Raw genomic sequence first — 126800 nt, 5'->3', positions numbered from 1 at the left:
CCTGGGAATGACTTCATACAAGGAGGAGGTGGAGGAAGGAACTAGGGAGGTTTATTTATCCTGGCACTGGGTAGACTGAGGAACAAGCTCATTTTAAAGGGGAGTTAGTCTTATTTTTTCTTGACTCCAGAGAACAGAAACTGGAACAATCTATCAGGCTCCTGGATCTATCAGGGAAAGAGCCCGAGGAGATAATTTCCAACATTTCTTCCAGCCTATCTCCCCCTTCCCTCCCCCTTCTTCCCACACCTTTACCTTTTGGACCAGTAGGTAGTGAACTCTCTCTTCCTAGGAGCTTTCAAGCAGAGCTTGGAGGGACCGACTTTCTTGCTGGGGATTCATGGGGATTGGGATACAGGAGCTGGTGATATAGGGATGGAGTCAGGAAAACCCAAATTCAAATTCAACCTCAGATACTTAGTAGTGACAAATCCTGTGAATGCTCTCTGACTCAGTTCACACATCTGTAAAAATGGACAGAACAATAATACCTGTCTCCCAGGGCTCTCACCAGGATAAAATGAAGTAATATTTGTCAAGTACTTTATAAATTGTAAAGTACTATATAAATGCTATTCTTGTTTATTACTATTACAAATTGGAATGGCTGGCCCTGCCCAGAAGCACACTTTCTTGCCAACCTACCGAAGATGGCATCTTTCTGGGTCTTCCCTTCTAGATCAAGACCACCCCTTTTTTCATCTCTCCCCTCCCCACCACGTATGTGTGTATACACCCCCGTGCCAGCACCTTGGAGCTAGGAGGGACCTGGGCAAATACTTGCTGAGTTCATGGACTCACGAATTTCTGAGAGATGGGTTAAGAGCTGACCCCTGTGTGCCCCCTCTCCCCCAGCACCTCCCTAGAACCTAGTCTGGTGAAATCCCTGAGCCAAATTTTCTCTCTCAGCTTGAGAAGGATCCTCTGACCCTGGATCTGATTTTGATTTCCATTTATTATAATTCAAAGCCAAAGTTTACAAAGGAAGAAGTTGAGATCCGGGACTTTGAGATCCCCTCCAAGGCCATTGTTCTGAAACTGGTTATTACAGCTTATTACAGCTACATTACAGCTCGCAACCTGCTGGAGTGTTAGCTCTGCCCTAGCCCTGAATGCCCCCCGGGCCTAGCACATGGTGGGTGTTTAATAACTGCTTGTTGAATGATATAGCCATGTGTCATCTCCTTCAGTCAAATGGGAGCCCTCTGAGGGAAGGGACCAGTCTACTTCGCCTCCTCAGCACCCAAAGATTGCCTGGCAGGGGTGATGAAGAAGTGCCTGTTATTGACAGTGTTCAGGTGAAGAAATTAAACCTTCTCTAATCATGAGAAAAAAATTCTCCAAATCCCTCTTGCTTAAAGAAATTAAATTAAAATTAATTAATTTATTATTTAAAATTTTTTATTAAATTAAGGATCATCTCACAGCTAGCAGATCTGCTAATATGATAGGAAAGGAAACGATAGATGTTGGAGAGGATACGGGGAAATCGGGACCCTGGTGCATGGTTGGTGGAGCTATGAACTGACCCAATGATTCAGGAGAACAATTCGGAACTATGCCCAAAGAACATACTCTTCAATCCAGCAACACCATTCCTAGATCTGCATCCCCAAAAAGATCATAAAAAGGAAAAAGAACTACATGGACACAAATGTTTACTGCCGCTCTCTCGGTGGTGACAAAGGACTGGAGATCGAGTGGATGCTCATCAGCTGGGGGCTGCCTGAACAAGTCGTGTGGGAATGTCATGGAATGCTTTTGTCCATTAAGAAATGACGAGCGGGATGAGTTCAGAAAGGCCTGGAGAGTCTGAGTGAAGTGAGCAGGACCAGAGAACATTGTACACAGCAGCAGCCGCAGCAGAACTGGGTTAGGACCAACTGGGATAGACTCGGCTCTTCTCGGCAATGCTGCCACCCAAGACAGTTCCAGGAGACTTGGCGTGGAAAGGCCATCTCTCCCCAGAGAAATAACTGGGGAGTCTGCATTCAAATTTCACTCTTCAGGGTTTTTTAATGGGTTTTCCCTTTTCTTTTGATTCTTCTTTCACAAATGGACCAGTGTGTATATTTGTTTAAGACGATTGCACATGTATAACCACCATATTGTTTGCTCTCTTGTGGGAGGAAAGGGAGGAAGGGAGAAAAATTGGGAATTCAAAATCTTCCGAAGATGAATGTTGGCAATTATCTTTACATGTAATTGGGGGGAAATAAAATATTATTAAATACAAAAATACAGAAAAAAGAAATGTCCATTATTTTAATTATTTGTTTGTTTGTTTTGCTGAGGCAATCGGGCCTCTGATTTTTCTTTCACAACACGACTAACTTGAAAAATATATATATATTTCCCCCCCTGAGGCAATTGGAGTTAAGTGACTTGCCCAGGGTCACACAGCCAGGAAATGTTAAATGTTTGAGGTCACATTTGAACTCAGGACCTCCTGACTTCAGGGCTGGTGCTGTATCCACTGCCCCCCCTAACTGCTCCATGTCCATTATTTATTGAATAAAGCAATGTGCTATATAAATGATGACCATGATTATGATCTATCCTCCTGTCAACAGAATCCCCCAGAACCTTGAAGCATTGCCAGGAGCAAATTGTGTCCAGATGAATGCAAAGAAGGACACATCATTTCCCCAAGCAAATGAGATTCAAGCCTGTCTGAAGGGAAAGCTGGCTCGCTTCCCTCTTCCCCTGGTTTTCATCTTCACCTTCTTTATTACTGGGCAACTTCTTGAACAACCTGAAAGGGGGATTGCGGTAACGCCACAGAACAACAGACTTGAAATCAGGAAGACATCTTCATGAGTTCAAATCCAGCTTCAGCTACTTACTAGCTATGTGACCCCGGCAAGTCATTTTTGCCTTTTTGTCTCAGTTTCCTCATTTGTCAAGTGAGTTGGAGAGGGAAGTGGCAAACCACTGTAGTGTCTGCCAAGGGATCCCCAAGTGGGGTCACAAAATGTCAGACAAGATTGAGATGATTCAACAACATGGGAGAGTCCCCAGAGAATGGCTTCCAATCTTCCCTTATGCCTCTGGGAACAGTGGAGGGTGAGTTCCTTGAGGGCAGCCACCATTTTGATTCTTTGCTTTGGCTCCCTGATGCCTGGGAACTTCATAAAGGCCTGTGGGATGATGGACTGATTGATTCTCACAGATCTATAGCCAGAGATGATGTCGGGGTCATCTGGTCTGACCCCTTTGATTCCCAGAGGAGAAAGTTGAGGCTCTGAGAGGACAATGTTCAGGAGCCCAGGTTGGAGAGGCCAGAGAAGGACTGAAGCAGGATTTGCATCTGTCTTCTGCCTCCTGATCTAGCCCTCCCTTAGCTGCCCTTCTGTAGGAGAGGGGTAGCTGCCCGGGGGGGGGGGGTCCCTCAGCCCCCCCCACATTGGCCTTGGTGCCAGTGGGTGCAGGGGTGGTGCCAGACTGGAGTCTGGGTACGGGCTGAGGAGCTCCAGGGCCCCCTGCCTCCTCTCCCTCCAGCCTCCTGGGGAGGCCGATGCCCACAGCAGGGGATGGCGTGCTAGGGACCAAAAGGCTCCCTCCCTTTAATGCCCCAGCGCCTTTCTGGCGGAAGGAACCGTCCCGCTTTTTCTAGCAACAGGGACTGCCTCTTCCAGGCCTTGGCTGGCCCCCTCTCCGAGGCCTAGGGCCAGACTCCCTGGGCTGGGGAGCTGGTTGTTGATTGGGTGACCCCTGCCCCCAGAACACACTTGTTTTCTTAGGCTTTTTCTGGAGCTTGGGACTGAGAGGAGAGGATTTTTTCAGCCTATTATGGCAGGGGGGGAGGTTCCCAAGGGCAGGCTAGTTTTGGTGTAGATTCCACCCCAGGAAACTGAGGCTACGCAGGAAGCAGAAGAGATGGGATTTGTTACTGGCTAAATTCAGACTAGTGCCTTCCCCTCTAAAATTACCTTAGAGATATCTATATGTATATGTACACACACATACATTATATATACCTATACACACACACACACACACACACCCATAAACTTAGAGGGGCTGATGTCTCCCAGATTGAGGCAGGTTCCTGGGGGCCGCAGTTTCCAGGACTATTTTAGTTTCTCCAGCACCTAGAGCCCAATGGGCACTTCCCAGGGGCCTGGGACTGACTGAGCACGGAAGTGTCTGCAGCCTCCCAGGCTCCCATGTTGTGGATCTCCCCGGGCCTTAGCCCAGTGCCAGGCCCAGGGCTCCACGCCTGTTTGTCATGGATTGACTGATTGATTCCATTATCCACATTCCCTCTAAGGTCTCCTCGGGCCAGAAATCCCCAAACTAACTGAGGAGTCTGGAAGTGGTGGGGGATCGACGCAGATTGTTCCTGCTTGCTGCCAGGGCGGCCACTTGATTTTCCGGTTGTCCCAGGTCCCGCAATCGAGCAAGATTCTCTCTAGGGGCCCCTTGGGCAGCAGTCGGAATCCCTTCTCAGAAGCCTTCTTTGAAATACATAGAATAACTCCATCACATTAGAAAGGAAACCAAAGATTACTTAAAAATCAAGTGGTTTTTTTATTTTTTATCAAGTAGTTTATTTATCAAATAGTTCTTTATTTATTTATCAAGTAGTTCTTTTTTTTTAATCATGTAATTCTTTCTTTTTCTTTTTTATTAAGTAGTTCTTTTATTTTCGCCACTGCAGTTCAAGGAGCCCCTGAATTTGTCCCCGGCGGCAGTTTAAGCCCCGCTCCCAGGATGCATTCAGCCAGCTTGACTGGCTGCTGGCTTCAAAGCAAAGGGTGCCGTTTCCTAACCCTTTCCCTACATAAGGGGGGGCGGGCGAGGGGGGGGTGTTTACTTTCCCCGGATCACAGGATTTGGCTGGCAGAAGGGGCCTGGGGAGGGATCCAAGTCCGGCCGGGTTAAGGGATTTGCCCGAGAGACCCCCGAAAAGGAGCTGAAGCCCCGGGTGGGAGACAGCAGCACCTCTCTGGGGCCTGGGCCGAGGGCCAGACAGACATCCTAGTCCTGAGGCAGCTGGGGAGGGTCCCCCCCCTCCCCTTAAGGGGAGCTGCCTCAGGCTCGGCCTCCCCACCCCCAGAAGGACTTCGGGGACCCAAGAGTGGCTCATCTGCCAGAGCAGAGCCCCCCCCCCCCCCCGGGCAGGCTGGCTCCCCAGCGCTCTCATCTTACAGCTGAGGAAACCGAGCCGGGGGAAGCCCGAGTCCCTGCCCGGGATTTCGGGCTCGAGCCTCCCTGCGCGCTCCTGGGGGGCGGGAGGGAGTTCTGGCTGGGAACCCCGGACCAGGCACGTGCCTCGGTGTCTCCCGGGATTCTCGGGGGGAAGGGGAGAGGATGAATGAGCGCGCTGCCTCTGGGGGGGAAGGGGCCCCCGCACGGCCGCTTCCCCGCCCGCCGGCTCCCTCCCCCGCCCCTCCCGAGCGGGGCCCCGGGAGCGGCCGCAAAGTGGGGTGGCACGTGGGCCCCCGCTCGGGAGGGGCGGGGGCGGGGGCGGGGGCGGGGCGTGTCCCGGGGCGGGCATCCCCGGGCCCGGCCGCGGAGGGGCCGGCGGCGGCGGCCAGAGACGCGGCGCGGGGCGGCGGGCGCGGGCCGGGCGGGCCATGGAGCCGGGGGCGGCGGCGGCGGCCGGGCCCGGGGAGCTGCTGCAGGCCCTGCTGGAGGGCGCGGGGGGCCGCGGCCGGGTGCTGCTGGTGGCCGAGCTCTGGGAGCGGGAGCAGAGCCGCAGCCTCATGAGGGACTTCGCCCGCCACGTCTTCCCGGAGCCGCGGGAGGGAGCGGAGGAGGAGGCGGCGGCGGCGCGGGCCCCCGGCCGCGGGCCTCCGGAGCGAGCCATCTGCTCCCCGCTCGTGTTCGTGCTGTGCCGAGAAGCCTCCCTGCGGGCCCCGGAGCCGCGCCTGCGCCTGCGGGAGATCCTGCGGGACGTGCGCGCCCGGAGGCGGCGGCGGCCCCCGGCCCGGGGGCGCTCGGGGCACTGCGGCGCGGCGCTGGTCGGGGTGCTGGTGCAAGAGCCCGGCGGCGGCCGCGGCGAGACCCGAGGCGCGGGGCGGGCAAGCGGGGCCGAGGCCGCGCACCTGCTGGAGGCGCTGCTGCGCTCCGTGTTCGGCCGGGACGCGGGCGGCCCCGTGCAGGCCGCCTGCTACTGCCCCGCGCGCCCGGGCAGCGCCGCCGACGTGCAGGACGCAGCGTGCCGGGCCCTGCGAGCAGCCGCCGGCCAGCGGCCGCCAGGTCAGCGGGGAGTCCCGGGGCCTCACGGCTGGGGAGACGGCGGCCGGGGCACGCTCTGACCCAGCCCTCTTAGAGTGTGAGGAGGGGTCTTGGCGCTCCCGGACCCCCAGCTCGTTCGACAGAAAGGGAAACCGAGGCCTAGAGAGACTCAAGCCTGGGGAGCTAAAGGGGCTTGTCCCGAGGCTCCAACATTTCCGGGGGGTCTCGGGCCGCTGGGCACTGGACCTTTGGTACCGAGGGGGCGGCGTCGGGCTCCGGACGCCCCCCCCCCGCTCAGGAGCGCCCCCTCCCTGCGGCGCAGTGCGTCCCCCTCCCCCTGGCCCAGGGGCCGTGGCGGTTCTCTCTCCCCCCGCCCCATTCCCCGCGGGAGGCCTGGCAGGCTTTCCGGGGGGCGGATGCTCTTTCCCGGGGTGACTGCGGCTGGGGCTCGCTGGCTGCCTCCCACCCGCGAGACCGGCGGCCAGAACCCTGTGTGTATGGTTGGGGGGAGGCGGGGCAGGGAGTAGGGGGCGGGGGTCAGGGGATGTTAAGGAAGTGGAAAGCTGGGCGTGTGGAGAGAAACCCGCCTTTGCTCGGTCATTTATGGTGTGACCTTGGTCACGTCCTTTCCCAACTCTGGGCCTCAGTTTCCCCCTGTGTAAAATGAGGGGGCGGGTGAATCAGATGCTCTTTGAGATCCGTTCCCATGACCACCTGCCCCAGATTCCGGCCGTGGCTTCCCCGCAGTGTGTCTCAGTGTGTCCCTTTCTCATCAGTGCGGGGGCTGGAGACGTCGGTCTCTATCCAAGGTGCTGCCCGGCTCCCTGATTCCCGGGACGCGGCGGGGCTGGGGCCTGGAGCATGTGGGAGGAGGGGGCCAAAGACCTCGGGCACGTCCCCGGGACCGAGGGCCGCCCTGGTCTGGTGGTTAGCCCTGGGATCCGGGCACTGCAGGCTCTTCTGCCTCGGAAAACCCTGGAAAGCACCGACACTCCCGGCTCCTCAAGGGGTTTGACCCAGTAGAGCAGGGATTCCAAAATGCGGGCGGGACTGCGGGGAATTGAAGGGAGGCTGGGAGGGCTCCGACAGCCTCCAGAGGCCCTGTAGCTACGGATCCCAGGGGGGCCTGATTTCCTGGGAGAAGGAGCTGAAATAAGAGCAACTGAGGAATCATTGGGGGAAATGAATCCCTTTGCGTGATGCAGCAGATGAGTCTCAGTTGACCTGAATTCAAATCCAGCCTTGCCATTTACTGCCTTTGGGACCTAGGACAGAGCCCTTCCCCTTTTCCAGCCTCAGTTTCCTCCCTTGTAAAATGAGAGAATTGAGCTAGATGGAGTCTGATGTCCTTTGCAGGGCTACACCTGTCACCCTAGGGCTTTCCCCTTATTTAACCTTAGTTTGCTTGTCTATAAGAAGGAGGGAGTTGGGCTAGACTGCCTCCGAGATCCTTCCTCGCTCTAACTTTGGGTCTGAGCTCTTACACTTTCCAGAATCAGCCATTTCCTTTGCAAGTTGAAGGGCTGGGGCTGCATGAGGCGAGGGGGAGGTTCCCTCCAGTTCCAATGTTCCGGGACTCAGGGAGCTGGAGAGGGGAGGCGTCCGGAGGCAGGAGGACCAGGGAGGCGCGGAGCCAGCTCGGAGGCTGAAGAAGTGTTGAGGTCTGCCCCCTCCCCCATGCTAAAGTGCCCACGGGGCACGGGTTTCCTACACTGGGATGTGGGAGGTGCCTGGAGGCTGGAGAAGCATCTCAGACTGAAGGAAAGCCAGCTTCACCTCCATGCAATAAGGGATCAGTGGAAGAGGATGGCGACTTTAGCCCCAGAAATAAAAGGGCAAGGCTGGCCTAGATCCCCTGATGCTGGTGGTGAGGGCGCTGGCTCCGCAGCCAGGGAAACCAGAATCCCAGGCCTTCCTCTGATGCTCATGTGGGAGGGACCTTGGACCAACCGCAGGGAGACCAGGGCCCCGAAGGATTAGCTTGCTTACTTTTGGCCTCTTGTCAGAGTGGGGGAAATTGTGGCCTCGGTGTCAAGGAGCTTTTGTGAGCCCACGGGGCCAGGAGCCCACACTGGCCGCTCACCTGCCTGCCTGACTCGTTTGCCCTGTGGGGGACTGAGGAGCCCTGCCCTGGCACAGGCGGGACTAGTGGTGGCTGAGGTCCCTTCCGGCTGGGCCAGGCTGGGATTCTGTGAGACAGAGGGCTGGGACTGAGCAGCAGCAGGGGCGACTTTCTGGGATGGGGAAGAGCCGGTGGTCTCTTTAGCCCACCGGGGGGGGGCGCAATACTCATTCTCTGGGATCCAGCGAAATCATCCTTCAATTAAAAGTTGCTCGTTTCTCTCTGGTTGAAAAATGATGAGAACCAATTAGGGGATTAAACCGTGGGAGGTGAATGGTGGAACCCAAAGAACACCGAGTCAGTAAATGGCAGCTGGGGAAGGGCCCTAGCAACTTGGCCTTGGGCCTGTGAGGTTTTTATGACTCGAATGGAAGCCTAGAGAGCATCCTCACCCCCGGGAAGCGGCTGAGCGGGTAGAACTCTAAGCATGGAAACAGGAACACGGGCTCACTTCTGGCTTCAGACTTGCCCTGGCTCGGTGATCCTAGGCAAGTTCCTTCATCTGTAAAATGGATCATTATAGCACCAGCTCCCGGGGCTACTCTGAGATCAAATAAGATGATAATTGTAGAGGCCTCTGGGAAACTGAAAGTACCAGTAAGCATCTAAGTACAAGTCTAAGAAAGGATATAAATGTTAGCTATTATTATTATAATTGTGGGGAATTGCCTTCTAACAATAGAGAGGAGCCTCGCCTTACTTCCCGACTTAATGTGAATGGAAACCTGAGGGGCGGAATTTCCTTTGTCCACACCTGATTCCAGCCCTTAGTGGGCACCAAATAAACCTTGTTAATTAAATTTAGGAAACTGCCTGGGGTTAGGAGGTGAAAGGGAATGTAGCCGAGGTGTCTGTGGCCCCAGTTCTCCCAACTCCAAACCCTGCTCTCTACCACACTGGCATCTGCCCCTGTTCCCGCTAGGTTGAACCCACTCTAATTCCCTCTTCCCTTTAAAAAAAAAAAGAAAAGAAAGAAAGAAAGAAAGAAAGAAAGAAAGAAAGAAAGGAAGGAAGGAAGGAAGGAAGGAAGGAAGGAAGGAAGGAAGGAAGGAAGGAAGGAAGGAAGGAAGGAAGGAAGGAAGGAAGGAAAGAAAGAAAGAAAGAAAAGAGAGAGAGAGAGAGAGAGAGAGAGAGAGAGAAAAGAGAAGGAAGGAGGAAAGAAAGAAAGAAAAGAGAGAGGGGGAGGAAGGAAAGAAAGAAAGAAAGAAAGAAAGAAAGAAAGAAAGAAAGAAAGAAAGAAAGAAAGAAAGAAAGAAAGAATCCAGGGGCAGCTAGGTGGCGCAGTGGATAGATAATGGAGCCATAGACTGGTGTCTATGTGTCTCAAAAGAACTTGCAGGATTGAATCCATCTCCTTAGCCAAGGGATAAATGTTATTAAACATTTCCTGAAGAAATGAGCAGCAACAGAAGCAAGGAGTCCCATTTATCCAGCTTTCAGTCACTGACCTGCTCATTCTGGGGCCCATGGGTCGGAGGAGGTCTCTGGACTTTGGTTCTTGTCGAGCGGAGTTTCACTGACCAGATAGTCAGTCAGCAATGAGTTCGGTTCCCGTCTCAGTTCTGTGGCTTAGCCTGAGGTCAAGGGCTATCTGACTCAATCAGACAGACTGTTGTCCTTAGATTATGGAGTCTGAGGCAGACTTAGGATTGCTGACTTATTGGCAGAACAGAAGCCCCCCTAAAATCAGGGGGTCACCAAATCATATTCTAGCAGTGTGAAATGGCAGCCTCCACAATTGGGGGTAGCTCCTGAGATTACCTCTAGGACAGCCTCTTACAGGCTCCAGATTTGTATCCTAGCACTCCCTTAACACACTCTACAATTCAAGCAAGTGGGTTTGCTTGCTATCCCCAGTGCACGAGAATGCAGTTCCCACCTCTATCCGTCATCCCCCTTTCCTCTGCCTCCCAGAGTCCATAATAATATCTCTCAAAGCTCAGCTGGAACGCTGCCACCTCCACTAGGTTTTTCTCGATTTCTCCAACTGCCAGTGACTGTTCCCCCAGACACTTATTTTGTACATAATTTAGTAAATATTTAATAGGCATCTGAGTTATAAGCTGCCAGATGGCACAACAGATACGTGTTGGGCCTGGAGTCGGGGAAATCTGAGTTCAAATCTGGCCTTAATAGTATAACTGAGTCACTTCACCTCTGTCTGCCTCAGTTTCCTCACCTGTAAAATGGGAATAATAATAACACCTATCTCCGGGATTGCTGTGAAGATGAAATGAGATATCTTTCAAGTGCTCTATAAATGGGGCCAGTGTTATTTATTCCCAGCTATCATTTTCTTTGATCAACTTAAAGAATCCCTGAGGAAAGGGCTGTTTGATTTTCTATCATGGGTGAGTACCTAGGACAGTGGCATACAGTTGGGGTTTAATAAATGCTGGCCAATTAATTGAGCTGACTTGAGACTAAACATCTGGAGATAAGGCGATAGTCTTGCGTTTTTGTGTCCAGGTTTTATCGTTCTCTCACTTCCTGTAACAACCATCACCTTGACCACTTTTCGTTTGCTGTGAGGTGGGGAATGAAATAACCAACCTTGTAAAAATTACATTTGAATAGAGAGAAAATAAGCTTTAAGCTGTCTATACACTCTTTGACCTGGCAGTCATAATGTCGAGGAAGTACAGAAACAGCATAGACCTGATATAGGCTGAAAGAACTGGGGATGAGGTGGGTGCCCACAGATTGGGTTATGGCTGCAAAGAAATGGCTGTTTTATGTGACCAGTGGGGTAGTATTGTGCAGTAAAGCGTGAAATAGGGAATAGAGGACAGTCTGGAAGACCCAAAGCCTTAGTCTGCGATGTGAATCCTCAGGGTCCCTGAGCACCATGGCTCTTCATCGCCTTCACCTCCCCAGCACCTCCTGCTCATCTGTAGCCCCTCACGCATCCCATGGAGCCAATCTGCTGCCAAATCTTGTTTCGATATTTTGATAACTCACGCATGCTTTTCTCTCCATTCTTGTCACACAAACTTCCTCACCTCCCACCTGGAGGGATGGCAGTCAGCCTCTCTGGGTCGGGTCGTCTCTACTCTCTGTGCACTTCAGTTCATACTCCTGCCCCCTGGCCTATCTTCCTAAAACACAGCTCCAACTATATCCCTCTCTGGCTCAGTAAACACCAGTGGCTCCCTATTACCTCCAGGATCAAACATAAAGGCTTTGGGAAGCTAAAGTTTTTCCTATGTGACCCTTTCCTACCTTCCCAGGCTTTTTATGTTTCACTTCTTATTCAGCTGCTTCTCATCCTCCTCACTCCATCTTCTAAATCTATGTTCCCTGACGTACTGGTTGTCTGTCATAAATACTCCCCCGTCTTCCCTTCTTGTTCCCACTGCCTTCCCTTGGAGGTTACTTCCTATTTATTTTTTCTGAATATTTATTTGTAAATTCCCCCCTTCCTCCCACCACCGACTAGATTGTGAACTCCTTGAGGACTTAGAAAAAGTGACTGGTACATAGTAGGTGCTTAATAAATGCCTCCTGATCCAGTTAGATACAGAATATGAACTAAAGTACATTTGGAGAGGGGGGATTCCTCAAGGTGAATTCAATGGATTCACAGGCCCATTTTTTTAAAAGGAGAAATCTGAAGAATTCAGAGAAATATAAGAAGATAGATATGAACTGATGTTAAGGGAAAAAATAGAATCAAGAAAACAGTTTGCCCAATAATTGCAACAATAGAATGAAAATAATTCTACAGGAAACAAGATTTTGAGTATAGAAAAATCATGGATTTTTCCTCTCCATGGAGAGGAAAAAAGGAAATCTTCTATCCCACCTTTGGCAGAAAGGTCACGGATGACCAGGGCAGAACACCGGGGATATCGGCAAATGCTTCTCTCAGACACATTTTCCTTTGATTCCATCGGCATTGGGGAAAAAATTGAAAATGATAGTGAGATCAATACAGGATACAGAGGCACCAAAAAAATGTATCATAAATATGGTCTAAAATGTTTTTTAAGTGAAAAGACTCCTCCTTCCTAGAGAGGCTGGAAGGAAACACACAGGTAGTGTGGCCTATTAGGGGCTAAGCTCTGTACAGATTGTCTCATCTGGACCCAAGGAGCTTCCCTGAGAAGCCAAGGGCTTGAGCTACGAGGGTTGGGGTTTTGAAGAAGGCTGGTTGGCCTAGTGGGGAGCCTAAAGGGGAGCTTTGGGCACCTCCCTGCTCCTTCACTGCCTCCTGTTGAATTCAACTAACTGGCCCCAGACTTGGAACTCCTGGTCAATTTCTGAATCTGCTGCCTCCTTCAGGCCCTGGACAAATCCTCCCAGTTTCAGTCTAACCATAAAGGCCATTTGTTTATCGGCTCCTTTCTGGACAGACTCCAGATAGTGGAAGTTGTTAGAAAAGAGACCTCACGTCCCTTGGTGTGTTCTGTTTTCCAGCAGAGAGGATGCACGAGAGGCTGGGATTCCAGAGGCTACTAAGATGCCTTCCCTGGTCATCGTGGAGCAGGAGGAAGGGCCGGGCTGACAGCCCCACCAGCAGCCCAGAGGAGGGTAAGTGTGTTCCATCCCGTGATGCATCTGGAGGGAACAATGCCTTCCCTTCTCTGGGGCATTTCCAGAGGGTCCATCCATCTGGCTTCAGGCTCCCTGGACTCTAGGTTCCTGCCTAACTCCTTTCTGTCTCCAGATTGCCTACCTCCTCTCCACAACGGTTTCCATTCTGACCTCTGAGGAGACCTCAGTTTCCTTTTCTGGACATTTCCCTGTCTCTTTTTGAATATAAATGGATGAATGAACAACAACTATTCATTAATTCATCCACTGTGCCAGGTATTGTGCCCAGCCCGGGGGGGGCACAAATATAAAAGCCAGACCCACTCTTCCCTTAAGGAGTATACATTTTAGTAGGGGAAGAGAATGCATACAGAGGAATGGTGGCAATGGGAGTCTGAGGAGTCTGGGGAGTGTTGAATGGAGCCTTAGAAAGGGAAATAAGCATCAATTAAGTGCCTACTGTCTGCTAGGCACCATGCTAAATGCTTGACAAATATTCTCTTATTAAGGCACTTGATTGACGTGCCCTTTCTGGGAATAAGTATGATGTTGCTTTTAATTTAGCCTCAGATTAAGTTCATTTATTCATTCATTCACTCAGTCATTTTTTCAGAACTTTTCTTTTGGCAGTTTTCTATGGAACTCGGTCCCAAGAATATCAGCAGTATAAGTTACAAGCTGGCTCAACACCCCTCACTTTTTTGCTCTGTACCTCTTCTCTCCTCTGTTTCTTGGTATCTCCTTCAAAACTAGTTTTGGAAAGCCAGAATCAAGTGGAAAGTACAAGAATCCAAGGGGCTAAGGTGGGCGTGATGGCAGGAAAATAAGCTTCCTTATAATCAGAGCCATTCAAAAGAGACCCGGCTTTCCTGGTGCTGAGCTCACCGTCAGTCAAAGTCTTCCAGCAGGGACTAAGTGCCAAAGATCGAGGATAGTCTAGAGAGAGCAGGTTCTTATTTATATTAGTTGGACTGGAAGTCCTTTCCTGCTCTTGATCTATCATTCCCTTTCCCTGGACCTCAGTTTCCTCATCTGTAGATGAGAGATTTCCACTAGATGCCTTTGATGTACCTCCTAACTCTGTGCTTGTTTGATCCATTCACTCATGGCTTCTCTTGCTTAATTGTTTATCCATCAGTTCCCACTAGAACTTACTAGGATCAAAGTCTGATGCCAAGTGCTGTGGGGGGTGGGAAACAAAGATGTGGCACAGGAAAGATCATTGGCTTTGGAGTCTGAGAAATGGGCTTGAATTCAGGCTCTGACATTTATTGAATCATCTTGGGCCAATCAGTTTCCCTCCCCTGCTCAGTTTTCCCCTTCTACAAGATGAAACAATTGGACTAGCTGAATTCCTGCTTCTTACAGTGTGAAAAGAGGACTGGACTTGGAGTAGAAGACTTGGATTCAAATCCTGACACTCTCATTTAATATCTGTGTGACTTTGGACAAGTCCTTTCCTTTCCTGGCCTCAGTTTACTCATCTCTCAAATGAGAAGTGGGGTTAGATCCCTTCCAGCTTTGACATTCTGAGATTCTGCGACCTTCCCTTTCTCAAGTTTCTCAAGGTCTTTTAGTAGTTCAGAGCAAAAGAGGCCCAGACCACCCAGACAAGGCAAAGAACGTAGAGAAGGAGAAACTTTTGAGATTTCATCAAGGGACTCCCTTGATCCTGAGCATCACAAGAGAAAGGCTCTCTCCCTACCTCGAGAACACACACATTTCATTTCCTCCCTCCCTTCTTTCTTTCCTTCCCCTTCCTTTTTTCCTTCCTTCCTTCCTCCCTTCCTTCCTTTCTCCCTCTCTTCTTTCCTTTCTTTTTTCCTTCTCCTTCCTTCCTTCCTTCCTTCCTTCCTTCCTTCCTTCCTTCCTTCCTCCCTTCCTCCCTTCCTCCCTTCCTCCCTTTCTTTTTTCCTTCCTTGCTTTCTTTTTTCCTCCCTCCCTCCCTCCCTTCCTTTCTTTTTTCCTTCCTTCTGTTCTTTCTTTTCTTCCATTCTCTCTCTCTCTGTGTATCTCTGCCCCCCCTCTACTTTCTTCTCTTTTTTCTTCCTTCCTAGTTGTCATTGATATAGTTTTAAGATGATGTTTAGAGCTAGCTTCATATCATGCCAGAAGATAATAATGCCTGATACATGTGATGCTTTGGGATAATAATAGGTGATGTTTATATAGCATTATCATATAGATATATTTCAAGAGAGTAATAACTGACGTTTGGATAGAAGACTTTAAGATAATCCTAATAATGCCTGACAATACAGCTGACATACCTGCTGACATAAGGTTTACAAAAGAGCCGCCCCCTTTGAAGACTCTAATATGAAGACTACATTAGTTACCACATTGCCCCCTTCTTGAAGTCTGGGAGTCTGGGCGGGCTTCTTAGTGTCCAGGGGGTGCATTCTAAAGTAGCAAGGAAGTCCCTTCATGCCTTAGCATCTCATCTGATTTTGATGCCATTGCTCACTTTTCTCCTAGGTGCCCAAGGAGGAAGGACAGATGAATCTTGAAGGATTTCTATGTCTGTAAGACCAGAGCTCTTGTGCGAGGGCAAGACACTCAGACCTTGCCAACACTTAGGAATGCCCAATCTATTGAAATACCACTGAAGATTAGACAGAACTTTGATTTTCAGTTCATTAATACCACCCTTCTCCCCTCTCCCCCCAAAATGCCCAAGGTTCAGATACTTCTAGATCCAGATGGTCCATCACATCCTTTCTTACTGGGTCACTTGCCCATTGTTTACTGTTTGATCCTTTTTTCCTTTTCTTCCTCCTGGCCAATCCCCTCCCCTTCTCTCTGCTGTAGATGGTTTCCAGGACCCCTCAGAAGAGTTGGCACTGACAGTTCTATCTCCCAATGGACACTGTGAGGACATCGAGGGAAGGATAGGAGCCTAAATGCCCTAGACCACCGCCCAGATCCTGGATTGACAGGCTGTGAGCACCAATGAGACTTGGGACATGTGGGTTCTGTTCCTTCCCCCTGTCCCATCTTAAAGACTGAAGCTGGGCCCTTCCCTGTTCCATGCTACTTTTGTCCCCATTTCAAGTGGAAGGTGATGCTACCTGTCACCTCTATACCTTCCACTAATGCCCAGCAGACTGGGCTGCTGATCGAAGAGGAAATATGTCTCATTGGCCTGAGCAGCAGATGGTAAAAATGGGCTCTCTGGGACCTGCTCCTAATCCAGAGCTATCTTACTTTGTGATCAAGGCTGTTACTTTATTTCTCTATGCCTCAGTTTACCAGTCTATAAATTGAGAAGACACACTCACCTCATAGTGGTGTCATGTGAAGTCCCTGCCTTGGGAAGGGTAACCTAGGACTTTGTAGATCTACAGTGTTATAGCAATCCTCCATGTTGGTTAATATGCATGATGGGCTTGGTGTGTGTACACAGTCGTACACATTCCTCCTTTCCACTATCATGTAGTGGAAAGAACATTAGCCTAGAATTTAAGGCTCTGATCCTATCTCATTAACTAGAAAACTAGAGGCCTCGGTTGCCTTATCCATAGAATGAAAGGAATGGACCAGATGACCTTAAAAAGTCTTTTCTAACTCTGACATTCCTAGATTACATCCTTGAGGATCAATAAATATACCTTGAGGATAAATAAATACAGCATAAATAAACATACTGTTAAAAAAAATTCTTATAAGCACTGGAAGTTTAAGCCAAGTCTATACATAATTTGCTGTTGTTGTTTTAATGTTTAATTGATGCCCTCTGCTTTTTTACCACAATCATTTTCTTTAGCCTCCTAGCTCACTCTTAACTGAGAAAAAATATTGACATGGAATCGATCAGCACCAGGAGCTGTCCTCATGGCAGAGATCATAGCCCTGAGCCAGTTAATAAGATGTCTTATGCAAATTCTTCTAGTCCTGATGGCCTTTTAGGGTCTACAAGTATTTTCCCTGATTGCAGTCACTGTAATATCATTAATTTTTTTTTTTTTTTTTTTTTTACTGAATAGGCTCCTAAAAGACTATAGCACACGCTTCTAGTGTTCTTTAGAAAAGAGTCCTGGTACGAACCCCATACTGCATAGCTGATTCGAAGCTGTACTTTGCCACAAATATTTGTCATCTCATTTTTCTGAACTTCAGCTTCCTCCTCTCTAAAATGAGGGTTTGGATTTGATCTCTGAGGCTCTATCCGGAGAATCTTTTGTTTTTATGTCTCACCATTTCAGAAGCTAGCCCACCACTCTGTTCCCTACCCAGAAGTTCTCCCCTATGGTGACTTTCTGACTGAATTTCCCAGTCAGGCAGGTGACCTTTCCCCTTCAGAGTTCCAAGGTTCCTGAGAGGTTGAGGTATTTCTTCTCTACCTCTTGGCTTGGGCCCCCACCAGCTATGTTTTTCCCTACTAGTAGGGATCTAGGGCTAATGCCCTACTTCCATTAAACCACTTAAAATCTTTTAGCATTTACAAAGGGGCTTTTTACTTCAAAGATATAGCCAGAACAGAATGTACAAACATTCTCTCAGAGCTCCTGTAGCATCTTCTCCCTTATTAGATCAATTCCTACATAATACTGGTACCATCAAGTTTATATCCAATGACATGATCTCTGCTGAGTGATCCTTGCCTCAGAATCCCAAAGCTATTTCTTTTTTTAAAATAGCTTTTAATTTTCAAAATATATGCAAAGATAGTTTTCAACATTAACCCTTGCAAAACCTTGTGTTCCAAATTTTTCTCCCTTCCTTCCCCCCTCCCCCCTCTCCTAGATGGCAAGTAATCCAATATATGTTAAACGTGCAGTTCTTCTATACATATTTCCACAATTATCACACTGCATGAGAAAAATCAGATCAAAAAGAGGAAAAAATGAGAAAGAAAACAAAAAGCAAACAAACAACAACAAAAAGGTGAAAATGTTATCTTGCGGTCCACACTCAGTCCCCACAGTCCTCTCTCTGGGTGCAGATGGCTCTCTCCATCACATGTCGATTGGAACTCAAAGTCACTTCTAAAAATGACCTTGTTCTTCAATGCTGGCTGAAAAATTGAACTTGGATTCGTGTGACTCAGTTTCCCAATTATCTGAAACTATGGTTGAAGTCTCTGCGGTCTACATCCCAATTTGAAAAGTGCACATGAAAAAGCCAAAGACAGATGTTTGTTTGTTGGGTCACATGGTTTTGGAGGGGTCCCAAGGTCTTTCCCTGTATGGCATGGACTCTGTGAGCAAAGCAGCCTCTGAATAAAGCAAAGAGTGATGAAGAGCAAGTGGCCAACGGCAACAGGTCAAGAACTTCCCTTTCTGCAATCAGTTTGCCCCTGGAACCAATCACAAGATGTCTATACCTGCTCAACCCTCTTCCCAGAGACTTCCCATTCCTATCATTACAATTCTTCAGGAAATAAGTTCCCTAAATACCTTCCATGTGGAGAGGTTATATCAGCCAAAGAAACTGATGGAGTCTGTGTGTCAGACCCCAATGACAACAAAACAGAAAAGAGAAATAAAGCATATTTGTCAAAACCAGCCCATCAATCAAGTCTGATAGTGTATGTGATGTTCTGCCCCCATTGGTCCCCACCTTAAAAAGACAGGAGGGAGGTACATCTTCTCATCTCTTCTCCATGGGAAAGCTTGGTTAATGATTATGACTGTGATGACTTCCTGAAGTAGCTTCTCTACCCAGACTGCTTTGTAGACAAGAGACCGAAGGTAATCTCAGCCCTCCAATTCCCAGATTCTTCTGGAGCAGAATGGAACTCATCTGGGAGCATTCTGGATGTGAGAGTCAAGATGAGGCTGTACTGAGAACTCAGGAAGGCAATGACTCTGCAGCCTTGTGAGGAGGGAGCTTTCCATTCTGTGGCCCGTCATCTGGAAATGGCAGACCCGAGAGTCAAACTCCCCATGGAGCAGATTAAATGAAGAGGAGATAAGTAGTTGGGGATAACTGGAAACAGGAATCGTTCCAGAGCTCAGCTTCCAACGGCTGTTGGAGCTACCACCTGGGGCTGAACAGCCATTGTTCGGAGTGACAGAATCTTCTCCTCGGTGTCCAAGAATCGGAGCCGGCCTTTTGTGAAAAGCCAAGAGAGCCATTTCCCCAGGGAAATGAAGCATTCCTCTCTTCCCTGCCCTCCGGTTTATAAGGAAGAGAAATGGGCTAGAGTCCAAATCCAGCTTTCTGAGGAGACACAGTCTGATGGAAGGATGGGCAGCTTCTGCGAAGACATTTCAATGCTCTGGATTTCCCATTCAGCAAATGAATTGAAGCCAACTTCCATCTCTTAAAACTGTCTCAAGGGAAAGAGCGTGTGCCAGGACTGGCTTGGGGACCAGGTGATGTCTCCATATACAAGAGCGGCTTGAGTGAAACCGAGCTCAGTGTTTTGGTGTGTGTTCAGTTTTTGTGGCTGAGATCTTTTGCTTTTACATTTCCCATGGGAAGCGAGGTAACATAGTAGATTGAGAGCTGGCATTAGAATCAGGGAAACCTAGATTCAAGAACTGCCTTTGACCCACACAGGCTTCGTGCCCCTGGACAAATCACTTCATGAGTCAGGCAACACTTTTTAAGATGAGAGGCAGATTGAGAGCTGACCTACCCACTTACCAAGTTCAGGGTGGACCGTCTCCTTGCCTGGCCATTCCTTATACCAATGAAGTCATATGTAGACCCTATTTCTATTATTTCCCAATATATTCTTCCTCCCTCCTCAAGAGCCATTCCTTATCAGAGGGGGAAAACAAGGCAAAAAATCCAGCAAAAATAATCAAATGTTTGACATTTCACAGGGAATTGCACACTATAGTCTTCTACCTCTACAAAAAATGGAGGGCATCATCCAACTCTTCTTTGGGGCTGAGTTTTCAGGATCTTATTTTTAAATGGGGATGATTGGTGTCTCTGAGATTGCCAAGGAGGTGGTGGTGGGTAGATATTTCTAGGGAGCTCTTTCCGTTCTTTTCTCTTGATCTACATCTTGAGTAGGGGAGACTTGTCTGCTCCAATCTCTCTCTCTCTCTCTTTTTGGTTTAAAATTCTTTTTAAAAATCAATCTTTCTAGATAAGACTTCTCCCATCCTTCCCCAGCGAACCTTCCCTTGTAACAAAGATGTGTATGTGTGTGGAGAGGGGGGAAGTTGAACAAAACTAATTGAGATATTGATCATGGTTGACAATGTCCATAATATTCCATACCCATAGTTCCCCACTTCTCCACTTCCCCAATAATTTCCAGTATTTTCTGTGAAAAGAAGCCATTTTTAATTTACGCCATCAGTGGCTGCTCTTGGGGTGCCTCTTATGGGCAGAAAACTGGGCTGGGAATAAAGATCCAGATCTCCCAGACTCCTGCTGATCTGAGGCTCAGCAATGGGGTCTAGGTTCTGCCCTTTCTGAGCCACAGCTGCTCTTAGAACTTTCTGGAGCTTCTATTCCTCATCTTATTAAAGGGTGAACACTTTCATTAGCACTTACCTTCTGGGGCTAATGGTGAACTTGAGACTTTGGTGACTAATAGTAATTCAGCATCAGTTCACCTCCCTGACTCATGAAAGCCAATGGCCTCCTCCCAACTTTCCTAACCTTGAGTCTTTTCTAAAATAATAAATTCGCCAAGGTTGCTGTGCCCATTTTCCCCTGGAGGAGATGGTTATTACACTCAGAAGGAGCTTCCTTTTTGAGGTTGACCATCTCGGAGATCTTTAAAAATGGGAAGCATTCCTAGAGCATCCCAGTGGTTCTCAGGCTGGGATGGTGAGGGTCTTCTAGGAAGCTCTGGTGCCATTGTTTTCTGGTTTATTTTCTGTTTTTTTTTTTTTTATATCAATGTTTAACTTTTTCCAACATGAAGGAAGAACCTACTTATTTAATAAAAATCAGATAATACCTTATTTTGTCTTGTTAAAATTTATTAATCATTTGTTTGAGCAAGAGTGGCAGTGCAGTTTAGTGGGTGGAGAGCCAATTTCAAAGCCAAGAAGATCCAGGTCCAATAGTGGCTCTTACATGTTTTGCCTCTATACAGCAAGTCTGGAACCACAGGTAACTTAATAAATATTTATTGTTTATATTGATATTTATTTAGTCCCAATTATGTACCAGACACAATGCTAAGTTTTGGGAACAACAACAATACCACACACACACACACACATATACATTCACACTCACACACACACTCACTTACACATATACACTCTCACACATACACTCACACACATTCACACACACACACTCACACTCAGACACACACACTCACACACATATACACTCACACATTCACACTCACACACACACACACACATTCACATACACTCACTCACACTCACACACACTCAGACTCACACAGACACACACATACACACAAACACACACACAGACACACACATACACACTCATATACTCACACACACACACACCCCTCTCCTCACATGCAAACATTGTACAAATAAGCAATAAAGGCAGGCTATACTTTGGGGCTCATGGGCCCAGGGAAATCCCCAGCAGTGAAAGGATTTGGGAAAGGCTTCTTCCAAGAGGTGAGATGGAGGGAAGGGGAGAGGAGAAAGAATTCTGGACCTGGGGCAGAGCCCAGGGACATGCCAGAGTCGAGGGATGGGAAGGGGGAGCCAGAAGTGCCCTCAGATGCCTTCTAGCACACACTCCCCTTTAACAGATGAGGAAAACCCATTCAAGGTTAAATGGCTCCCGCACACCTCCCAGTGACCTTCTAGGCAGCCCTCCAAGGAGATCCGTTGTGGGAGCTGCAGAGCTTCTGTGGGAAGGAGTTTCCTCACTGAGCACTCCCTGGACCAGGCCTTCTTCAGCGTTTTCCACCCATGACCCCTTTTGTGCCTGAGAAGGTTTTACATGAGCTCAGGTCTATAAAACAGGCTGTACAAACCGGGCATTTACTGACAGTGAGTCACGGTTTCATCCCCTGCCATTCAGTTAGGAGACCGTCTATGGGGTGGGAACCCCGTGTGAGACGCTGGGCCCCAGATCTCTGGAATCAGAGCGGAGCAGAAGCGGGGGAGGGGAGGGCTCGGGGATTGTTCTGTCCTGTTGTTGCCCTCAGGTGGGGTGTTTGCCCCTTCTGCAGCCTCTTTAGTTGGCGCAAGCCTGGAACACAGTGTACTGATTGACTCTAGGCCCTTCCTTTCAACAACCCTATTTGAAGCACCTACTATGTGCCCCCTCAGGCACGGGAGCAGGACAACATGAATGAGGTCCCTGCCCTCAAGGGGCTTCCGTCCTCCTCGAGGAGTGACCCGCGTCCAGCTGAATAAGCCCACGTGCAGCGGCCCAAATGTACCCGTCTGCCCCTCTGATCAAATGGGCTCTAAGGGCACCAAAGTGGGCAGAGTCGGCCGGGAGACAGAGCCAGGCGCTCCCAGCCTGAACCACCACTAGAACTGGCTGGCCACGGCCGAGGCCCGACGGAGCGCCCAGGGGTGGCCGCAACACTGCTCCTGGAGGGGAGTGTCCCGCTTTCTGGCAACCAGGGAGAACCGGAGGGGTCGCCGTCCTCCCAGGAGAGAGGTCCCCGGGGAGGCAGGGGTCAGGGCTCCCATCAGATAGCCAGGCTTTTCTTCCTCGGGGCTGCCCCCGGCTCCTTGCATCAAGGCCAACCAGAACCACTGCTGGAGCCATTTACGGGACAGGGCCCGAGGGGGACCTTTCCACCCCGGAGCGCGGTGTGGGAGGAGCCGGCCGGGAGGGAAATATGCCCCGGGCTGCGCTCTGCGTCCTCTGTGGGACGGAGCCTCCGTAGTGGGTACAAAGCCGCGGCTCTGCCAGAGGCGGGGCGGTGAGAGGGACCCAGGAAGACAGGCAGGGAAACTGAGGCAGGAAGGGGCTGGTTGCGGCTTCCCGGCTCTGGACCCTTGCCAGAGAGGGAGTCCGGGCAGACCAGCGCTGCTCTGGCCCCGGGGGGATGCTCTGGCCCCGGGGGGATGCTCTGGCCCTCGGGGGATGCTCCGGCCCTGGGGGGAGGGGATGCTTCGGGCGGGGGGGGGATGCTCCGGGGATGCTCCGGCCCTGGGGGAGGGATGCTCGGGCAGGGGGATGCTCCGGCCCCAGGGTGCTCGGGGATGCTCCGGCCCTGGGGAGGGATGCCTTGGGCGGGGAATGCTCAGGGGATGCTCCGGCCCAGGGGTGGGGAGCTTCAGCCAGGAGAATGCTCCGGGGGGATGCTCCTGGGTGAGGCCCCTCCCGGCTCTCAGCGCCCGGGGGTCCCATGTGGGGGGAAGAAGATGTCCCTGACGGGGCAGGGCCAGCCGTGTCCCTTCGTGTCCAGCTCTGCAGCCCAGGAGTGCCTTCTGAGCCCAGTTTCCTCTTCTGTAACGTGAGGCCTTTTGCAGCCCCAGGTCTAGGATCCCAGTGTGATTCTGGGCCTCAGTTTGCCCTGTGACAGGTGGCGGAGGGAAGAGTTGGGGCCTGAGGTCTCTGGGCTCCTCCCATTCAGTGACTCACGTTGGAGGTGCGGGGAGACCGCCGGGTCTGCAGGGGGCGCCCACCTCGCCCATTCGCCAAGAATCGGGCCATGACAAGGCACCAGCCTGGACCGGCGGGGGTCCTCGCCCTCAGGCTGTCCTGCCTGCCGCCTGACTGTAGGACTCGGGTCGCTTCCGAAAACGAGCCCGAGCTGAGGCGGCGTGGCCGCGCGGAGGGGCCCGCGTCTCTTCTAGGGGGTCGGGCGCGGGCGGCGGGGGCGGGACGGAGTGGGGGCCGTGGAGAGGGGGCGCGAGGCGTCAGGCTTCGTGGTGGCCAGCTCTAAGAGCGTGGGGTCCTCCCTGCCGGTGGCCTCGCTCCGTCAGTCAGGCCGGGGCGGCTGAGGCGGGAGCGGCGGCAGCGACGGCAGCGGCGGCAGCGGCGGCAGCGGCGACCCCGGCGACCCCGAGCCCTCTGATCCCGACGACCCCGACCCCACCCCCCGGCGACGCGCGGCGGACTGAGTAGCGCCGCCGCCATGATCACCTCGGCCGGTGAGTGCGGCCCGGCGCGGGCGCCTATCGCGCTGAGTCAGGCCCGGCCCGTCTCTGCGCTCCCGCCTGCGCGCCTCTGTCCGGCCCGGACCCCCCGCCTTCCCCCCCGGCTCCGTGCGAGGAGCTTCTCCTCTCTGACCCCTCCGGGCCCGCACGAGGCTTCCGCGGACTCGGTTTCTTCCTCTGTCATTGGGGGGCGCTCCCGGGGGCCTCCCATCGGAGGAAACTCCCTCTGCTGAGGCAGGTAGCGCCCCGCGGCCCCACGGGCGGGACCCCGACCCGGGCCTGCCCGACCCGGTGCGGGGCCCTCCTCGCCTTCGCCCCAGCTGTGGCCCCCGCTCGAGGGCAGGGACCCGGCGGAGAAGGACGGACTCGGGGAGGGGAGGGGGCGAGCACTACTAGTGGGGAGGGTCGCAGTGCTGGCTTCACAGAGGGAGAAACTGAGGCTCCTGGCAGGCGGACTCAGAGCAGGACCCGGGGCCTCGGTGCTGCCCGGCCTCATTTCTTGGAAATAAGCGCAAGTCCCCCAGACCGAAGGAGAAAAGACATTGTGGGAAACTGAGGTGCGACCCTGCCTCCGTTTCCACAGGAGCGGAAGGGTCTCCTTCCCGGCAGCTCTGAGGGCAAACCGAGTCCCAGAGTTCCTTGTGCCCATTGCCTTCCCTTTTCCGCGCACTCGGGACACGAGTCACCAGGCCGCGGAAGGTCCCTCTTTGTCCCAAAGCTGGGGGTCCGTTCCCAAGGAGGGAGCTGGATAGCATTGGGGGCGGGGCTCTGAAGGATGCCCCTCCCCCCCCCCCCCCCCCCCCCCCCCCCCCCCCCCCCCCCCTTTCATTTCTGATCTGTTTTACCTTCTTCCCTGGACCTTTTGTGCCCCGGCCTGTTGTTGGGTGGCCGGTCACCTGTCCAGCGGGGATGGCCGGGTGCAGCGGACCAGAGAAAGGACATCAGGAAGCATTTGGTCCCTTGCTTTTTGCTTTTTTCCCAATAAAAGCGTGCGGTGTATTTTAGGAGATACTTTTAAAAAAAGTCCTGTCTGTGTTTCCTTTCCATCATCCTCCGCTGCGCTTGAGGTACCGCTGATGTTCAGGACCCTCTCCTCCCAGTCAAAAGTGGATAGAGAAGTGCAAGCAAGCGAGACACCCTGGCCTGAAAGGGCCGTCTCTGGCCATCCTCCCTCTGGCCCCTCCGGTGGGAGCTGGGCACCGGCCTGCTGCATGCGTCACAGGCCCTGTGACTCGGGGCTCCGGATCACATTGACCGTAATTCCGAAATCTTTCAAAGTTGTTTTTCTTTACAATCTTGTCTTTGGTGTAAATTTTCCTAGTTCTGTTTACTTCATTATGTATCACTTCCTAATACCCAGGATTCTTTGAAGTTGCCTCCTTTTTCATCGCTTACCACTGTTAAATACAAATACTGTGATTTGTTCAGGTCTAGTTGTCTGAGATGATTTAAGGCAATCCTTCCCTCATCAGGTTCCAGTTCTTCACTCTTCTTTTTTTCTTTTCTCTTTTAATTCCTCATTCTGGACTAGGAAATTTGATTTTTCTGTGATTATTCCCTCTTTTACATTCCTTCCTCAATTACATTCCCTTATCCCTATGCCCTAATTTTTAATGTAATTCTATACATATATTTTAAAATTCAATTTTATTTTGTTTTTAGCTTCACATTGTTTTTTCCCATCCATTGAAAAGAAAGCAAAATACAAAACCTATTACAAAGAGGAAATCGCACAAAACACATTTACATTACCTGTGTTCCCCTAATCTCCCCATTCCCCCCAAGAAAAAGAAAGAGGGGGAAGATATGTCCATTTGTGGTCTGAGACCCCCAGCTGTCTCTGGAACGTTTTTCAACATGAGTCCTTCAGAACTGAACATCACTGTTCCTAGAATTACTGCGTTTTTAAAGTTGAGTATCGATACCATATTGCTGTTACTGGTTTTCTGGGTTTGCTCACTTCACCTTGCATCAGTTCCTCGAAGTCTTCTCAGGTTTCTCTGAAGTCATCACTTTGCTCATTCCTTACACAGTAATGTTCATCACCTTCATATACTGTAGCTTGTTTAGCCATTCCCCAGTTGATGAGTGTCCTTTTGTTTTCACATTCTTTGTCATCACTAAAAGAGTTACTATAAATATTTTTGCACATTATAGGGTCTTTTCTTCTTTCTTTGATCTCTTGGGAATATAGATGTAGTTGTAGAATTTCAGGCTTAAGGGATAGGAACAGTTACATCAATAGTCTTTTGGGCATAATTCTCAAATTGGTCTTCAGTATAAATGATCAGCTTATAGTTTCATCAATAATGCATTTACTGTCCCTATTTTCCCACATCCCCTCCAGCATTTATCATTTTCCTTTACTTTCATATTAGCCAATTGGATGGATATCGGGTAATACTTCAGAGATTCTTTAATTTACATTTCTCTATTATTTAGAGCATTTTTTTTTTTTACTGACTACTGATGAGTTTGGTTTTTTTCCCTCTGAAAACTGCCTGTTCATTTCTTTTGACCATTTATCAATTGGGGAAGGACTCTTATTCTTATTCATTTGCTTCCCTTCTTAATATATTTTAGAAATGAGAGCTTTATGACACCCTTCAAAACTTGTTGCAAAGATTTTTCTTTTCTGTTTTCTGCTTTTCTTCTAATTAGCAATTTTGGTTTTGTTTATGCAAAAACTTTTTATGTTATCAAATTATCCATTTTGCATTCAGTGAACCTCTTTGTTTTTTTTGTTTGCCATCTCGACAGATAATTTCTTCCATGCTCCACTAATTTACTTTAATCAGTGTGTGAGTTCTTGCCCCAATAACTGGAATTACTGTGCTCATTTGCTCCTACATATTCCATTCCATTGATTAACCGATATCAAATTAATTTGCTGATGACAGTTTTGTAGGATAGTTTGAGATCTGGTACTGCTAGACCACTTTCCTTCATTTAAAAATTTTTTTTTTGATTCTCTTAATATTCTTGACTTTTTGTTCCTCTGAATTTTTTTATTATTTTTATTATCACAAACCAATTCAGTTGAGAAGGCGATTCAGGTGTTGCCAGACTCCCACCCCCCCCCATCCCCCATCTGCAGGTGCTTTGCCCTAAGAGAAGTAAATTTTGATCCCTGAAACTTTGCAAGATATCTTGGGGTTTATGGGCTAGGATCAGGCTTTAAACCTAAATCACTGACTCTCTCATTGATTGGCCAAAAATAGTTCCCAGGCCAAGTCCTACTCCAATCCTGATTCCTGATTGGCTCAAAGAGACTAGAAATAGCAATTGTTTCTTTTTTGGGGCCAGAAAGGAGGATCTTTCCCTTCCAGGTTTTTTACTGGTACTGCTAAGCCACTTTCCTTCTTTTTTTTTTTTTTTTTTTATATATCCATGTTCATGAATAAAATTAATCTATAATTTTCTTTTTTCTGTTAATATTTTTTCTGGTTTAGTTTTAAGTAACATTGTTTCATAAAAGTAGTTTGGTAGAACTTCTTTGCCTTTTAATTTAATTGCCTTTTAGATAATTTAATATTGGAATTAGTTGATTCTTAAATGTTTGATAACATTCATTTCTACATCTGTCTGATCCTGGTGTTTTTTTTTTTCTTAGAAAACTCATTTATAGTATATTAAATTTGTTTTTCTATTTCTACTTTTGCTAATCTGGGTGGGCAGTGTATACTTTTATAAATATTCCATTTCAGTTGTTAAATTTATCATCATTTATCTCCAGTGATCTTGTGTGAAGAGAACCATCTACATCCAGAGAGAGGACTATAGGAACTGAATGTGGATCACAACATAACATTCTCACTCTTTTTGTTGTTGTTCACTTGCCTTTTTTTTTTCTTACTCATTTCCTTTTTTTTTTATCTGATTTTTCTTGTGCAGCAAGAGAATTGTATAAATGTTTATATATACTGGATTTAACATATTTTAACATGTTTAACATATATTCGATTGCTTGCCATCTAGCGGATGGGGGGTGGAGAGAAGGAGAAAATCTGAAATACAAGGTTGTGCAAGGGTTAGTGTTGTCAAATTATTTGTGCATATGTTTTGAAAATAAAAAATTATTGACATTTAACTGGGCAAAATAACTTTACAATTGCTATGATTTCATCTTTATTTACCCTTTTTCATTTTTGATACTAGTAATTTAATTTTCTTGCCTTTCAAAAAATCATATTAACCAACGGTTTATTTTATCGCCTTTTTTTCATAATACCAATTCCTAATTTTATTTATTAATTCAATGGTTTTCTTATTCTCCATTTTATTGATTTCATTTTTACTTTTAGGAATACTATTTTAGTGTTTAATTGGGGATTTTTAATTTGTGCTTTTTCTGTTTTTAAATTTCTTACCAAATTCATTGGTCTGTTCTTTCTCTTTTTTATTAATATAAGCACTTACAGGTATAAATTTTCCTTTAATTACTGCTTTTGCTATAGCCTGTAAGGTTTGATATGTTCTTTTGTTAATTGTAATTCTCTTTAATGAAATTTTAATGAAATTTCTGTTATTTGTTCTTTAACCCATACATTCTTTAAGATTAGGTTGTTTAGTCTGCAATTACTTTTATTTTATGTTTCCATGATCCTTTTTAAAATATTATTTTTATTGCATTCTGATATGTAAAGAAAGCATTTAATATTTCTGCTTTTAGCTTTAAAAATTTTTGTGCTATATATATGGTCAGTGGTCAGTCTTTGTAAAGATACCATGTACTGCCAAGAAAAAGTGTATTTCTTTCTATTTCCATTCAATTCTTTCGAGATATTTGTTGTTTTTATCTTGTACAAAATTTTATTCACGTCCTTAATTACTTTTTTCTTTATTTTTTGGTTAGATTTATCTAATTCTAAGAGGGGAAGATTAAAGTCCTACTATGTATTACTACTATTTCCACTTATAATTCATTTAACTTAAAAATTTTTTTTAGATTTAGATGCTAAATTTAGATAGTAGATGGTATTTGCCACATATCTTTTAATATTTTTAGAATTCTTGTTGGACAGGTAACCAATCTGACTTTTTTTTTTTTTTTTTGAGATTTTGCTTATAGATGTTTTCAAGTGACAATTGAAAACTTCTGTATTTGTATCTTGAGTTTCCTTGCCATCATAGTAACTCTTTATGATCAGGTTCTTTTTTTTTGTTTGCTCATTTTTTTCAGCCTTTGTCTTGATTTTGGACATTAGTGTCAGGATGTATTCAATTTTTAAAAATTTCTTATTTATTTTAGTGGACGGAGATATCTAGCCTGAGCATATGTCCTTTGATTTCCTTCTGCTATTTTAATAACAATTGGGTTGGAGGCGGGGACTTCAGGCTTTCATAGTACCATGATTGGGAAGAGGTCTGTTCAGTGCAATACCTGCACTGCCAATTTCTGACCCAGATTTGGGCCTGTTGGCTTGTGTTGAATTTCAGTAGACTCCTGATAAGGCTCTATCGGGAGATTCTGTCAGTTCAGAGAGACTAAACTGCTGGCTCCCCTGTGGTCTAAGAGTCTTGCCTTGTTTATTTACTGTTGGCTGATGGTCTGGGCTGAAAGTTAGGCCTGAGTATCATTCTACTTTTAGATTCAGGGCTTCAGCTTTGTTTCTTTCTCTGCCCTGGCACTGGGTACTTGGTGACATTGCCAGATGGCACCTATTGCCACTCCCCCAGGATCTCTGTCCTCCTTGACATTCAGTTTCCCTACTATTCCTGGGTGTTAGAATATTGCTGCTGTGCCACAGTACTGGCCAGCCTCTGTCCCAGTGTCCACTTTCCAAGCTTCCCTGAGCTGAGAAAAAATCACTTCCCTGTGACTTTTTCTTGGCTTTCTAATTTAGAAATCAGTCTGACATTCTTACTGTGGAGGAGATAATGGAAAAATGCTACCTCTTACCCTGGCTCTTGAGTGTGTGAAATAGTTCTGTATTAAAAGAGTGTGTGTGTGTGTGTGTGTGTGTGTGTATGTGTGTGTGTGTGTGTGTGTGTGAGAGAGAGAGAGAGAGACAGAGAGAGAGAGAGTTGGAGTTTTCAGAGTTCTCCTGCTGGCTATTCTCCTCTTCCATGTTTGTGTACTCTTATCATATACCATTTTGCAAGTTCTGCCCCTTTTATCCCTGTTCTACACTAGAGAATTTTGACTCAGCTTCCCTTTTCTTTCAGATCATGAGAAGGGAACCAGCCTCTCTCCCATTCTTCTCCCCCCAAAATTTGTCTTAGATAATCCTTTCTGTACCCTTTGAAAGTCTTATGAATCTGGAGGGACCTATTTGAATATTAGCACTACATCATCAGACAACTTCCTAGGTTTCTCTGGAGTGCTGTATTTCAGAATGCCTGTTTTTTTCTATTGGAGATGCTGCAAAGAATTTTAATTTGCTTATATAGAATTATATTCTATGCAGAGTGTAAGTGATTGCTGGTTTTAAGCCTGTCTCATTTGCATTCTGTCATTTACAGTGAAGCTGCCAGGTGTTCTCTGATCCTAACTACACAGCATGTCCCTTTATACTTGAACTTCTTTCTGGATCCTTGCCGCATTTTTCTTTGGCAGTGGAGCAAGGAATTTTGTCTATGACTTTTTGGGAATTTTTCCTTTGGGGATTTCTTTCAGGTGATAATTGGTGGTTATTTCTACCTTTACTTCGCCCTCTGGTTCTGGTAGATGTAGGAATTCTCGTTTATGAGTTCTTTAATGTAGTGCCCAGTCTTTTACAAAAATTATAGTTTTCAGGGAGTCCAATCCCTGAATTCTCTGTCCTTGAGCTGATTTCCAGATCTGTTGTTTTTAAGATCTGGCATGTTCTTTCCCCCCCAACCTTTTAATTTAGTTTTAACATTTTTTACTTAAATGAAATCATTAATTTCTCTTTGGTCCATTCACATTTTCAGAATTCATTGCTTGAATAAATTTTAGCACTTTTTGTTCTAAGCCAGTTAATCTATTTCTAGGCCTATCTCTTGCTTCATTTCATCTAGATTTTCATGTGTCAGTAGGCACTAAACATTTGTTAAGTGTTTACTGTGTGCCATAGTCTTTGTGGAACATCCATTTTATCTTTTTTGTCTTCATTTATCTCTTTGGTTTAGTTCTCCTTTGGGGCTCTGTGCCAGAACATGGCTCTACCCCTTTAATGAACTTTTAGAGGAGGATGCGAGAACCTGCTTCCTGTCCCACTCCATCTCTTTGGGATAAACTCCCCCCAGACTTAGGTCCTGTTATTTCTTTAAGATCCTAAGCATTTTGGCATCTCAGGAGAGTCTCCAGACTCTGGCTCTTGTCCCCGGGCAGCTGCCTATGTCCTCTGATTGTACACCGGGGTCGGTCGCTTGTTGGGCTTCTGGCTGACTTCTCATGTTGCTCTGTGATGGGTAAAATCTCTAGTGTTTCTCATTGGATTCTCATTCATTGTCTTGTCTGGAATAGGTCTGTGGGAACTGGTCCCTCTGCCGCCTGAGCAGTAGCCTTCTTGGCTGTAAGTCTGTGTGAACTCTTCTGACCCCTCAGCTGATCTCGGTGTTCTGGTCCTTGAGCCTAAGCAGACCCTCATTTCTTCTTCTAGTCATGTCTGTCTGACAGGACAAGGGGCTGATTGTGCCCGGCAAGAAGTTTTGGATATTCTCATTGGGCTTCCCTTAGTTCCTCTTGCCTGGTCTTTGGGGGGGAGTGTGTTGTTTCTGATGCTGCTGGGAGGAGAGTCCTGGAGCACTAACCCCTGTGGTCAGCTCCACTCAAGTCCAACCCCAGAGCTTCTGGAACCAGGGCCAGGCTTTGTTCTCCTCCTATTGTCTGGCAATAGTTTTTCCTGGTGGGGACGATCTCTTAGACAGGATCCCGTCAGGGCTCTTTTTTAGACAAACATTGTCTTTTAAACCTTCGACATGAGGCTCTGGCCACCAGAGGAGACCTAGCCTGTCCCTGAATTCTGAGCAGAGCCTGAGCTGAGCAAATTATTGGGAGCAACTCCAATTTCTGCTTTATTGAGTTGACTCTGCTGGAAAAAAAGTAGATCTAAGCTGTTGGTAAGTAGCAAGAATCATATTCATGTTAATTGATTCCAAGTGAACAAACAATTCTCTTTACAAAAAAAAACCCACAACAAAATTGTAGCCTGTAGCGAGCATTTATTCATGATGTGCCGGGTGCTAAGTGCTGAGGAAACAGAGTAGCATGGAGCCGTCCTTTCCCTCCAGGAGCTCCTTTCAGACAGAAAGCAGTGTCCACAGTAGATAGCCATTTAGTTTAGAGGGATGGGGAAGGGACTGTTTCTGTCTGGAGCGTGATGTGAAGCACATGGGGAAGGGCTGGAAAAGCCAAACAGAGCAGAGTGGAATTGGAGTTGGGTGAAGAGGGCTGGCGCTGGAGCCGGAGGAGCTGCCTGCAACTCTACTACTGACATGGCTCACCTGTGGGACTTTGGGCAAAGCCACCGAGTTATTGGGGCCTTGGCTATTTCGTGTGTAAATTGGGGCCTCCCAGCTCTGCTGCTGGGAGCCAGGCAGGATCAAGTTCATGAACATAGACCCTTCTTGGTTCTGGTTTTTCTTTTTGGCCTTCCAGGATAACTTAAAGTTCCATCACTGTTCACTAATATTTTTCCCTTCTCTTTTAAAAACATCATTGTAATTGGAGCTCAGAGAGTTCAGGTTCTGCTGATTTTGTTTTGAAATCCCTTTTAGAGGTCTTTATGTATTTCTTATGCTTCATTTATGTCATTAAAAAATGATACTGTGATATGCAAGCATCAATTTAGAGGCGGGAAATGTTTTGTGAGCTGTCTAGGCCAACCTTTCTCATCTCACAAATCAGGAAACTGAGGCTCAGGGTCCTTAAGTGACATGTCCAAGATCATCAAACCCAGGACCTGTGATTTAGCATTGGGCTAAATCTAATACAGTGAAATCAATGAGGGACAAATGTGAAATCTTATTCTTGGATACAAACAACTAACACGGAAAGTGTAAGATGGAGAAGGCAAGGTTAGATAGCAAAGATCTGGGGGGTTCGGTGGCCTCCAAGTCCAGTAAGGCGAACCATTGAAGTCTGGGGGCAGAGCTGCACAGAGGTAGGCATCTGCTGCACTGCTTGGACCCCACCTGAGTGTTCGGTTCTGACCTCTCTGGAGGGCAGGGGGAGGCCGGAGAGTATCTAGGAACAGGCATCCAAGATGGCCAAGGGCCTGGAGGCTGTGCTCTGGGAGAGAGGCCACCTTTGCTCCACTGCCTGGGAGTCCCGGGCCTCATATTTCTGGTCAAGCATTCTTCCTGTTTTAATGAACTTCAGGCTCATAACCACAACAATCTTCTGTTTTGCAGCTGGAATTATTTCTCTTCTGGATGAAGATGAACCACAGCTTAAGGTAGGTCAGTTCTTGTTCTTTCTTGAGCTCAGTAATGAAGAGGGGAGCTTCGAGTTGAAAGTCCAGGTCCAAGTCCAGCTGCAGCCTTCTCTCATTGCAGCTTCTCCCACTGTCCATTGACCTTAGAGGAAAGGAAACATCTCCTCTGGAGTCATTCAAAGCCAAGGAAAAAGCAAACTTCAGATAGTGCTTGGAGAGAAGCCAGTTTCTTTAGGAGCATTAAGGGAAAAAAAATTATTTATTGGTTAAACATCATGTTCAGACATACTTCATTTGCGTGCAGGTCTCCCAGTTGCACCCCCCTTGCCACTAGATTTTAAACTCCTCTTTAATCTTTGTAGCCCCAGGACCTGGTGAGCCAGGATTTTATACTAAGCTGCTTCCTAAATGGTCCTTGAATTGAATTTGATGAAAATTTGGCAATTGTTAAAACTGGCCTTTGTGCAATTAGAGCACACTCAGCTAAGGGCTCTTAATGCCACTTGCCCAGTTTCTGGCCATGCAAATCCCAATTCCCTTTAGGAAGAAGCAGCATTGAGCAGTCCTGCTGGCCAGATTTCCCCCAAGGGGACCCTTTCTAGCTGTAGAGAATCAAAAAGGGGAAAGAAATGGGGAGATTTGAGAGAAGACAACCAGGGGCTTGTAGTTGTCCAGCCTGTTCTGGCTTATGGAATATTTAGACCCAGCACTATTGGGTGGCATTTCTTAAACCAAAACAAAAGGGCGATGACTGTGTCCGGAATTGAACATCGGTCTAATTTTCTTCTCCAGGAGTTCGCGCTACAGAAACTGAATGCAGTGGTCAATGACTTCTGGGCAGAAATTTCGGAGTCTGTGGACAAGATGTAAGCTGTCCCCTCGTTTCTGGTGGAGGGTACCTTGGGCCGGTGGTGGGCGTGCGGCACTGTCTCTTGTGCTTTCTAACGTGGCCTCCCTGCTTTTGCGTTTCTTTCAGAGAAGTCTTGTATGAAGATGAAGGTTTTCGGAGCCGGCACTTTGCTGCCCTTGTGGCATCCAAAGTGTTCTATCACCTAGGCGCTTTCGAGGAGTCTCTGAACTACGCCCTGGGAGCAGGCGATCTCTTCAATGTCAATGACAATTCCGAATACGTGGAGACCATTATAGGTGACCGACCTGTTCTCTGATGTTGATACTCTCCTCTACTTTGTTATCTTGAGAATGTTCCATTATTGAGTACAGGGAGTTGGAGTAAACACAGCACCCATCTTTTCTGAGGGAGGGAGAGGTGTTCTTTCCTGAGGGAAGTGTGGAAATTCAAATACTTTCTATATTTCATTTGCATCAGTCAGAGTTTCAGAGCTTCCCTCCAATACCTTGTTTTACTATTTCGGTTCTTTAATCATAAGCAGCATCACCATCAATATAAGGATAAATCTGGGAATACACATCAGAACACTTTTGCTTCAAATTGTACTAGGATAGAGCCATAGAAACAAACCAGAAAATCGTGGAAAATAGAATTTTCTCTTTTGAAATTGTGTTCAGAGTCCATTCATTTGAGTATCTAAATGATGGTAGGATTTTACCACCAAAGGATGATTTAATTTTCTGAAATGGATAAAAGTCCTTTGTAGTTTGGTCTGTTGGATAACATAACAGGTAATCAAACAGGATAATCCCACAAATTTATTGTTAAAAAGAAAGTTTATTTATTATCCACCTTTGCCAGTCTGGGGTAAGTCTCAGGGGGAGAGAAACACATCCGTCTCTGTAGCACCCCAGAAGGTAACTCGAGTGGCCTTTGCTTGGGATGGGGCAGACCATTCATCCCAATTTAGTATAACTCTCATTAGTAGGAAGTTTTTTCTATTATTAACTTAAAAGTACTTCCTTATATAGCTTCCACCCATCCTGTCATTTACACCTTCTGCCTCGGGCCAAACAGAACAAGTCTTATGTTGTATTTTGTTAAAATTGCTATATGATTGAAGTAGCGAGACTAATTTCCACACGTAACTTAGTTTATATGAATTCTCCAATGTTCTCTAGACACTGGCAACATCACCTACACTCCCTGCTTTGATTTTTTTTCCCCTCCCAGTTTCTTTACAGCCCTTGGAATCTGGCTTCTAGCCCGGGCCCTCCACTAAAATGTTTCTTCCCATGTTGCTAAGACTCCAGAGAGTCTTAGTTGCTGAGTCAGACAGCCTTTCCCAGACTTCTGGTTCTTTGATTTCATTGCAAAGAGACATGGCCCTGGCTTCTCCCACCTTGTTGTAGACAGCCCGGCCTCCCACAGGTCCCTCCACCACTCCCAGTACTCTTGTCTGTCTAGCCACTTTTCCATCTCCTTTGCTGGGTCATCATCTCCCTCCTCTCCAAGGTAGACTGGACCCCAGTACCTGGTCTAGGACTTTTTTTCCTCTTGCTTCTCTCTCGGTGCTTTCATTGTGATTTCTGTGCAAATGACTTGTGCATTTGCACATGCAGGCCTTTTCTCTCTCTCAAACTCCAGGTGTTTTCTGTTGGACTTTTTTTTTTTTTAATTAAAAATTGTTTTCAATTAAGGTGCCTTTTTTTTCTACCTCCTTTCCCTCAAAAAAAAAAGGGGGGGAAAGAAAAAAAAGGATAAACAAAACCTTGGCAATACCTCTTTATAATCAGGGAGAACAAAAGCCTGTGTTGGGCATGTGCCAACACGTAAAGCCTTTAGTGGGTCATGACAGGGCTAGGTCATAGGTTCTTTCTCATTGGGCATTGTCTTCTGAGTACTGAGTACTGCTCACCTACTCTGCATCAGTTCACAAACATTTTCCCAGTTTCTCTGAAACCGTCTCATCATTTCTTATGGGACAATGATATTCTGTCACATTTTTCAGTCATTCTCTAACTTATGGGCACTCCCTTAGTTTCCTGGTCTCCGCAGTAAGAAAGAGAGCTGCCATGAATATGGTTCTGCACATGGGTCCTTTTTGCTCAAAGGGCAGCCCCGGTTTTGTAGCTTTGGGGCCTTGTTCTGTTCTGTTTCCCAGAGGGCTGCACCAGCTCGCAGCTCTATACTGTCTAAAGCGGGAGCTCGTGATAACTTCACCTTGGCCCTAGGCCCTGGTTGTTGGCAGCCCTGCTACTCTGGTAGTTCAGCAGTCTCGGGCATCCTTTCTCTCTCCTCCCTGCACACAGGAGCCTTTGTCAAGTCTTGGGACTTCTTCTGGGGTCTTCACCCTCATTCTGCATCTTCCATCACCCAGACCATGGCAGGAGCCTCTGAATTGGCCTCCTTGCTCCCGGCTGCCAGAGTCACTTCTTTACTCCAGAGCTGTTGGGGCCTGTCTCACAGAAGCCATGGCCACTCCTCGGCCTGATCTTGCAGGTGCCCTGGGGAAGTCTTCACCCTCTCCCAGTCTCAGTCCTGGCCGGACAGGATGGAGCTGTAATCTGCAGGGCAGCTCCCTCTGGCTCCTGACCTCTGCTCCTCCTGCTTCTCCCGGGCCCATGTGGGATGGCTCTGCTTAGTGCCCCCAGGGTGGGGTCCGGAGGAGGCCGATGGCCAGTGGTGGAGGCTTGCCCACAGGAGCCCCCTCCAGTCCAGGTGCTTTAGAGGCAGCGCTGGCACTTGGTCACATGGTTCTCTTCCTCCCCAGCCAAGTGCATCGACCATTACACCAAGCAGTGTGTGGAGAATGCCGAGCTGCCCGAGGGGGAGAGGAAGCCTGTGGACCAGAGGCTGGAGGGGATCGTCAACAAGATGTTCCAGAGGTGTTTGGATGACCACAAGTACAAGCAGGCCGTCGGCATCGCCCTGGAGACCCGCCGGCTGGACGTCTTCGAGCAGACCATCCTGCAGTCGGTAGGGCCCCGTCCTCAGTGGGGGACAAGGGGGCTGGGCTAGGGGAAGAGCTGCTTATTCTCAGCCCCTCTGAGGCTTGCGCTGACCTGCGCCTGGTTGGGCTGTCCTAGAACGGCCCCACAAGCTTGGGGACGGGGCATTTGGGGGGTCCACTTTGCACAGTAGGTCTGGGCTAAAGAGCCAGTTTTGGTTTGCGTGGTGGGTCCGTCAGCTCGTAATTGGCCAGACAGCTTAGCCTGGATTGGTGACGGCGCTGATCCCCAGCACCAAGTTCAGTTGACATTTCTCTCAATGAAGGTTTCGTTACATTTTGGGGGACTTGGTGGGAAACCCTGGCTGAGCCAAGGCTTCATCCAGAGCCCAATGGCAGAGGGTGGGAAGGTCCCCAGCTTCTAGGTGGTCCTGCAGAGCCCTGGCCCTGGATAAATGTGGAATTGAACAAGTTCTTTGGGATGTATTTGAGAAAGAATGGCAAATCCCTAAGGATGCTGGGTTTTACTACCAGAGGATTTGTATTTTTGGAAGCATTTGCCGTTTGTGGCCTTAGACTGACAGCACACAGGTCAGCACCCTGGCCGTGGCCTCTGACCTGGTCCTAGGCCTTAAGCCTCTGTCCCTCAGGGATTGTCCTCTGGCCAGGGTCTCCCTGAGAAGAAGCCAGCTCCACAGTTGGCGCAGTGTCTCATCATTTGTGCACTTGATCTTCGACCACATTGGCCTGGTGGCTGACGCTTCCCTGCTCTGTGTGCCTTCCGGGCTCCTCTCTGAGCTTTTTGGCCTGGCCTTCCTAGCCAGACGCCATTCCCACTGTGTTTACCTCTGCAGGGCTGGGCAGTCTTTCCCCTGTGAAATTATTAACAGGGCTTTGTGGTCCCATCCCTGGGCCCTAGAATTCAGTCATTCTTTTGGACCCTGTGTAGTGTAACCTGGACCCCGCCGGCACCCCTCCTAGCGCCAGGGTCTGCTGTGTTGGGGGGGAGGCCAGGGTCCTGTACCTCCATTGGGAGAAGAGGCCTGAGACTGAAGGGAATCAGGAGTGACCCGAGGTCCTGTAGCCGAGTGCAAGGACCAGCATGGGAAGCCTGAGCTTAGAGGATCCCAGGCACCAAGGGGACAGGTCACTGGTGAGTTAAGGGGGAGACGGGCACCACATGAGAGAGGGGGCCTCGCCTTTCTGACCGGGGCAGACCCAGAAAGGAGACCTAGGGGCCTCTCCATCAGGCTCTCGAGACTTCTCTGGTCAGAACCCCAGGGATACAGGCTTTTTGCTTTGGGAGTCTAGCTGTCCTATCTCGCTTCAGCTGCAGCTGCAGGGACCACTCCCTGGCTTGGCCCAGTCCAGGCAGCACAGGAGGCTTAGTTACCACCTCTGACCAGCTCAGCCTCCCCAAGGGCTGGGGATCCAGGCGTGCCCCTCCCCCTTGGCATCACTAAAACAATGAAGAAATGCATGTTTTCTTTTAAATGTTATTCATGTACCAGTATTACATCTGTCGCGTACATTATAAAACAAGTTTTAAAAGGCTGAAGTAAAGCTGATTTGGTTATTGAAAATATTTTAATTACAAGTGATACAGTTCCTCTTTTGCTCCCTATTATTACTCTAACAAACATTAATAATGATATTGGTGATGAGACCTGTCAGACTGAAGTACTTCCATTCTTTTTGAAGATTTTGTTTTCGAGGATCCCAAGGCCTGGTTCTCATTTTATTTTAGTTCCGTGCCTGATCTTAATGATTGTAGCAGTTAAATGTTATGCCTCATAAAATTAACCTGGCTCCAAGTGGAGCCAGCACATCATTGATGGGGCCTCCTAAACTGCTCTTTTTGTAATCCCCTCCACTAATCATGCAAAAGGCCTTTGTCCAACTTCATCAAGTAGAGTTCCATCTTTCTTGATGTCAGTTATTCTCAACTTTTCAACAAATATGTTCAGAACTCTGTGAAGTTCTTCATATGGACAGTTTTTAAGTGATTAGAAAAATGTCCAAGTTTTCAATGTATACAGATAAAAGATTTTTTTAAAATAAATTTTCTTTGATATGTTTTGTTTCTACATCACCTTTGCCTCCCCCCGTATTCCTTCTTTCCCCTCCTCCCAGAGGAGACAGCCGTTCCTGTCTCGTTAGCATCCCAGAGGTGGCGAGGAGGGATGGCCCCATGCAGGGTCCTCAGCTTAGAGAGGCCAGGAAGACTGGTGCCTGAGCAATGGCCACCTGAGCCAGCAGCTAAAGACACCATTGGTCACTCGGGAGAAGGGAGTCAAAGAGGAGGACCTGGGAGACTGGGATCCCTTCTGCAGAAAGAAACAGCAACAAAAGCAAGAGGGATGGGTTTGGATGCGTTTGCTCTGCTTCCTTTGTATATGGCAGAAGAATTCCTAATGAGAAGTTCGCTTAGTTCATCCTGCTGCCTCAGCAGCCCCCAGATGACCCGGGAGAAACTTTGTCTGAGTAAATGTCCTCCTTAAACATCTTCTGGTCCACAAGTGAGCGCAGTCCACCTCCACATGAGGTATGACATAGGGAGAGCAGTGAGACTCTCAGCTCCATATTCTGGAAGCTGCCTTGTAGGCCCACAAGGCAGGATCAGGCTGCTGCAGCTCACTGTGGGCTCATGGAGCTTGCAAATCACCAAAAGGCCCAGACTTTAGCTGTCTTGCCCCATAGGGGCAAGAAAGGAGCTCAGCAAAATGAAAGGAAAAGCCCAAAGCTTCCCATCTTCCACCCCTGTGAGTAGCAGCATTGTTGGATGTCACCACCATTTAGTCAATGGGCTGCATAAAGGAATCGCTGGACCACAAAGAAAAGTGTATTCATGGCACCAGAAGTGGTAGAATTGATGAGGGAAGATTTTCATTTATAATGATTACATGAAACTTTCAGTGTTTAAAATGGTATAAACCCTTGGTGTCTGTAAGAGTAAACGAGAAAACTTCTCTGCTTTGCATTACCGCCATTTTAATATATCTAGGATTTGAATGAACTCATATGTGATTGTATGAGCTAGCTCCAAGTAAACTATATTCACTGGTAGCCCCATAAAGATGCAGTGTTTTGATGGTGTCTTTCAGAATGATGTCCCCGGGATGCTGGCTTACAGTCTCAAGCTTTGTATGTCTCTGATGCAGAATAAGCAGTTCCGTAATAGAGTCCTAAGAGTTCTGGTTAAAATTTATATGAATTTGGAGAAGCCGGACTTCATCAATGTTTGCCAGGTGAGAGATCGTTTTTACCTCTGTTCTCTGCTGTTTTGAAAACTGACATGCCCTTTGGCCTGTAGTGGATTGGAAGATCTCCCAGTGTCCATGATTGGGCATTGCTAATTCTCTAATGATTGTTATTGTATTGCACATCAGAAACTGAAACATCCTAATCTTGTCTGCTTTCTTTAAAGTTAAAAGTTATTGACTTTTTTCTTGATCTTGAGAACCACAGGCACATTTGGTTGTGTTGCCATTGTAGCTCACTGCATATGATCACAGAAAAAGCAATTGGTCCCTGTTGTCTCCATATCCAACGTGAAGGAAGTGATTTTTGCTTTTTTGGTAATAGCAGTCTCTTCTGCTAGTACAGACAGGAGGTGCTCATGTGCTTTAATCTGGGAATTTAAAGCCCCATTGGCCCATGTTTTTGTATGAAAAAAATAAATCTAAGTTAGTGGGAAGCAGGGTCGAGACATGGAGTAATAGTGGGGCTACCACAGAAAATCTCATTTAAGCAAAATGGTGAGTAATCTCTTTAGGTATCTTGGTGCCAGAGTGGGTGGTGAGAGAGAACCACAGACAAGCAGCTGCCCCCGTAGGTGGCGTCTAATTTTATTCCTGGAAAATAAGCTTTTTTGGAGGCTTCCTTTTAATGGGTTCTTAAAGGCACCTTTTTCAAGGGCCCTTTGATATTGTCAACTCTTAGGTTGCTTCATTAGATATTAAGGCAGAAAAGGCCAATAGGACTTGGACCTGGGAACTGGTGTAGACTGGGCCAGGTAGCTCTAAGCCAGGGCAGGCAGGTTGAATGCTCCTTCTCTTCAGCCCTTTTGTCATTGAGAGGTTGAATGACTTTCTTTGGAACCCTAAGCCAGCTCTTTAGCCGTTTCAGAATGCCCACACTGTTAAGATATACAAAGGATTTATATTCTTCAGAGTCTGCCTTCTCCCCAGCTTTGGGGCTTTAGGGTAGAACAAGGGGAAAGCTTCCCAGAAGGATCAGGTTTGGGTATGGCTCCTGTTGATTCATGGCTCAAGTTTGCTTTTATCATCTTAAGTTTCTCGTTTCTTTTCTTTCTGCCATTTTAGTGCTTGATTTTCTTAGATGATCCTCAGGCTGTGAGTGATATCTTGGAGAAACTGGTCAAAGAGGACAACCTCCTCATGGCATATCAGATCTGCTTTGACCTCTATGAGAGCGCCAGCCAGCAGTTCCTGTCCTCCGTCATCCAGAACCTCCGTACTGTCGGCACCCCCATCGCTTCAGTGCCGGGCTCAACCAATACAGGGACTGTGCCCGGGGCTGATAAAGACAGGTAGGAATGTGTAGAGGGCCACAGGCAGTGGGGGAACTCTGAGTGAGGTGTAAGACCCTTCACCCAGAGGGAACCTGCTGACAGTGTCTGGTTCAGCTCCCCATCTCCTCTAAGGGCCCTCGGCCTTCCTGAGAAGTCAGGGGGCGATGACAACCTGTGTTGTGATTGAAGCAGAGTGAACCCAGGTGGCAAAGAGTCATCTACATACAATAGCAAGTTGTTTATGTGGTCCTCTACACAGTATATACTTAGCCCATGCCCAGTATTGTTGGTTACATAAGGGTATGATGAGGGTATAAAAGGGAGAAAGAACTTGGAATAAATTTTTCCACCATCCTCAGGAGTCCCACCTCATCATTTTTTATTAGGACAGTATATTTTAATGACCCTGGCGTGGGGGCTCTAGAAAGCATGGTAAGTTTTATCCCCCCAACTTGGGAGCTCTGGAAAGCAGGACACAACAGGAATGGGCCCTGATGCTTGCTCTGTCTGATTAGGGGGTGCTAAAAAGGTACAGGAGGTCATTCACCACATACTGCTCGGACTTATTGATATATCCAGGGTGTAGTTCAGCCTTCTTTAGAATGTAAAGGAGAAGGCAGTGTGGATGGAACTGGGGCAATAGGGGGCACATTTATTTACTTGCCTTTCTACTAATTGATTAATAATTAATTTATCTATTTATGTTCCTTTTATTTTTTTCCCCTTTCTTTTTTTCTGATTTTACATTTACATTAATTTTTAAAATACACATTTCTTTGTGAATCATTTTGGGAGAGAAAAATCAGAGCAAAAGGAAAATAAAAAGGAAAAAGTTGAAAGACAAAGAAAAAAATGAACATAGCATGTTATTAATTTACATTCAGTCTTAATAGTTCTCTCTCTGGATGCAGATGCATTTTCTATTTAAATTTTATTAGAATTGCCTGGGATCACTAAACCATTGAAAAGAACTTAGTCTTTCATAGTTTATCACACAATCTTGCTGTTACTGTGTACAATATATTCCTGGTTCTGTTTGTTTTGCTCAGCATCAGTTCACCTAAATCTTTCCAGGACTTTCTATAATCAGCTTGTTCATCATTTTTGTAGAACAATAATATTCCATTACTTTCATATACCACAACTTATTCAGCCGTTCTCCAATTGATAGGCATCTATTTATTTTCCAATTCTTGGCCACTACAAAAAGAGCTATTTAGAGCTGTTTTCCCAAGCCTGGTTCTGTGAGGCAGAAGGGAACTCTGAGCCTGCTGAGTTGACAGATGAATTTCTTGCAAATTGGAGAGGGAGAGGGACTAAACCTCCCAGGATCATCCAGTCAGAAGCAAAACTACTTTGTCCTAGGACTGCCTTTCCCAAAGTGGGAAGATAGAGAGTGGAAGGTGGTCTTCGTGGAGATCAGCCATGACCTCCGTAAATGTAGTCATAAGAGAAGAGCCCATTTGGAAAACAGTTATTTTGACCACGTATTAAATTTCCCCATTCTAACTCTATGCATTCCTTTTATTAAGTTGCTATTATCAATTCCTTTTTTCCTTTCTGTCATTGTTTAAATAGGTGAGGGTTGTTTATAGTTATTTGCTACAAAGGCTTGATTTCTACTCTTGCCATTGTCATTTATTGGACTTGTGACTCTGGCTCAGCAAGCCAGCCTCTCTGTTAGTCTACTTATCTGGAAAATGATTTAATAATAAGTTTTCTGCCTTGTAGGATGAGTGGGAGTGAAGTGTCTTATAGAAAGTGAAGCTGATGAGTGTAGTGAACAGGACCAGGAAAACACTGTATACAGCAACAGCAAGATTGTGTGATGATCAATTAAGACAGACTTAGCTCTTCTCAGCCATTCAGTGATCCAAGGCAATTCTAATAGACTTAGGTGGAAACGACATCTGTGTCCAGGGAGAAAACACAGAGACTGAGTGAGGATTGAAGCATACTGTTTTTACCTTTTTTTTCCTTCTCTCTCTTTCTTTCTTGTGGTTTTTTCCTTTTTGTTCCAGTTTTTCTCTCCCAACATGACTCATATGAAAATCTGTAAAAATAAAGAAAGATAGAATGTCATGTATAACTTGAAAAAACAAAATTTAAAATTAATAAAAATGTGAAGCCAGTTAATTATAATTATAAGCTCTCTTCTCTCTCCCCTGCAGCCTTCAAACTTATTTCAGAACTGACCACAATCTCATTATATAGACTCCTGGAGCTCTCGCGTCTACTCTGTCCTAATGGAACAGTCTTGCTTCCTATCTTCCCCAGTGATTCGGGCAGTAGAGTCTTGTTTTTTTAGACACATCAGATGTGTCTTGTACACTTGGCAGTATGATTTACGGGAGTGTTCCTTTTCTTTTTGTCCCTTTCCTCTTTGCTTATCAGATTTTAGGATGAGTGACTTGTTACTCTATCCTTTCTTTCAGTGAGAGTATGGAAACAGATGAAAAACCAAGCCACACATTTGCTGGGAAGTCCCCGGAAGTGGTGAGTATTTTTTTCTGAGACATTAGATTGGATGGAAAGAGCATTATTTATGAAATTGTCTCCCATGCTCTGTGCCTTCAGTAGATCTCTTAAATGCTAGATAATTTGTGTGGAGAAAGGTTATGTTTTTACAAGTAGACATATAGTATGATCCTGGACCCACCAGAAGATTGGGGTCTATTTCTTTGCAGAGAAGAGATTTATACATAATCCACAGGTTACCTGAAAAATGACAACTCTCTGGGAGATGACAAAACACTAAAATATGGCTGTTGGTTTGGGGGCCTGAGTGGGAGGGGGATAATGTTTTGGTGCAGATGCCATTCAGGGAACATCCTCTAGACTGAGGTAAACCTTGGAAGCCAATGGAAGTGTTCCACTTAACCTTCATTCTCAGAGAGAACCAAAATGACATCACCATGATAGAGCCAAGGTACAATGTGTCCAATTGTGCCCAGTCAGACCAAAATGAGCACAGATAGTCCCTGTGAACATTTGGGTGGAGACGTCCCCAAATTTGCACATCTCATGTTTCTTTTGAGCTATTTAATAACTTTTAGGGGAAGTGGAGATGGACAGAAAACCAAAGGTGGCTGCAGATACATGATGCAGATTCTGTGAATATTCTGTAGTGTTTGGATAAGTCAGTAGAGCAGTAATGAACTTAGTTATTAGGGATGGCTAAGCACAGCTCTGCCAGAATATGTCTGAGAATCTTCAGGAAAAGAGCAATAAGCTGTTAAGGTAGCCAAAGAAGGAGCCACAAGTATTAGACTTTCCACATCGACCAGTCTTCAGAGGTGTTCAGGAGCCACCTTGTCCAAAGGTGCCAGGAAGCTCCCAAGTGAATGTTCTAATAAACTTTTCTATTCTAACTAGACAGTTTGAATAGCCAGGGTTGTTTCAGCTTGGAGGCAAATAGTGTACAAATGGGATTCCCAGAAGTGGGCCTCTTGCACTGTCTATAATTTCACCTTTTGTAGTTGGTTTACCTGGATCTCCTTAGATAGGGATGGATTTTTGGAAATATCTGAATATCAATACATGAAGAATAGCAATAGGATGAAAATGCAGAGATTGTTTTGTTTAAGATGGAATATCTGAGAATATCTTAGATAAAAGACAAAGTATGAATATAGCAATGCCATAGATACTGGTTAATGAAAAGAGATTAGGGGGAAAAATTAACAGTTGAGCTTTGTCGTTGTCAGCTGATAGGAAAGCCCTAATAATGAAGGGATTTTGAGACTTTAAAACTGCATAAGGTAACCTGCCACAAATATTAATAATGTGCTGATTGTGTCCATGATAGGGATGTGAGAGTACCCAAAGAATATGGAATGGAAAAAAGGGGTGACTTGGGTCTGGGAGATGAGTTAGAGAGGGGTTATCACAGCACAGACGGCATTCCCATTTGAGTCCTCCCTCATATATAATAAATTCAGTAAAACAAAGTCATCTCCTTGCTGTATCTGAAAATATGCTTCCTTCCATTCCTAGCCCTGAAAGTGTCTGCATAGTAGTGGGTGGTGGGTCTCATCTTTGGTCTTCTGGACCATTCTCATAGTCCTTTAGTCACTTCTGGTTTGGGTCACTTCAGTCTGTACCAGGTCCTGCACGTTTCTCCCAGGTTTTTCAGAATTCTTCCCTTTGATCATTTCTTTTAATGTCCTAACTCCCTCTCTTGGCTCTTCTAATTCTCCTCTGGTCCATACCATCCAGAATTGTTTAAGATGATCTCTTCTACCATTTCTCACAGCACACTACTGTTCTGTCTCATTCATATGCCACTGTCAGCCATCCCCCAGCTAAGGTCATCTTCTTAGATTTTAGTTCTCGATGTCTTTTTGCCCTTTCTTTATAATCAGGGAATTTGTTTTGCCTGTGACCATTCCCTCACATTTAATGTCCCTCTCTTCTGATCCCTGTTTATTCCCTGTTGAGTTTGGTGTATTTCTATACAGAACTGTGGTTGCATGTGTTTGTATGTTCAGGGTGCCCAGAGTGCCCAGCCTGAGTCACCAAGGATCCTCTCCAAGTTCAAATCCAGCCTCAGACACTTCTCAGCTGTGTGACTCTGGGCAAGTCACTTAGACTATTTGCCTTAGTTTCCTCATCTGTCAAATGAGCTGGAGAAAGAAATACCAAAGCATCCCAACATCTGCCAAGAAAGCCCCAAGTGGAGTCACAGAGAGTCAGACCTGACTGAAATGACCCAAGAACAGGGTGTTCAACCTCCTTTATTTCATATAATGAGGTCCATCTGATTCCCAGCAGCTCTTCCACTCCTTCCTCTTTGTATGCTCTTCTCACACTCTCCCAATTTTAAGAAATGGCAGAATTCCCCACCACTTCCTTTTTTCTACAGTGGACTTGTTGACTTTTTACCCTCCCTTCTTTCTTTCCTCTTCAGGCCCTCAGAACAGAACTAGCCCATCTCTCCCTCCTCCCCTTGCCCCCAATACTGGGACCTCTGTTCTTAAAAAAAATTCACTCAGTAGGTAGATTTTTGAAGAGATTGGTTGTGAAAGGAGACATGAATCATCTTCCCCTATTAGAGTGTTAGTGCTGTATCATCAGATAGCTCCTTCTAATTGCTCAGTTTCAAAGTTTTTCTGAATTCTTGTTTGTATTTAAAAATTCCTGCTCAGCTCTGGTCTTTTCATCAGAAGTGCTCACAAGACTTTTAGTTCATTGGCGATTTATTCCATTTCCAGCCTCACCCCTGATAAGATTGTATTTAGCTTTTCTGGTTTAGTTGCTCTTAGTTGTAAAACTGTCTCCTATCTTGGAATATTGTGTTTCAGATTCTCATCTTTTTTAGAATGGAAGCTGCCTGGGCTCATGGGACCTTGACTGTTGCTCCTTTTTATTTTGACTCCTTTTTGCACACTTGCAATATTTTGTCTTTGATAGGGTAGATCTTCGTTTTGGCTTTTACAATTCCTGGGGTTTTTCTTTTTGGGTTTCTTTCATGAGGGGATTGTTGGAGTCTTTCTAAATCTACTTGGCCTGGTAGGGTGGAACCAAAAATAGTGAATTATATTAATGGTCACAACTCTGCTGAATTCTCTCTGTACAACTTTAAAATAAGACCTCAGATCAAATTTTGCAGTGGCAGAGCCAACAAATAGATTGAGACATTTTTTCTGACCTAAGGAAAAATTAAGATCAGCGGGAGAGGTCACTGCTACCGGGTTGGAGGTCTGAATGTACCATTTGGTGGTAGCAATTGCAACAGCAATTTTGGGTGCTCTCAGCCCAGAGACAGAAAGGGGACCAGATAGAGATCACAGGGGATCCTTTGTTGGCACTGGGTGCAGCTAGTACTGATTGGCAGTCTTATCGCCCATACCCAATTCTGGGTTGCAGTTCCAGGGAGAGAAGTGTGTTTGTGATGGATCACCGAGGTCTCCCATACCCAGTTCTGGGTTGTAGTTCCAGGGGAGAGGTGTGTTTATGATGGATCACAGGGAAGCAGAGGCCCTAGTTGTAGTTCTGAGGCAGAGGAGTGTTAGTGTTTGCGGCTGCAAGAGGGCTGGTCGCACTTCCAGGTCCAGAAGGAGGACTTTCTGGAGTAAATCCCAGACCTCAGACCAGCAAAGTAGTGACCACATCCCTCCCAAGCTTGCACTGTCTTAGGAGCACCTCTAGAATTAGTTCTGAAAATAGCATCACCAGAAAAACTGAAGCTTGGGACAGTGCCTCCCCACCTCCAGGTGAGCAGCCCAATTTTAAAGTTCAAAATCAGGAAATGGGCTAGAAAATATGAGCAAAAGGCAAAAAAAGGATCTGGACCTATTGGGGGGGAAGGGAGACCAGGTGACAAAAATTGGAAAACAACAATGTGACTAGCTACAGCCAAAGCCTCAAAGAACTTGAATTCCTGGAAGAATTAATGGTGAGAGTAGTAGAAGAAAAATTCGAAAAAGAAATGAGAATAATGCAAGAAAATTATGGAAAGAGAAAGAACAGTTTGATAAAAGAGGCAGGAAAACTCAGAGAAGAAAAGAACACCGCAAAGTAAGAAGCAGAATAGAATAAGTCAATAGAAAAAGAAATACAGAAGCCCACTGAAGAAATAATTCTTTAAACATTAGAATTGGGCATTTGGACGCTAAAGACTCCATGTGATGTCAAGAAGCAATCAAAGACAAAAAGAATGGGGGAAAATAAGATGCAAATGTGAACTATATCATTGGAAAAACAACCGATCTGGAAAACAGATCAAGAGAGATAATTTTAAAATTATTGGACTCCCAGAAAAACGTGATCAATAAAAGGGTCCATGCTTAGGTCCAGAGGGCAGAATTGCTTTGGTGGGTAGTTGGTATTATTCATTCTCAGAGGAGCAAAATGGCATTACTGTATTGTAGGTTCAGTGCTCTGGACCTTTAGAGTCCCCTTTTGCATCTCAGAACCCCAGTGTCCTGATCTGCTTGGTGAGGTACCACTCTGAGGCTTCCAAAGGTGGCCTTTTCTGACCACCCTGAGCCTTTCTTAGAGAGGAGGGGAAGGGTGTTTCTGGTCATGCTGGGCGTTTGACAGCAGCCCCCTTTCCTCTTGCCTGGGATTGATTCTTTGTGTATTTCTGGGAATGGAAGGAGTTGCTTAGCAGTTTCTCATTGAATATCCTAATCACTATTGATTGTGGTATGAATTTCAAGTTTTTGCTGGAGCTAGGGGTGCAGGGGCTGGACATCTGCTGGGAACATTTCTGTTCTTACAGCTCTCTCCCCTCTGTCTTTGGCCACTTTGGGATATATGCCTTGTGAGGTAGAGACGGGCCATTTTGCTGGAGGTGCAGGGTGAGTCATCGTCCTCTGAGGTGGGGAGAGTCTGTAGGAATTCCTAGGTGGGCTGGTGGTACTTCCTGTGGTCATTGTATTGGAGGCTCAGGGATAGAGGAAGGTGCGGCCTCGATCACCCATTTCCTTTCTTTCTACAGAATCCAGAACCCAAGGACCAGATATCAAAAATGATTAAAATTTTAAGTGGTGAAATGGCGATTGAGTTACATCTTCAGTTTTTAATACGGAATAATAACACAGACCTCATGATTCTAAAAAACACTAAGGTAAGGAAACCTTACCCCTTGGAACCATATGTTCTTTTAGATTCCTTTCTGTGTTAAATGTCGTATATCACTCCTGAGCCTCAAGACGAGTATGTTTCATAAGAGTGAAGATTAGGCTGTTGGACAAGTTGCTGTCTAGTCACCTTGCTCCTTTAAAATCATTTTCTTTTTTTCTTTTTTCTTTTTTTTGTTATGAGTTTAGTGGTCTGCAGTGACATAAAAATACAAATGATCCATATGCACAGAATGATGTGAACATATGACGTTCTGTTATAATTAGTAATTTTTTCAAAAGTACTTTGCTTTTTTATCATCACCTTAATAATGAATGTAGTAAAACTTCATTAATTTGAAAAAATTACAGTGGGAGAACAGCCTAAATTCATGAAAATGTAAAGAAAAAGATTCTTTTATTAAATGTCAGACTCGTAGTGTTCTTCATGTTGAATGTTGTTTAGTGTGGTTGTTCTTGAAAAGTTAAGTGTGTAAGTATGATGTTGTTTTCCTATTTTGCTTCCAATTTTAGAGACTTTTTTTTTTTTTTGTCTCTGCTTACCCTTTGGCATTGTTTCTTATGTTAGCTTTCATTTTTACTGTCTATGCTCTTTCACAGTGATCACATAAATAATCAACAGGAGAGGCCACTGTTTAAACAAGCCGTCTATAATTGGGAAGAACTGCTTTCATTTACAGTCTCTTAGCTGAATTCATTCTTTTTTATTTCTCATCTTTTCTCAAAGCTGACCACTCATACCTAAACCAGCTTCTCACCCACATCCTCTGGGAGTGACATTGCTGAGTCCCTTCATAGTAATAACTTGTTCATCCAGGGGTTATTTTTGGAGAATTGAATTTTTGCCTCTGAGGACTCATGCATGTATTTGTCCTGATATATTAGTCACAGTCAGAATGTTTAAATATTTGGGCACTTCTGGGATGGTTCATTGGCCTTCCTTCACCTGAGGCTTCCAGGTGATCTATGGCATTGATTTCTGACATGTGACATGTAGTCCTCAGGTTTCTCTGGCAACATGTAAATTTGTAATTGTTGATTACTGGTTTACAGTCAGCCATCCTGGACGGTAGGAGACATGGCTTGTTAGCCTTGGCTGGATGGCCTTTCACCCTGTGAATAGGACTTCTCCTTCTGGTCCTTCTTCTAAGTTTAGGGCTTCTTTCCCTTTTTCATGCCATAAATCTCTTGGGTTGAAACCTTGGGACCCTTTCTCTAAATAATGTTTTTAACATGTGAAATAAAATGCAAAGGATTATTAAGGAAACCAATAATATTGAAGTACAGTTAGCTAAATGTTATGGCAGTTTAAAAATATTATATGATTGCAAGAAGTAGTACAACCTCTGGCTTTAAACTAAGGTTGAGGGACTTTGTAATGGGTCAGAATAGGTTAACTGGGGACCAAAATTTAATTTTGCTTTGTTTTGATGCCTTGTACATATTTTTTGATGACGAAGCAGCTAGTTAGAAATGGGCGATTATGGCTTACAGTCCTGGGTTTGTCATCTTTAGACATTTCCTCCCTGAATTAGAATGGGGGTCTGTTCTCTGGCAGTCAGGGTGTCTGAGGTCCTGACTATGGACTATGACTAATCTCTTTGAGCCTCAGTTTCCTCATCTGCAAAATAGACATAAAGATGTCCCCTTCCCTCATAGGATAGTGAGGAAAGTGCTTTGCAAACCTTAAAAGTAATTATAACTACAGAATAATTATTTCACATCATACTTAACATATTCAGCTCTGATCAAAAAAATTTCCATTTTCTAAACTAGCTGGCTCATTTGGTCAAAGAAATGTTTTTCCCCTTTTCGCGGTTTGTTGACTGTCCTGGATAAAGCTCTGGCTTTGCCTTTCTAGGATGCGGTGAGGAATTCCGTATGTCACACGGCCACAGTCATAGCCAACTCGTTCATGCACTGTGGGACGACCAGTGACCAGTTCCTTAGGTAAATATGGGAACCTGACTCTGCTGTGTTTGTTGGAGGGACAAAAAAAAAAGGAGACAAACAAAAGCTACTTAGTATATGTTTGAAAACCCATTTGAATTATTGGCTCATAAATTATGAGACTCTCGTGCTGATGGGGTTGAGTTTGTCTGTAAAGGAATCGTGCTGTTTTCTCTGTCATGAAAACACAGCCCTCCAAGAAGCATGAATTGAATATTACCATTTGAGGTCGTGACTGTGACCTCCAGGGTGACATGACACGTGTTAAAATAATTACTTAGTGAAGATGCCAGAGTCTGTCCTGATGACTAAGATGGGTTTTAAAACCTGAATTGTTGTTGGATGTTTATCCTAAGCACAAGATTGCAACTGCAGAGTAGCAGATGAACAGCCTGTTCCCAAATGCGGGGGATAAAATAGCAAGCTTTGACTCAAGGACCTGAGTTTATGATTCTTGGAAAGGAAAATGACACTGGTCAGACTGGAGTACCTTGGGAGCCATTTTGTTGGGATTTCCCCCCCGCCCCCCCTTTTTTTTTTTTTTTGTAAGGCAAATTGGGTTAACATAGCTACAGAGGTGTTAAGTGACTGAGATTGCATTTGAACTCGGGGCCTCCTGACTTCAGGGCCGAGGCTCTATCCTCTGCGCCACTGAGAGCCGCTTTCCAATGGCCCTGAACTTGGCTTGAACAAATCTCTCTAAATCTGTGTTTCAGCCAACATTACTGACTTTTCTTTTTTTTTTTCTGCAGAGATAATTTGGAGTGGCTCGCCAGAGCCACGAACTGGGCAAAGTTTACTGCAACTGCCAGTCTGGGTGTGATTCATAAGGTAACTGCAGGCTGGGAAATAATCTCCAACAGCTGTTCTTCAGGTTTTCTGCTTGAGAATGCACATGAAGCAGATTTGAGTTAGTTACCCCCACAGTTTGGAACTTACTGCTGGCTGCTAAAGGCCCCAGGAGACCTCTGGGCGCCAGAAGTGTTTGTGGTAGGCTCCAGTCCTTAGGGAATAGCTTCCCTTCGTTCTCTCCACAGATCCATCCATCAGAAAGAGTAGTCTGCCAGGGAATAGTATTTTCATCTGTTTTGTGTTAAACTCTCCAAACAAACATGGGTTAAGTGCCTACTGTATGCCGGGCCTGAGCCAGGAGCTCAGAATTTGAAAGAGCTCACCCTGAGACAGCTCCTGTTTGATGTCCTTTCCAAACTTTGCCCCACTTTTTTGCCTTAGCTAGTAAATAGCCTGCCTTTTTGGCCTTTCCATCTCCTCCCAGCAGGAGATGCCTAAGGGTGGCACATGGGTAGCACGGAGCAGCAGCTGTGAGAGCGAAGTCACTCTGTTTGATCTCACCAAGCAGCCTGGACTTATCATCCTCTGGTTGGCATCCTCCATATCTGGGAGTTCGACTACAGCTCTGGGGCCAGTGCCATGCCAAGAGTTTTCCCCTTGCCAGGCTCTGTGGGATTGCAGGACCCACTGGTACATGTTCTGCAGCAAGCTCAGCAGAAGGACAGGAGTTCCCCTCATTAGGGGGCCATGCACATCGTGAGGAAGCATTGGGGGTATCCCATTTAGGTTCAGCCAGAGCTCGCCAGCAGTAGGGGTGAGGTGTGATACACATTTGTGCACTAGGAGCTCATCCCCAGGGAGACTGAGAGAGGGCATTTCTATTTGGTGGGCATCTGGGAAAGCTGCATGGTAGGCGTGATCCCTTGAAGGATAGGAGAAATCTCACTGGCAGTAGCATGAGAGAGAGGAGCGATAACCAGGAACCATCTGTGTAAAGCTCCAAGGTTGGCAAAGCCCTTATGAGCAGTCAGTGTTAGTCTGCCTCCCCCTTTTTGAAGGGTCTGGAGAGGAAACATCATTTGGAGAATGTTTGGGAGTATCATCAGGTGGAAATTCCTCCTCAAATCCAGGGCCAGGGAAAGGTTGATTTTAGCTTAACTTCTCTGTCCCCTTTTAACTGGAATTGAGAACTGTGCAATTAATGATAACAAAATGTTTCCTTTTTGCCTTAAGGACTGTGAGCTGGTCAGCTCCAGGAGCTCCTCCTTCTGCAGATCTGCTCTCTTGTCTTTCAAGAGGATTTGCAGCATTTTGGTTTTTGGTTATTTGGTTATTTGGTTATGATTTAGTTTTCACTGGGTTGAGTCTTGGGTGTCTCTGCCCTTCAAGCCCTTGGTTTTTGTCATCATACTCTCCATTGAACTCTGGGCCTGAGGACAGGAATAAGGTACCAGATAAAGCCTCTGAACAAGAAAGGAAAATTCTCTACAGATCTCCTTTCCCCAAGAAGATGGAGGCCTGTTTCCTTACCCCAAAGCCAGGTCGAGATGAGAAAACTGGCGTAGTGTGAAGAAGGTTTGGGGAAGTAATGAGACAGAAACAATATCCAGACACATTGGAATCTCAGAAGTCTCCCTGAAAAACACTCCCGTCTTTATTTGTAGAGAAAAGTTTTAAAGAAGGAAACTCATATTTTTGCCCTCCACATTGGTGCAAAGGTTTCTTATTAGATCTTAGAACATTTTGTGCTCCTCTTAATGCATTTCATATAGTCTCGATTTGTGCTCTGAGTGAGATGCTCGGGCCAGTGTGCTTGGATACCCAGCCTCAGGTCACCTGGTCTTGGGCTTCTGAAACCTCTTGGGGGTGTGACTCTGGGTAAAAGCCTTAGTGCCCCAGGCAAGTCCCAAGAGTCTAGGTAGCCCCCTGCACTGGTAAAAGGAATTTGCTTTCCCAGGAGTTCCCCTGCACCAATGAATTCACAGGTCCTCCCTGCCCCCCACAGTCCCAAGCCTGTATCTTAGAGCCCCTTTCAGCTTTTCATTTCTTTTGTATAGTTCTTTTAGCGTATAGCACAGTATACTTAACACATAGGACAAAGTGCTTATTGATGAGGATTGGTTAAATTCATGAAAAAGAGCCCCTGCTTCTCCAGAACGAGCTCATTCTGCCAGATGTCAGTAATAGTAACATACTAACATACTAAAAAATGATTTTTTTCTCTTTTGTGTTTTTGTTGTTTAATTTACAGGGTCACGAGAAGGAAGCATTACAGTTAATGGCAACCTATCTCCCCAAGGATACCTCTCCGGGGTCAGCCTACCAGGAGGGCGGAGGTCTCTATGCATTGGGTCTCATTCACGCCAATCATGGTGGTGACATCATTGACTACCTGCTTAACCAGCTGAAGAATGCCAGCAATGATGTGAGCACCTGAAAGCACAGGGGGTGACTGATGGCAGCTCCTTATGAACTGGTCTTAGGACATGGAAGTTTTCAAGTTCCCAGAACAGGCTAATTTTCTTGTTCATGAAATTGTTGACAATGATCCTAGTGGTCTTTGTCTCTCTTATAAAACTCAAAAATTCATTTCTCAACCCTTTAACCATCAAAATGAAGGGTCCAGGTAGTTTATGTGTACATGGGTATGTGTGGACACACATGTATAACTAAAAAGGGGTGTATGGGTGGAGTTCTGGGTGTACAAAGCTACCCCCTTCCTACATACTGGAGTGCATTGGCCAGAGCGCTGACTTTAAAGCCAGGAGTGCCTGGTTTCAAGCCCGGCTTTTGCCACACGCTGGCTCTGTGACCTCATACAAGGCACTTTCACCCCAGTGGGACATTGCAATGAGCAAACTCAGGACATCAGCCCAGAGCCACACAGATAGAGATATCTGATGCTGGACTTGCTCCAGGGCTTCCCAACTCCCCGGTAAACCCTCCTTTCAGGGGGCCACGGCAACACCACACTGCCCTTTGTGCACTTCTTAGGAAGCCACTGTTAGTAATTTGGTCTGATTTTCTTCTTTGCCCTTTTGGTCCAAGAACTCTCCCTCAGGACCTGCCATTAGACTGCTGAGGTCTGACTTCCTTCAGTTTTTTGTCTTTCCGTCTCACAGCATGAGCTGTTTGTGTTTGTGGTCTACAGCCACCACAAAGCTGAGTGCGGGCCCAGTGTGAACAGAAGCTATTCTTTTCCTAGATTGTACGGCACGGTGGTAGCTTGGGCCTCGGATTGGCTGCCATGGGCACTGCCCGCCAGGATGTCTACGATCTGCTGAAAACAAACCTGTACCAGGATGATGCTGTGACAGGTGATGCATTTCTCCCCAGAGTAACAGAGCTGGGGCTCTTAGCTGGGTGCGCAGCCTTTCGAACCGATTTCAGGGGCCCCTCAAGCTTGAAATTGTTATTATTTGGATCACTAGATTGACATAATTGTCCTGTGCTTGCATTTAGAGAAGGGTTCCCAAAGTTATCCTATCCTGCTGCTCCCTGAAGATTTTCTATAACTCATATACAGACACTCAAGAGCACAGACACACACTCACACACACACCACAACACAACCTCCTCTGAAGCCAGCTACCATTAAGTCAGACCCATCGTTTCCTTAGTGTCAAGATATATGAGGAACTGCCTAGTCCTTGCCAGTGCTAGCTCACCCCTTCTCAGTAACCCCAAGCCTTCAGGTACTGAAGGGTGATGAGGTGATTCCTCAGAATTCCCCAGGCAGGATCCAGCTGAAGCAGGCCTGTATCTTGACTCTGAGACCAGCTCTCTAGCCTCTGTTCAGCGCGAACCCTAACCCTACAAACTTTTAGAGATTAAGGAATAAATATCTTTAATTTGTTCTTCCAGTTGTATGGAAATATAACATCAAGATGATTTCTAAATTGGACTGTTCCCATTCCATTTTGATTCCTCTTCTCAGGCTCACTTGAGAGGCTTGGCTAATGCCACATTGTCATGGACTTTCATAGCAAGAAGTCTGCCTGGGTGTCTCCTGGCCAGCTGGGCTGGAGCAGGAAGGGCCACAACTGGATGGTTTTATCATTGTTGTCTCTTGGGACACTTTCTTTCTGGCTTGCCTCTGGTGGCTTAATCAAAAAGAGGGAATTTTGAAAATAGTTTAATCTCCTCAACTCAGAATACCATGTAGGCTTTGGAAGTCGCCAAAACGTAGGGTCCGATTTAAAATTAAAAGTTGAACTTGCCAGACTCGAGGATCCCACCACAGAGAGTGCTTTCTTGAGGCAGATGGTCCAGCCCTTTTCTTTGTAGCAGAATGTTTGAAAAGAAAGTAGTGACAGTTAGAGGTGATGAGGGTGTTCCCTCCTGGTTTCTGACGGTACCTTTTGTCTCAAGTAGTCCATGATGCTTTGTTGACTTGGTATAAAGAATATCAGTTCTTAAATGCAAGTTACTAACAGATTGCTTCTCAATGTCCAGGAGAAGCAGCTGGCCTTGCCCTGGGCTTGGTTATGTTGGGTTCGAAAAATGCCCAGGCTATCGAGGATATGGTTGGCTATGCCCAGGAGACCCAGCACGAGAAGATCCTGCGGGGGCTGGCCGTCGGCATTGCCTTGGTGATGTACGGGAGGATGGAGGAAGCCGATGCCCTCATTGAGTCTTTGTGCCGGGATAAGGTGACAGCATCTCCTGTGTCCTGTGGCTTCCTTATTGTCCTCCTAGTCTGCTCACAAGCTTTCCTGCTCTGCTGACTCCTCTTCCTCCTCTCCCCTGAGTTAATCTTCATTTAGTGCTGCCTTATCTTCCCTTTGTCTTTTATGATAACGCACATTTGCTCCCACGACTCCTCTGCAGTCTATGAATTTATTTGGCTAAAAGGAGAGAATCCGTGGTTTACAAACTAGCCTCTGCAGGCTTTCTAGGGAATCCACAAATTGATCGAGGGAAGAAGGCGAATATACCTTTTAGAAAATAAAATTTTAATTTTAGTGATTTTTTTAAAAAATCACCTATATTTCTTATTATGTGTCTTCTCCCTTTTTCCAGAAATCCATCCCTGAATCAGAAAATAAAATAGAGATAAAGTTGGTTTGACAGAACTAACCAGCCAATGATCAGATCTGAGTGTGAGGTTCCACCCTCCTCTGCTGGGCTAGTGACCTTTTATGAATTCATGTTGCGAACAGAGTGAGCCCAGCTTTTGGGGGTGAATGAAGAACTGGTGTCTTCCCTGAGTTTTCAGCAAATACAAAGCCGTGCTCTTGTTTTTAAGTAAGAGATTTTGCTGCTGCGTGGATGCCCTTAACTGCTCTTCCATCGCGGTCTCACTTGGGCTGGTCTCCCCTCCTTCTACATGCTCACTCTTGTCACAGCCATCTCCAAGTCAACCTCATCAGCATGGTAGCGGGCCTGCTTCTTCCTCCCCCTCACCATCACCTCCTCTTCATCCCTTCCTTGTGTTGCTCAGGATTTGGAAGCCTCTCCCTGCTTTTTTCCTTCCCATTTGGAAATTGTTGCCCTGGATCTGCCGGCATCACATGGCATTGGTCCGTCCCCCATTTTTGCCCCCATTTCTTTGAATTCTTCAAACTTGTCATTTCCTCACAATTCCCCGTGTGAAGCAACATCACGTGATGGAGAGAGACCTGCCTGTGTAGTCAGGAAAGCCAGACTCAGATCCTGTTAGGCTTAGGCAGTTAGGCTTAGGCTAATACTTTAGTGACTGGTACTCTAGTTTCCCACTGTGTTCTCAAATGGCTGGACCCATTTCAGCTCCCGTGCCCAAATTCATGTTCTGGCCCAAGTTGTTGGGGTGTTGTGGGATGGCAGAGCAGAAGCCGTGTTCAATACCAGGCCTCCCTTATGGGAGGAGGGGTCACAGTGAGCTTTGGGATGAGAAAAGTGGGGTGGGTCGTGGGGATTGGCAGGAAAGTGGAACAAGCATTTATCGCTCTCCCCCTTGGGCCGAGTACTGCCCTGGTACGTCACAAATACCTCCCAAGGCTGCCAGCAATCGTAGATCCCAAGTAAGGCAGTCGCCCAGCTAGGAAGCATCTCAGAGCAGATTTGGAATGGGCTCTTCCTTCCCCCAGCCTTCCGTCTCGTCCCCTCTAGCTGTTGACTTACCCAATGAGCTCTTCTCCCAGCCAGAGGGGGGCAGTAGCATTGATCTGATCCCCTCCGGTCCCCCCCGAGGCACCTCCGCTCTCCCACTGGCTGCCTTCTGACTTGTGGGTCTGAGCACACGTTTTCTCTGCCCACGTACCAGGCTGGCCGTGAGGCCCTGGCCAGGCTCAGCATGGACAAATGGTGACTTTCCCTTCCCTCAGGACCCGATCCTCCGTCGCTCTGGGATGTACACCGTGGCCATGGCTTACTGTGGATCCGGGAACAACAAGGCCATCCGGCGCCTGCTGCACGTGGCAGTAAGTACTGTGGGGGTGCACGTGTCTGTGGGGGGGGGGGAGAGGGGATGCATCTTTGTGCTGCATGTATGTAGAATCTGAGAGGTGCGCGTGGTCTGCAGTGGAAAGGGCTCATCCCAGGAAAGCCCCATTTACATGAGGATCTTTCCCAATCACAATACTTTTGGTGACATGGTCCTTGCCGTAGCCTAGGGTCATACGTTTCCATTTCCTTTTCCCTTTCCTCGCAGGTCAGCGACGTCAACGACGATGTCCGAAGGGCCGCGGTCGAGTCCCTGGGCTTCATCCTTTTCAGGTAGGAGGCTGCCTGATTCCTACCCTTGGCTTCTTTCACGCTCACTTACTTGGCTTTTTTATCTTCCTGAGTCACTTAAGTACACAGGAAGGGAATAATTACCTATGCAATCTCTACTGTGGGCCAGCCACGGTGCCCTGGATCTCTCAGACACTCACGACCCTGAAGAGGGAGGCATTATTACTGTTCCCAGTGTAGAGATGAGGAGACTGAGGCTGGCGGCAGTGTCCAAGACGAGCTTGGAGCCCTTGTCCTCCCGATTGGAGGCCCACAGAAGCCTCAAACGGGTAGGGGGGCCACACTCAGGGTCTAGGACAGTGTAGCCTCTGCTTCTGGGAATGTGTTTGTAAAGGGGAGCAGTTCTCCTGGAGGGTGAGAGTCCCACAGAGAGTGGCTTTCACGTTTCTGGTCTTAGAAACAGATGGAGACAGTTCCCTTTTGTATTGACATATTTGCTGGATCCCAGGGTCCTTGTGGCCTCCATGTCTGGAAAGCCGGTGCCCAGCCCCCCTCCTGCCAGTTGGATGCCCTGCTGCAGACCATGCTCTTCTTTCTTATGTGGTGCCCTCAGTACCCATGAAGCTTGGTCTTTGGCCTCCAAACTGATGGAGCTTAGAGCGTGGAGACAGCAGATGGCACAGCCTGTGCTCCTGGCAGGGGGTGGATGAGGGCAAGGGGCTGGGTCTTCTCCTTCCTCCCTGGAGCCCTTGGTGCAGGGAGGGAGAGGGGAACAGCACCAGTGCCCGCATCAGCCTAGGCACGACACTAATTTCTGTGGGCCTCGGCTTCCCCATCAGTGGTGTCCTAGCAGGGAGCATATCTGAGCCTGAACAAGGAGCGACCTTTGTCCTGGAGGTCAGGAGAGAGAGCACCATGGTCCCAGGGCAGGAGGGGAAGGGGTCCAAGTCTCTGTCAGGGCACCTCAGGGACGGCTCAGAGTCAGGCCAGACTGAGATTGCTGGGGAGGGTGGGGATGGAGTGTGCCCCCTGTTAGACAGACGAGGAAGGTCAGATGTGGAGATGAATGAGGCAGACAGCAGGACTTCCTGTGCTCTGGGTCCTGTTCTGGCAGAAGGAAAACCTGAGTAAATCAGGCGTAGAGGAGGGCAAGGGGCCTACTCGGGCAGAGGGTGGGGCAGAAGGGGCACATCCTGTGGGTCCAGGACACTGAACAGGGGAAGTCATTGCCAGTTTGGGAGCAGCCTGCTGCTGCCCATGGGGGGAAGATGGTATTTTGTAGTGTAGCTTAGGAGGAGGTCTCTGGGAGAGTCACACGGGAGGTGGGACACTTCAAATGTGGGGGGAAGGGATTGCCAGAGGAGAATTGAGAGAATGTAAGCCTGCAGGCACATGGGCAGAGAGCAGGAAGTGAGAAAGGAAGCAGGATTCTCTGGCCAGTCCTCCCACCCTCCCAGGCCATCGTTGACTCTGCTTCAAACGTGCTGCCTTGCATAAAAGAAAGTCCTCAGAGTTTGGGGTCAGATCTGCCTCCTGGAACTTCTCCCATGGGTCCTGGTTCCCTTGTGGAGGCAAAAGCATCCAAACTCTCTTCCTTTTTGTATTCAGCTCTGAACATTTCCTAAAGTCCCACTGTGGGAGAGCCAGCAAGCAATGGAAACCTATTTGTAGAGTCCTTCCTGAGGGCCAAGGGTCACAGCCCCTACTGGGGGGTCTTGGGAAGTGATGTTTATTGTGGTTCTTAAAGGAGAGACATGAGACCCCAAAGGGTCCCAGCTTTCTGAGCCTGTTGCGGGGAGTAAAGGATGTGTGCAGAGAATGGGGAAGGGAGGCTTGGAGACTGAAGAAGGAATGTCTGCCCCAGAACATGGGGAGCCAACGTAAAGCAAGAGAGCCTGGGTGAGGAGCAGTCTGGTGGGGACCAAACAGGTGCATTTAGCCGGGAGAAGACCACAGGGGCAGCAGGAAAATGGAGGATCGAGAGGAGGGGTTTCAGGCCTGGATGTCTCACTGGGTGTGGGCAGAGAGAATGAGCCTTTGGGACCTCGAACTAGAGCGCAAGTACCTGGGAAGTGGGAGGACACTCAGCACAGGTGGAATGGTAGCCACCCATTCGGGTAGGCCGAGGTTAGGGCCCAGCCCTTCCTGAGTAGACAGTGTCAGTGTATTGAAACCTGAAGAGCTGCTGCGATTTTATAGCCCCAGCCTGCCTGCTGTGCTGAATGCCCAGAAGGGCTGGGGTCTCCCTGGTGTTTGCTTTCCCTGGAGTCTGAGCTTTCGAAGGCTTCCACATTGACTCCGTTTAGGCCCGATCCTGTTTGACTTGTCCCTGCCCCAGACTTTTCCAGAGACAAGCCCACACAGCCTAGAAGGGCCCTGGAGAATGCCAGCATTGAAAGAGCCCCAGGCCCAGTCCAGCTGTTCATCTTGTGACCCCTGGGCCATCAATCTGGCCTTGCTTAGAGTGGACAGAGACCCACCCCTCTGGGATCTCGCCAGGCAGCAGGAAGATTCCCTTCTCTTAAGCCTGCGGCTCCTTTGGCGCCTGCTGCCCCTGTTCTCTGCTCTCCCCTCTTGGCTAAAGGGCCGGCCCTTACACAGACCTTTTTCCAAGGTGATCTGGGAGCCCTTCACCATTCAGGTACCCTCCCACGGAGTTCTCTGCCCTGCATAGGACCCCAAATTGAAACAGCAGTGAACCCCATTGCTTTCAGGGAGGTGTTCCGGCTCTTTTTTAGAAAGAAAAGGAGTTCCCAGCAATTTTGTCTTAAGTTTTTACAAATTCCAGGTGAGTGGGCTGAGTGTAGCCCCAGGGCCCCAGGAAAATGTCGGGCCCTCTCATTTTCTTCCCTGATTCTTATTTTGACACTAGAATGATGAGAGCTTTTGGAGTCATTGCTGCTTTTGGCTTTTGTAGTGTCTCTCTCTGTCTCTGTTTCTCTCTGTCTCTATCTTGTCTCTCTTTCTCTATTTCCTTCTCTCTCTGTGTCTCTGTCTCCCTCTTTCTTTTTCTGTCTGTCTCTCTCTCTCCTTCCCTCTCTCCCTCTTTCCCTGTCAGCAGATGTCTCCCTAGAGCTGCTCTGTTCAAGGCCCTCTGATGCCAGGTCATGCTGGCGAGGTCCTGTGACCTCATTTGCCGTCAGAGGGAGGGAGCTGAGTGTGTTTCCCATAGTCTGCAGGCTCTGGCTTCCCTAGGGAATTCTCCAGGATGTTTTTCCTTCCAGATATCATTGTTTGCCCTCTCCACGTGGGGAAGTTTCCATCCCGCCAGCCCAGATCTTTGGGTTTGTGTTGACTTTTTGTCAGCTTCTAATACGCAACCTTTACAGTTACTTTTTTGGTTTTGTGTGTCTTCTAAAATACCTTTTTAGATAGTTGAGTTATGATCATTCTTCTGGGCCTCTTTCATATTTATGCAATTAAACCGCAAGCTTTTGTTAAGTACCTGCTGTGTGCTAAGCACTGATAGATGCTAGAGATAGAGCCAGTTGTTAAATTTTTACAGTTTGTGTTCACATCCTAGAAATTGGCAATCCTAAAAATCAGGACTTGATTTGTTTTTTTTTTTTTTTTTAATTATACTTATTTCTGTCATGCCTTAAGAAAGTGATGGAGAAAACATGAATAATCTGATTGATTTTAAAGGTGTCGTGTGCACATTTTCCCCCTTTAGAAAGCTGGTTGTTAAATATTTACCAGCACTTTCCCATATATATCTCTGGGGGAATAGAAAAAGGAAGTAGGCTGCAGGGCATATTGTGCTGGAAAACAGCAAGATTTGGCCATGGAGCAAATGTAAGGCTGGTGACCAGCCTTGGACAGAAATAATGACATTAAGAAAGGAGAGTGAGCATTTTTTCCCCTTTTTGATCTGATTTTCTTACACGGCATAATAAGTGTGGAAATCTGTTAAGAAGAATTGCACGTGTTTAACTTATATTGTATTAATTATTACCTAGGAAGGGAGAAATTTTGGAACTCAAGGATTTTGTAAGGGTGATTGTTGAAAATTATCTGCATATATTTTGAAAAATAGAAACCTGTTATTATTAAAATAAAATCCTATCATCAAAAAGAGAAAAAGGAGAGTGGGGGGAAAAATCATGTGTTCAACTCAGAGTGACAGCCGTAGATCATTGCTAGCATTGGCTCAGGGCAGAGGCAGGAGCTGGATATGTGTGTATCTATATGTGCAGATAGATTCCTATGTAACAACCTTACCTGGGAGGACATAAAGAGAGAAGAAGGCAGACATTAGGTCTGTGCTCACCTACACCATGAGAAAGAACTTGCAGTTGGACCCTGTGTTGAGGGCCTGTTGCCCTCCACAGATGAGAAGATGGACCGAAGCTTCTGCCTCCTGACGCAGGGATTGTGGAAGAAGCCGTGCAGTTTAAAGATGGGGCTGTTGATCAGCCCTTATCTTTCACCTCCACCCTGGCTTTGATCCGATCCTTCTCTCTTCTTCTCCTGCATCACATTTCCTGGCCCTGGGCTTCCAAGTGAGGACAAAAAAGAAGATGAGGGCCATCCAAGGAGAATTTTTCTAAGAGATTAAGATAGAGTGATGAAATTGGTTTTTGTTTGTTTTTTGTTTTGCAACGTTGGGGCCTACTGTGGTACTTGACACCTAGTGGGGCCGTTTTTAGCCATGGCCCTAAGCTGTTCAACAAAGTTATTAGGTCCACTATGTCTAAGGCAGTGTGCTAGACCCTGTTGTGCCAACAAAGAAATACATAGCCCACGTCAAGGAAGAGCCTGGTATGCTGCCATGATAGGTGGTAGCATCAGAGAAACCTTGGGCTTGTGGGCAGCCTGTGTATCATGGTCATTTGCTTTAGGGCTCCATTGATAAAAGACAGCAGCTTCCTTATTCTGATTGCCAATCCAGTGGCTTCCTTCTCTTGCCTTTTCCATGAAACATTTTAACATGTTCTTATTGTCACACTCATGCTGACTCTGTAATAATGGATAAAAATCTTCAGACAAAAGATTGACTCGTATTTATGAGCCAGCAAAAGATATGATTTCCAAGGGCAGAAGAGTGTAAAAATTTTAGAAACAAGAGCATGGGGAAGATGTTGTGATTACATCAGCCCCTGCATTAGCGTGTGCAATCCCTATCACCAGCACGTGGTCTTTAGTTGACAGGGTGAGGGGTAGGATGTTAGGAGGGGGTAGCAGATTCAGTTTGTACTTTGAAGAAGTCCCTGTGACTTACTTTTTCCTGCTCTATTAAAGCAAATTTCCTTCTCTTATTGGTGTAATGCATTTACACTGCCAAATTCTTTCTGGAAAAGGCTTGGGATATTGGGCATCTTTATGTTCTCTAAGTTATTTTTATATAGCATAATGTGGTTTAGACCCTATACTTGTGTATCAACTTATTGGGCATTGGATGAAAATTTGATTTTTGAGATCCAGTAGCAACTTTATTTATTTGTTTATTTATTTATTTTTAGCTCGCATTGCTTTATGAATCACGTTGGGAGAGAAAAATCAACAAGGGGGAAAAACCTTGGGAGAGATTAAAAAAAAAAAACCCAAAACAGAAAAAAGAAGTGAATTTAGCATGTGTTGATTTATATTTAGTCTCCTTAGTTCTTTTTTTGGGCTGCAGATGGCATTTTCTGTCCAAAGTCTACTGGGATTGCCTTGGATCACTGAACCACTGAGAAGAACCACATTTTTCTTAGTTGATCATGGCACAATTGTGTACGATGTATTCCTGGTTCTGCTTGTTTGTCTCAGCATCAGTTTGGGTACATTTTCCCAGGCCTTACATATTTTTTATAGAACGTAATATTCCATCACTTTCATATACCATAACTTATTCAGCCATTCCCTTATTGATGGCATCTGCTCAGTTTCCAATTCTTTGCTACCACAGAGATGGCTTCCGTCAGCAACATTAACCTTTGTTTATGGTCTGAGAGCTGTACGGTACTTAGCAACCTCTGTTCTTTCTCAATCATTCTGCTGCCGTCACTTGGCAAAGTGAAGGGGCTGCTTTGGACTGAGGGTCCTTTTGTATTTTTCTCTTTTGGTTGTTTTTTTTTGTTGTTGTTGTTGTTTTGGTAGATGTCTTAAAAACAACAATTGTTTTTAGTGAGGGCCACCTTCCATTAGCTGGAACAACACAGGCTATATCTACAGTCTTTGAAAACCTAGGTGCTCCTCTCTCTCGTTGCTATAGTGATCTCTCTTTTCATTGATCTAAACACAAATTGTTTTTGAAAACTTGAAATTCTCTTGACTTCTTGTATCATGAACAGAAGTGACTTTCAGTTGAGAGTTGAGAAATTGAACTGAGAGCCCTTGTCTAAATGTTCCTTAGTGAGCCTGTGACAAAATCTAGAACTTCCAGCTTATTTGAAGGGTCTTCCTTTCATTCTGAATATAATCGTAGCAGAAACACAGGTTTTCTGCTCTGATATGATAATAGAATTTCATTTGAGTCCTTTAGTGGAAAGGATGTTAATTGGGTCATGTGAAAATGACTGAACTCCATGAAACCTGGATGGTGTACTCTCTGGTAGCTTCAGTTCCACACAGGAAGCTAAAAGGTCTTGGGGAAACAAATGAATGCTTTCATTTTTTCCAGATGGCAGACATGTGGCCAAAAAAAAAAATATGTGTGTAACTAGGGAGATAACTGGGTCATCAGATGATATCAAGTAATAAGATTTGTTTTTTGGACCAGAATAAGGAGATTTGGGGGAAATATGTCTGACTTTCTGGAAATATTGGAAAGAGCATTGTGGTACAGGATTGACCAATCTCATCAGTATGGCTTTAGACCAGAATTTGAAAAAAGACATGAAAGCCCTTACTTGCATCTGCAAAATCAGCTTCTTTACAAGATAGCATGTCACATTTTAAATGGTAGAAAGAACTAATCCTTTTCAGGAGAACATCACTGTGAGGAAGAAAGGGAAGAAGGAAGATGACAGGGGCAGATCTCCTGCAGACAGGGCGTGGTGAAGGAGCTTTGCTGTATTAGAGACCACAAGAGAGTGATTTTAGTGACACGGGACTCCAAGGAGCCCCATTTCTGCTCTGTTTCATTTCACTAATGTTTGGTTTGTTTAAAGTTTTCTCTTTGAAGTCTGAGGAAGCAGTGAGGGAAACACCTATTGTTCTTGTGAGTGATAAGCAGGAGGGCTTGGTCTGTATGTTTGGATAGGACTGGTGATGGAAACCTGGGAGAAAGTAACTGACGTTTTGAAATATGGTAAAGGAGATGTTGGGCTCGGTCCAGAATGAGGCTTAGACTGTCAAAAAGGAATGGTTTAAGAGACTAGAAAGGTTTCCTTTCACTGGAGGACCACCTTCTGCTTAACTAGGAAAGCAGAGGCCACTTTGTCCCTGGATCTTGTTCAGAGATTTCCTACTTTGGAAGAACCCTTTGGAGCTTGAAGCATTTCATTCAAGAAGAATGATCCACAGCAAAGTGGAGGGAGTTCTCCAGCGAGGACCGGGGGAGGTGACCCAGGGACCTCGGGGCAACCATGCTCACTTTGGCAGTCACTGCGGACTGGGTGGTTCTGGGCCAAAGGAAGGGGGCTTTGTGTGCTTTCAGGAGAGGAGTCGAGAGGAAGCAGAACCAAGCAATTCCTAATCTATTTTCCATTTTTGTGTTGATAAGAACTAACTCCTCATTGAAAATTATTTTATTGACTTAACTGTCTTAAAGTTGGGCAGTAGGTGGTGCAGAGAGTAGAGTACTAGACTTGGAGTCAGAGTAGGGTTCAAATCCAGCCTCAGAACTCACTGGTCTAGTCACTAGAAACAGTTTCTGTCATTAGATTGTAAGTTTACCTCAGTTTTCTCTTTTATAAAATGTAGATAATAGTAGCAGCTCAGTCCCAGGATTATTGTAAGGATCAGATGAGGTAATAATTATAAAGTGTGAAGTGCAGTGCCCAGGAGATGCTGTGTTAACTGTGACTAAAACTTTCCCAACCTCTTCACCTCCCTTTGTTATTTATTGTTATCCCTATTATTTACTTTTCAAATGATCTATTTTGAGTGTACCCCGTAAAGCAGAATAGAGATTAAATCTGGTTTTAGATGTGCAGGCAGTTCTTGATGTCAGTAGATAGAGAAAATGTAAGCCTGGAGATTCCTGTGAGAACTTAGGGCTGGAGATTTAGGTTTGGTCATCGCACGCGCACGTGTGTGTGTGTGTGTATGTGTGTGTATGAGAGGGGTGTGTGTGAATGTGTGATTGTGTCTGTGTACATCCACAGCAGCAGACAGACAATGAAGACCAAGTCTTGGGCAGTAACTATGGAGACTGTGACCAGTGATCTCACAAGTGACCTTGTTCACTTTGGGGCTAGATGGCATTGTCAGAAAGTTTATATATGAATCGAATCTAAGACTGGCTCCCCATAAATCCCCCCATTGTCCCTAATACTGTCCTCTGTCCTTTTCCATGAGAGATTTGGGCAAATTTGAAATCTTGCAATAATGATTTTAAACCTCTAAGTTTAAAGCTCCTAATTCCTTCAGTGAATATTAATATGGCCTGGTTTTGAATATTCTCGATGTCTTTGTTGCCCTGTTCTGAATGTTCTTCCTAATATGCAAGGTATAGAACCAAATCCAAACTTAGTACAGTAGGGAACGCTTCCTTTGTCCAAATGCTCTGCTTGGAGTAATCCAACCTTCCACCATGACAGCTTTTCAGTGGCTCCTCCTTACTGTTGGATCTTTGAGCTAGCAGTCAACTAAAGGCTTTCACATAAGACTTGACCCATATCTATAAGAGCCCTCACACTGCCTTTATCACCCTGGTCATATCACCCACTAAGCTTCTTGCTGGATGGATGGACCCCAGGTTTCTCATCAGTCAAGGAGATGAGGGTGAACCAGGGGCTCTCCCAAAGATCTTGCAGCTCTCCATCCTAGGAGGTCATGTAAATGACCTCATGATTCCCTGATCCACCCTGGCAGTTTTCTAGTATTGTGGTATCTGCCAGTTTGATAAGTGTGTCACTGATGTCGTATCCCCAACATGACCAATGAAAATGTTGACTACTGAGTTGAGGACAGAGTCCTCCTGGTAGAAATTCCCTGAAAATCTTTCTTGTCAGAACCTAGCCTTCTAGAACCACTCTATACCTTAGTTCCTTAATAAATGGTCCAGATTTTAATGATTTCATAAAAGAAGACAGGGCCAAAGTTGTTGATTAAATAGTTGACTGAACTTTATTTGAATCTTTTGACAGTTTAATTATGGTATAGTGCTACACGGTCTTTATTTCTGTGCAAATTAGCTATTTCATGGAATTGTCTGGCCAAATGGAAGAAAACTTGACAATACTGATATTTAATCTTGGTCTTCAAGAAGATGAAGTATCATGGGTTCTGCAGTTCTTTTTATCTATAATGTTTTTTAACGGTTCCAAAGGGTTCATCCACCTACTCTTAATTCCGCACATTGCATCATTCAGGTGAAGGTAAGACGGATTCCGCTATACGTAGCTGATTTGCTCTTCCGTTTTGTCCACTTCGTTTTCAGTGAGAAGTAGTTTGTCCAGTAGAATGGTAGATGGGGACTGGATGGGAGAACTGCAGAGTCTCATGGGGCTCTGGTACATGACAGGGTTAATCCCATTCCGCACTCCTTGTCTCACAAAGAAGTTGGAGTTCTCTGTCATGGCGTTTCTGAAGGACATCTTGCTCGAGCACTTCCGAAGGGGCTTCCCTGCCTTGGTGGCCTGATAATTGCATGTGATATAACGACCAAATGCGTCACGAAAGGTCTTGTTAAAGAGAGTGTAGACCAAAGGATTCACCCCTGAGGAAACATACCCTATCCAGACAAAGATCTCCAGAAGCTTTTGCAGTGTGCTCTGACTACAGGAATCACATGAAGCTAGAGTTACATTTGTAATAAAGAAAGGACACCACATAAACAAAAAGAGGAAAAACACAATCCCTAGCACCTTGGAAGCCCTCTGTTCATTGGTGATCGTCTGAACAGACTTTTTCCCAATGCTGGACATCCGTCGGATAAACATTTCCTCACTTGTGTTAGGCATGGTTTTATTCTTGGGAGAAAAGTCCAGCATGGCTACCTTTTCGGGGGATGAGCAAGGTGTTTCATCCCTTTGGAAAACAGTGGACACCGTGGACCATGTGAAACGCTGAGGTGGCTTGCTCTTGATCAAGTAGGCCTTCTTCCGAAGGGCTTGGATGGTGAGGAAGTAGGTGACGACCATGATGGCAAGGGGGGTGAAGAAGGCCGCCAGAGAGCCAAAGAGCATGAAGTTACTGAAGCGCTCCTTGGTGAGCACACACGTGATGTTGTTGGGGTCCCCCTCCCCAGCCTCGATGCCTTTAATCGGGACTGGGATGGCGATGCCTAGAAGAGAAATCCCAAACAAACTGAGCTCAGCTTCTCTGTGGGTACCTGTCCGGAGAATTAGGACTCCCAGCCACCATCCTTGGGCCACTGCTGGCTGCTTGTGGGAATGTGGGCCCTGGGCATATCTGATAAGAATGCCTTAGGCAACAGGGCTGTAGCTTAAGAGATTCCTGAGGGATTTGAGACTTACCATCCCTGAAGCTGTCATTCTCCCCATCATCATCATAAATTTTGTAGAGAACTTTAAAGGTTCCTGAAACCCCTTATTTTCTCTCATAACAACCCTGAGGTTATTCCTCCCATTTTGTAGTTGAAGAAACTGAGGCAGGCAGAGATTAAATAACTTGCCCAGAGTCATGTAGCCACAGACTCCCTGAGTCCAAGGCCACACAGGATGATAGATGTCAGGGAGAGGATCCTAATTATTGCCTCTCTGTCTTATAACTCTTAGACCTCCTGAAAGGTTGGAGTGACATAAAAGTCCAGAGGGCATCTGCCAGCTCCCCTTTCTCTTCTCTGAGGGTCAGCTGTGTCAATATCACGTAGTATTTCTCCCGCGTAAATGGGGTTTTTCTACTTTTCTTTTGAAAGGTTAAGCAAAGAGAAGGGATATTGTGATCTGAGCTAGGCTTTTCTAAAATTTTAATCACCTTAATGATTTAGAGCTCCTCAGAAAGGAAAATGTGGCGATATTGTGTCTGAAGTATATAGGAGTGTGCCTCTACCTGAAGAGGGTCCATAAAGAATGCTCTTGCTTGTTGGGATTGGGAGCAGGGGAGAGGCACCCCAGACAAAGTGCCCAGTCCCTTCCCTTTCCTGGAGAATCACCACAAACATTTAAAAATGAGTCTCAGTTAAATTTGCTGACTTTGACCGGAAAGGTTCTTGTAATCTGTGAACCCCAAAGCACTCTATCATCTAAAGGACTTTTTTTTTGGGGGGGGGGGGGGGGGGAATTACCAAAAGAGGAAAGTTTAGTTGTTTCATCAGGGCCAGAAGATCAGCCACAGATCAGTAGGCCTCCGTAGCTTTCCTGTCTGCAATTAGCTTGGAGGTGCATTTCAAAAATAATAATAATAGCTCTTTATTTTTCAAAATACATGCAAAGATAGCCCTCAGCATCCACCCGTGTAAGACCTCCATGCTCCAAATTTCTCCCCATCTCTTACCTCCTCCACACCAGGCAATCTAACATAGGTTAAACATGTCTCGCTTTGATTTTAAGAGTCCCAGTTCCCTTTCATCTAATCTTTCTCTCTTTAAATTTTCACATCTCTTATACTGGAGTAGTGGCTCTCCTGCTAGAATTCTAAATCCCAGCATTTGGTTGGTGGCTGCTTATCTGGGTCTCCTCAACTTGGCTTATGTGCCCCGTCCTCACCTGACAATTTCCAAGAGTCCATTTTGGCTGCACTAAGACCATCTATTGGAAAGTCTGCTGACTTTGTTCTGTAACTCGTTAAACTTTTTTCAAAGATGGCACTTGGGCCATCAAAACTGTTTAGAAGAAAGGTAGCTGTCCATCATTTATAAACATTGTCTTCTTTCACTCTCACTCTTCCAGTGAAAATTATCGGGCAACCAAAAACTGAGTAACGGGCTGTGGATACTTGAATAGCTTCCATGCCCTGGAATCTAGGCATCCAAAGTAGTCTCGCCTAATTTCTGCTCAAGGTTTATGGGTGAGATTTGGTTGGTTGGCTTTTAAAAATGCTTTCAATTTGCTCCATTTACCTCTTGAGCTCCTTAGAGATACTTATACAGCTGATCTCAACAAAATCTGTTGTTTTTAAGTGATCATAAGCTTTTGCATATTAACACTCAGGTCTTGTTGAATTAAAAGGAGTCTGAGTGTGTTTTCAGAGCAAGACCTTTATTTTAGTAGTGCTGCTGGCTTTGGGCCACATATTGAATCGGTAAAGATCATGAAAATTGCAGTGAGGGAAGAGCATTTCCTCCCTCTTTGGTTATGAGTCTTTCTCTTGTGTTTTGTTTTGTTTTTTTAATATGGTTAACAAAAATTAATATCACATATTAGCATATCAAAGATGTGGGTTTTCTTCAGTGAGGGTCCTCCCTCCACTGAGATGCTATTTGAACTTGCTTGCTAAAGGTTCACTCCTGCGGCTCTCCAGCAACCTGGTCATGAGCTGCTTTTCCCTAAGTGAGTGAGCAGGAGGCACAGAATTGTATCAAGGCTACCTCCAGAGCTCCCAGAAAGTGACCTTTGCTGGCGTTGCCTTTGAGTACCCTGGGTCTCCACCCTACCACGAGGCCCTGGAATTGGTATTTATTGGAAAGACCAGAATCATCTGTGACAGAGCTCAGGGTTGCGATATGTGCATGTCCATGGGGGTGTGTAAACCCCCACAGACATGATGGCGAGGCTGTCGGGACCTGGTGCTGACTCCTCGAGAGGATCCCTCCATCCCCAGAACCTGCCCTTTCTCACTTACCTATGGAAATGAGCCAGACCACCGTTATCTTGATGAGGGCTGTAGCTCGGGAGTTATACTGGCTGGCCTGAATGGGCTTTTTGATGGCTATGTAACGGTCCACGGAGATAGCGCAGAGATGCATGATGGACGCCGTGGAAAAGAGCACGTCCAGAAACAGCCAGGCAGGACAGAGGACCAGCGGAAGGGGCCACACTGGCTCTGGGGGAAGGAAAGCAAGGCAGTCATTTCTCTTGCATCATTCCATACAGTTGGCTGTGTTCAATGTGTCTGTTAACCTTGTAATCTCCAGAATTCATCTCAAGGAGATGGCAAATATGTCTTACACCATGGACCTTTTCCTGGCGTGCCCTGACAAACCCTAGCTCAGGGAAGCCGCCGTGCAGCCGTACGAACCATTAGCTGGGGAGGTGTCCAGGCTCTGGCCCTGTCCTGTGTCTCTGTCACCGTGATAGAGAAGGATGTGTACTCCCAAAGTACTCAATGTACTTAATGTTCAGTACTCCCAGAACATTTAAAATGTAATTCACTTTACCAAGATAAAATTAATAACTTTAAGGAACATGCTACATAAAGACAATTATAGGTATTAATTATGTTCAGTAACCTAAATGGGAAGTACTTGCCCTCTTTTGCATTAGAATGCCATTTCTGGATCTTTTTCTGAGGGAGGGATACAAGTTAACCTTCCCCCCCCCCCAAAAAAAAAAAAAATGAATTATATCACTAATGGATGACCTTTATATTCTCAAGTGACAGGAGCCATAAGTCTCCTTTATGTTAAAGGAATCTGAATGGGAAGAACTCAGTATCCTCCCATCCACCCTAGTTCAGGGGAGCCCCTTTGCAGAAATCACCACAATTTAGGACAGTCTCTTGAGCAGAGTGACATTCTTTTGAAAACCTCACCGTTACTCGATCGTGATGAGCTGTTTAGTGCCGTACAGGCTTGGGCCAGTGGTTGGGTAAAAGCACAGAGGGAGAAATTGGTCTGCCCTGTCAGAGATGTTTCCAGTGTTCTCTCCTTTGGGTGCCTGACTTCAGGTTGACAGCAATGGGGAAAGGTCTGCTTCTGGATACAGGAAGAGAAACTGCCTGCCTGTGTCTCATAATTTTAAAATGCCAGCATGGAGCCCAGGCCAGTATATGGGCAGTGGTAGGCATTGTGGCAGAATGGACCAATTAAAGTAGTGTGGGATGTCTTATAGCTTCTCATACTTGACCTTGGTTGTGATATTGCAGGCAAAAATGATAATTTACTACATAATGACCTCTATCTGGGAGATAGTTGGTCGTATTTAGTTGGTGAAATGTTTGTCATAAAGTAATATAAATGTCTCTTCAAAATACAAACCATATTTCTATCTTTTTAAAAAGCAAGTGATTACTCCCTCTTTCATTGGAGAGTTTGCAACATTCCAGTTCTTTTTCAGTCTTTGCTGTATGGGGTGGCTCACTGGGTAGGGAAGGGCTGGGATCAGAAACCAACGGGATCTCAAAACAAAAGACACTCTGGGAATTAAAATTAAATAAGTCCTTATCTAGCCTGAAGTTTTTCCTGCATGAGTTTAGGTGTTTGGTTAGTGAATGGTGCTCTTTAGAGCAGCTTTGAAATAGAAACTCGATTAGAAAAGTTTGCCTTAGAAATGTTTTGATTCTTATAAAACTGTCTGAAAGGGAGGGAAATGTTAAACTGGAGCTAAGGTACTCGTAGTTTGAAAGACAAGTTATTATTTGCATGTACATTATATCTGTGTGTCACACACACACACATATAACCTTTGAAGCAGGAGGTCTCTCTTTCCCGGCCCCTAAAACATGTCTGTCATTGCTCCGTGGCTGCTGGAGAAGCCCCTGCCCACCCAGCCCTATGTTGCGGTGCTCTCGGCTTTTGGCCTTATTTCTCCAATCAGCCCCTACCCTGGGAAATGGTGTGACTTTTTTTTTTTTTTTTTTTTTTTTAACAGTCTTCATCTTTTTCTGATCATTGGAGATTTTGAACAGTTTTTCCAGTGGTTACTCAAAGCTTCTTTTTTCCAAACTTCAGGCCCTGTTTATTGGGTTTTGCACCATGTATCCACTGAAGGGTAGATCATCATCTTACAAAGGCACCTCTGTTCCTTGTCAGTTTTTTATCAGCTAACCTGGTCTCTGACCTTGTCATCTTGGCTAATCTAAACCATGTATCTAGATAAACAAACACACACAGTAAAACATGGAACATGCCAAAATCCAGAGAAAAAAGGATTTTCTGATTCAGTGTCCATGGCCAAAAGAAAAAAAAAAAGGTGATAGAGATGTATTGGAGCCTACGGGAAGGAGGAGTGAAGCCGTGGACCCTGACTGGCAATTCTGCCAGCATGTGCTACCTCTCAAAGCCTCAGTGTTCTCGTCTATAAAATAGGGATATTAATATTTGATTGTTGAAAGGAAAGCATTTTGCAAACCACAAAACACAGCATGAACATGAGTCATTATTTGTGGTCAGGCAGATATTTTGTCTCCCATGTCTCTTTTCTTTATTCAGTAAATAGATCAGGCAGTTAATGGCCCACAATTAATATAGCAATATTTGATCCTTTCAGACAAATGCATCAATCTATTGCAATAAATATGTCTATTATTGAATCAGCTCCTGATTTCTTTTTAGTGAATGTTCTTTTATATTTAAGCAATTGCTCCATCTGGAATTTATTACAGTCCCTGCTACATGTAAAACAGTCGGAACTGACGTGGGCTCCTTTGAGATATGAAAGCTAGCCTTTCAATATGTCTAACAGTCTTAAGTTGGAGAAATCCATCAGACCTCTGGCTCTGAGCATTAGTCCACATCTGAATAAAGGATTCTGTGCTGGACAGGCAAGCTACCACACTCACTTAAGTCCCCAGCACAGTGTTCAAGTCCCCAGGAGGATCTGACTTAGGATTCAAGATAAATTAACATCAGTGTTGACAGCAGCAACTCCCTTATATCCAGATAGCTCTTTGCTGTTCATAGAGCTCTTTTTAATTCAAGTCGGGGGAGGAGACCAGGGTTTAGTTGGGCTGAGGGCATCATTGGTCAAGGGCCAGAAGAGCAGATACTGGCTTTTACATTTCATTTCATTGGATTTTTTTCCCCCAGAGCTTTGGGTATTCTATGAAGCTTTATCTTTTTTTTACAAAAAAGCTCTGGAAAAAGAGTTGGACATCGCAAGGAAGGCCAATGGGAGCTGTAGATTGGTTTCTCTGATGTATTATTAGAACAAGGCAAGCTTTCAGTGTGTTGAACAGCTCTTATATGGGGGAATTTATAGGGTAACATTGAGAGCCACAGCGACCTCGTGTCAACTGCAATGTCTCTTTTTTTAAGGTGAAGAAATTAAGGCTCAGAATTCTCCAGTCACCCCTCAAGGTTAGGCAGCAGGGGAGGTGGCAAATCAGAGGCTCGGGCTTTCTTTCTAACTCTGCTGACATGTTCTGGCTTTTGTTGTTCATACCTAGATTGATGGAATTGTGGCTCTTTCAAATTGTCTAGGGCAGTATGAATATGTTGGACTGAGCGGATACACAACAGAAATTCTAGCATCACTGATCACATGACCCCTGAACCCTGTTTCTTAAATATAGGTATAGCTTCTTGACTTGGTAAATTAACCAGTGTTGAAAGTAAATTGATTTTAACAACCTCCATTCCTGAATGTTTATTTTTATAACTGAAGAGAAGTAGAAAATTGTCATTAATGCAAAGATACCATGATTTTAATCTGCTTAATCTTTAGTGACTTTACTTCTTGGTTATTACTATTAAGAGAAAATGATTGAGGCCCAGATTGAGAGAAACAGCTCTCTAAAAGACATAGTTTTCTAGCCTCATTGATCCCCAATTTTTTTAAATTGCCTAATGCAATGACTTTTGCAAGCAGCCACTTCAGCCCTCTGACTCTAGCCTCAAGAATATTCCAGATTGATGCATTGATATCATTTGTGTGAGGGAGAAATAGGGTATTACTTTAAATAAAATTACCTAAATGCCTATGTGAGTGCAAATGCCTCAAATACATATATATGTTAGGTCGGTCTAGCTTTTATTTTCTTTATATGAATTTCTATAATCTGATCTACAATTTCTAATCCCAGGGATAATTTGTCTGTTTTCCCCTATATATGATTCAAAAGCCAGCTAAGAGTCCTGGATTTGGAGTTAGGGCACAGAATTTGTCAGCAAATCATTTCTTCAAGTTAAAGCAGGTTTTTTGTGGCTCCCTGTAGGGGGATGTGGCGAATCTGACAGCACTTTGCTCGATATCTGAAACAGAATGGGCCAGGGCTGCCAGAGAGACTTTGGCCAGCGCCCCTCACCTCCCGGTCTCCAGCCTCGGGCAGACACAGCTGCCTCACAGTTCGTTCCTCGGGTTTCTCTCAACTGACAGCCTCAGCCATAGAGTTTCAGCTTTGAGAAATGCATTTTGTAATTTGTTAGGAAATACCTACCAAATATGATTTGTTTTAAGCCCGTTGGTATATAATTTTGGTATTTTGCTATTATCAATATTGAGCTTTTGTCAGCAGACAAAAAGGCCATTTAGATCAGAGAGTCCAACTGTGACATTGATATTTGTCTTCCTGTTTACTGTGCTAGTACAAGGACACAGATCAAATTCACCAAAAAGTGCCACATTATTTAGATCAGGTTTCTTAAACTTTTCCTATTCATGACCCTTTTCACCCAAGACATTTTTGCATGACTCTGGATATACAGATATGTAAGTAAAACATTTACCAGTAAGTCATTATTTTACAACCTCCCACATTCAGTTATGAGACCCCATATAAGGTTGTGACTCATAGTTTTGAGAAGCTGGGATTTAGATAGAAAGTGATTATAACAACTGACATTGGAAGAACACTTTGAGCCATTAAACATTTTCATGGGGATGAGGATATGGCCCGATTTGATATTGTGAAACTGAGATTAAATCTCATGTGATGCTGTGATGCTTCCTCCCACTGTCTGCCTTCATGGCAGGATTGTGGTACAGAGCCTGAAGAAGCCTTTAAACCATTTCTTCAGGCTGTTCCGAGCTCCTGTCTTATTTAGTCAGGCAGAAAGTGATGGTGAGAGATACTGTGAAAAATTCTTAGCTGTTTTTTCACTTAAATGAACCAGCCCTAACAGTGACTAAAGCTGTAACAGGATATCCAAAATGTACTCTTGACTTAAGACCCAATTTTAATACTTAGTATAGTGAAGAGAACTTTGTTTTTTTGTTTTTTTTTTTTTTTTAGAGAGTATTTAATAATTTAATTAAAAGGGAAAGATTTACTGGGACCAAATGGATCCATGGTTTGTTTTTTTTGTTTTTTTTGTTTTTTTTTTACATGACCAAAACGTTATTTTGCTGTACAAAAAGAATCAGACTCTGAAATATTGTACAATTAGCTTGTGAATGAAATCAAAAATGCAGGTGTGCATAAATATAGGAATTGGGAATTCAATGTAATGGTTTTTAGTCTCTCCCAGAGTTCTTTTTCTGGGCACAGCTGGTTCAGTTCATTACTGCTCCTTTGGAAATGATTTGGTTGATCTCGTTGCTGAGGATGGCCTGGTCCATCAGAGCTGGTCATCATATAGTATTGTTGTTGAAGTATATAATGATCTCCTGGTCCTGCTCATTAGTGAAGAGAACTTTGAACCTGAGGTGTATAGGGCAAATTACAAAAACCTGTATTCTACAGCTGCACAATGGGAATAAATATCACATGCACTGCTCCCCTGTAGGAAGGCTGCTTTGGACATTTTAAATGAGTTGTGTCAGTGGAAGCTGGGCATCCCTCACCACAACTGGTACTCTTCTATGCAGAATAAACCATCTTGGGGGGTAGCCAGTGATAATCGATAATTCTTTACCCCCCTTTTGCTCTTTTTGCTTGCCTTCGCTAGTAAAATATTAAGTATTAAAATTCATTTAAAATTAAATTAAAATTTAAGTATTGCATCCCCATGTTGTTTTTACAGAGTTCCTATTAGGGACTTAAACACTCCTTGACAAAAGTGTAATTGACATATTAGTGGAACTTTCCAGATTTGGATCCTGGTACCTAGAACCAGATAAAACACCTGAATTCTAGTCTTTCAAGCTTCCTGAGGATACTGTGAATGGCTTCAGTGTAGAATGGCCAAATTTTCTAGCACTAGGAATGTGATTCTCTATTTAAGACATGAGAATAAGCTGTAGAGACAGCTTGGATGTCAGGGTAGTGTTCCAAGAAGTTGACATGTAAGTCAGTTATTTGGAACTCAACACACATTGTGCCGTAGAAACATTATTAGAAGTTGGTAGTGGCCACTTCACGTCCCCGTATACAGCTGAAACAGTTTGTTTCCTAGGAGCTCTCTCCATCGTCCACACATCAGAGTGGGGTTGCTGTTGGGCTCATTGTTATGTGATGTTCTATAAGCTCCTTGTGAGTAGGAATTATTTCCTTATATTTCCTGCTTTATTGCAGTGCTTGGCACATAGGAGGTGGTTAATAATAAATTTTTAATTGATTCAAAAAATGTATCTGCAAAACCAGCAGCTTGGTTTTTTTTCCTCACATAACTGCACTTTCAATTAAAAGTTGCTGTTGGCAGCCTTGTCTGTCTTAGAGGTGATAGATTTCTCCGTTTTCTGTTTTTAAAAAATACTTGTTTTCATTTAATGTTCATTTGAAGCATAAAATAGATTTGGAGGTTATTTGGAGGACTAAACATTCTACTTATTGTAATCAGGCCTATGTTTTAAGCAAAAAGGGATAAAGGAAAAGTTCCAGGAAGTTTCTCTCAAATACATTGCACAATATGGGGTGTCATGTTTAGAAATTTATCGTGGGAAATTTGTTATGTGAAATGTAATGGTCTTTACCATTTGATGTTTCTGTAGGAGTGAATAAGGCTTGCATAAATTCCTATCTTTCATTTCACTTAAAAACTTGCCTCTTAACCAGCCACTTCTTTGGTTTTCTTTAGTTATGTGTAGAATTTTTTATGACCAAATATAGCACGTGTCAGACAGCTTCTTTAGGTTTTTTATTTACATGTCGACAAAGTGGGAGTGACTGAATTTCCCATGACTAGATACCTCACTGTTTTGGCAGCTAAATGTCCTTCGTTATTTAGTTGGACATAAATATCAAGGCATGTTCTCTGAGCTTCCTCCTTTGAAGTTTGAATGCTTGAGTTTTAGATGTCAGACTTCTAAATGCAAGCCCGGCAATGGCTTTAGCTGCTCTTTGGCCATCGGCTAGGTCATTTGAATTTTTGGAAGTACACGGACCCAGCAGCCCTTCATGGCTGTCATCTGAGTTTAAGCCCATGGAACCTTCCTATTTTATTCTGAGTGATAAATATAATTTTAATAGCTGGCCCATATGCCAAGCAGTCAGGAAATACTTGTTTGATTTAGTTTGAAGTTAACTGCCCAATCTTCAGCAATTTAATTTGTTCAGTATTAATAAGAGAAGGATTTTTATTTCTGTGCTTCCGTCCATGGCTGGAACAGCCTCTATCAGTAATAAGACTAAACTTAAGAACATGTCATTTGTGCTCACTCTGATCTGGGAGAATTCAAGGGGTCATCCCTCTGCCACTTGTTTCCCTTACAATTCAGAGAGCAGGCCCATGGCTGGCTTTTCACGTGCATTCTCTCTTTCTCTCTCTGCTTCCTCATCATCAGAAATGCATCCTGCCTGTCACTGAAAGATAGTGTGAGTTAGATTTACTCGGCCTTATTGGTGTGTAATGTTGAACTGCTCATTTGTGACTATTCCTTGGCTGGGGCTAGTGGCGATGCAAGAGTTCTTGAGAGGAGGAATGCTTTCCGGGTAAATATTTAAACCATGTTGCCGAGCAGGTCATTCATTCATCTGTCTATACATTCAGCTTCTCAGCAGTGATTTTTTTAGGATGATGACTTTTTATTCTGGTTTTTTTTTTTTTGTTTGTTTGTTTTTTTTTTAATTTCTGACTCTGTGCTATGGTATTTGATCTGAATTGTGTCAAGTGTCAGTGAAACGCTCTTGAATCCTCCCCACAGGTTTGCGCTATATAAATCTGATCCCATGAGTCCTTTTAACTTTGTACAGTATTAAAGGTATTATTGTTGTGTTCTGTTCTAACTTAAGATTCCTTAAATATTTTAACCATGGTTACAGCTAGATTACTCAAGAGATTAAGAAACTGAAAAGGGAGAGAGGAGTGGAATCCATGGGTCAAAAAAATTCCTCCTTATAACTAAAATATTTATGAGAGTTATTTTAAGATTGTTAAGTTATTAAGAAATCTTTTTTTTTTAAGAGACTGATTTAAATCAACAGAAAACTAATTATTAATCTCAGTAACCTGGGTATTATTCCATTTAAATTAGTCAGTTGGAAGTTCTGAATTTCCCCCCATCAGGTACCAGTGATCAGAAATCAGGAAACTGAATAGCAGATGGACCATTTTCTTCTCTAACTGAAGGTTTTTCATAATTGTACCATGAACAGAATTGAGTTCATTAGCTGAGGAAATTTTCTAAAATGCATGGAAACTACAAGAATTTGGGTAGGACAAGTTTGTTGTTTTGTTTTGTTTTTTTTTAAATTAGGAGTGGTATCAAATCAAGAGAGCATATCATCCATGATAAAGAGACTAGCCAAAAAACACCCCAAAAACCATTGCCTTTACTCAGTGTGATGGGCAAAAGTGAGTTTCAGCCCTCTTCATCCTTCGGCTTTACAGCATCTTTAAATGTTATTTACTTTGGAGAATGTCTTTGCCATCATTATCTAGATCATTTTTAACTCTTTCTGGCTGGGACGCACAAGTAGAAATGAGAGCAGTAAGAAATTGTAACTATTTTTAGTTCACTTTTCTTTTAGGCCAAATAGAAAATATATGGGAACTACTAAGACGCTAACCTATCAGAGTACCATGGTCAAAGGGCAGTGCTCACTTACCAAACATAATGGTGAGGAGGGCGATCGGCATCACAAACAGCCCGACCAGCAGATCGGCTACCGCCAGAGACATCAGAAAGTAGTTGGTCGCGTACTGCAGCTTTTTCTCCAGGGACACTGCCAGGATTACAAGAATGTTGCCCCCAATTGTGGGGATGATCACCAGGAAGATCAGGAGGGCTGCCCAGCGCAGTTTCTTCTCCCCTGGGGTCGGGTCAGTCGGCAGTCCGGACCCATTAGATGAGAGCAAGCGATCAGACATTTTAGAACCCTGCAGAAGGTAATCTGGAATTGTGCCTTGTTCCAGAAGTCTGTACGAAATAGCCATTCGCTGTTTTTCTGTGGTCCAGCCTGCTTCAGGAGAATGGTCAACATGGTCAGTCACTCAGCTAGTCATTGGCTTTTTTAAGACATTGTACCCGTGCCAAACACTCCGAGCCAAGTTAGACCCCTTTCTTTAAAAAAAAAAAATCGGTTTTCACCAATTTGGGGCCATCTCTGTTTGGTGAAGTCCTTTTGTCTGATTGTTGCTCGAAAGAACTTCAGCTTTCCCCAAGTTTGAGGACAGGAGCCCACAGTCTGGACATGTAGGCAGTCGGCTGGTTTCTGTATCAAGCCCAGAGTGGTCGAGGAACTTGAATGCCAAAGGATTCCCCCTTGATACAAAATATGGGACTTACATCATTTTAATTTACAAAGAACAGAACAGATACTTGAGCCGTGCAGCCTCAGCCCCTCCCTGCTCCAGAGCTCTGGTCTGCATTGAAGACTTTCCGAGCAGACGAGTTTTGAGCTGGAAGGGTTCGTGTAGCCCAGCCCCCTCATTTTACTGATGAGGCCCACGGGGGGACATGACTTACCTAACGCCACACAGCTAGTCAGTCATGTGGCAGGACCTAGATTATTAATAATCATCATGTAGTCACTTAGTTGATTAGGGTCAGAGGTCCATGAATAGAGTTCAAGGGGTTCATGAACTTAGATGAGGAAAAAAAAGTATTGTGTTTATAGAATTTTCACAAACGTACATAAATTTTACTGGCTTGGGATTTCCCATTTGTAATCCTATTTTATCTCATGCTCATTTAAAAATAAGCCAAGAAAGAGGTCCAGGATACAAAAAAAAAAAAAAAAGGTTAAATAAACCCTAATTTTAATTAAATGGATTTATTAAGCTATTAATTTCTAATTTTTCAGACTAGCAAAATGTTAGTAACTTGCTCAAGAAAAAAACTAGAGATGTTTTTTGATATTGGGATGCCTTCATACCTAAATAAAATTGAGATGAAGTAAAATTGAGATTGTTGAGAATTACTTTAGGGGAATAGGAAAGTCCGAATTATCCCAGAGAATTTATTTACTGACTTGGAGCAGAGCTTTTGTGCACTGGCTCATCCAAAGAGAATCCCACCCACCAATAGATATTAATAGATAAATGGCTCTAAAAGAAGGTCCCAAAAAGGCAGAAAAGCACATGCAGATTTGGGTGTGTTTCTTAGATTTGTTCATTTGCTATAGAGAACTGATATGAAAGGAAACACCTTCATTTTCTCTTTGAATTTTGTAGATCGTCTTTAATATGAGATAACTAAAAGAAAAGCAAATAACTGGAACTACAGATTAGGGTTTTTTTTTTAATAGCACTGGAGTGTTTTAAATCATTTTAGCACTATATAGACGATGTTCACTTGTCTGAACTTGAAAGTTTTATCCCCCACAAAAAAAGTAACTATCTAAAATTCTCCTCAGCCTCCAGAATAACAACGTTGATATTTTAAAATCTGGTTTTTTCACAACATAGAATTCTGCAATTTTTAAATGTCATTCAGTGTAGAATTTTTGTATTTTTTAAAACCACCGTGGAAAAGGAAGAAAGGGACGAAAGGATTGTTAACAAATTAGAGTTTCAGTGACGGTTGCAGTTTTCGTCCTTCGTTAGCTGACTTACACGTCTCCTCTGTACGCTCGTTACCTTCTAGAGCAAGTCATCCTGGGCTAGTTGGGGTTCGGCGGTCACGCTCACCGAGGCAGCTGAATTCCTTCCCCAGTGGAGCCGTTCTGGGGTGTTCGGTGCAGTGCTTGAAAGCTAGAAGACAAATGAATCTTGTGTGTGCTTGTAACAGTGCCAGCAAGGTCATTTCCTTTTGAATCTGGTCATTGTGAGAGAGTTGGGGCATCCTTCATAATTGTTAGTAACTCAGTAAAGCTTATCAGGCCAGCTCCAGCTTGCCTTCCTACGTTTTCAGAACGTGGCTTGAGGCTCCCGGCACCCACACGTCCTCAGAGTTCAGCTCCCGAGAGATGCCAGGCTCCTGGGGGATGGGAGAATGTTTCCAGGGGGGCTAATGATAAAGGCTGGGTTTCTGAATTAAGAGGAAACTTGTTGAGCGTTCTCCCCCATGTCCTTGGGGGCCTGGAGGGCCCACGTTCCTGCCGGTGGCCCATCCACATGATATGATATATATATACACATACATAGAGCTCTCCTGCGAAGCCTGCTGGCTCAGGCCCTTCTGAGTTACAGCCTTATATGGAGCACCAGTAAGGCTAACTTAGACACATGCTTTTGGGGAAGCTTTTTGTCTCTTTGTTATAGTTTTATCAGCTTGTTCACAGGATTTACATGGAGGAAGAGCATAATCTAGGGAGAGGAAATAGATTTTGGCCTGAGTTCCAGAGCTTGATGTAGAATACAGAGAGGGGTGCTTTTTGCATTTCAGAGACTAGCTTGTTGCTAGAACCGAATTTAGAATAATGTCCAAAGAAGTGAACGTGAAGCCAGGCCCCACCACCCAGTCCCGGCGGAGGGGTGTCCAGAGTCCACCTTCACGCTTGTGCTTTCGCCCTAATGGCTTCCGTGCCATGGTTGGACGCACCCCTCTGAAGCAGAAAATCAGGAAGAACCTCATACGTGAGGGATTGAGTTGGGCTCCCTTCCCGTCCCAGGCGCACCTGAGATTTGCAAGGCTGTCTTGCTTAGAGTGCAGTATGTACCTCGGTTTATTGTTTTTAATCCTGGCTTAATTTTTGTTTAATGGAGAAAGCAATTGAAGTGTGAATGTCCAAGACAGTCTTTTAGATTGACATATTCCAGCATCATTTTAGTGACTTAGGGAAATGGTCTGATTTGTCTGATTGCCAAACAGGTAAGGGCCCTTTGCAGACAGGCCCCATTCAGCCTGTGTAGGGAGCCACCTAACGGCTAAGGCCCTTTCCCAAGCTCCGGCGGCATGGCTTGGATCTCCATCCAGCCTGGGGAGGAGGTGCTGGCTAGCCCTCATCTGAGGCGCTACAGTCAGCAGAGGGATTCCCAAGGACCCCCTTGCCTGCATTTTACAAATGAGGAAATTGAGGCAAATAGTGTCTGAAGGCATATTTGAACTTGGGACAGTGTCCTCCTGAGCTTGTTTCTTCTGTACACAGTGCTATTTTTTGACTCCCTGCCCTTTTTTTCCCCGTCCCCTTTAGTTGGAGACAACCTGGAGTTTGTTTTTTTCCCCTTTTTTCAGTATCATGTGCTCCTCAAAGTCATTGCTGATGTGACACCTGTCTGTCCAGCTAGAGAAAGGCTTCTTCCTCATTGTTGGTGTCTCTGAGAGGCTGCCTGGCTCAGGGTGACACAGACGGGCCAGTGGACTCTGCCGCTTCTCCCTCTGTTCCGAGGCTGCCCACCGAGAGGTCTCTCAGGATCTCCCCGCAGAGACCAAAGGCTGGCCCTGTTTGTTTGGCATCCAGTAGCCTCCCTTCCCACCCCCCCATCCCAGCTGTGGACTCTCCTCTGTACCTTCCCCAGTTGCTCCATTCTAGCCCTGGCCAGGACAGAGAGGGACAGCGACTAGCCAGACCATCTCCACATGTCTGCCATCGGGGGGCCCACAGCACCCCTCTTTCCTCTCCAGTCTCAGGAGAAACGCTTCTAGATCTTGGCATTTGCCTGCTGTGCACTCTTAATGGAATTCCTCCTGTCGGCCCTACCACCATTGTCATCCCCTTCCCCTCCCGCTCCCAGATCTGTCCCCTCCCCTTGTCTTTCATCTGCCTTGGGAGTTGGCTTTCCTGCTGACTGCCTTCTCATCTTAGGAATAAAGAAAGTTACCTTTCTTTGGAGCTATAAGTCAGGAAATCCATAGGTAAAAGAAATACGGCAAAGTATACAGGACTCACTGCAAGTCTGGGGATCCGCCCAGAGCTCCTTATATGTGGAGTTGGAGAGGTTCCCTAAAGAGGAAGAAAATAATTGTTGGGGAAGTCCTCAACCCCCCCCCCCCAAGTAAGAGAACTAAGCTGGGGTTCTCTTAAGAGAACTGGTTCTTGACAAACTGCACCAATCTCTGCATTGGCCATATTCAAAATTACATATACGTATGTGATTGTATTATATTTATATATGAATTACATGGCATAGGATTAAATATTTTATGTTTAATGTAAGTTAAATAGCATGTCATTATAGAACATAGAAAGTTATGATATAAAAAAATAAGCATATATGTAATATAATTTCATTTTGCAGCAGCTAGGTGGTACATTGAATAGAGAGCCTAGTCCTAGAGACAGGAAGACTCATCTTCCTGGGTTCAAATCTGGCCTGGCACACTTCCTAACTGTGTGACTCTGGGCAAGTCACTTAGCCATGTTTGCCTTGGTTTCCTCATCTGTAAAATGAGCTGAATTAGAACATGATCAACCACTCCAGTATTACTTTGCCAAGAAAACGCCATATGGGGTCACAAAGAGTCGAACATGACTGAAAAACAATGGAACGGTGATTGTATTTTATATATAAATAATATATAACTTTGGAGCATGTCCAGTGCAGAAATTTGTCCTTTGACTGTGCATATTTGCCACAAGGGTTTGTGGGTTTTTTCTCCCCAGAGGGAGTGCTTGGAAAGGAGAAAAATAGCATTTTAATTGAAGAAAAATTAAAAAAATTTAAACATCCTTATATAATGGTTCAGCAGCTCCCCAGTCAGTGGAGCCTCACTTCTTGCACCTTATTTTCAATGTATTACCAGAAGAGGTGCTGCTATAAATATTTTGACATATTTAAGACTTTTCTTTTTCTTTAACCTTCTTGCATATGGCCAGCAATGGCACCTTCGGGTCAGAAGGTACAATTGAGTCATTTTCTAATAAACTTGCAAATGCTGGATGAATTCACAGTTCTCCTTGGGATTTATTGGTGTGCCTTTCTCAGGCCGGCCCAGCTTTATTTCCATTCTTTCATTTTGCCAGTTTGATGGGTGGGAGGTGACCCGCCAACCTTGGGAGCTGTATTTCATATTCTCTTTTTTTTTATTCCCTAGTCAGACCAAACTAACCTACTTCTTTCTGCCCAAAGTTGACAGGTCCCCGTGCCCCCATGCTTGAAAATCATCCCCCCTTTACTTTAGCCTTTCTCCCTCTCCAGCTTCGCCAAGGTGGGAGCTCTCTCTGCAGCGCCTTGTCCTTTAAGAGAGCACCTTTGTCTGTGTGTAATTGGGAGCCTCTCTCCCCAGGGGAATATAAGCTCCTGGAAGCCAGGGTCTATTTCATTTTATCTGGTTTGGATATAGGAAGTATTTGTTGGACTGAATATTAAGAAAAGATGATGTGTCAGAGCCTCAGTGTGCTCTCCTCATTGGACATCCATTCCATGGCAAAGGGCACACCAAGGATTGGGAGCCCTGAAAGAATTTTACAGTCAGTGCTCTCTCTCGCTCCTGCCAGAATATAGAGGGAGGCAGCCATCATTCCCACTTTTTCATTTCTCTCTTTTAAGTCTCTTGGTTAATTAAGGCATTTGTCAAAAGTCCCACTACTTTTAACTTCCCTGGCTTAAAAAAGAGCACAAGGAGAAGCTGACCATCTTGGATGGGGATGAGAGTCACTGCTGTTTATGTTCATCACAGAGAGTTGCCACAGATGCATAAACTCAGCTACCTTTGTGACTCCTTCCAACACTAATCTGGAAATCTAGAAGATTGATTTGGATTTGGAAATGACCTCAAAGGTTTGGGCGGATTGTCTTGAAGTCCTCCCTGCCATATAGTCTCACAACCTTGAACATCCCAGTGGTAGACTGGGCCAAGAGCGTGCTATCTCTTAAAGCAGGTCATTCTGGGACCAATCCTTTTTTGAGTTGGTGGTCCCAGTTGGCACTTCTGGAAACACGTAGAATAAATCCATCTGACAGCTTTTACAGGATGTAACAATTCATCGCTATTAAATATCATTGGATTTGGACCACCATTCCAACTAGTCAGTATCTGTTTAGAGCATAATTCTAGCTATTTTTTCTAATTTAATCCCCTGCCATCATTATTAACCTGAACATGGCTGAGATTTGAATGATATTTCAGGTTTGAGGCAATGACAGCGTGGATTAAAGTGATGTGGGGACAGCAAAAAGAGGCAGAAAAGAAAGGATTGACACGTCTTGATGGTAGACTGCGTATTTGGGTAGGAATTAGCAGGGATTGATAAGGATCACTCCAAGGGAATGACTGTTTTGTTCCCAGATATAGGGAAGCCCTAGGAGAAGGAGGGAGGAAAGAAGACTGAAAAATCACCCACTTGGTTTTAGACATGCTTTCTTGTCATTAGAGTAGAGTAGGCCGTAGGCAGCTGGAGAAGCTGAGACTTGGTACAGAGTTAAAGATGCATGTGTGATGTGACATCCATTTGGGCAGATGATTGAAACAGAATGGATGAATTCTATCAAGTGCAGGGCTTGAGCTGTGGAGTCTGCCCCTAAGGAAGTCGGCTCTTGACTTTCCAGCACCTTCCATTTGACAGGGCAGGAAGTCCAGGCCTCCAGCATCCAGTTCCTGCACTCCAGTAACCCAGGGTAATGTATGATTTGGGGGCATTTCCATAGAAAACTTTCTACTATGGAAATGGGAGTTGATAGGAGGGCCCTTAGAAGTTAAACTTTTACCTTTTTTTTAAATCTTTTTTCTTTCTTTAAAAAGCCCTGTGATTGCATCAGAATTGCATCAGAATAGAAAGTTTGCTAAACACCTTCTGCCTGCCTGCAACTCTCTGAGGTTAAGGGACTTGGCCAGGGTCAGGATGGCTCAGAGGCCATCAGAGGTAAAGCAAGGGAGTCCTGACCTGAAATGAGCTCTCCATCTCTTACTGGGTTTGAGCACTTCTGTAAACAGAAAGCAGAAAAGAGGATTGTGCATGAGATTGTGAGATTCACTTAAATATAGCTTTTAGAAGTACAACCCATGATGGTTCCACAGAGATACAGTGTCAACCAGAGGGCTTTGCTCCTTAGCAGCCACGTCATAATTGAGCAGTTAGCAGAATGTGCATTACGGTGAGTTTGGGGCATAATTCATTTCAAACTGGGGTTTGAGTCGGAGGCACTTAGGGTCTGCTTCATTGCTTAGAAACGGCTCACTCAGTATTTGGAAGCTACCTCCTCAAACCTCATTCAATCTTTCCTTTGTAGCTTTGTAGGAATGTCTTCTGCCATTTGAAGAGCTTAGAGGTATGCTGTGTGCTCACTGGGGTCCCACCACTCTTTCAGTCTGACTCGCGCCTACAAGTTTTCCTAATAAGGTGGCCCGCAGGGGTCCTGGTTATTCTCCTTCCAGATGCCTTTTGGGGATGTAGACATCTCTAGACTTGGCATTCAGTTGTAAAGCATGATACTATTTCATCACAATAATGTTTGTCAATAGCTTAGCCCTTTAGAGGGATGTTCTTGAGGGTTAGGATACAATAGTCATTGAAATATTAGCCAGCATTGCATCCCCCCATTCCAATTTCATTTTTGCTGTTTACTTTGCCCTCTGCACTGCCCCCTTCCCCACCGCATTACAAAAAAGATCTTCAGATCCTAGCAGAACTCCGGGCTCTCCCCCATTAAAGGCCGACACATCCTTTCCTTTCATAAGTACCCACAATTATGTACCACAACCATGCCCATCAAGCTGCAAAATCAAACTTACCAGAGGAAATTCCCTATAGCAATCTCTTGGTCATTTTAAATAAACTACAGTTAGGGGCAGTGTTAAAAGAAAGGTTACTTTCACTCAAGGGAGAATATTGGTATATATGTCAGAGCATACGTGTGTGGGTTTTAGTATTTCTCATGTAAATTAATATTGTTAGAACTATTGACATCAACAACTGGGTTTTGGTTTTGGTTTTTGATTGTAGCCATCTCCTGAAAGGTGTGTACATTGTCAGACTGGGTGTCTTCATCTGTGAAAAGAAGGAGTAGTCTTAAGTGATCTCTAAAGTTCCATGAGGGCCTAAAATTTTATTATTCTGTAGTAACATTTTATTTGTCCTTCAATTATAGCATCAAACAAATTCTAGAAGTTGAAGAGATCAGCAAGAAACTGGGATAACACAGCCAGAATGATATATGGGCTAAAAAAAATGTCAGGGCTCCAGTGATGTGGGAGAAATCATGTTGAAGGCAGTGTTTATTACTCAATCTAAATAATAGATCAAAGGGATCTATTATCCCTTTATTGGGACACCCAAACTATCCCAATTTGTTACAGGGATTTTTTTTTTTTTTTTTTTTAAATATGGAGATAAGATAGTAGCGAGCAGTGATGATAGCAGAATGAATATCGGGGCCTTTCCTGGCTGTTCCAGTCAGTAATCAGGTGACCCTGGACAGGTCAGGTCAGTCCCCACTTTGTTTCTTCCTTCTGTACGGTGAGTCAAATGCCTTCATATGCATCCATATAGTTATATTATTAAATACACCTAGGCAATGGCTTTTACCTCTCTCTGTTTCACTTAATTGTGATTTAAAAGCAAAGGCCTCAGTCATTTTGCTTGTAGTCCTTTAAATATCGTTCAGCTGGTTGTGTAAATGCACTTGCACTTGCACATGCACATGCACACACCCCCTCTCTCTTGGATACCACATGTGTACCGTGCTTACAGGGTGAAATTCAGGTTCTTCATACCAACATGGAAAATGTTCTACACAGTAATAAGAAAATGCTCCAAGGATCTATCTCACACCTATTAGATTGGGGGGAAATTTTTTAATACCAGTTTTCATGGAGCACATGGAAAAATACCTGGGAATTAGTCCACTCACTTTAGAAAGAAATTTAGAGCTCCCCCTACCCTGACACCCCACCAAAGTTACAAAATATCTTTTATCCCAGAAATACTATTCTCAGACATAGAAGATAAAAAGAGATAAAGGAAAAAGCTAAAAGGAAAAGCCTTGTGAGAATAACTAGCAGAACACTTTTTGTTGTAGCAAAGAACTGACTTGAAAGTATATCTCTAGTGGGCAATGATTGAGCACATTGTGATAAAAGAATACGATGGAATATGATTGTGCTATAAAAATGGAAGAAAGGATTTCAGAGAAACTTGGGAAGAATTATGAACTGATGCAGTTGAGTAAGCTGAACCAGGAGGATAATTTACATGATAATAAAATGATTTGGGAGAAAAAAGAATCTTTGAAAGACTTTGGAACTCTTATCCAAGCAGTGATCAGCCATGTCTCCAGAGGACCCAGGATGAAGCCTGTAATCCAGCCCTGTAAGAGAGGTTAGGGTTAGGGTTAGAGAGCCCCTACCTCTGTTTCAGAAACACCCTCCCCCAACTATCCTGACTTTTTTTTTTTTTTTAAAAGATAGTAGCAAGCATTGATGATAGCAGAAAGAATATCAGGGCCTTTCCTCGCTTTTTCAGTCAGTAATCAGGTGACCCTGATCAGGTCCCCACTTTGTTTCCTCCTTTTGTATAGTAAGGGAGTCAGACCCCTTCTGCTTCTAATCCTCTCACACACCTGCATATTGACATCTAGTAAAGATTTACAGGAACGTCATATGCTCGTCTTGGATTCTCGTTGCTAAGATTTCTGGCTTTTCTTTTATAAATTCAGTCCCCCCGGATTTTGCTGGGCACTTTTGATTTGCAAGGGTTTGGAGGTTCACATAATCTTGAAATTGTTTGTTTCTCCAGATGATTCTTCTATGTTTTTAATATTGTCACTGAGTGGAACATTGGAGGAAACGCATACAGATGTGGCGCTGGTGAAAGCAGGTTAATTTACTAACATTTGCTAGCGTTCATCTCCCTAATAGCTCCATCTTTCTTCCTGAAGAATGTGTTCGGTCTGTTCCTTGAATAAGAAGTTGACAAGAAGTTTTATGTGCACTTTGGAGTTTATGGGCTTCACAGCCGCCTGACTGTTCTAGAACTCTGCTTTTCCACTATTTACATTCCCGAAGAGGTTTTTTCCTAAACTTTGAGGAACCATTAGTAACCTTAAAATAAAATTCTCCTTCCTCTTTTTAGTAGTCCTTTTCACTAAATTAGAGGCTTGACTTGGGGTTGCAGTGAGAATATTATACTGTCCTGTTTTCCATCAAAGTGTGTCTTCAACATTTCTCAGCTTTATAGTAGAGCCCCACGGGCAGAGTAGAGTGTTAAAATGAGCTGATTATTGATTTACTCCCTGCTGTAGAATGGGAGTATTGGGGGCAGGGGAGGGCTATAAACTGGTAGGTCATTGCTCAGATATTATTCAGGACTCAAGGAACCTGAGGGACAAAGCAACTCCTCATTGTTTAATGGAAATTATCTGTGGCAGCATCATGTCTCATATCACTGAATTAAAGCAGAGAGTTTTAGTTCACATTGTAGAGTATGTGTGGAGGAATATGGCAGATTTAGGAGTGGGCTTTTAATACTCACTGCACATGGCAGGGAGAATCCACAACACTATCTGAGAAGGGCTGAAGAATAATTTGGGTCGATTCAGGGTCCTTACCTGGTTTGGTTTATAGGCCTCAGCAGAGCAAACATGCACCTCACATATGTGTGAGTATGCATGTTTGTGAAAAAATCCCCCTTACCAATACAAAGCAGCAGCTGGCAGCCTTCCGGGCTGTCCAAGGGCTCTTGGGATAGCAATGGACCAGAAAACATTGTCAGAAGCAGCCAGACCAAATCACAGGAGTTGGTGGCCCTTTGTCTCACAGGCTATGAGAGGATGATAGAATGGGGGTGTATTCATATGCAGCTGGATGGCCTGATCCCGGGAACAGTCATTCCTGCCCTGAACCACAGGTGGGAAGGGCTGGTCTTTGCCCCAGAGGTGATGGGGAACTGCTGGAGTTTGTGTCTTGACAGCACAGGATGGATTGTAGAACAGAGGAGAGATTGTGGAAGTGGAGAGAAAAGGGCCAATGGGAGGGGTGTCAAAGAGGTAGAATAGACAAGACTTGGCAGCCAAGCCGATCTGGGAGGTGGGGTGCGGTGCAGAAGGACCCCAGGCTGGTGAACCTCCATGACCAGAATGATGGCTCTCCTCTTGGCACAAAGAGGGCTTGTTTGGGGGCAGAGAAGGGGTTGAGTTTCATCTGTGGAACATCTGGTGGCAAAGACATATATTCAGAGGCACAGAAATGGGGCTCAGAGGAGGGATAGCTCTCTTGGGATTGTCATCTGCACGGAGAAAGGGGCTGAGCCAGTGCGAGCTGATGGGATCACCAGGAGAGGTAGGGAAGAGAGAACAAACAAGACTGGACAGCTGAGAGCCTTGGTACACATGCCCAGAATGAGCGCTCAGATGGCCAGAGAACAAGATGATGAGTGTTCCAGAAAGTGCATGGGAAGGAGCCTGCGACCTGGCCGCTCCCCTGGACACAGGAGCAGAGCCCCCATATCTGTATATGGGAGTTTAAGATCTCTCACTAACAATGCCTGCCCCACCTTGTGGTGTGACCTTGGGCATGGCACCTCATCGCTAGTCCAAGTTGTCTCATCACTAAAGAGGAGATTAGCTGCCAACTCCCTAGGCTTTCCCAGGACCTACTTTGATGCTGCTCTTCCAAATTCATACTCGGTAGATGTGCTAGTTCTTAGCGTTATCTGTTCTCTTGGTATTATTTCTAGGAAATGTTCCAAATGAACATTTGGATCCATTTGATTTCAGCTGTGTAACGTTGGGCAGATTATCTGGGATCTCCTTGATGATTTTTGGTGTGGAAACTTCCCTTTCTCTGAGCCTCAGTTGCTCCCTTATAAAATTAATTGGTGGAACTAAGGCCTTTTCTAGTTCTGAATCTTATGAGCTCAGAAATTCAGAATGTTAAAGGAGCCAGGGAGTTTCTTGCAGTTTTATCTGAGGGATAATTTAGTGCTTGTCCTTTCCTTCAGCTTTCTTGGTCCCTGTCAGGCTGACCCGAACCCCTCTCAGATGGCCCACTCGGTATCTTTATTTAGGTATATTTGTTTTCCAGGACTTTTGCTCAAGTGGAAAAGGTAGGGAAAGGCTGGAGCTCAGAGAACACAGTCTGTGAGGCCTCCTTGATTGATGTATGTGCTTTTGTGCTGCTTGGTAGAGAAGGAAACATTGGGAGAAGGCTCTGAGTTGAAAGGAAGGAAATCATCTGTGCAGTTTCCAGTTGGGTGATAGACCTGGAGTCTGCAACCCATGCTTACAGCCTTGCCCAGTTCCTGCTGGCGGGAGGTTTGTGCTGACAGAGACTTCGGCCCCATGGCCATTCTCAGCGGGCCAAGAGACCCTTTGGGGACAGTAAATTAGAGTTCCCCATTTCGGTAACAGCAGATTTACTTCATGTTGCCTTCAGCAAAAATGCTGCAATTTCCTCATATTAAAAAAGTAAGTTCATTGACCAGTCATGCTCTCCGTTGTAGTGCTTCTTCTTTCCCTATGCTCCAGGCCGCGGTGATATTGGTCTGTATTTCTTTTCTTTTCACATGTGGCCTAATAGATTCAGGAATGTTGCTGCCAACCACCTTTGGCCAGTTCGTGTAGACAGGGAAACACAAAACAAGCAGAGGAGGAACAAGGGGACCTCCGTCCTCTGTGGATCCCTCCGCAAGCCCCAGGGCAAGGGTGGGCTGGGAACATCAGGCTCCCAGCCAGCTTTTTCCCATGAGTCACAGTAGCAAGACTATTCCCCATCGTCCATCGAGCAGCCCACTTGGTCTTACGTTCAAGGCAAGTCCATTCTTCAAAATACTTCTTCAGCAAGACAAGTAGATTTACTGTCCCCCCAGATTCCCCTTATGTCTATGTTCTGCCCATTCTTCTTACCTGGATCACCTTGGATCTCCCTTCTCCAAATCTCCCCTGACAACTATAGTCCTTGAGATGTTCTCTGCCTTCTAGAGAGCAGGGCACTTGTGTTTGGCAGCGAGGAGCACTGGGCCGGGAGTCGGGAAGGCCCATTACTGAGTTCTGATCTGGCCTCAGAAACTTCCCCCACTGACCTCTGCTTCTTGTAAAATGGGTTATTGAGTTTGCAAAGATCAGATGAGATAATATCTGTACTAAGTGCCTTTCAAACCTTGAAATGCTACATAAATGTCAATTATCTTCATCCTCGCTTACTTTGTTCTTGTTCAGTGGTTTTTTTAGTCATGTCTGATTCTTTGTGACCCCATCTGGGGTTCTCTTGGCAAAGTTCCTGGAGCGGTTTGCCATTTCTTTCTCCACCTCATTTTACAGAACAGGAAATTGTCTTCTTAACTATAGACCTGTGCCACCTCGCTGCCCATATCCCTCTCCAGGCTGTCATTTACTGCCTTGTATAACCAAGCACCCCTTTTTGTGTGTCCGTGGCACTGGCCCCAGCCAAAGGCCCTTAGCTTTAGCCACCATCCACAGCATCGGTCGTCCCACTCTGAGTCATTTGAGCCACGTCCAGAGGTCAGACCTGGTGGCTCGCAGTGATGGGCACTATTGTTGTTTTCACAGATTCCCTCAATGGCACTGGGCAGGCCTTGTCTCTCCAGCCAGATTCACATGAGACTCCTAGCAAGAGCCACTTCTTAGACTCTTTACAGTTCCCCCAGTAGTGAGGGCCATGTCTTCCCCAGAGATCGCTGGTACTAGTGGTATAAGAGAAACTGCACTTAACGGGTTTCTCCTAAAGTAAGATATGGGGGAAGCACATAAGGCGAGCCCAGTGCTAAGCTCAGGAAAGTGGGAAGACAAGAAACCAAGCTGGCTATGCCCTTCTCATCTTATTGCGAGCTTCTGTTTGTAGCATGCCTGGCAGAGCTGATCCCAGAACCCAGGACTGGAAGGAGCCTTGCAGCTCACCTAGGGGAGGCAGCTCACTTGACAGCACCTTTTCCACCATCAGTCACGTACCGAGTAGCAGAGCCACAGCAATTTCTAAGAAAGCGTTTGGATGAAAGAGCCAGACACTGAACTGAGTGCTAGGGATTTCAGGGCCAGCAAGCCTGCAAGAAGCTTACCTTCTGGCAGGGTGTGTGCTGCAGCCCGGTTGGGAAAGGCCTAGGAAGTCATGGACGCCTAATCCCAGGCAAGGTAAATGCACCAGCTGGAGTTGTGGTTCTGCCGCTGACAGCTGTCACTGAGGGTAGTGATCAGTGTGGAGAAGGGCCTGCCTTCCTCCCCATCATCCACGCCACGAGCCCACAAATAGCCCCCTCTGCTAGATCACTGGCCTTGCTACCACCCATTCATCCCCCCCTCTTCCCTCCTCAGGGAAAGCAAGGCAGCCTAGCTGGAGCTAGGAGATGGGAGAGCAAGGAGGGGGCCTTGGATCAAAGCCCCTCTCTGGGTATCAATTTGTTTCTTACAGAGTTAATGAAACTTAGTGGGTTGGATGATCCCAAGAGCCCTTGACCTCCCAGCTCCTCCATCCAACATAGCTTCCCCTGCCACTTTTACTCCTACATTCCTGGTTCGTTTTCCTCTCCCCTCGACCCCCCATGAACTATTTGAGGATCCTGTTGCTGTTGATATTATCGCAGTGTTAGCCAAGCTAAAAAAGATGGTCTTAACCCATCTGAGCTTGCTTTCCAAGCCAACGTTGAAGGCTTTGTGAGAAGGCACTGGCTGTCCTGCCCCGGTTTCCAGCTGTGTCTCTGAGCCAGTTTTCATAAACTTGGCTCAAGTCCCTCTGAAATAGGAATTTCCTTTCCAGTTGAGGGGTGAGGATGGAATGCAGCTCCCCAAAAACGTCCGAGAATTAAGGAATTCTGTGGGCTGCATTCGGCTTTCAGTCCTAGTACGCCAGGCTGTCTGAGAGGATTCACATCTGCTGCCTCTGGGGACGATTTTTCCCTTTACTGAAGACGTTAAAAAAAAAAAAAATTATCATTCTTTTACCTTCCTCTTGTGTCAATGCAAAATCTCCATGAAAATTAAAACCAAGAATTAGCTCATTGCCTACCCTTATTTGGCTAATATGCAACCAAGGTATTTAACCAAGGGGAATGAAATTATCTTAAGAGCAGTCACACGGATTCCAAGTCATCTCCCTGAGTGACTTTCTCCTCTTTGGACCAAATGGAGACTGAGGACCAAGTAGAATATGAGTGACTCACAGAATTCTGGAGTGTAATTTCAGGATCTTGGCATCTTTAGGGACCATCTAGCTCAGAACAAGACAGGTTGCTACAGTGGCTCCAGTCACTAACCACCTCCCTTTTTGCAAATTGGACCCCACTACTTCTGGGCACATCTCCGTTCATCTGGGCAAGTCATCCCTAGATCATGCCCAGATTTACTGTGCTCTGCCTTTGTCCTGTTATTCTAGAACCAACAGGACCAAATCTAATCCTTTCCTCAACCTGGATGTACTGGGGGACTCTGATAAGGACCAGGGGAAGCGACTTGGGCTGGATTGTCAGTCACTTATTTGAAAGGGAAAAATGCATGAAATAAAGAAAGGTTGAAGTAAGATCACAAAGAGCTTTAAGCAACAAACAGTGGAGTTTCAGTTTCCAGAGGTAATAGGGAGCCACTGGGGTTTGTTGAGCAGGGGAATGACCTGTCCTTTCCCTTTAGCCTTTACTTTTGTACTGCCAATACTCTGTTCCTGGGCACTGAACCTGCCCAGCTTGGTGTGGGCTGTGATTTAGACAGCAGACACAAAGTCTACAACAGTATTTTTTTATCTTAAATAGTGCCATATGGAGACGTTTTAGCCACTGTGTTTAAAATGTGTTTCTCCTCTTCTGTTTTTTGACCAGGACACCTGAACAGTGCCCAAGTGTAGTTTCCTTGTTGTCGGAGAGTTATAACCCTCATGTTCGTTACGGAGCTGCAATGGCGCTGGGTATCTGCTGTGCTGGCACAGGAAACAAGGTAGATTCCCGTGGCCGGAGATCTGCTTGTCCTATGTGTGGGCCATGGCGGCTACCCCTGGGGTGTCCCCTCATCCCCTTCCCTGAGGTCCCCTTTGGTTGACTCTCCCCATGACTTGTGAATAGGCTGCTGGCTTGGCGCTGGGAGCTCTCTTTTCATGTTCAGGTAAAGTTACAGAGATTTTCTTTGCTTAACTAATTTCTAGAAATCTAAGGGATGTGCAGTCTCTCTTTGGCTTTGATCCCACCCCTTCAGATTTTCCAAAACATGGCATTGTTGGATATTTCTAAATGTCCTTAGACTTGGGGACATCAAGGAAAAGTCTGTGAATTAGGACAGAGGAAACTGCCAAGTGGGAATGTGGCCCCCTCTCCTTCCCCACAATATTGGCCACAACTCCCTCTCCATCCAGACCTCAGCTCCAGGAGGCTCTCTTCCTTGCCCATGGTCACCCACAGGAGGAGACCAAGAAGACAGAAGTTTGGGAGCCCTGCTACTCTTCAGCTGTTACTGATCCCTTCAAAGTCACACTCCCCATATTGAACACCAATCTTCCCTATATTCAAACACTGCTGGGCAGCCAGCCATCTGCGGGCATTTGTGACACCCTGTGTGCCCAGCCCTACCCCTGCCTCCTAAGAGATGATGGCATGGAAGGCATTCAGAAGGTTTGGGCATCTCTCTCAGGGTGCCAGGCCCCATGTGTGCCAGGCTGGCTCCATGGGACCCTCATGCTAATTCTCTTTATTATGAGCATCTGGGAGAAAACCTGTTGGAAAATCCCCTCTAGCCTGTGGCTTCCCAGAAGCACGTCAGCTCTGAAAGGGGGCTTTGCACATAGGATGTTTGCCCTGATACCCTTAATAGACGTATTTACATTTACGTACATTGAAAGTAAATGAGGTGGGGGGGCCGGGGGTTCCTTTCAAATTCTTCCATGTTCGATGTGGTCTTCTGAAAGTAACGTTCTTGGAGACTTCTCCGATGGACGAATCCAGTGGAAATTTTCTGTTGGTCGTGCTAGGCCGGTCTGCTTGCTTTCTTAGTCATTGGGTTGATCTAGATAACGGAGCCTGTCTGGCCCTGGGGTCTGTGCTTGAAGGATTTTTCTTTCTTAGGGATCTAAAACATCTGTTTCTAACATACGTGGGTATGTGCCTGGGAGACGATGCTCATTTTTTAATTTATAAATTGAAAATCGAGTTATGCTTCTTGTGCTCCTCTGTTGTGGGTAAATAGCATCAGAGGACATTTGGATAATGTTTGTGCCATTGCACATTGGTCCAAGCCTGTCTCTGCTTCCTGATTCCTCGTTGAACCAAGATTTCTGTGAAAGCACCGACCGACCCACGTTCCGTCCCCTGAGGTCTGGTCAGAAGTCACTTGGTGTTGGAATAACATATGCCAAGGCTTACTTCATCTGAAAGTTTCCTTTGAAAATGTCTTTAGGAAGCCATCAATTTGCTGGAGCCCATGACCAATGACCCTGTGAACTATGTGCGGCAAGGCGCGCTCATCGCATCAGCTCTCATCATGATTCAGCAGACGGAAATCACTTGTCCCAAGGTGAGCGGGGCCAGAGGGAGGGCACCCGAGCAGGGGGGCTGAGATTTTACCTGAAGCTCGTCCTTCTCGAGCTTCATCGTCGCCATAGCTCAATGTCAGAGGGAAAATTTCAGAACATGCTGAACCGAGTGAAAGGAAAAGTACATGCTCTGAAGGTCAGAAGAAGAGATGTGCAAACTTGGGGACAATGAAAGCACCCAGAATTTTTCAAGCATTCTTTAAAAATAAAAGTGATTTTGTTCAGGATGTTTCAAGCGTTATCTTATGTAGATTTTGTAGGAGAAAATGATATTGGGATATTTGGTTGTAAATGAAACTTACTCATACCAATACATTTGCTCATCAATGTGAACGCTGATTAACGTGGACCCCCAATCCGCTAGCTTTTACGGAATTTTGCTTCTCAGCTTCTGCCCTGGGAGAGTGGGGGAAAGTCAGGAAATTAGAAGAAATCAAGGTTTTTTTTCTTTTTTTTTTTGGCGGGAGGGGCAGGGCGATAATACAAGGAATGTTTTTCTGAGCCCAATGTCCTCTGATTCGCCTGCAGGCCCAGAGCCCAGCTGGCAGGACTTTGCCATCACAAGTTGAGGTGGGCTAGGCTGGTCCTAGGGCATCAGGGGAGGAGAGGGAGAGATCAGAAGAGTGTATGTTCAAGAACTCTGGCACTGAGGTGCAGTCGGGGGTCACAGCAGCTCAAGTCTGGGCCAGGTCAGCCCTGAATCTTAAGAATTGTCAGTTCAGCTGATGGAATCAACCTTATTTCAGCTGTCAGACTGCTTGAAAGTGTGCGTTTGTGTGTCTGTATGTGTATGCGTGTCCACACAGATGTAAGCTGGCAGTCTAATCAGATCCATTTAATCCAGAGATAGCTTTTATACGGTTTTGAAAGGCTCGTTTACCTGAAGCGGCAGTGCAGGCTAGTTTGGGGAGTGACAGCTGGCAGGGGAACACAGGCGCCTGTTTCTGGCAAAGACTGCAGCTCTTCCTGTGCACTTGTGAGAACTAGGCTGCTGAGGACCAGGCCTTGTCGGGAGAGCCCAAAAGAGGAAGGAGATCAGGGCCGCATCAGACCTGACTGGCTCCTTTTGGACTGGGGAGGTGCACGGCTTGGGGGGATAACTGGTTTGAGCACAGGTACCCCAACGTCTCCTGGTTCTCCTCACAGGTCAACCAGTTCAGACAGCTGTATTCCAAAGTCATCAACGACAAGCATGATGATGTCATGGCAAAGTTTGGTGCTATCCTGGCCCAGGGCATCTTAGATGCAGGTAAATAATCTTGGGATTATTGAGAAATTTGACCTTCTCATGGGCGTGCACTGCACCTGCGGCAACATCAGAAAGCATCGGAGCAGCTTGGTTCAAGGGTCCCTACAGTGGGAGTTCGAGGGTTATGGCTCTGGAGTTGGCTGGGGTCATGGGAAATGTCCTGCTCTGGAACTCTCATCTCCTTAGGAGTCCCTCCAGCAGGGCAGATCCTCCTAAAGGCCTGGCTGGTCTACAACGTATCCAGGGCTTGCCAGGAGGTCTTCCTAGTATAATAAGACCTTTTTTTGCTCTCTCCCAACTTGGTGAAGTTACCAAGGGGATATCAAGGCAGCCGGGGGCACTACCGTGCCCAGAAGTCTAGGCCTGGAGCCAGGAAGACCTGAGTTCAAATCTAGACTCAGGCATTTACCTAGCCAAGTCATTTCATCTCTTTCTGCCTCATTTTCCTCATCCTAAAATAAGATGATAATCTTAAAACAAGGATAATAACAAGAATCCCTCCCTGGATTCAACAATCATTTGTAAAGCATTTAGCACAAGCTTGGTCCATAGTAGGTGCTCTATAAATACTTACTCCCTTCCATTACCCATTCTGACAGTCAGCTTGCCATCCTTCACCTTTCCCATGTAACAAGGCCATCTTCCCTTCTTATCATAAGTTTTCTTTATGCTATTTTCAAACTCTTGTTTTGTTTTTTGTGAATTTCCCCATGGATTGATTGCTGCATTGCTCTATGGGTGCTATTTATGCATGTCTTGTAGCCATTAACAACACTGATAGACTGGGAACTGAAAAAGACAGGTCTTTGTTTCCATGGGAGACTTGGGGTCATGAACGGGACCTTCCTTGCAGACAGGACATCCAGCTCTCATGTTCGGTTCCAGGACTGACCCCGCGACCATCTGTATTTTCTGTCCCATGTGTACAAGATGACTTTGGGTTGAGTTATATATATTTTCCATCCAAATGTTGTAGATGTTCTTTATGCAAGGTTGATCAGGGCTCTTTGGAGAGGTTACAGATCCCTTCCCAGCAGGCTGTTTTGTCTGGGGGGCTTGGTACAATCAGCACAATGTCAGCTGCCAGCTAAAGCCTGTGAAGAGCTGCTCTCGTATGGGGAGTCCCTCCTTAGCCCAGGGGCTGCATCTTCGCCAAGCGTGTGATGCCCTGTTTGACGCCTTTGCTGGATGACTGAGCAGAGTCCACACACACAAAAATGCCCTTTAATGGCCACAGGCCCTTATTTGGGAGAGGACACGGTACCGTTAGCACCAACCCCATCTTGCCCCCTCCAATCCCTGGGACGGCAAAGCCAGCCCTTTGAAATCATAGCAAGTGAGAAGAGTGGAAATTGAGGTGGGGCTCAGCAGTTGGGGAATAGTTCCACAAATCTCTGTGCACAAGATAGAATGTTTCAGCACCCTAAGAAACAACCCAAGGAAGAGTTCTGAGGGAGCGAGGAGCATTTTATGAACTGATAGAGGCAAGGGAGCCGAATGTCGAACAACAAAACAAATCCCTTCAAAAGGTTTAAGGTCCTTAAACTTCTTACGTGTGTGAGAGCTTAAGACCTTTTTTTGGTGGGTGAGATGGACCGAGTGGGCTCTGTTTGGTTTGGCAAGGTGGCGTTGGTGGTCTTGTCCCCTCGACGTTGGAGGCTGTGAGGGGATGGCTGGAACAAGCTGTCAGAACAGAGGAAGAAGACCAGGAAGGCAAGAGTGCACCATCAAGCAGGATAGCTTTGAAAGGGACATATTAAATTTATCCTGTACCCTAGAGGGTCAGAAGTTTTATGTGCAATCCTCTTTTTCTGCTCTACCTTCTATATGGAAATGCTGGTTTTATTCAGTGTTTATTGAATTCAAAATAAAAATTAATTAAACTCAAAGCAATTCCAGATAGATTGGGTTAAGCACACACAGGAGAGACACAGGCTGTGGAGGGTCAGATGAATGCTTTCTCAGGAGTTTCAATTTTCTCTTTTCATGATACGGCTTCACTAGCATAGCTGCCTCAACCTATAAAGGACTCGTTTCTGCCCAAGTGAGTCACACAGATTGGCTCGAATCGTGTAGCTTCAACCTAAGTATCCCTTGCCTGGGGCTGCTCACAAGCAGGGACATTTTGAAAAACTCCCTTTTCTTGCCCCCTTTTTAGAGGAAATATTACATAAGGGTTTGCCCGTGGGGTCAGCTGCAGGAGGGAGAGATCAAGGAAATCAAAAGTCTGGATAATCCACAAGAGGAAAGGAGAAATATGCCCCAATAGGCCAACTCTCATAGCACGAGTCTCTGTTCTGACACACATGGACTGAGAGCCTCCCTCCAGGTTCACAGAGAGATTGAGTCGCTTGCCTGGTCGATAATGATGCCTCTGGTGAGCTACTCCTAAGATTTTTAAAAATAATTTTTATTGAACAAAAATTTTTACCCCAAGACCAGATTCTGGACTTATGTCTGACAGTGACTTCTCAGTGTGTGGGTCAGAGTGCTGACATGTGGCTTGGGGCTGGTTTTTAAAGTGTGAGCTCACCTTTGTTACACTCACACTCACGCATAGACACACACATATTCACACACACAACCTTCCCCAGCTCTTCTCTGTGCTCACTGCTTTTTTTCTCTTCCTCAGGGGGCCATAACGTCACCATCTCCTTGCAGTCTCGGACCGGGCATACCCACATGCCTTCCGTGGTGGGCGTCCTGGTCTTCACCCAGTTCTGGTTTTGGTTCCCTTTATCTCACTTCCTGTCCCTGGCTTACACTCCTACCTGTGTCATCGGCCTTAACAAGGACCTCAAGGTAAGTTTCCCAGTCATGGCCACATCTCTTGGGAACCAAGCCCGGAAACCTGGAGTTAGCATGGGGCCAGTTCTCTGCCCCCAGGAGGTCAGGATATGACCACTTCCCTGATATCTGCTGATGACTCCTGCTTGTGGCCTTCAGACTAGAGCTGCAGCAGTTAAGTAGCCACCCAGGTGGGATCGCAGCCTTGCTGGGGAAAGAAGTGGTTCAGACAGGTGCAGCCTTAGGAAGAAGGTTCCGGGCAAAGCCCGGATCATGCAACAAGATCTGGGCCTGAGGCAAACGTACCCAGTGGTGCCCTTTAGAATATGAAGAGTGTTCAGTTGTCATGAGGGGAGAAAGGCTCCCAGAAGGTCTGGTGAAGCAGTTTGCATCTGAACTGGCCCTTCAGGAAAGGTTCTTTGTAGGCCGGAACAAGAATGTATCCTGAGGCCAAGAGAGAGCTGCCACTTCTGTGAGGTGTGGGGGGGTCCCTGAAGGCTGGTGGGGCAGTTACAGGTTGCAAGGGTAGTCAATCTAAGGAGTTATATTTTATGGAACAAATAGTGGGACTTCTCTAGACTCCAGAGCAACAGATGATAGGTCGGACCTGTAAATAAAAGGATATTTTGTCAGTGTCAGTACATATCTCAGGTGGAATGGGAAGCAGGGAGTGGATTAAGCAGCTGTTGCATGTGACGGTGGCAGTGGGGTCTTTGGTGCCTGGCCCTGAGCCACAAGTTTATTGGAGTGGCAGTGATCCCGGTCCCTTTGGCCAAACGGAACTGGCTGGTCAATATGGGGAACGAAAGTTGACTTTAAATCCGTGTATTTATATCTTATTACTTCCAATTGACAAAAAGGAAGTTTAGTTATATATTTAGGCCTATACTTAGAGGTGGTAGAAGATGGCCCTCGATCATTGCATGCAGCGTGAATGATGGATTGGTGAAAGGATCGCCAATGAAATAGAGACTAAGGCCAGAACTGATGTCCCTCTGCTACCTTTGGAAGCTGACACTAGTGATGAAGAGCTTGGACTGGCCCTAGACATTTTTAAGCTCGTGCTAATGTGTAGAAACACTGGGACTTGGCAGTTCTGTGCTGAATCTGCAGGGACTGGGCCATGGTTTAATGGACCAAATGGCCGGGCAGTGTTGAGCTTGAGTGCAGACTCGTGGGTTTCTTTTGTGTTCATTCACATCCACACCTCTGGAAAGTGAGCCTGTTCAGTCCTATTGAATTCATTCAAATTCTCCTGCATCTCTTTTGTTTCTTCTATTTCTTCAGATGCCAAAAGTCCAGTACAAGTCCAACTGCAAACCGTCCACGTTCGCATATCCTGCACCCCTCGAGGTGCCGAAAGAGAAGGAGAAGGAAAAGGTGAGGGCCCTCAGCTCAGGGAGGGTGCTTCAATAAATGGGGAGGAAACGCACAGCTGTTGGCAGCTTGGGAACTTCCATTATCCCATAGAGAACCGTGCCTGGCACCTAATAAGTGCTGGAGCATGGTGGAGGCCAAACTGGAAGCATCCTTGGAGAACATTGAGATCCACCACACTGCCCCTCTTCCTTCCCAATCTGCTGATGAGAAAAACAGGCTGAGAGAGCTTGCGATGTGCCCAGGGTCATATTATTAGTAAGTGTCTGATGCGAGATTCGAAACCAGATCCTGCTACTGCCAAGTTCAATACCAAGACTCCTGGGATGTGGGATTTGGATAGACAGATTACAAAGCGTACAAGGTGTGATGGACACCTCATGGTAGTCACATCCTCTGCCTTCAGTCTCTCCTCACTCACTGGTTCCCAGTGCCGTCATCACTTTTCCAGGAGGGGTAGGAGCTTGGGAGGAGCCCTATGGGCATTTGCTCAGAGCAGCCGCCAACAAACTGTCTTTGTCCATCTGCCTCATTAAGAACAAGCTCTGTTACCTGGAATGGATGGAGTGATTCTTGTGCTCCACCTATGACAGCCGAGCGTCTGTGAAACTGGGAGACTGTGAAACTGTCTCTCAGTAGTGGGGCGGTCAGTGACAGTGGTTCTCACGGGGTTGTTGGGAAGAACATGGAATGGAGATATAATCTGTTAGCAGAGTTATTGTTCTGAAAATGCCATCCTCTGAATTGAGGCACAAATATTCCAGAGACAGCTTATTAATTAAATTATTCTAACTTACTCGGCTTAGACACAGAGAAAATTCTCAGGGACGGAAATGCATCCTGCCTTTCAAAATCTCCAGCAAGGCCATTTTGGAATTGTAGTTTATAGTGATTTTAAGAACAAAAATAATGCCTTAATCAAAAGGAGGATAAACTGTGTGTTTCAGTTTTGATTTAGCACACAGATTGATGGTGACTTCACATTCTGGAGAATCATTTTCTTAAAGCTACTCAATCACTTAGGGATCCCTTTCTCTGGATTTTTCTTTTTTTCCTATGAAAGGAGACCTCAAGAAATGCTTCTGTTAATTGAATTAATCCAAAACTTACTTTCTGTGTCTCATAAGAGTACATCCTGACTTATATAGGCCTTGGATAAGAATGGAGAGAGACTTCAGTGCTGAAGTTCTAGGAAGGCTGCAGAGTTTTCATTCAGATTAAACCATCAGTATTATTTTGTCCTCAGAAGGGAAAGAGAAAGGGGACCAGGAGGGGAAAGGGGGGACAGGCACTGTTTAGTGTGCTACCACTGTTTATAGACTAATTGGATTACTGGGGGTACCGAAGCACTCCATAGAAGAAGTTAAAAGTACTCCAATAAGTGGGTATCCTCCCACTGCTCTGACCCAGCTCTGTGGGGTCCTAAACGTCACATTTTCCAGTGTCCTAAGAGCCTGACAGGGTGGAATCTGGCCTGGCTGTGAGAGCTGGTGTCCTCACAGCAGGGATCCCCCCCAAACATTCATTCTGTCTATCCCACTAGGTTTCTACTGCAGTGCTCTCCATCACCGCCAAGGCAAAAAAGAAGGAAAAAGAGAAAGAAAAGAAAGAGGAAGAGAAAATGGAAGTGGTTAGTATGACTCTTTCTCTCTTCACCTGAGTAGAATTAACAAACCCTTATTACGTGGCTCTCCTGGGCACCCCCACTCCCTTGCTCCCACACTCCTGCCTGTATCAGGTGCCAGTGCAGCTGGTCATAGTCTCAGAGAGAGGTTACAGCTACTCCCACATGTGCTTATCCTGGATCCACATCTGTGCAGACTTTGATATTATCCAGCCAGACCTCCCCTTATTTCATAGAGGAGGAAGCGGGCTCCCAAGGCCTGGCTACCCTTGGGCACTCGAAGGTTTCCCTACTTGGGAGTGACCTCTGATGTGGGCCTTCTTCAAGGTACCTGAGCCATGAATTTTCCTCTGGTCCCTGCTTTCTACCACCTCCCACTTGTTGGGGGTTTTGTTCCTTCTTCTGTTACACTTTTCATAATTTCTTACTCGTTAATTAAGAATGTTGAGGGGGCTGGGGATGGATTTAGGAACACATGCATATCACTTCTTCGTAATGGGCAGCTCACCACCAACAAAAGCACGGGATCCTCTGCCCAGAGCACAGAGGCCTTGTTATGTGGAAATGGAAACTAGGCCCATTGAGGTTAAGGGGTTTTCCTGTGTTCCAAGGCAGTCGTACATGGTAAACACGGCCATTGAACTCACCTTCTCTACCTCCAGAGCCAGTGTCTTTCCCCTATGTCACACAGGTGGTTCCTGTTACAAATACTTACTCCATTCCCTTTAAAGAATTTTAAAAAGTTGTTTTTGGGATGAAAATTTGATTTTTAAACTCATAAGATCAAAGAATTTTTGATTTGCCAAGGCCCCCTAGAGGCTGTCCAGTCTAATTGCCTAACAAACGATCGTCCATCCTCCTGGAACGTTTCCCTTGACAAGGAGCTCCTGGCCACCTTTTGAGAGTGCCATGAAGCTAAAGTTCATTTTCTGTAACTTTCACTCAGTTCATTTTGTCCAGGCAATCAAGCCTTTACCCAATATTGTGCTGGGCGCTAGGAACACAGACAGAAACAAAAGTGCCCGCCCTCAAGGAGCTTTTCTTCTGAAGAGGGAGATAGTCTGGGCAATATGTGTGTGAAATGTGTGACTAAGGGTAAGAACTAACCTTGGGACTTCTGTTCTGTAGGGAATTCCAAGCTGAGGAAAGTCCCCCCATCAATGCAGGCCCGCCCCTGTCAGCCAGTTCAATGCGGCCTGGGGTCTTGGGCGGTGTGTCACGTAGCCAGTGTCCCTCAGTGCTGGGACTGGCAGCCAGGCAGTGCTAGGTTCAGGACCCAGCATAGAAAGCCGCTACAAGGTCGTCTCAGCAGGAGGGCAAGCTAGGTGTGGTCTCCTACCAAAGGAAACCTGGAATTCTGAGACAGTGACAAGGAATGGGAGGCTTCCAAACTTGGGTAGACATTGAGTCCAGGGGACACCCACAGGAGGAAGGTGGGAAAGGGAGGATGGGCCAAGGTGTCCAGCAATTGTGGAAGGGAACCTTGGAGCAGAGGGGGTGAGCTGGTCAGTGCCAGCTGAGGGCAAGTCACTTAAGGCAAGAGCTCCAGATGAGGGGACAAAGGCCTGAGCTCAGCCAGTGATGGGGTGAGTGGAGAAGAACGGATGCCGCGAGTGACTTCAGAATAGAAATGGAGATTCAGCCCCTGATGGAACAAGCAGATGAGCTAATGAAGCAGCAAACACTGTGTGTGTGTCCCAATGACGCCAGAAGGATGCTCAGACCCTGGGCAGAAACGGGAGCTACCCTTGGGAGAAAGGTGCATACTCACTTTGGTTTGGGAGCTCATGAGCTGAAGATACCACATTTGGAAATGTGGATCCTAGGGGCTCAGGGAAAAGACTGAGAGCTGACACTAGGTCAGGAGTCATCTGCATCAACCCCTAGGAGTTGATGAGGTCTGTCGCCAAGAGAGAGAAAAGAGGCCCCGAGACGAAGCCTTGGCTTATTATTGGGCACGGCCTGGATGAGAATTCATCAGAGGGGTTTGAGAAGGCACAGCAGACAGGTGGGCAGAGAACCAAGAGTAAGGCTGCCAGGCAGAGGCCCAGAAGTGAGAGTGTCCAGGAACTGGCTATGACCTGTGTGAAGTGCTACAGAGGGGTCAAGACAGAGGAACCCTGAGCAGAGGTCATTCATTCTGGCAGCCATCGCCCATTGCTGGGTGCTCCTGAAAGAGACCAAGATAAACCAAAGCATGGCATCTGCTTTCAGGGCATTTCCATTACCGTTCTCCTTCTAGGACTGATGGAAACATCCATGTGTTCTGAGTTTGGCGGAATTGCCTAAAACACATTTTGCAAAAATCCTTGAATGTTTGCAGTGAATGGTGATCTGTGTCTTCAACACCCACAGCTGCTGATCTTTTTCACTGTGAAGCTTTTGATTTTTAATTCGGTTACTTGTGGCCACGTTGCTTAGTGGCTTCCAAGAAGGCTAGCTTGTGCTTAGAAACTCACTAATACAAACCAGACGCCAAGCTCATATTCATTTTCCAGTTCAGTCTTCCCTCACAGTGCTCTAAGCTGATTACTTGCTCAGCTCTCTTCACTTTTTCATTCAATTATAAACTCCACTAGGCCAGAGATCAGATCTGTTCTCTATCCTGCTAATACTGTGCCGTGTACCCCGTGGCCACTTAGTCCCACTTAGCGGTGCTGCTAATGATTTGGGGTGCTACCTAATCTGGCGCTCTGGTTCCCACAGCTCTGCCGAGAGAGACTTTAACTTGAACCAGGGAGCGCTGCTCACTGATATTTATGATGTGCCTTGCCCAAGGCCGACTCTATCAATGTGATCTCACAATAATGTTGCTCATATATTCTAATCAAATGCCACTCCTCACTAAGCCTGCTCTGGTCCCTGTTTGGCCATTTGCACACAATGCACATTATCTCATTTTTCCTATGGCATTAACTATTTCCTGTGATGTTGTATTGCCTGATGGGATGTTTTGCGTAGTTACCTAGCAACCTTCTTCCTGGATAGCCTCTTATCCGCAATCAAAGATTTCTTTGATGTTTAAGGTTTCTAGAATAAGTTCATAGGGACACAATTATGGATGAGAACTCCAGTACGATTTAGAGGCTCGACTCCTTTCCAAACTGTTCAGATGAAGAATGTAACTCTGTAGATCGAATCAAGATTGCAGAGTGAGAGTCAACATTTCTGCCCCATATATCTCTTCCACGACAACCTCCGAGACACACCGGGCCAGATTCTGATCAGGAAAGCCAAGAAAAAGTCATAGCAAGTCATTGTCCCAGTCCTGGGCGGCTCAGGAAAATAATCTGAGAAGTCTAGGAACATTGGGCCAGGAGTACAGCAGTGGCAAAGAAAGGGGAGCATTCTGACACTCAGTGACAGTGATGGGACTAAAACTGAGCATGAGAGATGGAAGCACTGGGGCAGAAGGAGATTCCCCAAGTAAGTGTGAGAGCAAGAATAGATGCCATCCGGCATCTCTGTCACCTGTTACCCAGTTCGAGATCAGAATGAAGCAATTGTGAGCAAGAGTGACTCTGTACAGAGCAAGAAAAAAGTTCTAAAAACTTGTGTGCCCAAAAAAAAATAATAAAAAGCCTTGTGTGCCTCTGAACCTAAGAGCAAGAGAGTTCTAGTTTTTAAACCTATACATAGGCCAAACAGTGGAATAATCAGGGTGGCAAGGCAGCACCAAAGCAAGATCAAGCATTTCAGTCACTGAACCTGCACAGCTTCCCAGAGGACTAACAGCATTATAAAAACTCAGTTTACACATAATCTAACATCAAACCTGGATTAGGACTTACTGAGCTCAGACCAGGAGGACAGTAAATAGTCCTCTCCCAGATCACAAGTACAAAAATTTGCAGATCTAGACTAAGCTATGAAAATAGCTTAGGACAAATGCTCAGATTAGATATCCTCCCCAGAAGGAAGCAGAGCTTAAGATTTTTAAAGTTCATAATCAAGAAGGAGGCTGGAAAAGTGAGCAAACAAAAAATGAATCTGACCCTTAAGTTTCTTGGGTGATAGGAAAACTCCAGACACAAAAAAAGGAAGGCAATAGCATGAAACTATCTACTAGCAAAACCTTAAAGAAAAAGGCAGATTGGGCACAACTCAACAAGAATTCCCAAAAGAATAAAGAAAAGCTTTTTGAAGAGTAAAAAAAAAAAAAAAAGAATAAGATTAGAAGAGGAAAAATTAGGAAAAGTGAGCTATGCAAGAAAGTTCTAAGGAAAATGTAAAAGAGACAGAGAAAAGCTTACTGAGGAAAACAACTCCAAATGGAAGCTTGATGACTCTATTAAATATCCAGAAATACTAAAACAAAATCAAAAGACTGGGGGGAAATAGGAGAAAATATGAAATATCTCAAGACAAACAAATGATCTGGAAAATAGATTGAGAGATGTTAGCATTGAATTACCCAAAAACTACTTGCCCATCTAGGGGGGGAGGGTGTAGGGGAAAAGGAAGAAAATTGGAATACAAGGTTTGTAAGGGCTAATATTGAAGAATTATCCATGCATATGTTTTGAAAAATAAAAAGCTTTAATTATAAAAAAAAAAAAAAAAAAAAAACTGAATTACCCGAAAGCAATTGGCCAAAATTCAGAACTCCCTGATTAATAAATTCTACAAGGAAAAAGATGAATTTTAACAAAATAGAAAACTTTCCCATGTTTCTGATGAAAAAACTAGAGCTGAATAAAAATTTTAACATTAAAACATAGAGCTCAGGAGAGGCACAAAAAGATACAGATCAGAGAAATCATAAAAGACTAAACAAAGTTAAACTGTGAACATTCTTATATGGAGAAAAGATACATGTAAACTCTCAGAACTTAATCATTGCCAGGGCTCTTAAAGGGAGTCTTGTTAGACCAGGAAAAACCGCCTGGGTATGTTGGAATGATTTCAAAAGAGGAATGGAAGCATGAGAAAGAAGAATACGCAGATAGAGGGGTAAGGAGAGGAAGAATGGGGGAAATTATTCACATAAATGGGGCATACAAGGAAGAGTTTATACAGTGCAGCAGAGATTGGGTGTGGGGAAGCAATACTTGAACCTCACTCATCTGATGTGGTTCAAAGAAGAAAAAAAAATATATACACACACACACACACACATATATATACATATACATACATATAGAATTCTTCTTGCCAAATAGGGACTTAAGAGGGAAAGGGGTTAAGAGACATACAAATTAAGGGAGGCAATAGTTACAGGTAAAAAGAGACTTTAGGGGAGGGACTGAACAGAAAAAAAGAAGGGGATAAACAAGAAAATAAGAGGGAGGAAAATCCACAATGAATGCAAATAAGATGAACTCACTCAAAACAGAAGTGGATAGCAGAATGGATTAGAAATACAATCCAACAGTATGTTGTTTATAGGAAGCCCACTTGAAACAGAAAGAAAGGGAAATAGTTAAAATAGAAGGCTGGCATATTGTGCTTCTGCTGAACTACAAAAAGGCAGAAGGAGCCATCACAATCTAAAGCAAAACAAACAAAATAAAAAACCTAATTAAAAGAGATTAACAGGGAAATAACCATTTTGCTAAAAGGTACTATAATCCGTGAATTAATATCAGTAATATGCACCAAAGAGAAAAGTAACCACATTTTTAAAGGAAAAATTACATGAGTTACAGCAGAAAGTAAACTGCTGGGAGATTGAAAGAACCATAAATGAACCCCCTCCAGGAGAAAATAAACCAGGACCAGAGGGATTTACAAGCTAATTCTACCATCCTTGGGGTAGATAAGCATGTGAAGACTTTGTCTAGTCCTGAAATGGGCAGAAGAGAGCAGTTTGTTCCAATGTCCATGAAGGCATCTGGAGCAGGCACTGGCTGAGAGCTTGGTCAGGTAATACAGACTCTAAGGCCATCTACTGCTTTCCGGTACGTCACCAGTCATCTTGACTTTTCTTCTTGACTTAGCCCTGGACTTGGATGACTCCGGAAGAGAGAGTAAGACTGACAGCTTTGTGCAGCTCTGCCTCACTTACATTACCTGTGATCTCTTCAAACATGGGCAAACAATTCTCACAAACTTTAAGAAACAATTTCAGTGATACTTAAAATGCTTGAAAAAATAGGTAAAGGAATCTTACTAAATATTTTCTGATAGAAATATGAACTTGAAACCTTAATCAGAAAGAGTCAAAACAAACAAAACCGTAGAGAAATTAATTTCTCTAATAAATATTCGTGCAAAAATTTTAAGTAAAACACGAACAAGAATTTAACAAAAGATCACCAAGATCATATGCTGTGACTAGACTGGAGCTATGCCAGGGATGCAGGGCTGGCTCAACATTAGGAAAACTATAATCATAATTGATCATACTAATAAGAAAAACAACAAAGATCACATGATTGTTTTAATAGATGCAGAAATGGCTGTTTGATAAAGCATAACATCCATTCCTCTTAAGAACACAAAATCACCAAAATAAATGAAACTGTCCTTAAAATGATAAGTTCTGTCCATTTATAAAATAAAGAGTGAGTGTTATCTCTAATGGAAATAAACTAAAAACTCTTCTAGTAAAAAAGGAAGTCCTTTATCACCACTGTCATTCAGTATTGTATTAAGATAAGAAATAATAATTGAAATAAACAGTGAGGAAACAAAACTCTTTTTTTTCTTTTTCTTTTTCTTTTTTTTCTTTTCTTTTCTTTTTTTTTTTTTTTTTTGGCAAGGCATTTGGGATTAAGTGACATGCCCAGAGTCATACCACTAGTAAGTGTTAAGTGTCTGAGGCCAAATCTGAATATAGGTCCCCTTGAAGGGCCTGTACCATCTAGCTGTCCCAAAACTATCATTTTTGCTGATAATATGATAATTTACCCAGGGAACCCTCCAAAATCAACTAAGAAACTAATTGAAAGAATTAACAATTTCAACAATGTTGCAAGATCCAAAATAAAAGTACACAAATCATTAGCATTAGTATATCTTCCAGAGAATCCAGGAGAAATTCCATTTAAAATAACTATTAATGGTATAAAATAATTAAGACTCTGTCTATCAAGACACATCTACCAAGTCTTATAAACACAATTTCAAAACACTTCACACAAATAAAGACATATTTAAATATTGGAGAAATGTTGATTTCTCATAGGGAGACCAAGCCAATGTGATAAAAATGATAATACTATTTAAATGAATTTACCTGCTTAGTGTCAGTAGTAATCAAACTACTAAAGGATTACTTTAATAGAGCTAGGAAAAATGACAGAATTCACCTGGAGGAGCAAGAGGTCAAGAATATCAAGTATTTTTAATGGAATACAAAGGGGTCTAACATTACTAGGTCTCAAACATGACTAGCTATAATTATCAATAATTTGATATCAACAGTAAGAATAAAGAAATTGCCAAAGTAGAACAAATTAGATGCATAATATATAGAAGCAAATGAGCATAATAATAACTTCATGTTTAATGAGTTCAAAGAACTTCAGAAAAGACCTTGCTCTTTGACAAAAATTCCTGAGAGAACTGGAAAGGGGTTTGGAAGAAACTAGCCATAGATCAGCATTCGTACCATGTGCCTACCAAAATCTGCTCATAAAAGGTACGTGATTTGGATATAAAGGATGATATCCTAAATTAGTGAAGCATAGAAGAAATTAGCTGTTCAATCTGTGGGTAGGGAAAGAGTTTTTGACCAACTAGAGATAGAAAGTTCCACAGGAGGTAAAATAAATACATTTTGATTACATAAAAGTAACAAAGGTTTTGCAGAAAACCATTGCAGTTAACCTTATAAGAAAAGCAGGAAAATTGGAGAGTGAGTTTTTGCTTCAAGTCTTTCATAAAGGTCTCATTTTTAAAATACATAAGAAAATGAATCAAATTTACATTTTAATAAAAAGCTATTCTCCAATTGATAAATGCACAATAGACGGTTTTCAGAGGAAGGAATCCAAGCTAACAATAACTATGAAAAAATGCTCTGAATTACTAATGATTAGAGAAATGTGAACTCAAGTAATTCCAATTTCACCTCAGATCCTTCATATTGTCTGAGATGAAGAAAAAAAAATAACAAATGTTGGAGTGAATGTGGGGAAATGTACTGTTGATAGAGTTGTGAACTGATACAGCTCTTCCATAAAGCAATTTGGAATTATGCCGAAAGGGTTATTAAACCGTGTATGCCCTCTGACCCAACAACACCATTTTTGTATCCCAAGTCAATCTAAGAAAGAAGACAACAATCAATCTATCGGTATAAAAATATAGTAACTCTTTTTGTGGTAGCAAAGAATTGGAGATGGAGAAAACGCTCCTCAATTGGAAAACGATTAAACACAGTATGGTATATGAGGGTGATTAAATGGTTTTGTATTGTAAGTATGAAGGGAAGTATATCAGCAAAACCTGAGCTTTATATGAACTGATGTGAAGTGAAGTGAGAAGAACCAGGAGAGCAGGCTCCGCAGTAACAGCAATGTTGCAAAGTCATCCTTTATGGAAAACTTAGTAACACAGATCAGCGTAATAACTGACAACAATTTCTTTTTTATTATTATTAAAGATTTTTTAGTTTTCAGAACATAGGCATAGACAATTCTTTAACATTAGACCTTGCGAAACCCTGTATTCCAATTCCTCCCCCCCACGCCTTCCCCTAGACAGCAAGTAGTCCAATATATGTTAAACATAGTAGAAATATATGTTAAATCCAATATATGAATATATATTTATACAATTATCATGCTGCACAAGAAAAAACAAACCAGAAAAAAGAAAAAGAGAAGCAAAACAAAAATGCAAGGAAGCAACAACAGAAAGAATAAAAATGTTATGTTGTGATCCACACTTGGTTCCCATAGTCCTCTCTCTCTGGATGCAGATGGCTCTCTTTATCACTGAACAATTGGAACTGGTTTAAAGCATCTCATTGTTGAAAGCCATGGACTGGCAATGATTTCAAAATTTCAAATATGAAAATATATTTAAAGGAATTGCATATATTTAATCTATATGATATTGCTTGCTATCTTGGGGAGGTGAGGGATGGAGTGAGAAAAACACAAAGTCTCACAAAAATGAATCTTGAAAACCATCTCTACTTGTATTTAGAGAATAAACTAATCTTGAAAAAGTTTTTTTTAACGATTTGTAAAATCTGTTTTAATTTTTAGAAAGAGATCTTTGATACCCAAACCCCTCTGCAGTCTGACTCCAGCTCACCTTCACTGCTTTATCTCCTGTTGGTCTTCCCTTGAGCCCCATTCTGCAGCCAAATTGTTCTGCCCCCTCTAGCCCAGGAGCTCCTTTGGTCCGTGCCCTGCGCCCCTATCCAAGGCTCCCCCATCGTGTTTTGCCTCCTCAGTGTCCCCTTGCCAGGCCAGGCTAGCACACCATGACCTCACCCACCCCAGACTGCAGATAGCGACAGATGACCCAGCTCTTGGGGGGCTCTTGGCTGCTCTGCATGTGCTGGCTCCATTGTGAGCCTCAGTACAGTCACAGCCTTGGGGATCTCCCCCATGGCACCCATGTAGGCCCCAGGCAGGCTTGACAAGTGAGTGCTGTGGGTCCTGGGCTGATTCTGTGGTTGGGAATTGAAACTACCTGGGTTTTTTACGTTTTCTAGGATGAAACTGAGAAGAAGGATGAGAAGGAGAAGAAAAAGGAGCCGGAGCCAAGCTTCCAGCTGCTGGATAACCCCGCCCGAGTCATGCCTGCTCAGCTCAAGGTCCTCTCCATGACAGACACCTGCCGGTACCAGCCCTTTAAGCCTGTGAGTCACAAGAGCCCTGAGCAAGGGTAGGGGGATGGGCTAGGAGCTGAAGCTGTTGAGTTCTGAGAAACTGCCTCTGCCCCAATGCCCAGAGGCCCATCTTGGCCACTGCGGGGGACTGAGATTGGAGGCCAACCCTAGGTTGTGGCCAGCGGAGGAGAATGGAGGGGGCACTAGAACTAAAAGGGCTTAGGGAAGGCTTCCTGGAGGAAGTGGGATTTTATTTATTAAAAAAAGTCAGGGGCAGCTGGGTGGCACAGTGGATAGAACACCAGTCCTGAAGTCAGGAGGATCTGAGTTCAAATCTGCCTTCAGACACTTAACACTTCCTTGTTTTGTGACCCTGGGCAAGTCACTTGACCCCAGTTGCCTCAGCAAAAGAAAAAGAAAGATAAATATATAATTAAACAAAAAAAGCCTGGGAGCTCAGGCAGAGTAGAAGAGGAAGAGTATTCCAGGAAGGGGGGACAGCCAGAGAAAATGCCCCGAGGGACAGAGGGAGGGGCTTGGCAGACCTCCAGTGTCCATACTGGGGAATGAGGTGCAAGAAGACTGGAAAAGTAAGGGCGGGTAGATCAGGAAGAGTTTTAAATGCCAAACAGTCCAGTCAGGAGCCACTGGAGCTGGATTAAAGGAGTATCGCATAGTCAGGGCTGCACTTTAGGAGAACCACTTCAGTGGCCTGATGGGGGTGGATTACAGTGGAGACGTGGCAGGCAGACCCACCTGGGGACTAGGTCAGCAGTAAGTTGTATAGGGGGTAGGGGCCTGTGCCATTGTTGAGAGGCTGCAGACTTGAAAGTTCAGGCCTTAGCGCCACAGTGGCTTTGGGCAAGTGGGAGACAGATGCCTGGCTGAGAGTCTGAGGGACCGGGAGGAAGGTGTTGCCCTGAATGGTCATAAGGAAGTGGAGGGAGGGCATGGGAGAAGGAGGCTCTAGAGAAAGAAGTCTGTTGTAGGTCATCGAATTTAAGGGGCCCGCCGCACATCCAGTTCAAGATGTCAGAAAGGCCATTAAAGATGGGGGATGGGAGTGGGAGGGGACAGGATGGGTAGATGGAGAATCGTCCACTTCGAGTCAGGAGATCTGCTGGGATATCCTGGTAGCTGAGTAGCCCCAAGTGGTTCTGGGTAGAGAGAGACAAGCGGCTCCTGGGTCTAGCAGAGAAGGGGGTGCCTGGTGAAGCTGGTAGCGACCTCAATGCTTCCTACACAGTACAGCCTCTGTGAACATTACAGAGCTCCAAGGGTGACGTGTTGTGGGGGGTCCCAAGAGACGTGGGGCCCAGTCCTGATGTTTATTCCCTTTCATTGACTCATTTAACTTGCTGGAATCCTTCGTTTATTTACCTGTCTATCCAATAGAAAGAGGAGCAATGGGCTGGCGGCTGTTCTCAAAGTTCTCTGAGGTGCATTGTGCCTCCCGGGGTGCTATGGACAGTGTGGGAGGCCAAGCCCTGGACCAAGGGCCCTTCTGGCCCCCCAGGAACCTTTTTAATAGCATAGACTGCACCAAGTTCCAGGATGAGGGCTGGCGCCGCTGGACTCCCCCACCAGCCCTAAATGTAGCGCAGAAAGAAATTGTGTGGAACCGGGAGGCAGGAAGGCCTCTCTCCCTCAGCTGGATCTGGAGTCACATCAGCCTTCTCACAGAACAGAGGAGGCCGTTCAGTGCTATGGGGCTCCCACTGAGGGCTGTGTATTAGTAAAACTTCCTACCCGGCTTTAGAAGCCCTCTCCACTTGTTAGTTAGGGAGGGAAACTCAAGTGAGACCTCCTCATCTGTGTCCAGAAGATGAAGCTCGGTGAGCACAGAAGCCTTACTGGTTTGGGGCTGCAATCACTTTCCCAATCCCCTTTTGTTCTGGGCTGTGGTACAGTGAGGGCACTCGGGGTCCCACTCCCAGAAGAAGCTGGGATCCATTCCTTATGCTGATTTGTGTTCTGGGGAAAGGAACTGAGGCAGATTTTGAGGAATACTCACAATTCCCATCTAAGTGGGGGCAGAAACATGTGGCTGGGCCATAGGACCCCAGCTGTACCTTCTGGCTCTTTCTCTCCCTTCTCTAGTTGTGCCTGCAGCTATTGAATGAATTATTATTATTGCTAAAGGCAGTGTGCCCTGGTACAGCAAGCAGAGAGAATTAGGGAAATGACTGCCCGTGAATGAGTGGCTTGTTATTTTAATTGGCAGCTTCTGTCAGGGGTGGGCTAATGGGGAGCTGGGTTGATTTCTCTCTTAATTTGATTCTCTGAACATCTTTTGCCTTGCACCCCCTCCCCACCATCCCTGCCAAAGTCTGTCTGCTGAACTGAGGTACCCTCAGTGATGAGCATCTAAGAGTATGGGATCTCCAGGGATCCACCCACGGTAGAAAAGCAGATGTCCGGTGCCTCTGGGGCTGTGGAGTGGTCTTCCCATGTTACACAGGGCATGTATGTGCGTGTGCACACACATATGAGAAAGCATTTAAATGTGGAAAGCCAACAGAGACTGGTTTCCTTGGTCAGTGTTAAGGTAGTCACAAGTTTCCTCTCTGTAGAGTTACAGTCTGGGCTTTCCCTCCTGGGTCACATGGCCAGAGCCGTTTCCCCTGCCTCGATGGAGCCATTGTTAGCACCGAATGAGAGAAAAGACTCCACAGTGGTGGGCTGGTGGCTGGTCAGACCCACAGGGACCCAGACAAGGCAGGGCAGGGGGTCCGTTGTCTGAATGGCCGCAACTCAGTCAGCGCCTGGGAGGAGGTCGCCTCACTCCAGTGATATAGATGAGGAGCCAAGGCTGCAGATGGTGGGAGGAAAGAGCCTGGGCTGAGATTTCTTAAAGCGGAGGAGGGAACCCAGCCAAGCCAGGCCAGGCGTCCTCACTGACCAGCCTGCCGTTTGCCTTGCAGCTTTCCATCGGAGGCATTATCATCATGAAGGACACCAGCGAGGACTTAGAAGAACTGGTAGAGCCAGTGGCTGCCCACGGCCCCAAAATCGAGGAAGAGGAGCAGGAGCCAGAGCCACCAGAGCCGTTTGAGTATATCGACGACTGAGGACTGGAGCTGGGTATGGCTGCCTAACTTTTTAAATTCTGTTCCCTTCTTCCTCCCCTCTCCCTGAAACGGCAAGCAGTCTGATACAGGTCCCAGATGTGCAGTCGTGTGAAACGTTTCCATCTTAGTCACTCTGTACAAGAAAACTCAAAAAAAGAAACAAAAAAGAAAGTGAAAAATGACATGCATTTGCAGACAGTATCAGTCCTTCCTCGGGAGGCAGATAGCATGTCACGTTATGAGTTGGCGATTGCCTCGGATCATTGTATTGTTGTAAATAGATTGTTGTATAGTATTACTGTACAATTATTGTACAATAATGTTCTGGCTCTGCTCATTTCACCTTGTATCAATGCCTGTTAAGTCTGAACAGATTTTTCTGAAACCATCTTGCTTGTCATTTTTTTCTTTTCTTTTTTTCTATACATATCTCCACATTTATCATGCTGCATAAGAAAAATCAGATCAAAAATGGAATTAAAATAACAAAAAAAAAAGAAGCAAGCAAACAACAACAAAAAGCTCCCCACACTTCTCTCTCTGGGGGCAGACGGCTCTCTCCATCCCAAGTCCACTGGAACTGGCCTGAATCACCTCATTGTTGAAAAGAGCCGCGTCCATCACAGTTGATCGTCACATAATCTTGCTATTGCTGTGAATGATGTTTTCTTGCTTCTCACTTTACTTAACATCAATTCTACTTTAATGAATCTACTTATTCAATGCCATATCAAACTATCAAGAAATTAATTACTTTATGGAACTAGGAGAAAATAACAACAAAAGTCATGTCAAAAAACAAAAAGTCAAGAATTTCAAGGAAATTAATGGAAAACAATGCAAATGAAGATGGCCTAGCTGTACCAGACCTAAAACTGTGGTACAAGCTAAGAAATAGAGTAATGACTCCAGCTTCAGGGATAAGAACTCGGCATTTGACAAAAATTGCTGGGAAAACTGGAAAATGGTATGCCAGAAACCAGGAATTGATCAACTTCTAACACCTTATACCAAGATAAGGTCTACATGATTTTGACGTAAAGAGTGATACGATAAGCGGATTAGAACAAGAAATAACTTGTCTCTCAGATCTGTGGAGAAAGGAGAAATTTATGGCCAAACAATTAGAGAGCCTTATGAAATACAAAATGCATAATTTTGATTACATTAAATTAAAAAGAGTTTGCACAAACAAAACCGATGCAGCCAAGATTAGAAGGGAAAATGGAGAAAAAATTTTACGGCCAGTGTTTCTGAGATAAGCCTTATTTCTAAAGTATATGAACTCAGATTTATCCGAATGTAAACCATTCCTCACTTGATAAATGGCCAAAGAATTTAAACAGACACTTTTCAGGTAAAGAAATTAAGGTCATTTCTAATTGTGAAAAAAATGCTCTAAATCACTATTGATTAGAGAAATACAAGTCAAGACAACTCTGTTGTGCCACTTCACACCTCTGAGATTGGCTAAAATGACAGCAAAAGATCATGGTAAATGTTGGGAGGAGATGTGGGAAAACTGAGGCACTGATACATTGTTATTTATAGAGATGTGGAATGATCCATTCTGGAGAGCAATTTGGAACTATGCCCAAAGGACTATTAAACTGTGCATATTCCTTGATCTAGCAGTGTCTCTACTGGGTCGGTGTCCCAAAGAGATCTTAAAGGAGGGAAAAGGACACGTGCAGAAATGTTTGTGGCAGTCCTCTTTATAGTGGCCAGAAACTGGAAACTGAGTGGATGCCCATCAGTGGGAGAATGGCTGAATAAATTGTGGGAGTATTATTCTATAAGAAATGATCAGCAGGATGATTTTAAAGAGGCCTGGAGACACTTGCAGGAACTGAAGCTGAGTAAAATGAGCAGGACCAAAAGAACCTTGTACACAACAAGGACAAAATGTATGTAATGAACAACTCTAATGGACTTGGTTCCTTTTAACAAGAAAATGTTTCAAGGCAATTCCGATGGATGGGATGGAGAGAGCCATCCGCATCCAGAGAGAGAACTATGGAGACAAAATGTGGATCAAAATAGAGTATTTTCACCTTGTTGTTTGCTTGATTTTTTCCTTTCTTATGTTTTTTTTCTCCTTTTGATCTGATTTTTTTTTTTTTTTGGTGCAGCATGACATATAGGGAAATATATTTAGAAAAATTGCACGTTTAACCTATATAAGATTGTTTACTGTCTTTGGGAGGGAAGGACACAAGATTTTGCAAGGTGAATGTTGAAAATTTAACTTTGCATGTTTTGGGGAAAAGAGGATACTATTAAAATTTTTTAAAAGTCACCAAAGTTAGGGATTTTTTTAAACAGGAGAAAACAAGAAATCTAACATTTTCCAAAGCCAGTTGTAGAACTAGACCAGGAATTGTCGCATGTGCATTCATGCTTGCGGCTTTTTGCTGCTGTTAGTGGTGATAAACCCCACACACGAATATGATTATTTAGTAGAAAAATACATGCCAGGAGACCACAGCTGGATCTGGCCCTGGATAAAGTGAGGAAGAGATGGACGCTTCCTAATCCTGATGTTTCTGGTGGAAATTTTCTCCTGCTGTTTTCCTGAGCTTCCTTTACACAGAATATGATGAATGATCTTAGTCCATGAGCCTATTTCTGAATAAATGATCGGACCCAAGGTGGCCAGTTCCCATCATTTCAGTGACCCAACCCTCTTCAGAAAGTCACCCTTGGGGCAATGACTGCCCATCAGCTTCGAGGTTCACTGTATAAACTAACCTGAGATTGATTGGGGTTCCCCCATAACCAGCAGTCACTGGCTTGAGGTGTTTTGCTTGTTTGTTTATTTCATTCCTCTTGCAAAACTCCATCACAAAACCTGGTAAGTCCCCAAGGCGGGGGCCCTCGGGAGCCTGGTGCAGCTTTGGCCCTCCCCAGCGGGGCAGACAGGCCAGAGTTCTGCAAAGAAGAACAAATGTCTCTTTTTCTTTCCCTCTCCAGAATCTCACTCGCCCATTTCCAGAAGATTGCCGCGTCTGATATTGGAAATAACATCCATGAGGAAGTTCCTGCCGAGACCTGCCATTCACTGCATGCATGGTTGCCTCTGCGCTGCCCTCGGGAAGCCAGTCTCCGAGGCTTCGGCTGAAGAAAAGCTGGACAGCTCTTTAGTATACTCTACACAAACAAAACGTTGGTTTTCAAATAAACGTAAAAATCTCCAGCTGGGTTTTTTTTGGTTCTTGTTTTTCACTTTTTATCTTGCTTTGGTTTAGGGTTTTCCAGCCTGTTATCTTTTTTTTTTTTTTTTTGCTGAAGCAATTATTGGGGTTAAGTGACTTGCATAAGGTCGCACAGATAGGAAGCATTAAGTGTCTGAGGCCGGATTTGAACTCTAACTTCAGGCATGGTGCTCTATCCACTGCACCAACCTAGCTACCCTATGATGTTATCTTTTTAACCCGCCTCCCAGCCCACCAGGTTCAAGATTTGCTGGGCTGGACCTTTAGTCTCTTTCATGGGGGGATCTCGGCACCCTGGCATCAGCCTCCTCCAGTAACCTCTGCCCATGGGTGCCAGCCTCACGGCTGTCGTAAAAGCTCGACCTTTTCCGCCCTCGGCCTCTGGATCTGCTTCGCCCACTGTGAGTTGTGGTCGGTCAGGCCCGATCAGTTCATCTGAGTGTTTGCCACTAAGTTCGAGGCTTGGGGTGACCCCTCAGGGGACCCAGAAAAGGAAGAAGGAGGGGCAGAAGCCGGTGGCAAGGGCCAGGGGGATGGAGGCGCCGTGCATGAGCACAGAGGAGGGCAGGAAGAACTTCAGCCCCAATGGCTTGGTTAATGTGGCAAGAAGCCCTGACAGCTCAGGACAACTGTGGGCATTTTCTGGGACTTGGAGACATCCCATGTGTCTGGGAAAGCTGCCCCCAGCGGGCCCCCGGCTCCTCGGGCCTGCAGACCTTCTTGTCTGAGGCAGGCCCTGGCACGACCGGCTGTGGGTCACGCATCTGGCCGCCATCAGGGGATGGCATTGGCTCTGCCTCCAGAGGTTCCTATTAGTCCCAAAGGAGACTAAACTTGGCTCCGCTGCTTGGCTAATCTCATTGTAACCTCTTCTTTCTAAAAGCCTCATTTCCTCCGTTATCAGATGATTTTTGTAAGAGTTGATCTCATTTCCTAAGCCACTCATTAGCAATGTCCTTCCTGTTCAGACCCTTAACCCGTTTGCCCTTCAGAAAGTGTTATCGCGGAGGACACGTCCATAAACCGAAGCCACTGACACGGTCCCCGTTCAGAACTGAGAGGCCGGAGGAAATGGGGCATTCGGGGATTTTAAAATCCGTTGATTGTATTGCAGCCTTTTGAACTGACCTACCAAAAGTGATTTATTCCCTGCATTACATAAAGGTGCAGTCTCGCTTTCCAGGGCCAAAATTCCATCTGGAAAGAGTTTTAAATAGCCAGTACCCCACCTCCAAGAGCCTGGCTTTGAAAACGTGGGCCTAAGTTTCACTTTTCAGTCCTGGAGAGAACAAACAGGGCATTATGGGGGTCTTGGAGATAGAGCGCCGGACTTGGGGTCAGGATGATGAATTTGAATATCACCCCATAACGTAAGGGCTGGGGAGCCTCCAGCAGATTAATTCTCAGCAACACAGTTTCTTCACTTGTAAAATAATCATAGTAACTCGGAGGTTTGCTACGAGGGCCAATGAGACCATTTGCAGATCTGAAAGCTCTGTCTAACTGGGGCCTAGGAGTATTTTGGCATTTCTTTGGGAATCCCCCTCCCAGAGATCTCTCCCTCATGACAACAAATTTTATAAAAAGGGCTGCGGAAGGGGGAAGGAAAATGGCGCAGCTGGACTAGCCAAGAAACTAAAACATGAATGTATGGGATTTTACACCCAGAGTTGCCCATCTCTGCAAAGAAGTTGGGGCGGGGGCCTCCTCATGTTTCCTCTTGGTACTCAAGCTGGATCGTTCCACCTCACAACCTTCAGTTTTGATCTTTCCACTTAGACTGTTTGGTCATTTGAGTCACATATGATTCCTCCATGACCCCACTTGGGGTTTTCTTGGCAGAGACACCACGTGGCGGCCTTTTCCTTCTCCGGCTCATTTTTACAGATGAGAAAGCTGAGGCAGGCGGGGCAAAGCTAGTAAGTGAAGCCGGATCCGAACTCGAGAAGATAACTTCTGACTTCTGGCCTAGGGCGCCATTGAGGTGATTGTTTTGCATCTTCATATAAGCCTTCCTGCATTCCTCTAGACTTTCCTATTGTTTCCTATGGCACAGTAACATCCCGTTATATTCATGTATCACAATGGCTTCTGTGGATATTTTGGAGTCTATGGGCTCCTTTTTTATTCGTTGACCTCGGAGGATGCTTCCATCTGACCTGTCCCTTCAGCACGAAGTCCTCCCAGACAGAAGCAACCCCGTGGCCAAACGATGTGAACAAATCCATCCTCGCACCTGGTGCCGAGGAGGCTCGGCAGCTTCAGACATCGGAGGAGCTCTGCCCGGCTGAGGAGAGCGGTGGTTGGGCGCCGTTTGTCTCTGTCCTGTCGTCATCCTGGGGAAATATAGTCTTGAGGAAACGCAATCTGAAATAAGCTTGAGAGGAGATCACCAGCCACTGACCAGGGATCGGAATTGGGGCAGAATCGATTTCTTAGGAAGGAGCACATGTGGGAATGGTGGAATCAACCCCCCCCCCCCCCCTTCCATGTCCTAGCAAGCCTTCTGGATTTGGGCTGGCTCTTCCCTCCCCCCTCCCCAGCCCTCCTCCATCCCTCCCTGTTCCTTTGCGTTTGCATCTTCCCTCTCCCCCAGGAAAGCGTAAGCTCTAGAGGGAGGCCCTGGTTTTCACGATTGTCTTGGGGTCCCCAGAATCAAGGAACTGCTTAAACACTGGAAGCTGTTGAGCAATAAATGTTTATTTTCTAAATCTTTGAACAGAAGTAAAACAAGTCAGATGTGATGGAAACAACTGAGACAAACGCCTTTCACAAGCACAAAGCAGGAAGAAGCCTCAGCTTCATGCCGTCCACAAGCATTAGGCACCTGCTGTGTGTAATGCCTCCCAATCAGAACAGCAACGTTAACTACAGATGATGGTTTGTTCCATTACCTGAAGGCTTCAAGTAAACCAAAATTTTTTACGCATAATTAAGCCAATGCTCTGAGGCGGAAAATGCTCATGGAGGAGACCAGCAGCCATAGCAGCCCTGGCCTGCCGGGACAGCTCATCAGCCTCACAGAGAGAGAGAGAAATCGGGAGGAAATTCGGAGTCCTCTCCCGCTCTGAGCTTTGCCCCCTGGCAGGGGCCCTGCCGTGACCTGAGGGGATGGTCAGGCAACAGTTTGGATGGTGACATCGTACCTGCTTGTGTCTCGAGTCATCCACATGAAGACCAGCTCCCGCTCCAGCCCCCAACCCCCTTTCTAAAAAGGGTCTGGGTGGGAGTCGCCCTCTGGGCCATCCCCTGCCACCTAATAAAGGATATTCTGTCTAAATCAGCTGACCCCTTGTCAACCGATCCAGAACCTTTGTTCAGTTCCCACGGGACAGGCACTGGGGATGCCCTCAAGAAGCTGCCAGCCCGGGGTGGGGGGGCCACATGCCAATAAGTGGGCATGTAGGATGATGGGCAGGAGGCTCTAGGACCAAGGAGGCCCAGTAAGGGCTTCCATGGGGGGAGGGGGTTTAACTGAGCCTTGAAGGAGCTGGGCAGGCCAGGAGGCAGACATGAGGAGGGAGAAGGTCCAGGGCTGGCAAAGGCCGGCGGCCACTCGGGGCCATCTCCGGAAACCTGGGCAGACGCGACCTTGGTTCCCAGGGGAGAATCTGGGGGGAACAAAGTGAGTCGTGTTCTGAGGTTGGGGGGGTGTCCTGAGGTCATGATGAGAAGGTCAGCCCTGGTCCTTGCAGATCCAGAGTCCGTTGTCCCAGCCTGGGGATCACCCACAAGTGGCAGAGCGGGGAGGGGTCCAAGTAAAACGTGTGAAATGGCGCAGGCTGGGAAGGGGTGGGTGCGGTCCTATTTCAGGGGGCCTGCCTGTGGGGCTCCTCACTGATCCAGCTAATGAGCAGAGCTCCAGGGAATGGCAGCCATGGCCGCACCTCGGGGTCTCAGTAACAGCTGTGAGAGGATGTTGGGGAAAGGAGAGAGGATTCCCAGAATTCCTAGGAAAGAAGTAGCCCCAGAGCCACACCTGCAAAAGCAACCAAAGGGTCAAAGGTGAAAGGAGAGCTCCCCAGGACTTTGGGGGTGAGCTGGGGCTCCCCTTCCATTTGCAACGAGCAGATGTCGCAGTTTGGCAAAGGTCACAGGAATAGCGGAGCCATTGTTTGCACTTGAGTCCTCAGGCTCCATTTCCAGGGCCCTGGGCGCCATGTTGAGTTCCCTCCCCTGCAGAACAACAAAGGTGGGACCAGGATTCCAGCTCGGATCCTGTGAAAATTCCCCCAGGTTTATGGACAAGTTCTTGGATAATCCTTCCTTCCCCCTCCCCCTGCCCCATACGCTCTGGATATTTGGGAATGGGGCGAGTCCTGGATTTAAGCGTCCCCTCAGTTCGGGAATGGCTGAATGAATGATGGCCGATGAAAGGGACGGGATTTTGTGGGTCTATTAAAAATGGTAAACTCTCATTTAGAAAGACTGATGCGAATTGATGGTGAATGAAGGAGCAGAACCAGGAAAACACCAGCCACGGCCACGGCGGGAGTGTGCCCAGGAGTGTGTCGGGATTGGCCCAGGAACTCATCGTTCCCAGGTATTCAGCCATGGGGCAATCCCAGGAAACTGGATGGAAACGCGGCTCCCTCCAGAGAGAGACGCTGGAGACAAATGTGGATCAAGCAACTCCATTGCCACTTCTTTCTTCTTTTCCTTTCTCATGGTTTTTCTGATTTTTCTCTCAGCCCGACTCATATGGAAAAACATTGCAAAATGAATGTACACATATAACCTAAAAAGTAAATAAAAGATTTACATGCACCTTCCTTGCAAACGGAGCAGAGTCCTCAGGTTGACTGGGACCTAGACAAGGCCCGAGCGTGGCTCTGCCCCCGTAAGCCAAGCTGCCCCAGCAGATAAGGACCAAGTCTGGAGGAGGGAGCCCAGCCCGGGCTTCCCTCGCTGGAGATAAGATGCTTCATTGTCTTGGCTGTTTCCTGAACCGACGAGGACCCAGAGGGCAAAGGGCCAGCTCGTTGGAAAAAGAACCGCCTCTTGGGATGGCACAATGCAGGGCTCGGCCAGGGAGCCCCTTGTTCCCCGCCTTGCCCCCCGGTGCCCCGACACGAAGGGCCCTGTTGGCCGCCCGAGCTGCCCAAGGATCGCTGCTCCGAGCAGCCCCACCAAGATTTTCCATAACTCCTGCTTGGAATCTTCTATCAAAGACCCCGGTGACTAATGATTGCCGGGAGGGAGTCCAGTCTGGCTCCTGCACGCGAGGGTCACTCCCTGGCTGCCGGCCTCCCCCTGACCCTCTCCCAGGGGACCTGGGGCTGTTCCCGACATGGGCCCACTTTGGAACACGAGGAGCCCCATGAACTGCCGGTCACCTCTGGGAGCCGCCCAGCAGTTTGGCAGGGAGGGAAAGAGAAGATGGAGTCCAGGGGAGCTCTGGAGGGAGCCGGACCAGAGGTAGCATGTGGGCAACCTGCATCCCACCCTCAGAAATGACCAAGAAGGCAAACAACGGGTGCTAGAGCCGGCCCTGGCTGCTTTGGCTTGGACTTGTGTAAGGGGCCTGGTCTTTTTCCTTCCCTTTTCCTCCTCCTCTTCCCTTCCCCAGGCTGGGGCGGCGTTCCCCCCTTTGTGGGAAGCCCCGGTGCCCTGAAAGGGCCAGGGGGCCGCCTTCCACCCCAGACCGGGCCCCCTCCTCTTTTAGGCCAAAACAAACACCTGTTGGGAGAACCCCGGGGTTCACAAAGACATATAAAACTCCCTCTGTTTTGTCTGTCTCCTCCCCTTCTTTCTTTCCCTCTTGTCCCTTTCTCCCTTTCTCGTTGTTTCCCTTGTT

At 45.6% G+C, this 126800-nt stretch overlaps 3 protein-coding genes and 1 long non-coding RNA gene across 8 annotated transcripts; 2 read left to right on the top strand and 2 right to left on the bottom strand.

Moving 5' to 3' along the window:
- The first annotated feature begins 5566 nt into the window (after positions 1-5566).
- C4H2orf72 (chromosome 4 C2orf72 homolog) lies at positions 5567-17624 on the top strand. Of its 5 annotated transcripts, none has more exons than XM_031968154.1 (4): positions 5567-6207; positions 12728-12841; positions 15656-15786; positions 17591-17624. In XM_031968154.1, the coding sequence occupies exons 1-3, from the start codon at positions 5583-5585 to the stop codon at positions 15745-15747; spliced, it is 831 nt and encodes a 276-aa protein (XP_031824014.1). In that variant the 5' UTR covers positions 5567-5582; the 3' UTR covers positions 15748-15786; positions 17591-17624. The 5 variants fall into 5 exon arrangements, with proteins under 5 accessions (XP_031824014.1, XP_031824015.1, XP_031824017.1 ...); XM_031968155.1 differs by lacking the exon at positions 17591-17624 and adding an exon at positions 16831-17542; XM_031968157.1 differs by lacking the exon at positions 17591-17624 and adding an exon at positions 15323-15369 and having other exon boundaries at positions 15656-15746.
- A 6070-nt stretch (positions 17625-23694) lies between these two features.
- On the top strand, positions 23695-120984 carry PSMD1 (proteasome 26S subunit, non-ATPase 1). The gene is made up of 25 exons (XM_031968152.1): positions 23695-23817; positions 33145-33188; positions 33960-34033; positions 34144-34313; positions 36791-36996; positions 40072-40215; positions 41293-41519; positions 43937-43997; positions 48946-49074; positions 50949-51037; positions 51790-51868; positions 54081-54254; positions 55035-55146; positions 56285-56481; positions 58135-58230; positions 58461-58525; positions 96248-96362; positions 97812-97928; positions 99094-99196; positions 101829-101998; positions 103271-103363; positions 104904-104990; positions 114601-114747; positions 117642-117801; positions 120762-120984. Exons 1-24 carry the CDS (start codon positions 23802-23804, stop codon positions 117786-117788), a joined length of 2862 nt encoding a protein of 953 aa, XP_031824012.1. The 5' UTR covers positions 23695-23801; the 3' UTR covers positions 117789-117801; positions 120762-120984.
- On the bottom strand, positions 67586-80621 carry HTR2B (5-hydroxytryptamine receptor 2B). The gene is made up of 3 exons (XM_003770261.3): positions 80279-80621; positions 71318-71518; positions 67586-68858 (listed from the first exon to the last, which is right to left on the bottom strand). Exons 1-3 carry the CDS (start codon positions 80604-80606, stop codon positions 67966-67968), a joined length of 1422 nt encoding a protein of 473 aa, XP_003770309.1. The 5' UTR covers positions 80607-80621; the 3' UTR covers positions 67586-67965.
- On the bottom strand, positions 101938-114568 carry LOC116423493. The gene is made up of 2 exons (XR_004234102.1): positions 114195-114568; positions 101938-102590 (listed from the first exon to the last, which is right to left on the bottom strand). It is a non-coding gene; the product is annotated as an uncharacterized LOC116423493 (long non-coding RNA).
- Positions 120985-126800: the final 5816 nt, after the last annotated feature.

This window comes from Sarcophilus harrisii, chromosome 4 (genome assembly GCF_902635505.1).
Source record: "Sarcophilus harrisii chromosome 4, mSarHar1.11, whole genome shotgun sequence".
Lineage (NCBI taxonomy): Eukaryota > Metazoa > Chordata > Mammalia > Dasyuromorphia > Dasyuridae > Sarcophilus > Sarcophilus harrisii.
This window is presented reverse-complemented; position numbering and strand designations above follow the sequence as displayed.

Bases quoted from the DNA above. Each gene is read 5' to 3' on its own strand.
- HTR2B (XM_003770261.3), bottom strand. From the start codon at position 80,606: ATGGCTATTTCGTACAGACTTCTGGAACAAGGCACAATTCCAGATTAC. The intron at 71,519-80,278 runs GTAAGTGAGCAC...TCCTTCCCCCAG, and splicing joins CCTCCTCACCATTATGTTTG to AGCCAGTGTGGCCCCTTCCG. The intron at 68,859-71,317 runs GTAAGTGAGAAA...TTTCTCTTCTAG, and splicing joins GGTCTGGCTCATTTCCATAG to GCATCGCCATCCCAGTCCCG.
- PSMD1 (XM_031968152.1), top strand. The intron at 36,997-40,071 runs GTAGGGCCCCGT...GGTGTCTTTCAG, and splicing joins AGCAGACCATCCTGCAGTCG to AATGATGTCCCCGGGATGCT. The intron at 43,998-48,945 runs GTGAGTATTTTT...TTCTTTCTACAG, and splicing joins CTGGGAAGTCCCCGGAAGTG to AATCCAGAACCCAAGGACCA.
- C4H2orf72 (XM_031968154.1), top strand. From the start codon at position 5,583: ATGGAGCCGGGGGCGGCGGCGGCGGCCGGGCCCGGGGAGCTGCTGCAG. The intron at 6,208-12,727 runs GTCAGCGGGGAG...TCTGTTTTCCAG, and splicing joins CGCCGGCCAGCGGCCGCCAG to CAGAGAGGATGCACGAGAGG. The intron at 12,842-15,655 runs GTAAGTGTGTTC...TCTCTGCTGTAG, and splicing joins CACCAGCAGCCCAGAGGAGG to ATGGTTTCCAGGACCCCTCA.